General features: G+C 39.7%; 3 protein-coding genes across 3 annotated transcripts; 1 reads left to right on the top strand and 2 right to left on the bottom strand.

The window, feature by feature from the left end:
- Positions 1-15,888: 15,888 nt before the first annotated feature.
- plcd3b (phospholipase C, delta 3b) lies at positions 15,889-45,667 on the bottom strand. Its single transcript, XM_062442549.1, has 16 exons — positions 45,486-45,667; positions 34,110-34,165; positions 33,901-34,012; positions 26,193-26,421; positions 25,824-25,953; positions 25,470-25,695; positions 24,957-25,158; positions 24,508-24,652; positions 23,753-23,905; positions 22,538-22,681; positions 22,181-22,334; positions 21,879-21,995; positions 20,772-20,950; positions 20,318-20,453; positions 20,030-20,179; positions 15,889-19,915 (listed from the first exon to the last, which is right to left on the bottom strand). The coding sequence occupies exons 1-16, from the start codon at positions 45,568-45,570 to the stop codon at positions 19,761-19,763; spliced, it is 2,373 nt and encodes a 790-aa protein (XP_062298533.1). The 5' UTR covers positions 45,571-45,667; the 3' UTR covers positions 15,889-19,760.
- A 3,558-nt stretch (positions 45,668-49,225) lies between these two features.
- Positions 49,226-59,599, top strand: acbd4 (acyl-CoA binding domain containing 4). Its single transcript, XM_062442420.1, has 11 exons — positions 49,226-49,392; positions 50,374-50,507; positions 51,271-51,391; positions 52,900-52,984; positions 53,179-53,299; positions 53,411-53,578; positions 54,855-54,952; positions 55,036-55,240; positions 55,326-55,534; positions 56,622-56,681; positions 58,435-59,599. The coding sequence occupies exons 2-11, from the start codon at positions 50,417-50,419 to the stop codon at positions 58,561-58,563; spliced, it is 1,287 nt and encodes a 428-aa protein (XP_062298404.1). The 5' UTR covers positions 49,226-49,392; positions 50,374-50,416; the 3' UTR covers positions 58,564-59,599.
- Positions 59,600-61,001: 1,402 nt separating this feature from the next.
- Positions 61,002-88,559, bottom strand: LOC134003643 (rho GTPase-activating protein 23-like). Its single transcript, XM_062442899.1, is given in 25 exon segments — positions 61,002-64,216; positions 64,319-64,350; positions 67,209-67,302; positions 67,437-67,481; positions 67,603-67,728; positions 67,816-67,905; positions 68,059-68,132; positions 68,303-68,381; positions 68,475-68,627; positions 69,871-69,983; positions 70,098-70,204; positions 70,522-70,583; positions 70,676-70,984; positions 71,708-71,845; positions 71,925-71,964; positions 72,214-72,322; positions 73,561-73,716; positions 75,275-76,739; positions 77,811-77,871; positions 77,990-78,068; positions 78,501-78,593; positions 78,881-78,911; positions 81,107-81,298; positions 88,298-88,514; positions 88,516-88,559. Coding segments are annotated over 25 exon segments (4,863 nt in total). The 5' UTR covers positions 88,527-88,559; the 3' UTR covers positions 61,002-63,229.
- Positions 88,560-122,809: the final 34,250 nt, after the last annotated feature.

Here is a 122,809-nt window from a genome sequence, read left to right as displayed (position 1 = left end):
ACCTTATATGTCTAAAACCATTCCTTTATTAGGGCCCGAGCACTGACCAGTCAGTGAGGGACCTATTGCTTTTGCCAAGATTCTTATTATTATTATTCAAGTGACGCCAAATGAATCGCATTTTTGGCGGCCTGAACATACATGAAAACTCATGAAATTCTGCACACACGTCACATCTGGTGAAAATTTATATAATTCAATGTGATTGGACGCAAGCGTGGTAAGGGGACTCGCTAGCGCCCCCACACGTCGGTCATGTGACCAAAAATGTTCTCGGATCTGCATGAAATTTTAATATGTCATAGCTCTCATCGGATCATGGGGAAATTAATTTTGTGGAATTTTTTTACCAAACACCTCCCACGCGGTGTGGACCGATTTTCATTTTTCGAACACCACTTTGAGGACTTTATGATGTTCACAGAATCATGAAACCTGCCACGTAGGTTTCAAATCATGAGCTCTTTCATCTGATACCACATTTGCCCAACATTTTGCCCCAACAGCTCAGTAGCGCCCCCTAATGCCCTGTACCAAATTGGACACACTCCTCAAGACTCACGAATATTATTTTATGGTATAACCGCAACCTTTTAAGTGCCAAAATGACTCTACAGCGCCCCCTAGATCATTAAAAGTTGAAGGCCCCGCCTTCTACATACACGTACATGAGTGTATATATATCATATATATCATGACCAGACGCACAAAAAAGCCTCTTGGACCCATACCGTAACTCCAACAGGAAGTCGGCCATGTTGGATCACAGGTGCATTTTTTCCGCCATTATCCCCATTTTCAGGCCTCGTACTTTAAAAAACTCTTCCTACAGTTTTGACTCCAGAGACTTCAGATTCAAACTGTATCATCCTCAGACCTTGATGATGTAAACTTTACGACAGATTTTACCTACGTTATACCAGGTGGGCGTGGCAGTCGTTTTGTTTGTATAAACAAACAACTCCTTATAACTCCTCCATACATTGTCGGATGTTTATACATGCAGCGCGTGAAATGTCACACTAGGTGACGCCGTTTCAATTTCAACATCATTGGGGATGGGTGTGGCAAGGGGTCTCCATAGCGCCCCCTAACAGCAGATCATGTAACCACAAAGTTTGTCTGATTTCCTGCGTCAATTTTCCGTTTTTCCCACATAGTTTGGACGACTTTCCCGTCTTCACAGAATCACCAAATTGCCCACATAGGTTCACACTCAGGAGCACTTTCATTTGAGACCATTATTGCCATGGGTGTGTCACAACAGCTCAATAGCGCCCCCTAATGCCTTTATCCATTTTGTACATTTTACCAAACTCCTACACTCACCAAATTGTACACATACTTCAACAGTCACACAGATTGACTACTGACAAAGTTTGGGATTTTTAAGTGAGAAGATGACTCCACAGCGCCCCCTGGAAGATTTCAAAGTTTAAGCCCCGCCTTCTACATTGACATAGAAAAATGAAATCGACAACGCCTTTGTATTATGTCCAGACGCACAAAAAAGCCTCTTGGACCCATACCATAAGTCCAACAAGAAGTCGGCCATCCAGGCAAAAATGCTCAATCTTGATGATTTTTTGGCCCTTCACCCACATTCCTTTGTGCTGAGAAGTCACCCAGACTCATTTGTGGTCTTAGTTTGCCATCTAGTGGAGACATTAACCGCATCACACAATGTTCAATTAAAGGCACAGGAGCAAAGACATCTACATGCCAGTTTTGACAGCCCTGCCACTGCCGCACGCACCAACGTGCACGTACGGCGCGCATTACAGTTGGGGGGAAAACTGGGGGGTGCGAGGGCCCTTCGACACTGCTTGCAGTTTTAATTATTGTTATTATTTGTGAAAATAGCAGATCTGCAAGCTTACAATGTGTTGAACTTATAGATCTGCTGCTATTTTCACAACTTATGTGTGACACTGCCCAACAGCAATCTCCAATACTTATTGACCTAAATTAATTTGTTAAAAGACTATACTTATTTTCTTTCTTTTTTTGACTAAAACTAGACTAAAACCTTTTTGACTTTCCATCGACTAAATGTAGACTAAAACCCTTTTGACTTTTCGTTGACTAAAACTGGACTAAAACTATCACATATAGAAGTGACTAAAATGTGACTAAAACTAATAAGCATTTTAGTCCAGAAGACTAAGACTAAGACTAAATCTAAGATGGTTGTCAAAAACAACACTGCAATGGCAGCATTTGTTACACAGAGACTTTCAGTGGCACACTACTTAAAAATGCCAAATCTGCAACCTTTAACAAGTTCAAAAATGCAGCTGTCTAAACATTAGGCTATGCATGGTAAATTTGAATGTTCTTTTGTTGTTTGTAATGTTTTGATTTAATCATTAACAAAGAGTGTCTTCAGTTTACTTTTATTTCTGACAAAATTCTCATGTGGAAGGAGTTTCCTTTCAGGTTGGCAGATGTGACACTGCAATAATTTGTATTTCTCTCGTAGTGCGCCCAAGAACTACAAGCTGACCATGCATGTGTTTGGACTGTTGACATCCACTAGTTCCGTTGGTGAGTTAGATTAAATACTCCTCAGCTGCACTGTCATCTTCTCCAGCCCATGCAGCTCTGGAAATGTTGAGAAGCACTTCAACAATATTCAAGCAAAGCTGACAACCATTGGGGACTCAACTGTTGATGACAGCAGCATTGTTGCTGAGGACCTTGAGGTACCAAATACTCTAAGTCAGTGGTTCCCAAAGTGGGAGGTGCAGATCCATTGCAGTGGAGCGTGGTACGGCTGCAGCAGGCCTGGCCAACCCGCGGCTCCCGAGCCGCATGCAGCTCTTTGCCTGGTTTCATGCGGCTCTTATGTTCATATCTAGTTTTCTTAAAAATGCGTGTTCAACGCAAATTTTCGGGAGGGAAAACCTTAATGTTGAGTAAACAATTTGTGTCAAGTCCGCTCTGAAAACGGCAGGGAAAAAATAAACAGCAAAACGAAAATATGAAGATGAACACAGGACGTTTTTAACCGAGTGGGAGAGTTTATATTTTTTGTTGAACGTAATGGCAAGCCATTCTGCCTTATATGCCAGGCGTCATTAGCGCATTTCAAGGCTTCAAATCTTCAGGGTCACTTAAGTTCACTCCATGCTAACATCGACCAGGAATTTCCAAAAGGGACTGAACTTTGCAAGCACAAGTTAATCACTTTAAAAAGTCAGGCAGAAAAGCAAACACAGTTGTTCCAAAAATTTACGAAGCACTCGGGAGAACATAACGCTTGCATCGTATCAACTGGCTTGGAACATTGCACGAGCTAAAAAGCCATACAATGAAGGGGAGTTCGTTAAAAAATGCCTCAGTGACGTTGTTGAAATCTTATCTCCTGAAAACGTCAAACTAAAACGAATAGTATCAGTATCAGACGTCCAACTGTCGCGCCACACTGTTGAACACAGAATATTGGACATTAACACGGCTATTGAAGCGCAGTTGCACTCTGATCTTCAAGCTTGCAAGTATTTTAGTGTTGCATTGGATGAGTCTAAAGCGGCGTTCAGACCAAAAGCGTCTGACGCAAAAAAAAAAATCGCTTGAAACGCTGATATCGCGCCGCTTGATCAAAAATGTCACTTTTTTGGATCATCGCTTCATTCGCGCTTGTCGCTCGGAAAAAAAAAACGGCGCATGGGCAAACGTTTGCCCGCTCATTTCTCAACCCGCTCTCTTTTCACGTCAACCATGGCTGAAATAACCACCATTGCTGCACTGTACCTGCTGTACAAGATCGAGAAGCGCCGGAAAACCAACCGCTGTCGTGTCTGGGTTCACGACATCCTCCGGAGACGCACTGAGCTGGGTGAATTTCACCGTCTCCTCCAGGAGCTCCGCCTGGATGACAACCGTTTCCAGCGGTACCTCAGGCTGACTGGAGCCCAGTTCGATGACCTGTTATCTCGGGTCGGTGCCAGGATCTCCCGCCTGGACACCAACTACAGGCGCTCCATCCCAGCTGCGGAGCGCCTGTCCATCTGTCTGAGGTGAGTTGCGGTTTCATAATTCGTCTACAAATTAACCTACTGCAAAATGAATATGTAAAAAATATATAGCATAGGTAATTTTTAACATAACATACATGGACATATTTTTACCACAAAACTTGCAATTTTCTAATTTAAGTTTAAATGCAGAATAGATAAATGTTTGGGTTTTTTTATTTTATTAAAATGCTATAGGCTGGGTTTTTTTTAAGGTTTTCAAGAAAGCTTAAGCCTGACCCTTCATCTATCCTATGTTGCAGGTTCCTAGCTACAGGAGACTCCTACAGGAGCATCGTGAACAGCTTTCGTGTGGGCATTTCTACGATGTCTGCAATTGTTCCTGATGTGGTCACTGCTATTTGGGACTGCCTGGTCGAGGAGTCTATGGCCGTGCCCACCACAGAGAAGTGGAGGTCCATTGTCGATGCCAATTACTGTTTCAGGGGAGAACCAGCGATGGAGGTATCCTGGCCAACTCTGCCTTTGGACAGGCACTTCAAGCTGGAACCCTCCACTTGCCTGCTGACCAGCCTCTACCAGCAGCTGAGCACCGAGGACCTCAGCCTCACTGTTTTGTTGCTGATGAGGCCTTTCCACTCAGGAGAAACCTCATGAGGCCATTCCCTGGACGCATCCTCCCCAGAGACAAGAGGATTTTCAATTACCGTCTGTCCCGGGCCCGGTTTGTGGTTGAAAATGCCTTTGGCATCCTTGCGTCTCAATGGAGGATGTACCACCGTGTCCTTGAGGTCCACCCGGAAGTCGCAGAGAAGTGTGTGAAGGCGACCTGCCTTCTTCACAACTTCCTGCGGACGACAGCCCAGACACCTGGAGTTGGGGGGAGCATCGCAGGGAGTGAGGTGGAGCCACTGCCAGGTCTGGGAAGAGTTGGTGCAAACAACTCTGCGAGAGAGGCCATCAGGGTTCGGGAGACCTTCACAGCCTTCTTCTCTGCAGAGGGAGTGGTCCTGTGGCAACCGAACATCTAGTGTGCAAGCACCCCAAAAACGGCTCTTTTAAGAGCCACCCAAATAAAACCATTGAGCAATAATCCTGCAATATATCTGATATTATACCATTAAACTTTCTTTTCTTTACTTTAACCTTCATTTAGAAACTGGCCAGTCTACACTTCAATCTCTCATTGCACTTGAAAGAATATATGTGAAAGAATGACATGAGAAATATTAAGTCAATAAAATAAAAAATATAATACAAAAACAAAAGTAAAACAACAACAAAAAATATGATACAAAAAAAAAACAGCCTGGCTCATTCCCTCCATAGGTTGTCACCCCAGCTACTCAAAAGTTTCCAAATGTTCCAAATTTAAATTAAATGGGGTTGCTTCATAAATTAATTTATGAATTTGAAATTTGATATGTTCCCTTTGCTGGGGTGGCAGCCTATGGAGGGAAGGAGCCAGACTGCTTAAGAAACGTTCCTCTTCTCTCCAGACAGGTGGTGGTGATGGTGGTGGTGGTGGTGGCGGCAGGTGCCCTCTGAAGACTCTGTATGAGGAGTCCCTGAATTAAAGTTTCCCTCTCTTTCTCCCCGACATCCATCTCCGTCCCTCTCTTCCTCTTCCTTGTCCGTGCACCTGTATTAAATCAAAATCACAACATTCATTCAGTGATTTAGTTTATATAGGTTAATTTTCTATTTGGATTTCAACTTTTGTACAGTACATACCACTGGCAGGAGCAGCGGCAGCAGGAGAAGCAGCAGCAGGAGCTGTGCCCACGCTCTCACTCAAGGATTGATCTATAAAAGAGAAATGATTATTTTATGATCCAAAATTATTCTACAATAGGGGTATATATAATTTGAAATGTAATGGGAAAAAATGTAACAGAAACAATACATAAAGAAATGTGTCTATTGCCTACTGAAATTGAAACAGTTTTTACATGTACTGTGACATTGATACTGCATATGTGTCTGTCTTCACTTAACCAACCGTCATAAACTCCTTCTCCTGATGGCCCTGCTTCTCCTGACGGCCCTGCTTCTCCTGATGGCCCTGCTTCTCCCTCACCATCTACACTCAGTGGGTTCTCTGCGGCCCCGTCTTCCTCGAACCTCCCACCCATGTTGCCACTGGTTTCTCTTGGCGTGGTGAAGGGTTCGAGGAAGGACAGGACCGCAGAGAAACGCCACTTTTTCAGCTCTCCTCCTGCCGACCCGCTCCTCCTTTCTACTTCCCTCTTTTTGAGGTACGTGTCCCTCAGCCCCTTCCACTTCTTTCTGCACACCTCCACTGCAATCACGCGCACACACGCACACACAGAGACATACACTTTGTATAATTAGCATCTAACCACACATAAACTGAAACTGGTATCCTGCCAAGCGGGACAGTCTGCTGTGCTAGTGCTAACCAATGCTAATGTTTCATTCATTGAGAAACACAGTCAGTAACGTGGTAAAACAAGCCACATATAGTCTCAGAACTTACCAGCAAGTCCCACCTCTGCTCCCACTTTGGCCCATGCCTCCTCCTTCTTGTACCGGTCCCGGTAAAATACCGCTGTCGTGTCATAAAGGACCGGGTGCCCACAAACCGCCACGATCAATTTCTCCTCCATGTTTGTGTGCAATAGATGTGCCCGCCGTCACGAATGTGACGTCGGGAGATACTCGCCGCTGATTGGATGTCGCGGCGCGATGCCGCCTGAAAAGTTCAATTTTTCCAACTTTATTCGCGCCGCTTCAGACGCTCCAGACGCTTCATTCGCTTCGCTCCAGACGCTTCATTTGCGCCGCCTGATATAAAATCGCGTGTAATCGCGCCATATACATTCATTGTCTATGTGGACTTGCTGCTCAATTCGCGTCAGACGCTTTTGGTCTGAACGCACCTTTACAAGACAAGCCTCAGTTGGCAATATTTTCACGGTCTGTGTCAAACGATTGTGTGATCAAAGAAGGACTCCTTGATATTGTGCCAATCAAAGACAGAACCCGTGGCATAGATGTGAAAAAAACAATGATGGCTGCATTTGTGAAAGCAAACCTGCCCATACCGAAACTAACTGCAATAGCCATGGATGGAGCACCTGCCATGATCGGATCTGTGAACGGGCTTGTGGGGCTGTGCAAAGCTGACCAAACATTTCCCGAGTTTTGGAATTTCCACTGCATCATCCACAGGGAGCAACTCATGCGCTTAACCACAGGCAATTCAAGAATCTCATCGCTGAGCCAAGGGCTTCCAGGTGACCTGCCGCTGCACTGCAAGGTGGCTGTCAAAAGGCAAGGTACTTTCCCGCTTCTTTGAGCTTTTGGATGCCGTGAAACTGTTCATGGACGAGAAGGACAAGGACTATCCCGAGCTATCAGACCCCAAGTGGATTATGGATCTGGCCTTTTTGGTCGACATGCTGTGTCACTTGGACAGACTGAACCTGACCCTGCAGGGTAAGTTAAAAATGCTGCCTGACCTGGTACAAAGTGTGTTTCCCTTTGTCAACAAACTGAAGCTGTTCAAGACGCATATTCAAAAGGGAGATTTAGCGCATGTTCCCGCTCTGCTAAAAACCAGCGGCACCAGCGCCGCCCTGAATAAGCAAACAGCCAGATAGGCAACACTCGTTGAAAACCTGCACGAAAGCTTTGTGACCCGGTTTCCGTGATCTGCAACTGAAAAGGCCACAGATTACGTTCCTCGTCGACCCGTTTAATGCCGAGACCATAGACTGTATATAAAATGGACGTAACATCCGTGACGTCACCCATTGGTTTGTGGACTGCTGCTTGGAAGCGAATAGTTTTGGATTCTGGGCAGCGCCATCTTGAAAATGTCCAGTGCATGCCGGGTAAAAAAAAAAACACGGATTCTACTTATATGGGCATCAGGAGGAGCAAGAGGCGCCCTCCTGAACCGTGAACCAATCAACCTGTCAATCACGACCTACGCCCTAATGCATACCCTGCTTTATCGTCAAATATAAAATCAGGGTGGCCAAAATTTCACAAATGAACATCATACTGCATTGAAGAAGGCTTTAAAATAGCGATTGAGACCATAAACACATTTTGAAAACGTTTACTGAGGTTAGAAATCAAGTGAGAAGTTGGTGAATTCTCCATTGACTTGTATAGAGACGGAAGTCCTTTTGACACCAAAGCGGTCGCCCCCTGGTGGCCTCTTGATAGAATGCAGTTTTAAGTTACTTCCGCCTTGGCATCATTTCAGAGGACCGGAACTCCCCGCTTGGTTGTTACCTCAGACAACCAAAAATGTTGTCATTGTTGCTATTTTTGTTCTTTGCAGTTTGCATTACCTCAGAAAACCAGTTTCTTTTTGCACTACCTCAGACAAATGTTGTTTGCATATTTTTGCTATTGTTAATTTTACATTTTTGTTAAGTTAAATGAATAATACCTCAGACAACCTTAAAATATCAGCAGAGAGTTTTTACGCTCCCTGTGTCAGACGCCAGATAGAGAACAAACAGCACAAAAGTTGACAGCATCAGACGGCTTGACCCATATTTCTAACAAGCTAACATGGCGGTTATTCAAGGTATTCAAGTAATGGTGCTGTCTAATGTTACATGCCACTAGCAAACGTTTCATGCAGCAAACTACACCAAGCTTCTGTACTCCGATGAAATGTATATTTTCCCGCCTGCATCGACTGAATTCAGACCTAGCAAATCGATAGCAACATCGCTAACGTTAGCCAACTATACACAACACAGCACTCTTGCTAGCAAAAGTTCTCACATGCAGCAAACAAACATTTAACCGACTTAAGCTGGGGTGAGCCATTAAATATGCCATTTGAGTTGGCTAACTAGGCTAGCAAGCTAGCATAGCACAAGACAGTCACCCTCTTTAGGTTTAGCCAAACATTTGAACACTCATATGTTAAAAATACAATTATGAACTCACCTTCTACACCGTTTCAATTTTCATGAAATAAAATTCCCTGCTTTAGTCTAGCATTAGGGAAGGAAAATTAACAATACTGGATCATGGCAGTGGATGCATGATGCATGGTGTGGATGCACGCACGGGTTGACAAAGGGGACTGTGCAGGGGCAGTGTTCTGAGCATGTGCGAAACCCGTCACCTTATTACAAGTTGGCCAATCCCATATTTCTGAGTTGACTGTACTATTTCACACATTTGACATAAGTTGAATAGATCAAAACCTAACATTTCTAGTTGTCTCAACTTTTTGGCAAAATTTAGTTGACCTGACTCACAAAAATAAGTTGAAGGAACTTTAATATTTTTTTTAGTGTAGAAACCCTCCTCACCTCTCACCACAAAACACCGGAAACGTGCTTGAAAGGAAGAAAGAAAGAAAGGAAGGAAGGAAGAAGGAAAGATAGGAAGAAGGAATTTGATTTTAAAAATCCATTTATTAAACAATCAGCACAAAAACTAGTTAAAATCCAACTATTTCATCAATAGTTACATAGATTAAAACGACAGAGCTAGATCACCAAACAAACCCACTGTACAAAGAACAACAGCCACCCCCCATTTACATTCAAACACTTGTCCGGTCACTTCATAAAAAGTGTGTTCAACTCTAAGACAAGCTGCAACAAATCCTTTACACATCTGCTCTGGATATATTGAACCAGCACCCTTCATCTTATTTTTTCTGCTAATCCATACAGCTAATTTAGCTGCGCCAGACAAAAAGTTCATTAAGGTATGCACCCCTTTTTTCTTTGCTGAGTAGCGTGGACCAAAAATAAATAGCTCAAAAGAAAAAACTTCTCCAAAACCCTGAAACCAAAACCGAACTAACTCAAATAACCCTTTCAACCTTGGACAACTAATAAACAAGTGTGCTACGGTCTCAGTCTGTGAGCAGAAAGGGCAGCTATCATCTTGGCCTGGATCTAGGTGTGCCACGTATCTGTGTGTAGCTACTGCACCATGTACAACCCTCCACTGGAGGTCAGCTGTCCTCTTATCAATGGGCAGCTTGTATAAACTCCAGCAGCCTTTTGGGGATTTGCCGGGGCCAATAAACTCAGCCCACCTCGACACTTTCATTCCTGTAACAGTTGACAGTTTCTCAAACACCCCCAACTGTGGAGATGTAAAAATGATGGAAAAATATATTCTCCGTCATCATTCCACTGGTCAACAACGTTACAGTTTTCTACATAACCTCTCAGAGTCTCTGGTATAGACCTGAAAACCTCTGCCACAATTCTTGACCTCAGTCTGGAAGATCTTATATTGGTCATCTCCCCCAAAGCTTCAGTTTTTGATTGTGTAAATTTCAGCAGATGTCCCAATTTAACACAGCTCGCTTCACGCAATGCAGTTCTTAGACTAGCTGAAGACAGGGTATCTGACTGTATGAAATCACTGACAATGGCTCTTCCGACAACCATAGTCCAGGCCGTGACTTCGGATCTCTTTCCGCCTTCAGCACCTGTCACGCCTGTAGAACTGAAGAGTAGAAAGGAGTGAGCCCATCAAGGTCAATTTCTCCAATTCTCAGAAGAAAAAGTTGTTTTCCATATCCAAGACGACTAACTCTTTTCAAAATTAACTCTGCAGTTTCTTGCCACCTCAGTCCATGATGATATAGTAGCCTCTGTGCCGCTTTCAGCCGAAAAGTAAATAAAAATAATTCTGGAGGACACATCAATTAAGCTTTGTCCTCCCTCCTGTACTGGCAAGTACAAGGCTGCAGCACGAATCCAATGTTTGCCAGACCAGAATAAATCTATTAGAGCCCTCTGGATCTCTTCAACAAGCCCTCTGGGTGGAGATAGAACAGCTAATTTGTACCACAGTGTCGAGGCGACCAGGTTATTGACCACAAGGATTCGTCCCCTATAGGACAGCTGAGGAAGCAGCCATTTCCATTTAGACAACTTAGCACACTCCTTCTCCATAAGACCTTCCCAGTTCTGTTCCTGAAACGCACTTGCCAATGGTTCCCCACTCTAACCCTCCAGGTAGACTTGGTCTTATTTCCCCATCCCACTGTCCTACCTGTAAGGCCTTACACTTGGCCCAGTTAACTTTGGCACTAGAGGCCTTTTCATATAATTCCAATGACTGCACTACAGTCTGGACATCTTTTTGATCTCTAATAAAAATACTGATATCATCAGCATAAGCCGAAACTACCAAAGGAAACAGTGAAGCCTTGTCCAACGAAATACCGGTAAACTGAGCCCTCAATCTGCACATCAGCGGTTCTGTCGCAAGACTGTACAACTGCCCTGAAATTGGACAGCCCTGTCTAATCCCCTTAAAAATGGGAACTCAATCCTCCCCCCACCTTAACCATACATTATGCCTCACTTTACAGTAGCTTTATCCATGTAATAAAACTGTCCCCCAAACCATATGCCTTGAGAGCTGAAAATAAATAACCATGGTCCACCCTATCAATGGCTTTTTCTTGATCAAGTGACAAAATTCCAACATTTAAACCAGTGAAATCACTAAGATCCAAAATATCTCTAATAAGAAAAAGATGATCAAAAATACATCTTTCAGGTACACAATAAGATCCATGTGCGCCAATATTTCAAGATAGTCTTTAAGCCTATTAGAAAGTGCTCTAGAAAGCACCTTATAGTCAGTACATAGAAGTGCCACTGGCCTCCAGTTCTTCAATAAGGCCAGATCACCTTGTTTGGGCAGCAGGGAAAGAACTGCTCTGCGACAGGAAACTGGTAAGTGCCCATCAATATAACATGCTTTTATCACACAAAAAATCCGGTCCAATCCACAGAAACACTTAAAGAAGTCCAGTGTTAATCCATCGATCCCTGGTGCACGTCCTGAATTCAGCTGTCCCATTGCAGCAGTTAGCTCCTCATAGCTTAGCTCTGTATCCAGAGTCTTTTTCAGCCAAACTGAGACATGGAAGCCCCTCCAGGTTCTACAACACAAGCGTCATCACAATGCTCTGCGTTCTCATTAAAACTGGATCTGTAGTCACCCCACCTCCAGGAAGTTTAAGGCTCTAGATTGAAAAAAGAGGTGGGTGCATCCATGTCTTTGATAGAGATGAATCGAGATCTCACCAAGGCCCCCTTTACTCTCTCCTGCAGGAAGGAACTCAATTCTTGTCGTTTGCCTTGCAACAAGTCATTTATTCCAGAATCAGATTGCCCCTGAAAACTGCCTTCAATTTGTTTAATTTCCTCTTCCAAATCTTGGATTATTTTTTTAATTCTAACTGTGGAGTGAGAAGTGTATTGCTGACAAAAAACACGTATGTGTTTTTTCAACTTCCCACCACTGACTAAGAGTCTTCCTGCCCCTCCACTGTGTCTATAAATTCACTAGACTTTGACAAAAAGTTGTAGCCTGAAGAAGCTTGTTATTAAAATGCCAGTGAGATTTAACTCTTTTAGCAGATGAGGTATGAATTTGAATAGTTACAAGATGATGATCAGAAAAGCCTACTGGGCTAATAGCACTATCGTCAGTATCGTATATTGTTGATTGTGGCCTGTTCCTGCCAATATCCAGCAACTTTGCACAGCCATTGAAGAGGAGTGGACCAACATTCCACAGGCCACAATCAACAACCTGATCAACTCTATGCGAAGGAGATGGGTTAAGGTTAGGCAAATGGTGGTCAAACCAGATACTGACTGGTTTTCTGAGCACCCCAGACCCCCTCAATAAAGCAAAACTGCACATTTCAGAGTGGCCTTTTTATTGTGGCCAGCCTAAGGCACACCTGTGCAATATTCATGCTGTCTAATCAGCATCTTGATATGCCACACCTGTGAGGTGGGATGGATTATCTCGGCAAAGGAGAAGTGCTCACTAACACAGATTTAGACAGATTTATGAACAATATTTGAGAGAAATAGATCTTTTGTGTATATAGACAATGTTTTAGATCTTTGAGTTCAGCTCATGAAAAATGTGAGCAAAAACAAAAGTGTTGCGTTTATATTTTTGTTCAGTGTACATGTGAAGCATGTTATGCTTTCCAGTGTTTTTTTAAATTTTTTTTATAACAGGCTGTTTTGAATGGTTAATAAAAGTGCTGTTTTGAGAAAAGTGCATTCAATAAATGATGCATGATTGTAAACTTTTTGTTTTTTTAGTCAACGAAAAGCACAAAAGTTCAACTCCATTCTTTTACATTCTTGTACTTAGGTTTTTTGGTTTGTTCTTTTACATGTTTATATAATGAAGTTCCTTGTACAACTTCTTTATATATATATTTATGTGTCTTGTCTGACTATCGTACTGTAAGTGATTGGTCTTGTGTCCCACTTAAGGCACCTTGACGTATGAGTGGGTCATTAAACCGTAAACACCTCATGCTAACTGTCCTACAATTATAGAATTAAACAATACAGGTTAATATGGTGAGTTTATACAATCACAACATTTTCTCTTCTCTCCCCACCTTGCCTGTCTGGTCTCCTGTTTAAACTGCTGACTCACCACCACTGTCCGTTGTCAGCTGACCTCTCCCACAACAAGTTCTCTATTTCCAGGAATCTTATACTGTCATTAACTGCCAGTCATCAGAGCCTCCTACACAGCCTGACCTCTCTATTAACCTTCCTCAAACCATAATTCTCACATTCCTCGTGCTTTGATGTCGATGACATCTGATATTGAATTCATGAATGGAATCTTTTTTCCAACATTTTTTGTCATTGGCTTTTTTCACCATTGGCTTCTATAGCATGTTAGCCATCAAAGAGATTAATGTCATATCTTTGAACTTTTTACCTAAAATGCTAATGTTTTACTTAATTTTTGCCTGTCATCTTAGAAAGCATTGACTCGTTCAGTTCAATAAGTTGCATTAGTCTTTATAATTATGTTCAGTATTGAACTTTGTATTTTCCCCAGCAGTCTCCTGCTGATTAACAGATGCTAAAGTATGAAAGCATATTGCTGCCACGCCAGAAAAAGAACAGATCAGTATCAGTATTAAAACTGCTGTACAAGGTGAAACAAACTGAAACATCTCATTTAGAGATGGACCACATAAGGCTGTAGCTGCTGAAGAAGACAAAAATAGAAATACAACTGCTGGAACATCTGTAAAAGGGAGGTGAAGTAGCAGAGCAGGTCAACCTAAATGCAGAGACAAACCAAAAGCAGATCTGAAGTAAACTGTCTTTATTCTGAGATTTGCATTCGAAAACCAAAAGCTGGCTGAACCAAAACGAAACACAGATTAAGGAACAGGTGGCACAACACAAGGGCAGGATGGGAGCTGATAGGCTGCAGAACACACCAGGAGCAGAGCAGGGTTAATGAAGAGGATGTAGGACAGGTGTGAGGAGGAGCGCATGAACACAGAAAGGGTGAAGGAACACACTGAAAACACAACACCTCTCGGTAATAACCCAGCATAAATCAAAGTGTCCGAGAATACAAAACTCAAGTACACAACACCACAAGCTAACTAAGAATGCAAGAAAGTGACATCAAAGAAATGCTAACTTGTATGAACAAAAAAAAATCACTAATAAACTGATAAAATTGCCACTGTACATGCACTTAATATAAAAGTAGGTATAATGACATACAGATGGTTTAATATTTTAGTATTTAATGTTTGATATCACACTCGCTGCCGTCTGTCTCATGGGATAACTTAACAGCGCAGTGTTTTTTTGGAACTGTAGTGGGCGTCCTGTTGTAACTGTCTCTTAAAGGCTCTGGTGCAGGTGCGATTGTAGGATAATACCTTTAGGGGGTCACAGCTCCTAATGAGAATTTGACATACATTGCTCTGCAAGTGTTAAAAAAAATACAGTAATAATTTGTTTGTGTTTAGAGGTGCTGAGATCAAATTCAAAATGGTCTAAAATCGCCCCTGTTCTGGTGTGTGGTATTGGAAGGTTAGGAGTGCTCTTTCTTCAATATATAACAACATATGGAGTGTGGATCCCCCTAGTGGTCCTTGTCCCACCCTGCAAGAAATCCTCCAGTGATTAGTGAGACCAGATTTTCCAGTCAGAGGCTGTAGATCAGGATAGAAAACAATATAGATAATGTGCTCGCTCAAAAAAACAGAATATCTCTTAAAAAAGACAGTTTATGAACATCAGTTGCAAGCAAATAGCTGCCAAATCTGGACCTCCAAAAATAATTTTGTGTATTATTTTATGTGACTTTTCATAAATCTACAGCAGATAAAACAGTACAAAAGAAAACTCATGTAAATCCAAATAAATATGGCCCATTAACCTCTTATACACTTATCGGGCTGATCTGAACACTGGATTAATCATTCCTCCTGTTCATACTGACCATCAGAAGATTCCTTCATAATGTTTACAATGGAAGTGATGGAGGACTAACACAGTCCTCCTTCTGTGTAAACATGTATTTAAAAGTTGATCTGAAGCTAATATGAAGCTTCGTCCAAATGAGTCAAATCTTCATCTTCTATGTTTCAATGTTAGTGTTTTTAGTGCCAAAGTCTTTTTGTTACTATTCTTCCACCACAGCTCAACAGGGAAACACTAAGAGGGAATTTGATGCTAAAAAGACTGTAAATGTGTCAGATATCACTTGATATGACTAACTCACACTGATGAAGCTCAATAGAAGCTGATCATCTACTTTTAAATGACTGTGTGGACACACTGTGGATTTTGTCCTCCATCACTTCCGTTGAAAGCACATTAGAAGAAGATCTTTAAATAGTCAGTATGAACAGGAGGAATGATTACAGAGAGGAAAACCTCTTTCACTATTTATATGAGCACCTGACTGCTGATTTAAGACACACTTGAAATATTGTGAACCAGTCCTTTAATTGCTGACCACTGGTTTATATGATGCATAAAACAGTTTTTCTTTTCCTGGTTTTGTGTATAGAGCCATATTATGATAAAAAGACAAAAGAGAATGTAATGCTGAACTTTTATTTATTCATTTTTTCTGTAAAAACATGTCATTTCTGTCAGTTGACAATTTGGTTAAAAGCGACACTTCAGTTACTCAAATACCATCTGACATGATGAGGTTGTTTCAGAATAGAACAGAGTACAGTATAGTATATATTACCTGTTTCAATAAATAACATCAGGTCGGTTTGGTTCAACACAAGCAAACTGTATATTACTTAAGAGACAATAAATAAACAATGATGTCAATGCTTTGAATTGTACAGTATTCAGTTTTTGTTGTCATTGCTACAATTTAAAAAACACAACTTTGGTCTTTTAACAATATATGTAGTTCCCACACCTACAGTAACTGATTCATGAGAGTAAGTGCGATGTTGTTGGGACACAGGGCTGGATTTGATTTCGATTGTTCGGTACTAGCACGAAGCGGACAATGACAGTGTCCTTTCAGAAACTCTTTGATTATTTCATCATTTATAAGATGCTTGAAGATTAACACCGATCTCTCTAAAGCAGCATCTCCCAGCATTCAGCCCTGATTGAAAATCTCCCTCAAGTCATCAAATTCTCTGTGAGATTAATTTAAAATGAAATGTTCATAATACTTCTTGTCACATGTCGTCAACAAAATATCTAAAACCACCTCCTATAAAACACTTACATATAAAATGTCCCTCATCAATAAAATACATATAAAAAATGTTCTTTAACATAACTGACAGTAGATGACTTCAAAATAAAAATCATGGCTAAATGATCTTTTCAAACAATGACCATAATAAAGTTTTCATGTCACAGTGGCCAGGATCAGTCAAGCCGACTCTCCTCTTCACATAACACATTTAAACACTAAGTAAACGATGGCAAAGTTAAATATAACAAAGACATTGCAAATATAAAGTATATGCAAGTATATCTATCCAACAAGCTAACAATAAGGCAGCAGACCTATCTAGTGCATATCATCTAATTATTGAAGAACTAATTCATTTTATAATATAAAAACTTTAGATGATGGTTTAGTTTCAGTCGTTCAAAGATAAAAAGAAAACAGACATAGGATGCTAACAGACAAAACATTTAACATAAAATAATCTCATTTTACTGTCTAACATGAAACACTAAGCTACATTATAAAAGTACTGGGATCGTTTTAACTGCTAATAGAGCATCCATTAGTACAGCACATGTCAGCCAGGCAGAAACGAGAGGTTTTCTTCATTATGGAGATCTACAGTAACATATATAAAAACTCTTTTCCATATGGCTTTTCTTTTACAGTATGAGGGAAGTCATCCCATTTGACCCTGGTGTCAGCTTTACACTGACAGCTACGGTAGGATGTGTGTATTCCTAGTGCAGAGTTAAAGAAGGATTCACTAGTGAGCATACATACCGCATCGTATGTAAAATACACTGTGTCTCAAATCACATACTTATGTTAGTACACTATGTACGTACTGTTAGTGTTGTCTCAAATGAAACATGACCATTGCGCACTTACAGAAAATGACAATTAGCTAGCGTTACCATTCCCGTTATGGTTTGCGGTACCAAATCATTACAGACTGCTAAATGAACCCAATAAACCTACTAATGGCTTATTTCTGACAACAGTATAGTGGTGCCTAGTCTAAAAAAAACACATGTATAATTTACATTTGTATAATGCAGCGATGTTCACCATAGTTACAACAAGATGGCGACTGTTGAGGATGAGAAGTGTCCATAATTCCACACTCAACTTTTTGACTGTTTCGAGTGTACCATCCAGGTACTGGTGCACTGCATTTCCCATGAAGGTGCTTACGTACTCAATATATTAAGTGTAAGTACAGAAGTACGAGATTTGAGACACAGAAATAGTCTACACTCAAGGTTGACTCATTAGCTGTTTCAGTTTTTGACCATATCCCACATCCTTTTTCTGAGAACCCATCATGTGACATTACACATTTGCCCTGGGAAGATTGTAACTACAGTGACAGGGGAATATTATGGAAAGCTCTGGAAAAAGGCAACTAAATGAACTTTGGGTTTATAATATTTTACAACAAATGCCTTAATGCAATACTCACATGCTCATATGAATGTTTCAAAAGTGAATGGTTCCTGTATTTGATCATATGCTCTATGAAGCAACACCTACAAAGCAATCTTTGAGCAAAAGAAGGGAAAATCTTTACAGTCCATAGCCAAATCAAAGAGTTATCTTCTATAGTTAGTCTTTTTAGTATGAGGTTCCTTCTTGGTGCCTCTACGTCAGTGTATCCTTGATAAGATAAAGGCTGGGGATACTTGGCTATGGCTGTGTTCAGGCTAATGCTAGCAACTGAATTGAAAAGCACAGCACCCTCTTTTAATTCGATGTAGCCCCTGTGTTGACCCCCAGTTTGTCAGGCAAAAAAAAAGTCCTATTTGGCCTAACTTTAACCTTAACACAATGCAACATCACGCGTTGGCCAATCTAATAGCCTACATTTAGTACACATTTCTGGTAAATCATTTTGTAATGTGGACTGTTCCATTCGACTGTTTACCTCACAATCTTCAAGACTGGAGGATTGAACTATTGTCAATTGTAGTTTATAATTAACTGCAGCGTCTTGACCTCTGAAGTCCACACACTCAGGGATGAATTACTCAAACCCTCCTAGATAGTGTTTTATCATCTCAATGGTCCCTGAAAGGACACGACCCTAGTTTGTACAACATGTCCTCCGACCACATCTAAAGGCAAAAGTGTTTCGAGCTGTTCCGAAGTTCAAATCTAACCTTCCTTCTCATCGCTGGTAAACCTGGCCAGTTGCTGTGTGAAGTGGGCATGCTTGTTGGATTGTTGGTTTCAGAATCGGGTTTCAATATCAGAAAGCTATAGAGGGGGACGGCAGGTTCAGATGCTGTTCAACATTGCAACAAGCACTTGTAGATTGTGTCCCCAATCACTTGGGTCACTTGGACGGTAGGAATGATGACAGCAACCAATAGTTCTTTCAATGCACTTATTTCATCTGAGAGCTTCTTGTTCTGACCATATCCTTTATATCCTTGAACATGTCATAGCGTCTTCACATACTATTTTAAAAAATCTCCATTTATGATCTAGGCTCTCTACACTATCAGTATAATCAATGAATCACATACACACAGTTTATACATAGATAAAATAGACATTAAAGTAACATGCTTGCAGTTAAAAATACGAGTTCTTCTTGCAGGAGGCAAGTTAGAGGGTCTTGCAAGATGATCAAAATGTAGACTAAAACTAATGTAGAGACTAAATCTAGCACCAAACTTTGGTCATGCTCTTGTAAATCTTGGTCATGCTCTTGTAAATCTTTTTTTAAATAAAATGTAAACTTCTGCAGGCTGGTTCAACTGGTTGTCATTACGTTCTTGAGTCCTGCTCTAAGAATTAAGCCTCCTTTAAATTGAGAATTAAAGGGATAATTCTGGCTTCAGGTATGTACCAGTCACTGTGACTGGTACATTTTCTATTTGTTTTGTTCTGAGGAAATGAAGCTGGGAGTGTAGTTAACAACTCCAGCCACAATGGATACTTGTTTCATTACTGATGGTATTTCCTTCCCTGATTGTATCTCACTTTCCCATGTTTAGACATCCTGAAGATCAGCAGATTAATAAAAGCTCACTGCCATGGTTTGGAGGTTTTTTTTCTTTCTTCACAAATATGAAATACTGGAATACTGGTCAATTTCAATTTTTTGTAAAACCACAGTCCTCTTGTTACACAAAATATAAACAGTTTGAGGATGTAGCTGCATCATTAGCAAATCAAGGTCAGAACCATTGAGGGTTTTTTTTTGCCTTGATAAAGGCAGATATGTCTTATAAGATCTTCCCATGGTGGCTTCTATGCTGGTTAGAGCTATTTAGCTGAGGACTTGGACGGTGACCTGGCCGGTGACTTAGCTGATGATTTGGACGGACTGTTCGTACAGGGAGTGAGCTTGATATGGACGAAGAGTGAGGAGGGAGAAAGGCTGGAGCCATCCAGCTTGAGTAGTCGGACATGACGATAACCTGCGGACGTAAAGTAAATAAAGTTTAGCAGGTTATTCATACTGTGTTGGCAACCTCAAACAAGACTTTGGTACAGTTCCCATGTCAGCCAAACTCTGCTGTCCCCACACACACCTTTGCGGAGACTTGTGAAAGGGATGGTGTGTTGTCCTAGGAAGTCGTTGCTTGAGGTATAGTCATGGTCTTCCACCATGAAACGAACCAAAGCCAGTTCAGGGGCATGGACGGTAAAATTAAAGGTACAGTCCCACCGAGGGTTAAAGCCTGAAACAAAGAAGGACCACTTTGCATGAAGGGTGTTCATGGAGTTTTCTGCAGTAATAACTCAGCTTTGTGGGAATCCTAATTGTTACTACTGAGACCAGTTCATAATTATATTTAGTCATCAGAATAGATATTTACCATTGTTATCAACATGATGGGTTTTCTTCTTGTTGTTGTCAATGGGAGCACCATGTACCTCAACCCACACCTGAGGGTCCACAATGGAGCTAGGCTTGTCCCATTCTGGTTTAGGCAGCTGCTGGGCTGAAATCACCTGGAATAACAATAACAGGGCCTCATTTGTTTAGAGAATCTTTACAGAATGGAGCAAGAAGAGCCTGACACTGATACAATGACACTCCTGTGGTCCAGATTTCTTTCACGAGCCATGTTTGGATTCAAGATGCAGTCAAGTACAACTCCCCAAAAACAATGCAGTGAGAAACATTAAACCACCAACCTTCAAATTATCCTGTAGTTCTACACTGAGGAAAATTATTATCTTTCAAATGAAATAAACCTGCTGGAACCTGAAGTTACACTTATTTTGCTATTTCTGACACATTTTGAGGCAGTTTTAGCTCCATCTTACCCGAACAGTGAGCAGGACGGGGTTGTGGGCAGGACCTCCACCGACATTCTCTGGGTTGAAGGTGGTGTCAGGCTGGCACATGAAGGGAGGCTTCAGGATGTAACCACATCGACCATTCTGCAGGAACTTGCCTTCATTTAAGTCCATCTGCTCACCAGGTGTCTGGAAGTTCAAAGCAACTGGAGAAAACCCAAAATACAGCAGTGTTAATGTTGTCTACCACAATTTTGGCCGTCACCCTTCCTCTCACGCCATGCTGTTTGATGAAGTACTGCACAGAAAATAAACCCGCCATCGGACTCTTCAGCAGAGAAACGTTAACACTATTGAAAAAACTGACAATTTAACATAAAGATGATTAGTGATGGGGCGCTTGTTAACCAATTAATTAAGTTACATTTTTACTGAAATAAGTCAACATTTAACTACAAAATGGGTGGAGACTAACATGACTCTATTTTTAAAATATTATCCATGTTGCTGGTCCAACACCTACAAACAAGGCCTAGTTTAAATTGTGCATTTTCATATGGAAGTTAGGCATTAGCATTAAGTTCAGAGAGTGTTGAGTTTAGAATTGTTTTATGGCGTTCATCGGACACGCCTATAGCATTTCAGAGCATTCCATTGGCTAATCAGGAGGAACCGTCAAATGTGGGAGAAAAGTATTTGTAAGTATAGATTTGATTTGAAGCTGTAAACTTGGGATTCACATAGAGCTGAGTTCTGTGTGAACTTTTTTCTCCCACAAATAGATAGAAGTGCAACTGCAAACCTTTGTGCAAATCTTCTTTATGCACTCATACAGTGGGAATTATTTGTACAAATCGTTTTCATTTGTTCACCAAATGTCATGCAAATCTATAGCTACTACAGATTCAGAAATTACATTTGTTCAAACATTTTACTACACATTCACACATTTGAATATATTCATACAAAATGTTTTCACACATTCAGATATGGTGATACAAAGCTACAGCACACATGACCCTTATTTAAGCCCACAGCTAAGAACCAAGACGGATGTGTGTCTAAGCAACACCTCTCAATTAGTCGGTATGCTTCTTTTGTGAATAACATACAAAACATAAAATAAGCTCTCACCAATCTGACAGCCTCCGTTCCACATCTCCTGAGGGTTGTAGTTGGAGGACTGGAGGCGCTGGCCTGAGGGGTAGATCCTGCTGAGCTGGTGAGTGTTGTGACGCACAAAATACATCCCTGGTGGGGCAGGACAAGGAAAGTCCAATAAGTCAGTCTGAAGAAAGACTTGTGCTGCCTGAACAAGGTAGCATCAATAGGTAACTGTCTGTATCCACCCAAATCTTTATTAGATTTCTATTTAAATAGTGGGCAGCCTTTTACTTTCAGAAGTAAAAAGGTTTAGTCACATACACACGCCATACCTGAGTCCTTAACGTGCCTGAGGGCTTCACTTTCAGCAAAAGAGGACATGTCGGTTGATGGGTTTTTGGCAGCTTGCTCGAAGCTTTTAAAGGGAACACTGCGGGTGTACACCACTAGATCTGACAGCTCTGGACTCAGCTTAGACACACCTGGCTGAGGTCAAACAGACAAAACCATCATATTCCTGACCAGCCCAACTGTTAAACAACTGCTCAGTGTTCATCCTCATTACTATTTCCAACATTTATTGGTTTAACAGGCAGGAATCCAAACTGAGTTCTCCAAAAACCAAAATAGTATATTGGTGAGAGCCACCGCTGCTAGGAGACGTTATGAGATGGTGGTGTTGAACAGACCTTCTTGTCCTCTTTCTTTCCTCTGGCTTTGCCATCAGCCTGGCAGGATTCCTCATCTGAGGAACTGAATTCTGAGGAGCTGGACGAGCACTCCTTCACCACGTGCTCCTTCTTCCCCTTCACCAGGATTTTACCCTTAAGATCCTGCACACACAAACAACACATTACACACACAACACAAGAACAACCTGTTGTTGAAAATTAAACTAATAAGAAAACTATCTTGTCATTCTAACAATACTTCCCTTCTACTTTCACTTACTCTAACACTAGCCTTTCAGTGTTGGAAAGTAAAGACGTTCATTTACTAAAGTAGTTTTAGTTTTTTAGTTAAGTTTAATACAAATTAAATACAGCATTACACTTCAGTAGCAGTAACCCTAACCCTATAAACCTTTATTTTTGCTGGCCCAAAAATACCAACTCAATAGTATATACAGTAAAAAAGTTCAAATTAGCTCCACTAAGAGACCCTGACAATTCACATTGTAATATTGTAACTTTTACTTAAGTGGCATATCTTCTTCCATCCCTACCCTGTATTACTGCAACTACTAAAGCTACTTTTATTAAGGCTGCTAACAACATAATAATGTTGTAAAATCCTCAAAGCGAAAGATGTAAAATCATTTGAGTGTATGCAACAGAGGCTAGAAGGCACAGCTATTGTGAGGGTCCCTCAAGGGAGTGTGATAACTGGGGCAAAGATCATGAGTTTGTGCACCACCCCTCACATTTCTAACTCATTATGTGTATATGTAGGATTAGTGGGACACAGAAGAGCAGACGGCCTCAGATTTCTCATCCAATATAAACAGCGTGCTCTCTGATTTACATGTAATCCTAACAGAGTAACAGTTTCTATCAAGACAGGAAAACTGTTTACGAAGGCCTCACTTACATAATAATTCTGTTCTGCAATGAGGGAGAGTTCGGGTATTAAACAACTGGGCAGAGTGACATCTTTGCTAAGGAATCTGACTGAGTCATTCAGTCATCAGCTATTTTTATCTCACTCAAAAGTAACAAGCACACTACAAATATCTATCTGGACAAATCATTTAATCATGTCAGGTTTATTTTCAGACATTTATAAACTGCCGTAGTGTGAGCAATTAATGTGGTTCCAGTGCAGTTAGGACATAATTAGTCAAATTAGGTGTTATGGGTTTTGAGCCTAGCTTTTTTTTTCATTATGTGACACTGTCTTGATACCTCTGGAGAAGGTAGGTTGCGGGAATCCAGACCATTTAGGGGCTTGGTAAGCAGCTTGTCCTTCAGGATGGATCGCAGATGTTGAGCCATCACTGTCTGCTGCTCCAAGGAACAGTGGTTCTCCAGTGACAGGATCAGGGGGAAGGGAGATGCCTGGGAGAGAGTAATCATGATGATGCAAACTCAGGGAGAAAGTGATTTTGTAGAGTAGAGTAGAGTAGAGTAGAGTAGAGGAAACCATCTTTTGGCCTTAGATATAAAACTATACTATATATTACTGTATAGTAAAGCTGGGCAATAAATTGATATTATATAGATATCGTGATATTTTGTAGATATCGTCTTAGATTTGAATATCGTAATATCGTGATATGGAATAAGTGTTGTCTTTTCCTGCTTTGGGCTTAACAGACTGTTTTATTATCAGCCTTTATCCACTTAGTCATTATATCCACATTACCGATGATTATTTATCAAAAATCTTATTACGTAATCATTTTGTGAAAGCACCGATAATCATCCCTACAATATTGTCAAAATATCATTACCAAGGTATTTGGTCAACTATATTGTGATATTTGATTCTGCCCATATCGCCCAGCCCTACTGTATAGATCATATTCGATCACACCAATCAGATTAATTTGAAAAGTTTTCTCTTAACTTTTGATACCAACCATCAATACTATGTATCTGCACTGTAAGGAAATTACCTTAGAAACCTTAGATACCTTAGAAAGTAGTAGTGTACTCACTTTAAAAGCATACTCATTGATTGTCTCAATGACTTCAACAAAGGGTACTTTGGAGGTGAGTGTGTGTCCATGGTAGATGACTGGCTCTCCTTTATCTCCATCCCAACAGTCCAGCTCCACACAGCGACAGCCATGTTTCAGGGCTCTAAGAGAAACATCATGACTCAGTATCACTAAGACAGAACTTATTTAAATATTAGAGCTTGTCAGCAATCTGTGACCTTTATCTGTCTCTGGTGGCGACCAATGGTAGTTATCAGACACCTGTTACAACTATCCTTATCTACTGCCTAGCGGGTTTACTTTTTTCTCCATGTTTACACGAAATATGCTGGCATGTATATGAACAAAGCCTATGCCTACCTCCTGTTAAAAGCAGAAATATAATGATCCTGGGCTAATGCAGAACGCTAAAAATCATGGTTGTGTGTTGTTCTGTCCATCATTACCTGATGTATGGCTCTGTGCTGCTGTCCCCGGTCAGCTGGTCCTTGGTGAGGTAGGTGTTGTGGGAGGAGGAGATGAAGTAGTGTGCCAGCGGTTGTGTCATGTCTTGATAAACCCTTGCATGATCCGGGTTAAACGCACAGTTCTCCTTAGACAGCATGTAAATGGTGAAACCATTGGGTGTCATGAACTGGTTCTTCTGGGCTGTACTGGACAAAAGGCCGACAAGCACATCAGTAAAGAAGGGGAATTAGTAGAGGTGTAAATCAATCAAGTTTCTTCACGATACAATATTATATTGATTCAGAGGACAACGATTCGTTAGCACACAGTTTACAAATCCAACAAACACGGACTAAACTTAGCACTTATAGGGACAACCTGACAAACACAATCTGATCTACATTTAATTCTATGTTGGTCCAAACCATTTCCTCTAATGTTATCTCCCTGATGTTTGGTGCTGGGCAATCCTTTCCTGGTACTTTTTAATATATTGTTACATAGCACCGTACCCCACGCGTTAAGTTCATAGGTGAGTATAAGGCTTTGGGCATGGGTGAGTGAAGCATCCTCCCCCTGGTCCTGCAGGAAATCCCTCAAGTCCACAGTGGAAAGCACACAGCCATTTGCAGAGTAGCGGATGAACACGGCATCCAGCTCGGGCCTCCGTAACAACTCCCTGCAGAAGATTTCAATCTCTGCGTGGTCCAGACGACCGTCGGCCGAGCGGTCACATTTCTGTAGGGAGAAAGAAAGTGAGAGATAGTTCATATGGGTCAGGTGGTCAAACTTAATTAAGTTTTGACTAAACAATTAACTGAGATTTGTAAAGTCAAATGAATATCTAAATACTGTAGTTCGGCTACCTGGAAGAGGGTTCGGGCATACTGGTCACTCAAGTCAATGTTGATCATCTGCAGCAGTGTCTGCACTTCATCGTAGCTCATCTTATCATCGTGGTTCTGGTCTGCCCGACTCAGGTAAGCATGAATCCAGGTAACACACACATGGTCAAGGAAGCAGAAAGAGCACTTTTGCATATTTAGCATACCCCTAATGCAGAATACAGTGAATAGTATAATGTGGGTTGGGGGGAGTGTTTGAAGCCTTTATACTTTATTTAATGAAAGCTGCTGTTGATTTTCAATACTTTTAAATGATTAACAGTCCAGTACAACCATTTCAAATGAACCGCTATTTATTTTCAGCCAACTCTCTAAGGTGTTGAAGGATATTGGTCAAGTTTCTCCTTCTGGGTCATGTTCTCCACCCTCTCCTGCAGTGTTCGGATGCCGCGGGCCCAGTGCTTAGCCTCGTCCTGGCTCTGGCAGAGGAGATCCAGACTCTTGCGGGGCCCTTTGAAGACGACTGTCAAACACTGGCCTTCAGGTACTGAACCAGCCACCCGCCGCAACATCTCTGACTGGCAACCCTCCCGAACACACTCCACCTCTGTGACGGAGACTGGGGATGGAAAGGATGGAGGTAGAAGAATAAAGAAAGAGTATCTAAAGAACAAGTACTGCTAAATTACTTATTCCTCATATAATTAAGTGATTCAGTCAAGGAGAAGTTTACAGTGATAGTTTTCAGAGGCATTAAGCTGCGTTCAGACCAAAAGCGTCTGACGCGAAAAAATCGCTTGAATCGCTTCTATCGCGCCGCTTGATCTTAAATATACATTTTTGGATCATCGCTTCATTCGCTTCATTGGCGCTTGTGACGTCGGGAGAAACTCGCCGCTGATTGAATGTCGCGGCGCGATGCCGCCTGAAAAGTTCAATTTTTCCAACTTTATTCCCGCCGCTTCAGATGCTTGATTCATTCATTCATTCGCTTCAGACGCTTCATTCGTGTCGCCTGACATAACATCGCGCGTGATCGCGCTATTTACATTCATTTTCTATGTAGACTTGATGCTCAATTCACGTCAGACGCTTTTGGTCTGAACGCAGCTTTAGTCAGTACTGATTCTTAACCTCTGTTACCACAATGGAAATATATGAAAGCTTAGACAGAACATTTTGGGACCAGTCATAAAAAATAAGACAACAACACTAAACATGGTAATTAAATGGGACTTATCATGCTCATTTCCAGCTCTATATTTTTATTCTAGGAGTACATTAGAGTACATTTTTATAATTCACTGTTTAAAAAACCTTATTTATCTCATAGTGGCCCTTTATGCAGCTCTACAGTTTAGCCTCTGTCTGTAACAGGTTGTCTAACACCTCCTGTCTCTTTAAGGCCTCTCTCTTGAGGAGTCCAATACGTTCTGATTGGACAGGAAGGGCATAATAGGTCTCCTTCAAGAAGTCATTTTTCTTGAAAATGACACACTATCAATTAAATGAAGACTTGAAGCAGACATGAAGGGTTAGCGAGTCGTGAGTATGCAGAAATAAGGCATATGATGCTTCCCTGTAAACAGACTAGAGGTTGAAAGTGAGGAATGAAAGGGGAAGAATAGTACCACTGACTACCACAGTTATAGAGAACTACATTTTGAGGTTAGGTGCTGTTTCAGAATTCAGGACAGACGACAGATACATGTATGCTGAGCTGGCAACAGAGTTCCCGAAAATGAAAACCTCAAAGAAGAGCTTTCAGAATAGTTTCAATGCTACTTGTCACAGATTTTCCAAGTATGTGGAGCTCTGCTGGAGGGATGAACTGCATTCTTCTAAAAAAGATATTCCCCCATTTGGTGTTTTGATGATGACGATGGAGAGAGCTGTCTAAATGTATCCCATAGTTTTTCAGTAAGATTGAGATCAGATGACTGTGAAGGTCACAGTCTTACTCATCAAACCATGTGGAATGTGGATATTAGGCGATTCTGTGTTCAATTATTTACATTTTTAATTTTCATTGTTAGTATTTTTAATTTGGATAATAAGGTAATGTTGCTGTTAAGGTAAATAAAATAAGATTAAGGTTATTAAGGTTAGGCAACTAAAACGTCTCTTTAAAGTAAGACAGAGGCCGTTGCACAACAGTGACTTGTTAGCACTGCTTACAAATGGCCGTAGCTACCATTGAGGACACCGAGGTCATGTCCTCTGTATTTTTTTCTCTGAAGTTTCGTTTTGTTGTGAAGTGAAAATAGCCGATGAGACAATTATCCTTGCATCAACGGACCGTCATGTGACACGTACTTGCAGATACCGCTGCCATGTCAAAACGAAAGTAGTCGGCTATAGCCAGCGGTGGAGTGAGGCCTTGAAATCCGGTAATTTTTTCACCGGCCCCGGTGTCCCAACTGGTGTCCAATTTAACTGGTTTCCTTACCGAACAGCCCCAGCTGTGTTGCGCTTCCGTCAGCAGATTCGTCACAAATTCACAAATATACACAACATATTACTGGAGATTTTTAAGTCGACTTGAAAATCGCCAGAAATATGTTGTCTACATTTGTGAATTGGACATGACCCGATTTTGCAAACTGTTCATTCATTGGATGAGCCCTTTTCTCCCTTTCCCAGCAGGCCGTGCTCCATTCCACATTTTAAGAACAAACAAAGAAAATAATATACAATTTTTAAATATACAACCATGGAAGTTGTAGAATACTGAAATAGGAGTTGATTTAATTTGCAAAGTTGGAAATGATAAGAAAGAACTGGACCACAAGAGTGACCATGACTCAGAAATGCACAGCAAAAAAGCGTTTTAAATACATCATGGATTACTTTAACCTTACATATAATTTGTAGTTTTCTTTTTGACCTCGGTATTTGAAAAATCCTGGCTACGGCCTTGTGCTTACATATAGATCCCAAATACTGCCAGTGCCCTGTTTCACAAATCATTTTCACCTGCAAATTACAGATAACTTTTCAAGTCTTACAATCCTCCCACATATTCATACATGAGTTACACTTACAGCATTACAGTGTCAAAATCAACACAAAAGAAAATTGTCATTTTGTGAGTCACGCCTTGCATATGAACATTTGGTGAAATGGGGCAAAGGATTTTAAGAATCTGGAAAGTTTTCATGCCAACAGTGATTTTATCTTTTGTCCTGATGACCTCCAGCTAAACACTAGAAATACAGCGTTCAGGTTACAAAGTAATCTGCCAGGATGCATTAGATTGGTCAATGCAGTGCCTCGCCAGATGACGTTCGACTACATCGCAGCAAAAGTTGAGCCTGGTTCAACTTATATCATTTTACAACCCTATCATTTTTTTTTACCATAGCCTCATTCAAATAAATGAAGGGGCAGCATTTATTCTTGCAGGTCTAATGTCAGTGTAAACACTCTTTAACCTTTACATACTGTTCATATTATTTTCCAGTATTCCTCAACAATTAGTCCCAATACCACATTTTGAAGCACAAATGTATTTTGCATCCATAGATATCAGTCATTAACAAACAGGTGATTGATCTTTTATTATTGTTTAAGAAAGCATATTGTTTTTCTTCAGGTTTGACACTACTCGTTTATAGACATTTGATTGCATGTTCTCTAAAACAAGTTTATGTAAGCCATAATTATTCCTATTCATTTATCAGAAGTCAAAGATACAACAACAATTGAATGGTAGGTTTCATTATAGCCATGAACACTATCAATCAATGCTGACCCTCTATATGCAAAAAATCTATACCAGCTCCACAAAAATATGTAATATTGAAATATCTCCATTTTGGTTTATTCTGGATCACTTTAGGAAAAGTTTTCACTGTTTTTAAAATGTCAAAATGGGTCAAATGTGACTCAAACAGTATGTAAGGCATTATTTATGTTTCTCTACATCCAAAAATGTCCATGAATTTGTCACATATCTGTATATCTATACACAGACTTATGAAAATAAATAATGTAAAGGGTTTTCATGTTTTGTTTTTTTTACAACTAAAATGCTTCTGCTCTGTATAATCAATAAGTAGTTCTAGGGTGGGGGGCGGGGAGGGGTAGGGGGGTAGGACAGTGGAGGAGAACTCACCACTGCGTTCTACTACAGTGCTCAATGTCACTTTTTGAGTACTTGATTACTAGTACTTGTACAGTACTTTGAGTGTTCAGTATAGTATGAGCCTCATAAATCCCTTTTGCTCTAAACATATGTGAGGTTTATCAGCATGTCCCAACAACACCTCTTTCTATCAGGCCTCTGTGCACTGTGTATTTAAGGTGGCGTCGTTTTGATTAACAAAAACACACTCAGGAGCTGTCAAATGAACAGATTTCTACTGTAATGACACACCTACCAACAAAGCACAGTAACACATCATCTCTATTTCTGTTCTGTTTAAATAATCTGGCTTTATTACTAATTCATCTATAATTCAATCCAGAGAACTCTGTGTTTCTTTGGGGTTCTGCTGCTAATATTTGTGATACTAATATTATTTCTGCCACAATATACTATATTTGTTAGGTTCAGTTTGGATTTTGTGCAGAAGTCTCCACACACTTTCACAGCTGTGTGTCAACCGGAAATAATGGTTACAGGGTGAATGACTTAATGAAGGAAGGAGACATGTTTGGTTTCTATGTAATCTGGGTAACGTTGAACTCTGAAATACTAGCTTGTACTGTATTTCTGCAGGATATTGAGTGTGAGTAGAAATAGTAGTACCACTGGCTTGGCAACCAATACAACTGATGACAGTGATGCACTGTTGATTCTACATCCTACTAAATTTAGACAACTCATAGTCTTCTGTGGAGAGGTGAGCTGACACTCTCTAGCAACACACACACACACACACATACACACACACATGCACAAATTAAGCGTTTCCACAAGTGTTTCCCTGTTTGTTATTTTCCACCAGTTTGTGATGCTTATTTTCATATGAGTGTGTCCTAATGTGTACTTTGTCAATCTCATCACACTGACTGGTGGATTTGAATAAACCAGATTACATATTCGAGCAAACACCAGCTGGTGTTTGACTGTGGTTTCACTGGAGACTCTGCAGCTCGTTTCAGAAGTCCTGTGAGGTCACAAACTGACTGTAAAACACTGTGTACTGTTTGTACATGAAAATAGACAGAATGACAAATATGAGAGGGAATTTTGCTTTAGAGCAAATGCTGGTTCTAAAGCAGGTGCTCTGGTGGCTGAGAGAATAAAAGTTCTTTAGCTCCAATAAGCAGTCACAGATCTTCATCAGGCACAAAACATTTCCTCAAGCGTCACGTAATACATACTGAATACCTGGAACTAATGTCCAGAGCAACCATATATTCAATTATATCCATCATTTTGTAATATTTATATAATGGGCTGCTTGTAAAAATGTTACCATGGGAGCAAAAAAATATTAAACAGAACTTAAATGTCCTCCATTTTTATCTCCTGCTTGATTCATCTGCTGAAACGTTTTGTCATTCTTGTTTTTTGGGATGTTTTTCCTTCTATCCTTTAAAAGAAAACTACACAGATTTAGCATTGCACTCCTGTTACAACGTCTGACTCAACAATGGACAGTTTATTAAAGAAAGAATCAAAACTCATGCAGCAGAACAAGAGATATTGTCTTTTTTATTTTGTCATTTTTTTCCCCCTTCTTCTGCCTACATTACCCACAGTGCAACAGATTAGTTGATTTGGGCGTACATGTGAAGAGACACCACTTGAGGCAACTTATCAGATTTCAAAAGCCTTCATACTTTTTTCTGCAGTTCCTTTAATTAATTAGTTCCTTCAGCAACTATGAGTCCAAAAACACAGCAAGGCTTTTGATAAGAATGAAATATGGTCAAGTCACAATTTCTTATGATGGACCTTGCATGCAGTTTTCTATAGAAAGCTGTTAAATTAAGCTGTCAGTGTTTACATATTGACACATTCTACAATTTTCTGATGCTTCTATTCAGAGTGGCCTTCTATAAATGGACATATGTCTGCACTGAGGAGGTCAAATATGTGACCTTTTTAACTACTCTGCACGATCTCGAAGCACAATATAAATCTGTGGTGTTACAAGATAAGTAAGTATTTAAGAAAGAATAAGAATATATCTCTGTTACACAAATGTGTGTTAGTTTATTTTTTTTAGCTTTCTGCAGTTCAGGACATTCATCACCTCTTCAGGTCTCTAACTCATATCAACACTGAAGTCCTGACCATGTCACATGAACACTCCGAACACAACATAGCGATAATAGGTCCAGCAACAGTGCAGTATCCAGGTTAAACAGTTGATTATCTGGAGAGTTGAAGGACTATACAGATACAGTACATCAAGACACAGCTGGTATGTGCCTTTCATGTAGAAAAACAGTGTGTGCGGGTCTTTTTATGCATGTCATATGCTGTCAGCGTGTTTTAAGGCTATAACCTATGATAAAGGGTCACAAGTACATACTGCTTGATTTTAATGGGTCACAAGCCAAAAATGTTGGGAAGTGCTGCAGTAGACCACCCAGTCAACTACTAAAATATACCTTAACTACTGGGAGTGGCTGACTAGTTTCTACTTTCTATCCACATGTCAAGTCTAGTTAAATCTTTAGGAGCTGTCACAAGTAGGTACGATCAGAGAAGAGCGCATACTGTAATACAGATGACTCAGCTAAAAACAAGACTTTATACTCAAGCTTGTGTGTGTGCGCGTGTGTGTTATCTGTTATAGGTGGTGTGCTTATCTGTAATGATTTATTGTGCCATGAAAGCATGTGGTTTGAGGAGATATCCCATAACATACACACAAACACACCCATGCACAAAAAACACACAACTGCGCCACATCACAAGCGAATCTAGTCTTGCGGCAATTAAAGGCCTTGTAGTGCACGTGGGAGGCTACCCTGGTGGTTGAGCTGTATGGTAACTATATAGCATCAAACCACAGGCTCCAGGGCCTACTCCCACCACCATATAATGTTCTATAATCTCACTGTTTGAACTGCAGCAGGATCTGCTGCCATCTTAAGCTCAAAATAGATGAACTCTATAATCAAGGCATCATGTTTGACCCTCAGATAGTGGAGGAGAAGGAGAGTAGCTGAGTTGGTGAGTATATGTCCATACAGAGCGGTAAGTAGCAGTTGTAGTTAACTAAAATAGATACTGTATATCCATGTTTCACCTTACACGCCCAGTCTGAGAACTGGGCTCTCCTGGAAACACTTCTTTGAGAAAGGAAAGACCAGCTTGTTACTAATTATCATATGGAGATGAACATCTGGGTGGGGCCCTTTAAAGGATGATCTTAAAGGGTTCACAGAATGGATTCTATGGTGTTGTAGAAATGTAATGTAAGGTATACGGTAGAAGTATTCATGGGTCCACTCAGTTCCGAAATATCTTCATCTTGAAACAAATTAGTCAGTACAAAGTGTCGTCTGCTATTATAAATGGCCACACTTAAAGCCTTCTATCATAGAGAAGGTCAAGATGGGATAAAGGTTCAAATGGGATAACGTTACATACTTTTGCTCCGTCTTTCTTTGGTGTACTTGCATGCTCACACAAAAAGTGTCAGAAGAATCTGTACTGTATTAGTTTTAAAACAAATAAAAAAAGAAAGAGTGACAAAAATAGTAATTAAAAAAGAATGCTTAACAGAGAAGTTCAAACCCTGCTTACTTTCTCATCTCTGCAACACTGTGTGAAGAGGGCGTGATTGCTGGATTGTCGGTTTCAGAAAATTACAAATATTTTAGATGATGATCCAGCAAGAGTCGCCTTTTAGACTCACTACCAGCTCTGATTACATGGTGATAATGGTTATAATTATTGCAAGAGAAATATTTCTTGTCATCCATAGCTGCAAATTTGATGTTTTCCCTTTCCCTAACCCGTTATTGTGTTGAGTAGAGAACATCTGGACACAATGGGTTGAAACCATCCTCTGTTGCACACCATGCATTTTGTATTGTCAGTTTGTGCTTGTATGTTTCTGCAATGACTGCCATGTCAAATTCCCATGTATCAGTGCGTTGATTCTGATTTAAAGGAAAGATCACTTACAGGATTGTAGCTCCTTGGCCCGGCTGGAGGTTTTGTGGGACTGACACCAGATGGTGACACCGTCATCCAGCAGTTTCAGAGTTCGTCTCTTCTGCCAGCGAGGTGAGCGGACCTTTACACATGATAGATTCATCAGTTCAGTCTCATTTATTGTATTACCAGCGATCACTGATAGCTACTCACTACAAGTAATTTCTAAATAGTAATACCTTCACCATACTGGAACCCTGTAACATCAGCTTCACATCTTCATCCTCCTGCACTCCTAGAAAGAAAAACAGACAAAGAAATGGTTGAAGAAAGATAGGATGAAAGTACACAAAGAATACTGATTTCATCTCAACTCAGTAATACTGAAAGAGGACAGGGGGTGAAAGGAGCAAGGGGAGGATGAAAAGAGAGAAAAAGTAAAGTGCATAGTCAGAATTAGAAGCTGGTGTGTACAGCATACATCTGTTGGACCACAGCAGCTCATATGGTGGCTCTGTAATTCTGATATTTAGGTTCTGGACTGGTGGTTGCATGTGGATAGAAATTACATGGTATGGATGGAGACATAGAGAAAGAAAGGAGGGCTTAATTTTTTGGGAGACGTGAATGTAGAAAAAGATGGGGAGTGAAAGAAAGATAAAAAGTAAGTATGGTCATGAGGTGGGACAGGGACTCCTCTGATTTTTCCAGAAGAGATCCAGAACTGTATTTCAACCAGAAGAGATTTTGTAACACACATATGCATTTATTAGCAAGTATCATACGAAACAGTGTAGACTATACATGTATAGCCTTTTAATGATTGCTGTTCATCTCTCCATACTTTTAGGTAGGATGTCCCTGATGGTGTGACACATGATCATCACTTTTTTAAACAACTTAATTCTTTGTTTCAGTAATTTTTCTTAGTTTCAGCATCAAATTCCACTGCTATGCAGATGACACTCAGCTCTATGTTGCACTTGATAAAACTGATCATTAGTGTCTACAACTTCAGAAACATGTTTCCTAGCTGTTACATAAGGTATGGAAAAAATAAATTATTCAAAATGTAGAATAAACAAAAGTAGTTTACAGTAGCAGTTGCTTGTTTTACTAACACCACGAAGAACTTTTCCAAGGAGCTTTCCTGAGCATACATCTTGCCAAGAACCTTTCAGTTCTTCATGACTTTTACAATTTTTCAGTTTTCTCCCAATTTAATATATCCAATTCCCTGTACACTGCCTGTCCTAGACATAGTTAATTCTACTGAACTGAACTAACCTGTATATCAGGGAAATAATTGTTGCTGTTGGTTTTGGCCAGTTTTTCCCGCTTTTGGCAAAATGGACACAATGAGGAGAACTCTCTTGGCATTGCTTTTCATTCAGCAGAGGAGGTTTATATCATTTGGGATGGTGCCACACAGCCAATATGATAGCTCCCTCCACGCTGAACTCTCAGATTCTTTTCAATTCCCTTTAAGTTTAGCACTGTCAAGACGATTAACAATTAAACAACAATGCCAATTTGCATGTCAGAGTTCACCATGGTTGTACTTGTGTGAAAGAGCTATGTTAATTTTGTACATTTTGGTGAGCAAATTATCATTATTTGTGTTCCAAACATTTGATGTATTGCTGTTGCAGTAACAAATGGGTGGTTTACTCTCAACACACTGTTCCATCCCAACTGTGTGGGCGACAGACCATAACAGGTTAGTGCAACAACCAAGACAAACAAGTTTCCCACCTATTAACATGACAAATTGTTTTTTTTGTCTGGATCTGTAAATCGTCTAGTAGCTGTCATCCACCTCTAATGTGACAGTAATATATGACTACAGATTTAATATAGGATTGATCAATACTGAACTTTATCTCAATGGAGAGTAATGAACTTTGTATTGTGACATTTATTTATCAAAATCCAAACAAATAGTCTAATTTAGAAATGTTTTAGTTCAGCCTCTTCACTCCAAAAACATCAGTGTTGACATCTGCCTTGAAAATCTCCAACTGGTCAAACCCAGCATAGGTTATATTTCCAAATAATGTCTTCCAGTGATAACCAATGAAGAGTAGGAGTCTGCATTCTCATAAATGATAAGGTGATCTGGCTCTGAGTGCTGAAATCACTGACAAATATTTACATAAGCAAATAGTGGAATTGCAAAATGGACAGAGTGAACTGTTTTAAGTTTTGAGTTGACTTCTTGTGAGTCATATAAATATATTTTACTCACAATGAATACAATTTCTTTCTTTTACCAGCATGTACAGAACTTATAACCTCATATGTGCATTACTGTACATTATCTTTAACCCTGACATACTGTTCGGGTCATGTCATTTTGACATTTGACATCTGTAAAAACACCCCAAATGTATTTGATGACTTTTTTCAAAAGCCAGAAATGAAAATATTTTAAAATGTAATACTTTTGTATAGGTGTTACAGATTTTTGTCCATTGAAGCTGTTCCAGGTCAAACCTGTATCTACTGACATGTGTTTTAGTGAAATGAATAGTTAATAGTTTAATAAGATAGTAGTTATGAGGATTTCTTTTTATGATGTAGCAGTGAAGACTGATGGCTCTAATGGTTATACAATAAACCCCACACTTCCATTAAGTTCTTGTTATTTTCACTTTACATAAAATACATTTCCATCATTATTACTATGTTATATTTTCATGTCTTAGGTAAAATAGGACATGATATTGTGTGATAGGAGCCGTTTTTTCTCCAAAAATGAGATAAAAAATACACTCTCTCTGCTCTCTGATACATGAATCAAGGTTTAATCACATTTATTGATCAGTCAGATCAACTATTGATGCTTTCTAAATAGAGCTGTAGTTCAAATTTGGTATAGACACTTTTAACGAGGGGATTCAAAATTGACCCGGAACATACTGTGAGGGTGTAGAATATGAACAGTATGTAAGGGTTAAATGCTTTGCAGCTCAGTCTTTGTAAATGATATTACACTCTGACAGGCTCATGTTTGAAACAATCCAGCTGCTGTTAAAGTATCCTCTACTTCTAGTCAGTCTGATGATGCAACATCTGTTAACCTATGTCCAGATGTGGATCAATCTTTGGGCTTATTTCTTTAATACCAGTGCATGAGTCATGACTAGGATGGTTAGCTTGGATTGATGGAGGAGAGCTCAGGTCTGAATGCATAGTGTATGATGTAAAAGATCTTGTGCCGTTTCGTCATGAATCAGATAAGTGTGTTTCAAGCACATCCAACGCAATGTTGTCATGATGATCAAAATAATACATACTAGTTCAGTATCTGTTCAAAACATGCCTGTTTGGAGGGACTGATGGTTTGGCTTCTGGTATTGCTGTTTCGGCACATAAAAAAATAAATGCAGTCATAAATAGCAGAGCAGGTGGACCCAAGTGCAGAGATGATTGAAAGCAAAAGTACAACTGAAGAAAAATATCTTCATTCTTGGAATCGCAGGCCAAAAACCAAACTAGCTGACAAAAAGAGAATGCAGAACCAGAGACCAGAATCAGGACAAAGGATCCAACAAAGACTGAACTGCAACCCAAGACTTGAATACTAACTAAACTAATGCAGAAATGGGGAACAGGTGACTAGACAGACTCGAAGTGGGAGTAATTGGCTGGGAAAGACACTTGAAACGGTGCGGGCCTAACGAAGAAGATGCAGGGTAAGGTGTGAGGAAGAGCACGCAAACACAGGACGAGTGAAGGAATCACACAATGAAAACACAGAGCAGCCAAAACCCAGAAAACACAACACCTCTCAATAACAACCCAGCATGAATCAAACTGACCTGGAATATGAAACTCAAGTACAAAACACCACGAATTAACTAAGAATGCAAGGAAGTCCTTCAAAGAGCTTTTGAGAAAACATGCATCCTAAAATAAAGCGGCTGGATAATATTGGACTCTTAAATCCTTTATTTTCTGTGGCTTCACTTCAGAACATTTGAATGGGTATGTCTGCTCAAAAGAAATTGTGTTTATATGAGATTTACTGGTTTTGAACTGCCCATCATAAGTAGTCTAAGAGTCTGTCCATTCTTGTGGAAATGTTTCTCTGGCTCACTGTACAGCTCTGATCACCAGCTCTACTGATGTTTATGGATTTATTATAATAGAGTACAAACAATCAGAAACATAAATATTTTTTTGTGAAAAGAACTCTTGCAGGGATTTTCAGCATTGCACACGTCATTTAGAAATGTCCATATAGGCCCTAATGTCATTTATCCTGAGTAAGAATATGCATTCACACTAATCTGAATTCATGTCCAGATTCAGAGAAATGCTCCACTCCAGCAGTGGATGACGGTCACCTCTCAACACCCTCACTCCTTCCTTACTTCTGTTTAGACACAGCTGAGTGGCTTGCTATTCGCTTGTTTATTCAAATTGTATATATATATATAATTGCGTAACTCCACACCCCCACATTTTCTTTTCACTTTCAGACTCTCAGTCTTCAGTTCCAACTGACACTGAGTGATTTCAAACAGCTCTGTGAAATATGGTTTTATAAAACTTCGTACTACCGCTTATGTAAAAATCAGTGGAGCTCCCCTTTAAATGTAATCTTAAAGCTGACTCTAAAAAAGAAAAAAAAAAAGTTTGTAAAACCTCTGTAAAACCACAACTTTGTGTTTTTAGATGTCTGTTCTTGTACAGAATAAACAAAAGACACAACATGTTAATCTGTGAGCTTCACAGGTGATAGCAGGCATACTTTTTTAACTATGGAGTTATTTTCCAGTTTGCTCAATGCACAGACATGATGCATCTTCTCATCTAAATCACAAAAGCAAATAGGCAACTGTTTAAAAAAAAAAAAGTTTAACTAAACCTGCGTTAACTAATGTTTTTGGCTTGAGGACAACGTTAATAAATCATCTTTTCAGCTAATATGTTGCACTTCTTCGCAGCACATTGCTTATTTACACAGCCAGCAGTTACAGAGTCACATTCATTTGGAGTGATGAAAGTGATCTGGCTGCTAAATGCTCCACTATGTTCACCAGCTAACTGTGTCTGTGTCGAGCAGGTAGTATAAAGTAAGTTTTAGAGCGTTTTCCTCTGAACACAGCTGCCTGCTATGAGCGCTGAGAGAGAACCAAAACTGTAAAGTTGCAGTCAGACAGCTAAACAATGAGCTGAACCTCACTATAAAGCCCCAAAAATTCAGCAGAATAAAAATGTTTTTCACTAAACACATTAGCTTTGAGGTATTACCCCTGTTATAAACTTATATGTTCAACATCATATAGTATATAACTAGTACAATGGCAGTATATAGAAGAGTGTACATGTGCTATACTTTAAGTATACTTCAATAAACTAAAATGTGGACTAGAAGTATATACCTAGTACACTAGTAGTATATAGATGAGTATACTTGTTGTATACTTGAAAGTGTACTTTTATAAACTTAAAATGACCTTATAAAGTATACTTAAATTATACTTTTATAAACTTAAAAATGTTCCAATTTAGTCAGAAGAGGTATTAAATTAGTATACTTTATAGTACAGTACAAGTACATGGTCCGTAGTATACTTGCTATACTTATACTTACACTCAAGCATACTTAATAAAATGAACTTCAAGTATACTACTTTTTGCTAAGGGTAATTCACTATAGGTTCATTATTATGAGCAACATCATTGATTATAGCCTCTTTAACAACTTTAACTTCAACTTCTAGTGCTGCCTCACTTAAAGCCAAGCAATCTAATCAATGGCTATCCATTAACTGTAGTGACCAGCATGTGTGGAATGTAACTTATCTCAAGTTTACTATGACAAGAGGCTAAAATTGGCTCTCTGGGGGGCTTGTGCATGTGGGGTAGTAAGTTACAAATTAATGTTCCTATAACAAAGGACTATTTCCATTATGAGAAGACTTTGTTGTGACATTGCCTTGCAGTCCTGCGCTGAGTAAGCAGGAATCAGCGGCTGAAACAGAAGTCCCACTGTAGTTGGGGAAGGGTTGGGTCAGCACACTCACAAAGAAGTCTTGATACAGGAAAAAACACACACAAGCTTGTACACACACCCACACACCCACCCACACACACTCCCCCTGTGTGCAGGAATGAGCTACTGTAAGTGAGACACGCAATGTTGTTACAGTGGGAGATATTAAGTGGGTGTATGTGTGTGTGTGTGTGTGCGTGTGTGTGTGTGTGTGTGTGTGTGTGTGACAGCAGGAAGAGAGCTAAACCGTCTGTGAGCGTGACTTATAAAAACACTGACGTCTTTGAGCGATCAACTTTACACACCCTCACACCACCCGGTCCTCGGCCGGTGTGATGAAAACATGCTGTTTGACTAATGATAGGGGCTGCTTCATGTGACCGAATGAAAAGTGAAAACAATAGCTGATAGGTGATATTTACTCTATGTAGAGAGCTGAGATGAAGATAAAAAAAAGCCATTGTACTGCACTTATATACTCAAAAACAAAGATATTATTGTACAGACTGATTTCTAATATGTCACACTGCCCATTTTGCCAGTGGTGGAAAACTACTGGCACAATAATACAGACGTTGTTTTGGCACTTAATCTTAAAAGCTTCTCCTTCTGGTTTGGACTGTACTATGTTACTTTGGGCAAAAGCATCTGCCAAATGAATAAATGCAAATGTGAATAAAAAATAGAAAAACTATAATAAAAGCATTCCTCCACTGTTTTTTTAAAAGATGTATTTATGTAAAAGTAAACATGTAAAAGGAGTTCAGTGTTGTAGGTTGACACTTGGTCAAAGTTTAACCCTTACATACATACTCCAATTCACCATCATATATCCCCCATCAGTCATTAATTAATGTTTGATTAATCCTTCTGTTTGATTCATATTATGGGGGGACAAGGGCTATTTCATAGTTCCATAGTGGTTTAAAAGTAACAAAAATGTGTATCAGCTGCACAAAATTAAAAAAAAAAAAAAAAAAGATCCATTTCATTTCCATTTTTGGATTATGTGGGACACATTGGAAAAATTCCAGCTAAAATAAAAGTGTACGTGGTTTTTTTCACAGCTCTCGCGCTTGCCTTGCCTTAATTAAGCAACTGACTCTTCAATAACTTCCTCAATGAAGGCCATCAACCAGGGAACATTCAATGTTTTTGCATGTCACTCAAATAAATGAATGAGTCTGCTACAAGATCAGATCTTACAGATATGTTATGGTTGATCTACAAATGTTAAAAAATGATACGGTTCTTTCTTGCTACATCTCCATTTGATATTTTGGGAAATACACTTGTTTGCCTTCTTTCAAAGACTTTGATAAGAAAATTGATACCAAGTTCATGTTTATCCATTAGAGCTGCAGCCAGAAGTCTATTAGCATAGCCTAAAAACTGGAAGCAAAGGGAAACAGCTAGCCTCGCTGTGTCCAACCCTCAAACACAGCTAATTTGTACAGAAAGTGTAATGTAAAATCACTCAGGACCAGCTTTCCTGTTGGTAGGATTGTGTTGTGATGGACTCCTTCAGGTTATTTGATGGCTAAATATCCAGGTCAGTTTAGGCTTAATACCTCTGGAAATGTGGAATCTCTCCAAAGCAATTTCTGTCATAAGTAGTTCAAGAATTCATTTCATGCCCTAAATATATCTAGAGAGGATTACAAGACTTAAAAAAAAGTCCTTTCAGTCACAGACACAACACCCAGAACTAGGCTGGTGCATGAATGAGAGGACTGGTGAGGTGGTCAATGATCGCACCTGTGTTTCCACCAAAGCAGTTCTAGTGCTGGTGCTGGGCTGGTGCTGGTGCTGAGAACCAATTTGCTTTTCCACGGCTCGAGGTGTTTAGGGAGCCACGTCATTACGTCACCATATACGTCAGTTACGCCGCTGCTTTCCCATAAAGACTCGCGCCAACTTCGAAGCAACAATAATACAAAGAAGAAGAAGCAACAACAACGATGGCAGACTACGCGTTTGTACAGCTGTTGCTCCTGGCTGTACGAGGCTTCATTGGCATCCAAACACGGCAGATACAACGTGTTGTGCTGCTCGACAGGATAGAGATGGTTACGTTAGCCTTTGTTGTAAGCTAACATTAGCTGGCAGAGCACAGCTAACTCACAATGCAAAACTGTATGAATTTCACAATCAGTCAAATGTTCAAGGGATAATTTACTCCTTATCTACTCACCACTATGCGGTCTTGTTTGTTGTGGTTGGCCTCAATAACCCTGCCCCCTGCCCCCCGCCCCCTAACGTAAGCAGTTCGTTCTTCTAGTCCAGCAAAGAACTGGTGCCATTCTGGAACCGTTTTTTCTGGCCGGGAGCCGGTTCTTTTTTTGACTTTGTCGAAACAGGAAAACTAGTTCCAAATTAAGCACTGGCCCAGAACCAGCACTGGAACTGCTTTGATGGAAAATGGGTATGTCTGAACAGTACAGTAATGGTGGATAATAGAGACATTCTACGGAATGAAAATAAATTCAGAAACAGCAGGGAGGAGCTGAGCTTCAGTGGTTTGGGCTGTAGCCAGACTAAATCTGTAATAACCAACTTACTGTATGTTACGGACAGACTGGAAGGCAGGTGTGATGCTACTGGTCAAATGATTAGTTGATTAATCTATCAGTGAACAGAGAATTCATTCTGAGTGAACGTTGACTTTAAATAGATAACTGTATATTGTATTATTGGTTAGTTTATTATTGAATTATAATTAGCTTCTTGGCCTAATGGATTTGTTGCATTTTTTTGGTCTTATACCACTGTACATCAAAAACTTTTTGTAGCAATTGGCCATGCTAGCACAATGACTCAAATATATTTACACTCATGGTGTCCAGTGGACGAATCCTACATACTTTTCCTCTTGTAAATGGTAAATGGACTGCACTTATAGCACTTTTCTAGTCTTCAAACCACTCAAAGCACTTTTAAACTACATGTCAACATTCATCCATTCACACTCATCCATTCATCAAATCAAACTGCCGATCTTCTGATTAGTGGACGATCCGCTCTACCTCCTGAGTAGGGCTGAGTACCCCTATACCTTTAAGGTATCAACCAAAATAAATCGATACCATGTAGTTTTGAAACGTCTCCTGTCAAACAATACCTGCAATCAGTCATTTCTGCACCCAGAGCTAGAAAACATGACTATTTGTATGGACTTGCTCACAGCTAATCAACACTATGATTAGCTGATGTGATTGGCCCACTGCCATAGCAGCTACAACCTGTCTGTGGTTTCATTTACAGCTTCTATTCACATGATGGGTATCGAATCAAGTCCTCCATTGGTATCAGTATAACTTGAAAGGAACTTGGATTGGTACTGGCATCGTCATTTTAAAAAAAATGATACCGAGCTCTACTCCTGAGCCACAGCCGCCTCCCACTTATATCATCAGCAGTACATATTTTCACATATCCAATGAAATATCTCAGTGGGTTGATTGGCACATTCATGCTTCTCAGAGGATCATTTCTGTTGACTTTAATGATACCACAACATGACAAGTTAAATGGATTGCCATTAAATTTGGTACACACATTCATCTTCCCTAGAGGAAGAATTCAGGTCATGTTTGTTTGTTCTCTACTTTGGCTTATGACCAAAAAGGCTACCTGAACAATTACGCACAATCATATCCTCTATATATTTGTTCAGATTCAGATTAATTCATGATAACAACATCCGGTTGCAACCCTGTTTATGTACCTACTCTGTAATCACAGTCTATATGTGTAGATGTTGCTGCTCTCAACTCAATGTTAGAAACTGCATCTGGGTATTAAAAGGCTTTTCTGTGACATTTGGACAAGTTCTGAGATGCTGCTTGGTGGGACTGGTGTTGACTCTACAGGATCACCGGCCAACTGCGGAAAGTCCAGGGGCTTAGTGTCATGTTTCATGATGGCTGCATCGAAGGCTCACAGCTGTTCACTGTTACTTGTAACTGTCTATGTTACATATAAAAGTAAAGTAGCAGAACACAGTGATGACAAGGTCCCTGCTGCAGGCTGTGTTAACACCCTGTCTGACCAACCTCATGACTCAAGACAGTTCTGAGAAGGACTGTTTAAATAGTGCATGTCTGTTATTAAAGTGTCCTACTATCTATGTCCTTGTTCTTACTGGTGAACCTGGAAACTTATTGCCTAAATGCCTCCTCTGGATGTGGAGAAAATATGCTTAACCAGCTGGTAAATGTTTGTTTTTCCCCCATGTGGGACACCAGAGTTTATAATCAGTCTGAACAAATACACAGGACGCCCCTGAACAGCAGAAGCTGTAGTGTGCTGCATGCCAGTGATGGTTTCCAAGATACACCATCTACTTTTATTATCCCACTGTACCTGCCAAACATGAGCGCCATAATGGAACAAAGGGCCACATCAGCGATGCTCGACCATGTGCCACAGATTCTCATCAGTCTGTACGTTTTTTCATCTCAGTCAAACTCTTGAGGACGTGCAGACGAACCATAGCGGACACAACACAAACTCTTCAGTCATGATGGCATAACATTGAGAGTGTCGCTTCTTAGATTCTGTGATTTTAAAAGTTTCTATCACAGATCATAACTTCTGAGAGAGTAACACCATACTTTGAAAATGATGAAGTTCCACTCATTTGAAAATTAAATGTAGCCTGTCATAATAATTGATGTCGTAAACAATATGATAGTAATTACATATTAGCTGATGGACAGTCGGCAACAATCAGTCATTCATTCACAAACTCCCTCTCGGTATCAGATCAGCTGAGTCAGCGCCTCATTTTAAAAAGCATTCATTGTTTAATGTTTCATCTATTTATGCCTGATTATTGGGGGGGGGGGGGGGTTGTGTTTTTGTGTATGTTATTCCCTTAGTATTGTATTATGTGAAGCACCTTGTAACTTCCATTTGGAAAGGTGCTATAGAAATATAGGTTATTATTATTATTATTTCGGTCTTAATTATTTAAGTAATTTAAATCAAGGAAAAATATCAAATATTTTCTCTTTCCAACATCACCTGTGTGAGACAGAGAAATCATTTAAATAGCACTTTTCTTTGTGGATGTGGGTCAGAGGTGACATCTAAAGAAGTCACAGGCTCTTTTCATTACTTTCTGACATTATACAGACTAAATAATAATTCAACTTTACATCACTTTGACATTTAATGTATTATGTGAACTACACATTTATACCACATACACTTAACACACCTATCTCTAAAATGTGTAACCTGAGTTTAGCTAGATTTGTTTTTAATGTGTATTAAAGACACATTATATACTCCATTATGATGGCAGATAAATGTGTTTAAATTATTTTACCGACCTGCAGAACCTGCAGAACATAGTATGAGCTATAGAGACACACAGCAAGCTATCCTTTAAAGAAAGTGTAATCCATTTGTGTTTACTGAATCTATCCCCCTCTTTTCTTATTTCTTTAAATTGCCTTTTCATGCGGATTTGAACTATTTCCTCCAATCTCAGAGTCATAACTCATCACGTGTATTCACAGCTGTCTCTCAGCATCATTATGTCAGCCTGAGCAGCTTTTGATCAGTGATTACATTCAAGATCTGTGACACGAAAACTCACCCAGATTCCTCAGAGGATCGATGGCCTTAGATTCGGACGTCCCGGCGCCGTTTACCGGGGCTGCTTTCTTCTTGTTGCCCAGCATGATGTGAGGAAGCTCCGCTGTGTGTGTATGACCGAGCTGTGCCTCTCCTACTCTGGCTTCCCTGCCTCTCCTCTCTGCTCCGTGTCTTCAGACAGCAGCTCAGCGGTCTACTGTCTCTGTCCACACACACAGCACTTCATGTTTTTATTCTAGAGGAGGCCAAACCTTCAGTCTGATGACGTCACAGAGATTGGATTTATAAACACAGAGTTGCACGCAGTCACAAACCACAATAGGAACACATTTCCGGGTGTGACTTTCAAAATAAACTATTGAATGAGAATCGCTTGGATGTTTGATTTAAACCGAAACAAAGCTGAGAACTTAACTCCTGCTGTGTGTTTTTGTTTTTATTTTCCCCCCAGAAAAGACTTAATTTCATATAACAATAATTCATACATTCAAAATGTATTTATTTATTATTTAATGTCCAATACTCTACAATATTAGTATTTCATGTTTACTAGAAATTAAACATTATACTACTAATTTCAATCGTGTACAATATACATATAATATACATTTATTTCACTTTAATTTGTGCAATAAGAATACCATCTCTGGTAGATTACCACTCAATACCAATATTAATAATTATACTAACTATAATGTAAATAATGTCATGATTAGTTGGTTTTTTTTTTTTTCTTATTGTTTTTTGTACTTATTATTTATTGTTCTTGATTCTTTTCTTATTGCTGCTCCTCTATTTTTATATCCACCTGCTGCTGTATTTTCCACCATTGTGGGACTAATAAAGGAATATCTTATTATGGTTATGGTTATCTTATTATGGTTTATTTAATAGGGACAGATACAATATACATAGACAGGCTAAAACAGCTGTCTCATGCAATTATCACAGTGTTTATAGTGAATGCTAATTTGCAACACCTGACCATAGAAGGGCTTTTGTGAAAGTAAAATAAATAAATAAATACATAAGAAGAAAAAAAGGAAGTAATGCAAGTACATCAGCAAAATTAATACAATATAGCACAGAATAAAAATGAAGAATAGCTAGATCAAACATGGTACACGCAGTACCATCAGATACACATTAAACTAGACACGAGTAGATTTTTGTTGATGAATTAACCAGGATTTGGTGACTCTATTGAAAGTAATGAAGTGTGCAGCAAAAAAATATATAGAAGAAGAAGGATAAGAATACTATTAATAATTGATTTAGGGTTATAAATGTCATTATATAATTTACATTTTGTCATTAGGCAGACATTTTTTATTCAGAACAACTTACAAATGAGGTAAGACAATCAAGCATTAAACATATTTTGATGAAAGTTTTTTAACTCCACCACCTTTAACTTTAGCTTTCAAGCACATCTCATGGTCTCAGTGGCCCCACTGAAAGGATAGGAATTAACTTTCACTCTCATTTATAATATCTTATTAATGGCTGAGTGGCTACAGTGCATGCCATGTACCAGCAACGTCCCTGGTTCAAGGCTGGCATGGACCTTTATTACATTATGTCGTACCCGTTTCTCTCTGCATGTTTCCTATCGGCCTCTCTCTTATTGTTTGTGAAAATGAATGGACCCCCATAACCCATATGAAAGACCCCTGTTGTCATGCATGCAGTATTATTTATTTTAATTGATAACTAAGAAAATAATTGTATACATATTCATTTTCACAAAAAAAAGGCCTGCAAATTCTCTGAATGGTTCAATGATATGACAACTTAAATATTTGAGTTTTTTCTTTTTCTTTCTTTCTTTCTTTCTTTCTTTCTTTCTTTCTTTCTTTCTTTCTTTCTTTCTTTCTTTCTTTCTTTCTTTCTTTCTTTCTTTCTTTATTTCTTTCTTTCTTTCTTTCTTTCTTTCTTTGCTCTGTATTATACTGTTAAAACCTAAACGCCAACCCTGTCTTTTATTTTGAAGGCAAAGCCAGTCTATGTCCGGGTGCTGTGACGTAGCTATCTAATCTGCTGCAGTTTGACAGACGAAATTTAAACGGATTATAGCTGGAGGAGACACGCTCATGCGTCTAAAGAGAAATAGCCTTTCTCTTTTTGGTCTGCTGATCTCTAATTTTAACCACACAACAGGTTAAGTGATGAAAGTGAAGAAAAATATCTGAAAATAGTTTATCCTCTAATATTGTCTGCAGTAATTAGGGCAATGGTGCTGCACAATGATCTATGCACAAATCAGCAGTAAAACATTGCTGCAGTGCGTCTTTAATGCAATTATGGCTCTAGCTGATTTTATTCTGTGCTGCCCTCTGAACTGTTTCCTAGATTGTGCTGGCGGGAATAAGAACATCTGAGATTTAGAGTCATTCATTAGAATAGAAGTTAAATATAGTTTGGGTTAAGACCTGATTTACACTGATCACTTAATTGTAAGGAAAGACTGCCTCTGACTGGCAGCTACTGTATATCACACCGCTTTTAATCGAATATGTTCCGTTTTGTTTGTTATTTGTGGGCCATGTTTTATGTGTAACGTGTAGTGTTCATTGTTTGTTGATTTCAACTTGTTTTAAGAGGAGATGGAATCATAATTATACTTATAATAGATGTAGCACCAGTCAAAACTTTCAACACATTCTCTCATTTAAGGGAATTGGAAGGTGTGTCCAAACTTTTGACTTGTACTGTATACAAAATAATAATACGACCATTCGATAAAAATGGCAAGACTGAGTCCAGATGACACATTTAAATAAAGATGTTCGACTTTGATAGAACTTTATTCATCAGGAAGGAAATTTTGGCGCTTAAAATGCTCAATAAACAGAAAAAATGAATACATTGTTTAAATAAATGAATAAATCTAATGTAATGTATAATGTATAAATATACATTAAAAATAGTAAATTAATCAAGTCAAATAAATTGCCTTTGAACTGTTATAGAAATCCTTTTTGTATTTATTAACAAAAAGCAGTTTATATGTATATAAAACGTGTATATAATGTATATGGTTTGGTGTATTGTGTCTATAGACATAATGTACCAAGCCATACAATACTGCACTGTACATTCTTAATATGTGTAACACTTTATATATATATGAATACATATTTATATATGAATCCAATACATTATATCAACACCTAATATACTTATGAAATCACTGAGGTGTTTCCCTGTTAAATCAGAAGACATTTTTTAGATATTGTACTCAAAAAGGGGAAAAGAATGGGTTAGTGTCAAATTATTTCAGAATTTGTAGATTTTGTAATCTGGGACATTTTTAGATTTTTAGGATTTTTTAGGTTTAGAAATACTTTGATTTATAGAAAACAGCCTTATCTGCCAAAACCTTCTTGAATGTGCATACCCATATTTGGTCATTTAATTGTGTCATGTTTTTTGCTTTCTGCATCAGATAGGTTAAAAAACACAAGTAGCGTGTATGTTCACATGCATATATGCATTCAATTATTTTAAATTATGTATACACAACGTACCCAACAGTATACATAATGAGCACATATAACTAATATAAGAAGGGTAAATGTAAATATGTAAATATTACAACTATAAATAGCCCTTATAGAAATATTTACATTATATATATATATATATATTTTTTTTAATGCTGTCGCTTTAAATATCCCAGTGGGCGTGTACGATAAACTTGTCATGTGACCTGACACGGAAATGCTCTCAGGCCACAGATAGGTCAGTCTCATCATCAGTAGGTCCATGAGCAGTTCTCTATCAAAGTTTCCAGTTAAATAAAGCTTTAAATAGCAAAAACTACAACTCCCAGCCTGCTCTGCGACCACTGTCTGCTTGTTGTGGTCAGTTTGACACAGACATGTCCGGCAGCAGCACACACTGAGGTGAGTCAACAAGCTAACCGCTGCTAGCTCCAAGTTAAAACGCTGTTTAACGTTGATTAAAGGCGCAGTGTAGTATCATATCGACTAGTTTACTGCTTTTGTTGGCGCCACTGACGGTGCTTCTATTCAGCATATGTCCAGTGTTTGCATATGAAGGCGGTTGTTACGCCACACAGGCTGCTCTAAGTTACTTACACAAACTAGACTGATACCTCACAGTAGCTGTTAAAGAGCTAGTTTTATTGTGTTTACATTCATTTCATCAGACTTTTGTTATATTAAATAGAAGAAATATCCTTCATTGTTAATGTGAAATGAGTCTCTGTAAAGCTACACATGAAAAAAGCACACATTGTATCACTGTGACACAGCTGATTTATCACCAGTGAATGTTTTTAAGGGAAACACACACACACACACACACACACACACACACACACACAAACACACAAACAAACACATATTCAGTGTATGTGCATATAGTGTATGTATATGGTTTGGTATGTTATGTATACACAACGTACCAAACCATATACATAATGAGCACATAACTAATATAAAGAAGAGTAAATGTACATATTACAACTATAAATAGCCCTTATAGAAATATTAACTTTTTTTTTTTTTTTTTTTAAGTATGTTGTCCCTTTAAATATATACACATACACATATGCCAAGAAACATATAGAAATCCACTCATGGAACCTGGAAAGTGTGTTTGAGAGGAGGAAGATGAGGGCCAGGAAGGAGCCAGGAGACATTACTCAGAGATGTTAATCACCCTCTGTGTGTGTTGGATGGTTAGCCACACCTGTCATCATAGAGCTTGTCAGCTTATTGGTGTGCATGATGTATAATTAAGGGTGTGATTTTAGTCTGACCCAATGAAGATATGAGTAGGATAGAATCATTGCCCATTGCTTTAAATTTGAATACTCCTATAGCCTATGTGTGTGTGTGTGTGTGTGTGTGTGCTCTCAGCTCCACTCATCCTTCCTGCTGCATCGAACAAGTTTGAAGTGTCATGCCAGTCCCAGCGATGGCAGAGCCTGCTGTCGATCACCAGACACGGTTCAGGGCTGCCGTGGATGTCATTCATAATCTCCCCAAAAGTGGTACGTAGGCTTTTTTAACACGCCAACACATTATCTCAGAAAAGTGTTACTGGTCAAGACTGTAGATAAATGTCATGATACAGTGTCTGTTATTCTACAGTTAAACAGTGAGCCTGACTTTATCAAACAGTCTTGTCTCCAGAACAGAAGCCTCAGGGCAGCTGACCTGTTTGTGCAGCTGTGTTTCCTGCTGAGCTGTCTCGAACAGAGAGTTTAACCAAACTTCATGTAAAAAAAACAGTTGATTTCATATTACTAAGTATCAGCCAGAATAATGTAAAGGCTTTTAAAATGTGTAATCTTTTGCATCATACAGCATCCGACTTTGTCACATCTGTCAAAATACGTAGCTGTGACCTGTTGAACATTTTTTCCAATATGTGTTCTCGCTATTAAAAGGTTGCATTAAATTGCTAGTTTTTTAAATGGAGTTTGGTGTATAGTTGCTTTCTTAGTGACGAGTGTGTTTTATTAAGACAGCAACTGTCTGTGAAGTTGAGAATGTGTCTTCAATACATCTTCTCCAAACATAAAACAATTTAATTGATTAATTTGGATTGATTTAATGAATCCTCATTCTTCCACATACCGTTTTAAGTTTCCCCTGAACTAAAACCAACTCTAGACGCTCATATCTGTGTCACCTTAGCAACTGAGATGTGATCCTGTCAGTTTCTTATTTTCTGGCTGTCTTAGTGTCACTCTGTCAGGGTAACTGGAGAAACTTGACAGTGAAACTTGATGAATCTGTTTAATCTTGCAGGCTCCTACCAGCCGTCCTATGAGGTGATGCTGCGTTTCTACAGCTTGTATAAGCAGGCGGAGTGTGGACCCTGCACCGTGCCTCGACCTGGCTTCTGGGACCCAGTGGGCCGCTACAAATGGTCTGTGTGTGTGTGTGTGTGTGTGTGTGTGTCACCACCCATTCAGTTGCTCTGATAACTGATCTTTTTGTTTGAACAGACAGAAGACTGTTCAGTTATTCTGTCCACAAAATTGCTAGATATTTGCAGGGGGTTTGTTGCCATGCTCTCTCTGCACAGGTTAGTTGATTTGTGGACATGGAGCTGATAAGACACCAAATAATTCAGGGAATCTAAACAGTGTGTGAACTTAATCTTGATCTTAATGTTTGGACTCAGAGAACGTTTAGTTCCTGATAAGAAACACTAACAAGAGTTTTATGTGGCAGGCTGGAGCACAGCTACACAGACTCACAGTGAGACAGTGAGTTGCACAGTCAGTGAGTGCAGACAGGATCAGTGTGTTGATTAAGGAAATCTTAACAGGACAGCTGGTGTAACAGTGAGGTTAATATGGCTGTCTGGACAGTTACTAACCTGTCCTGTCACTTCTAACAGATTAAGAGGGATTCACATTTAATGATGTGGATCCTGCGTTTGGCCTCAGGTAGAGAACACATGTTATGACTTCCTCAGTCTTAACTATACTGTACTATACTGAAGTATAGTAGAAGAATACTGAGTTTCTTAATCAGTTTATTGCTTGACAGAGAACATTTTTTTTCTAAATGGAGGAATGCTAAATCTGCTCTGATCCAGTTTATCAAATGTGAAAATTTGTCTGCTTTTCTCTGCATATCTTTGTGTTTTAAGTCCGTTTGCTTGACAAGAACTCTGAATATGCTCCAGCAACACTTGTAGTATAGAACATGTAACTCAAGCATCACCCCTTCAATTACACTTTACTGCTTTATGGACCAACTATAGTATCACCCATGTCATTTATTTGATACTCCCCTTACCTCCCTGCCTGTCTGGGATTGGCCCGAAGTCACATGACTCCAACCCAACTTATATTGGTAGATACCCCATTGGCTGACATGCACATTATTACTTATTTTTTACGTTATTATTATTTTTTAACCTTTTTTTCAAAATGTTCTCTGCTTTTTAATTATCTTTTTTAAATACTATACTATTACTATATTATTATACTATACTATTTAAAAAAAAAAAAAAAAACATTTCATTGACAAATAAACTAAAAAAATAAAATATGTATTTGTCACATCCCATTTGAAAATGTCTTTTTTTAATTTTAATGAAGAAATGATAAATAATATATTTGACAATCAACATATTTCATCACCCTTATTACCATATCATATAGTGTTGTGCTGTTCAAGCTCTCCAGTCACTGTTGAATAATGAATGAACTCATGACATCAGGGCAACATAAATTAAAAAGAGCCAATACATTAAATCCTAAAATACTACATTCTGTATTCATCAAGCTTCTTTCCATCAGTCTAGTGAGTGTTAAATCAAAGCAGCAGCACAGCAGTAGAGCACACAGTTAATGAGATGTGGTGTGGTGATCGATGTTGTGACAGGTTGTAACTCTGTGTGTGTGTGTGTGTGTGTTTTAGGGACGCCTGGAGTCGGCTGGGGGAGATGAGCAGAGAGAGCGCCATGGCAGCATACGTGGACGAGATGAAGAAAGTAGCACAGGAGGTACACGACACATTCTTAAGTTCACGTATTTTAAATCCAGCATCATGTAATATCTCCCCTGCAGACTGATTCTGACAGATTCTTATCATCTCTCAGCTCCCAGCTCAGATCAGTGAACAGAAATAAGAAGCAGCACATAAACATTAATCATGAAGACTTGTGTTATAATCAGCAGTTTTCCACTGACGCTGCAGGTCATCGAGTCCACGCCCATGAATGAGAAGACGGCTTCTATGTTTCACCACTTCGAGCCTCTCTACCTGGTGATTGATGACATGCCGCGGCCTCCAGAGTCTCTGCTCACACTCAAAGAAGGTCAGTGGAGCTCTCTAGGCAAGCACTGTTACAACAATTAATGCAGCTTTAAAAATAGTGGTACATACAAAAAAATACTCTTGTTTATTAATACTTTGTGTGTGACTGTAGTTGTTAAAGGCAATGATGAGCGGGCCGACGGACCAGCAGAGATGAAGGCTGAGGATGAGGAGCAGGAGGAGCCTCCAGAAGAGTCTTCTCCTACAGAAGGTGCAGATCCAGAGGAGGACTATATCCTCACTGAGGTTGTAGACCTCACTGCCAACACCATCACTAATGGTAGGTGATGAATGTGTCTCTGACTACACAGCTGGAGGCATCAGACACAAACAGTCCATATCAGTAACTTTTCCACCGTTTTATTGAGTGTGTTTATCACATACTTCACATGCTAGTGGCTTGTTTCAGATATTCTACAGTACAGAGATCCTGCATTATAGCTGGAAAGAAGATTCAGATTTTTTTTTTTTTTGGTGGAGGAACCCCATGGTGGCAGAGTACGGAATAAACTGTAGAACCTGAACCAGCTTCAAACCTCAGCATCACTCACTCATCCATTACTCCCTGTATAATAAACACTAAATAGTTCAGTCAGTAGTGAGCAGCAAATCAAGGTTTCTGACACCTAACTAATCATCATCATCATTTAGTGTCATCACCATCAGCTGTAGAGTCATGTCACAGCAGTTTCCATGTCTTTAAAATGTGGAGTACTGCATTGTGGGATTGTTAGCAGAAGGTAGTGTATATGTCATGGACTTTTTTCATTCCATGGTGAAATATTTGATGCTTCCATATAGTGGAAGCATTCAGACACTCGAATAAAATGGTGGAGGGGAAATGCAGAGCACTGTATAGTTAATAGAGAGACCCACACTCATATTCATGTCACTTTCTGCCGTTCTCAGACTTGCTACACACACACACACACACACACACACACACACACACACACACACACACTAGCATCTTATATCAGCACCTTTCATGTGGATGTACTTTGAAGATTGAGGAGAGAGAGGATTCTGGCATTTGATGGAGTAGTCAATCACTCAAAATGATTCCATGATAACATACAGTGTTATAATGCTCACACAGTGTACACATTCATTTTAACCCTTACATACTGTTCAGGTCAAATTTGATTATGTGATTACTGTTTCCTAAAGTGGCCCAAAATGCACAAAAATGGAAATATTTTAAAATGTTATACTTTTGTATAGATGCTACTAATGTTTGTCCATTGAAACTGTTCTGAGTCAGATTTGATCCGTATCTATTGACATGTGTCAGTGAAGACTGATGGCTCTGAACGGTATGTAAGGGTTAATGATAGTGTGAAGTTCTGCAGCAGCACATGAATAAAGAGGAAACACTGTTCACCACTGAGTGAAATGTACTCCTGTCAACATGTTGCTGGGGTTGTGTTAACTAAACACACCCAGAACTCATTTCCATGATTAAGTATATAAAAACATTTAAGAGTAACTATCTACATGATGATTTTTTGAATGTAATTTCTCACATGTATAAAATGCTTGCTGTGCTCCTGCAGACTCTGGTGTGTGTGAAGGTTTGGTGTTGACCAGCGACTCAGAGAGTGAGATCTTCTGTGACTCTGTGGATTCAGTGGAAGAGCTGGGCAGCGTCAAGGTACGACGTTAACTCACACACATCCTCTAAACGCAGGAGTGAAATAAATGAGAGCATCTCATTCATCTGATATCCGTTCACAGATTCCACTCGTCAAGTCTAACGGCTTCCAGAACGGCCACGTGTCCCCAGAGTCCTCTCCAGCTCAGAGCCAGCAGCTGGAAGCCCGACTGGAGGTCAGACAGGTAGGAGCGGGTCAGGGCGGAGAAGGGGCGGAGGACGGGAAGGGTCCTAACAGGAGGAGTCGAGACAGCGGGCGGGAAGGTTCCAACCACAACTGGAGAGATCGTAAGCTGTTCTTTTACTCTCTTTTCACACTGCTGTTAGACTGTGTTGATACATCAGGATTATAATACCCTGTGTTGTTTTACAGGTGGCGTTCCTCAGGGCAGCCCGAGGCGGGGGGCTCCTGGCGGCGGTGGGGCCGGACGCGGAGGAGGGGACGGATCAGAGGGAGGGACAGAGAGGCTGCATGACGCTCAGCTCCAGCAGCAGATCATTCTGGCTCTGAGGAGGCTGAGAGAGGACATGAGGAGTGTGATGGACAGACTGGAGGTGGTGGAGAGACTCGCTGCCACACATGTAAGAACTCATATGAACATGATAAAAATATAAGATATTTAATGTCTCCAACCCTGCTCCTGCAGAGCTACTGCCCTGCATGTTTCAGGTATCTCCTCACTGTAACACACCTGATTCTAATTATTAGCTTGATATCAAGCAGCTGATAACTTTATTTATATAGCACTTTTCAAAACAGTGTTACAAAGTGCTTTCCATATGTATAATAATAAAATAAAAGCATTGTAGGCCTATAATTAAGATTTGTTAAATATTTGTTTAAATGTTGCGGACTGCTAGAAAATAGAAACATTTAAAAATTAAAATGAGAATATTTTAGTACTTTTTAATCTATTCATGTCTTGGGTTGCCTGAGACGGTGTGTGAAGTAAGCGCCAGACTTATCTTGCGTCTGATTGGTCAGCAGAACCGCCCACGCCACTCACCACCACTCCTGCTTTAAAGCTTTATATTGAGTCCGCTGACGTTCATGACTGCTCACAGACAAGTGCAGACAAGTTGGAGTTTCTTTTCCTATTAAATGGATTTTGTAACTTTTTATTGTAGCATATAGTAAAATATAATTTTTCTCATATTGCCTTGGATGAAAAAGCTCAATATGCCAGTTTATTTATTGGCAAGGGGGGATTAAACCTGCTGAGTTTCTGAGATCTGATGAACAAAAATAACACTTCAGATTCCTTTGACTTCTCTACAAATATTCCAATATTCTGTTATTGATGGATTTGTGTAACACAGACACATCATGGTCAGTTTTTTGCTTCATAGTCATTTTTAAGACTCAAGATTTTTGGATTTTCAAATAAGAAAACTTAAAAACTCGTCATCCTCCTGCTGGAACATCAAAGGTCATTTAGTGCTCAGTGAAATGATGTTTGACAAAAAATGAAACTTTTTTAACAGTTGTGTAACCTGTGTTTGAATTAAAGTTGTATCAGAGATGGAGAGGGAGACTGGAAATGTCAGAAAAGCAACATGATGAAAAGCAGCTAAGTGTTTTTTTCTTGTTGCTGTAAAGTACGTCGACTCACTGCTGTTCTGTGTGTGTGTGTGTGTGTGTGTGTGTGTGTGTGTGTGTGTGAGACAGGCTCAGGGTTCAGAGTGGAGACCATGTCTGCAGTGTGCAGCCACAGCGTCACAACAGCAGGTAAGACTCAACATCTCAGCTTACATCTAACACATACAAGTAGTGTGAGTCATGCTGTTCCTAAACACACTGAGCTGAGTGTGGAAGTTGTTTTTTTCACTCACTACTTTCAATAGTTTCTAGCTTTTAATAGTTTGCTGATGAAAACTGTCATGTGCAGTCAGTTGAAAGCCTAAAGTTAATATCATATTGTCACATTATGTATAACAATGAAATATGGACTTAATGAGCAGTTTACATTTTGACACTTTTATTTAGTTTTAATTACATCATCTTTTATTATCTTGTAACCATTCTAAGTTACGATCAGTGGTAATCTCACAGAAGGAGACACAGTCCTCTTTCTATGTAAAAACCTCTTTACTGTTCATATGAACACCTGACTGCTGGTTTACGATATAGTCGAAATACTGTGAACTTATCCTTTAAGACAACAAGCGTGTGAAGATTCATCACTGACACAAGCATGAGTGAAGACATGCAGGGGCTCCCATAAATATAATAGAGTGGAGCTCATATGTTTGTTGAACAGATAAGATCAACCACACAGTATTCCAGTGAGGATCAGATGACAGTAAGAAGTCATATTAAGGAGCTGAGATATGATATTTCATATTTATGTGTCAGATATGCAGAAAAGCAGAGATAGAGAAGATCAGAGATATAATATCAAGTGGTGACCATCTGTTTGGACATTACTTATAATATGCAGTTGGAATGGACTGGTGAATTGTGGGAAATATTGACCTACTGAGGGGATGGATGGAAATAAGCTACAATCTAACTAACATTTATGTTTAACACTGTACATGATCCCAATAATCAAATGACTATTACCTGGCTCGGAAGGAGTTAAGATCTGCCACCTCACTACCAACACCTGGACAACACCTGGACTCACTTTAAACCGAGCAGCACAATCACTCTGGTTCTTACTCAGTTGCTCGATCACATCAGCTACCTCTGCTCTCCACCTGTGGAGATTATTGTCTGCCCACATGAATCCTGCACTCATTCCTCATATCACTCCATCTACAGCACTCAATAAAGTGCTGTAATTTCACTTTTTATAAAATGATGGTGCTGCCTGTGTGTTTTAGTGCTTTGTCCCAGCTGTTTGATGCTGATCTAATTCTCAGTGGGACTGTACATACATTTAGATTTAGAATGTTGATCACTGTTTCCCACAGCCCACAAATACATCATTAGATGTAGTTTAGTACTGTGCAGCAGTCCACTACTCAAACCAGGAAATATTCACATTTGAAGAGCTGCAAATTTGCGAATTTGGATTTTTTCTTAAAGAATGACTTCAAACAATTCATTGATTTAAAAAAAAATAGTTGGTTATTAGTTTTATAGGTGGCAACTAATTGATTCAGATGCCTGTGAAGTGATGCTGCTGCAGGTTTCCATAGAGATAGCATGGCAGCCTGCTGTTCAGTGTGTTTTCTGTGTAACTACTCCACGTGTCTATTTGTAATCAGTAGTCATTTAATCATAGTTTGTTTTTAATGGTTACTTTTTATTTAAGTCTGCAACAAATATGTTCCATCGTTCATTGAGGGGGGGAAACAGTGAGCTGCTTTAAATCTCTGTGGAAATAAATGTGTAGTTAAAGTCAGTGTGTGTAGTCATTTAGCAACTTTAACACTAAAAACACTCAAAGACACAACTACACACTACAGCAGTTAGGAGGCAGCTGTCAGCCATGTTTTTTTATGATAAACGATGATGTCATTTGTCCCCTCAGGAGGACAAGTGTTGGCCGTTCGACGTGTCCGGTCAGACGGTGGTCCTCTTCCTGGTGTGGCCGTTTGTCGCTCAGGGTCTGGTCTACCTGCTGAGGAAAGCCCAGAAGAGAAGTCGCATATCTTCATGAAGCAGGAATCCACCAATCTGTACAGGAGTGAAGGATCCACATCCTCCCTCACTGTGTGTGCACTGGACAGAAGGCAGGAGGGACGTTTGTGGACTTGATGTCTGTATGGGACAGAAACGTGTTTCTCAAATCCTCACAAATCACTCACTGCAGCAAACTGTCATTTAAATTATTCAAGTTGATTCATCAGCTGGCATGAAAAACACCTGGATGTGTGCTTGTACTGCTGATGGATTATAATGTACATTCACCTTTTATTCCTTTTCTAGTGGGTTTTGGTACAATAAGCTCCATGTTTTGTAATATACAGAATCAGAAGCATCAGAAGAAGCTTCTGTGTGTGCAGGAGTGAAACTACAGATGGTCCCACTGAAAATGTTGGATGCTTATTTAACGGTAATCATGTCACAGTCCCTCTTTAACGTCCGTTAACTACAAAATGACACTTAACTGTAAATGTCAGCAGATCTGAGGAGCAGCTGTGAATCAGCTGGAGGTGACATCATCTCTGCTTCTGTGTCCACATCATGACATCTGTTCTGATCACAGTTATCTCTCCAGTCATCAGATTGTTGCTGCTGCTGATTGTAATCTGATGGTACTGAACTGATGAGTGTAACTGAAGCCATTGTCACCGAATGATGAAGAACTGTTGTCAAACTGCCCTATAATGATGAGTCATGTGTTCCACTGACACAGCTCTGATTAAAAATGTATATTGCATAGAAGATCGTACTGTGTCGTGTGTGTGTGTGTGTGGAGGTTAAAGAGGAATTTAACAATTGTGTGTGTGTTCTGCTGTTAACACTGTCACACATGTAGGTGTGTGTTATGAATATTCTTCCTGCTGTGTGCTGTGACTGCTGCAGCAACTGTGGTAGACTATAATATACCAACTACTACTGAATATAAACAAAATAAGTTCAAACATATGTTATCATATATAATCAATTTAAATGAATTCAAACTCAATATACACAGATTTTTGAGAAATATGTTTAGTAATATTCTAAAATATATAGATTTTGTTATGATCCATCTTTAATTAGCATCATAAGCCACTGGTCCTTTAACAGAAAGGCTTTTAATAGGACTCAAATGATGCAAGAAGTTAATTGATTTTGACATTTCATTTTAAAATCAAATTTGACACCTGTGTAATCACATGGCCTCAATATTTGAAATGTAATTCTTAAAGTAAATATTCATTTTAATGAATTCATGTTTTTCTAGGGTTACACCATTGGACATGAAAAACGAGCAAACCTGACCAAGTCCAACAAACATCAGTTTATGAGTTATTACGAGCTTGTTAAACTTGTCATCATCAGTGGTCCTTCTCTGTAAAACCACTTCCTGTTATATGGTCTTCTTCACTATTTTAAATGGTGGTTACACTTTGAGACACTTCATGTGGTTCATGTGACTTGACATGATTCCCCAAATTATATTTAATATTTAGAACAACTGTATTCCATTACCTTTATTTAATATAAAAGTTATAATGTAAGATCATGCCAAACTAGTTGTTTTATTGACAATTTGAGGGGTTTTAAGCAAGTGTACGTTTTTTGGTTCAAGTTTTTATGGTTACACCACTGGGACATTTTTGCCATAATCCTTTAATATATTCTCTCAAAATGGATTAAAAGCAGAAATGTTATACTCGGTCCACAAGAAAGGAATGTGTGCAAGTTATTCATGCATTTATTTTCACATTTTAACCCTTTTAAATGTGACTAAACCACATGGACACAAAAAAAGAATCACGTCATTGACCCATATATTATTTTTAATTGAAATAAAATATTACTTTGATCTCTACACTGAATAAAAAATAAGAAGTTCATCTATTATCAAAATCTATTCAGTGTGTATCACATACCTTTTTTTATTTAGTTAGTTAGTTTTTTTTTTCTTTCTTTCGATTGAAATGATTGTAGTTTATTTAAACTTTTTAAAAATCTTTTATTTATGAACTGGAATGTCTGATTGTTTGTATATTCTGTTTAACAAAGAATTGTATATATATATAAAAAAAGACTAATATTTGTTACATTATAAATCTATTTATCTTATTAGGTAACTTTCACATCCACAAATCCAGAACATTAAAGATAACACCATTATTGAAATTATTCTTGATTGATATAAAATATTAATTTGACTATAAAATACTATTTTATTGAAGTGTTATGTTTCCTTTAAATAAATTGTTTTTTTCTTAATGAACTAGAATGACTGGTTGTTTGTGTATTCTGTTCAATAAAGAAAAATAGATGCATCAGGACACATTAGTGTTTCCACTGTTAACCAATCACCATCTCATTATTTCACCTTATTTGGCACAAAAAACAATCAATAAATACACACAGACAAATTTCCAAAACAAATAATTTAATATATTATGTATAATATTTATATACACAGGTTAACTTAACAAGGCTTTGTACAACTGTTACAAAATTGGTCCACACACAGTCACCCACGTACATAAAGTACATGCACAAGGGCACAGATAGAAGAGAAGGACAGACTGAGACTAGATATGATTAAGATAAACATGGAGTCTGCTTGGACGACAGTGGTTGGCAGTACAATTTGGTTCAGCTCCATTTTATATTTTTCATACTCTGCTTTACAAACTAATGTAGAGACATCAGCGAGAGAAAGGAGCGAGAAAAAAAAGTACTGAAAAATGTGAAAAAGGAAGAAATGCAAAAATATCACTCGGGTAAGACTCTGGTTTTGGATTTTAAGGTTATTCGCTCATTTTCAACTGCCGCCATGACAACGCTCTGTGTGTGTGTAACACTGATAATATGTGACCTGGAGCCTGCTGGAGTCCTTTTCCATCTCTTGGCTCACCATGTCTTCACTACTGATATTATACAATGACCTAAATAGAAAAAAAAAGTAAGAATTTTGGCATGACTTCACATAGCTGCCTTTAACACTTTGCTCCTCTGACGTAACAGGTGTCAGTATCCTCAAAACTCTGGCCCTCCTCCCCCAAAGCACACACACATGTGCGCGCACGCACACATACACACTCGCACACACACACTCGCGCACACACACACACACACACACACACACACACACACACACACACACACACACACACACACACACACACACACACACATACAGAGGGAAGTACAATAGGCTTGTGTTGAACACTTAGGGTTTGCATATTTTTATGTCACTGACCGCATGCATGCATTTTTTTGTCCCAGGAAGCTTTGGCATAAAGCCCAAGTCACTCATCATCAATCATCCAGAGAGAGAGAGAGTGAGCTTGATTTGCTCCGACGGATCAGTGAAGTTCCTGTAGATCCACAGGACGCTTTGGAAGCGCTTGTAAAGGGCTGAGAAGTAAACTGAAGTGGGTTTTCTCTGCAGTTGTGTACAGTGCTGTACTCGGGCCACATGGGTATTGTCAAGGACATCATTGGTGAGAAGCAGTGATGAAAGACATCAGTGTGTATACAGCACAGTCCACATTTCTCTGAAGTCTTTGCTGGTGAGGGTTAGCTGGAGCAGCGGCAGCACTGGAGTAGAGTCTCACATGTGTAATATGGCTATTTAACAATTGAAGGGTTTCATTCCAGTATTTTAGAAATATGTGTTAATGACACCATGTTTAGGTTTTGGCACCACTTAGTGGTAGTGTTGGGAATGACACTACAACACAGATGCAACTATTTTTAGTGGGATTGTTTCAATTTTCCTAAAAAAAGTTTATCTGAATAATTTACTGAACTAAGATGCTATAATCACATGGAGGCTTTAACAGATGGTAATTAGGGTTGAAGATTTTCCTGCTATTGTTATGGTTACTTTATGGGAATATATATATATCACCCTTTTCGCAGGATTTCTTGCTGTAAATTACATTTTCCAGCAGCTGCTCTATTAGTTGAGTCATTAAGTCACTTTCCTTTTCATTTGTCTTCTTGTTAAACTCAAATCTAATGTGGTTTGTCCCAGTGGTGTTGCTGTACGTAGCTGTCCCAAGGTGGCGGACGCAGATAGGGCGGTAAAGCAAATGAGGCGGTGACAGAGCTACTGTGACTGACCAGCGCAAGCATGTTCCTGGCATGTTAGTGTGTTAGCAGTTAGCTTGCCAACTAGCTTTTGCTAGTACACACTATGTCACCGAACTTCTACCACCAAGGACCTGCAAACAAGATGCCTGTTTTCTAATGTGGCTGTAGCTGAAATTCAAGGTGGGACTATATCTATGACAGCTGTGTGGAACGGCGTCTTGTTTTAGTTTGGGAATTCAGGAGAAATATGAGCTCAATGCACGTTCAATGCACAATATATAAGACATGTATAATTACATCTACAGTTATCTTGTAAGTAAAAGAGTCTAAGTTGGATAGTTTCAATAGTAGGTGAATAGCGACAGGCAGTGTGTTTCTTTTTGGAGTAAGTTTCAGATTTATCAAACAGTAATCTAATTTGGGAATGAAACTCTACAACCGCACATTCTCCAATTACAGTGCCAATAAAAAGCTAAGATGAAAGAGTCTTGATACAGCTGAGATCCTCAGGTCACGTGACAGACACTTGGCTTTAGAAGCAGTGACACAGGTGGTCCAAGTGTTTATGAGTAAAGGGCAAGAAGTGCTTTGTACTGCATTAGTAGATGAAGCGGTTAGACCACCACTGTGTGACGACGCCAGGCTCTCGTCTTGTCCCGAGGCACCAGGCCAGATCTCCTCAGAACAACAGTGGAAGATCCCACGGAGCTTTGATCTATCCATCCCGAGGAAGACGAGAGTGGGGGAGCCTCCTGGGCGAGACGAGGGAGTGGATCAATTTGTTGAACCGAACTGGGACCTATAACTGATCCCCGAGGAACCCCAACACTTCCATGCTGACCTGGTGCTCCCTCAGTGACTTTGATTACCTCCTCCCTCTCTGATCTCCACACTCTCGCTCTGTCCTCACTCCTGCCCGGCTCAACGTCCAGATTCATGGACATAGCCCTTGTCCTCCCGCCTCTGTTCTTCCTGTAGCGGACCGGTGCTGGTTGGTTCCAATCCGGCTGCTGGGCCCCGTTAAGCCTGGAGGCTTGGTAGTGGTTTGGAAGCTTGGTGGGGGAGATCCAGAAAGGGGCTGTGGGGCGTCCTCTTGACAGATTGTGAGGTTTTGGATGCGGAGGAGGAATGGTCACAGGTGGGGGTCGTGCGTATGTGGCGTGGGTCTGATGGTGTGAGTAGAGGAAGCTGTTTGGACGAGGTTGTGGTGCAGCTCTTGACCTGCTCTCCCTTCCACGATTCTTGGCATCATTGCCTGGTCTGTTACCCATGTCCTTTTCAGCTTCTTCTCTTCCATCTTCCTTTCCCTCCGTCGTCTCTTGAACTTTTATCCCATTTCCCTTTTTATCCTTTTTTTCTTTCTTAGGAATGGTACGTTCCTCCTTGACTGCCTCTTCCTCTCCTCTGTCCTCTTCCTCTCCTCCCCCATCTCCTCCCCCGTAGTTGCTGGCTTTGACTGGCTCATGCTCGGAGTCCTCATCAGCGCTGCTGCCGGGCAGGTGGTTACTAGGGGATTTTTTACGTTTGCGGGTAACAGCAGAGATGATGGACTTGGACAGGAAGTCTCTGGCGTTCAGGTCTTTCTTGGAGCCTGAAGAAAGCTGAAACATTAAGGTTCACATCCCAGTCAAAAAATTGTCACGCAAAAATGGTCTACTTCTGACATTTATGGAGAACAAGTAAGAGATTTCTTTCTTGCTTACCTTTGACTTAAGAGAATCGCTGGTGGTGGAATCTGTTTGAAAGGAACAAGATGTGGGTTAGAATCATGTCATCACTGGACAAGTGGTGGTAGTAGTGTTAGGAGTGGTACATAGGTGTGATATCTGGCTAATCACAGCACACACTACTGGCAATGCAACCTTTCAGGAGAACTCTAGCCATTATCAGAGATTTTGTTTTAAAAGTCAGGCAAACAAATACACTTGATGTAGTACGTCCCTGTTCACTGCCCCGCCACCAAGAGATGTTCCGGGATAAGGGGCGAAACATCTGTGAACAGTGGTCTTCGGCTGATGACCCCGCAGCTAGTCAAATGGGCACCGGTGGAGGTGCGGCAGGTATTACCACCTACCTGTTCAATCTAATAGTTTGACTACGTCAAGTCAAATTGGCTAGAGTTCACCTTTGAGATCAGCAACAAAAAGGGAAAAAGGAAAAATTGGTGGAAAACCAAGACAATGAGAAAATGAGACAAAGTGCAACAGAAACACCAAACACAAACACACAAGGAGAGAGACCTGGTCCTACCGAAGAGGCTGATCCACTGTCTCAGCTAGAGACAAGCAGTGCAGAAAGGTCCAGAAAAGAGAAATTGAGACAAAAGTTGTAAAACATCATGAGTATACAGGGTGAAACATATCAGCTGGAGAAAAAGTACAGACAGAAATCTACAGGAAGGTTCAGAGAAAAGAAAAAAGCATTTTTTTTTTGCATCTTTCAGTTTTTAATTTTTTTTATTTTCATGGCCCTCAATCTCCATTCTCATCAGAATCATTTCAATCAGATGCAGGCAGCTGTTTTTGGCTATAAATCTCTGATAAACCCACTGCAACCTACTTGTCCAGCACCAAACAGACAGTTAGAGACTAGCTGGTGAACAAAGTAGAGCATTTAGCAGCTTAAGAGTCAGATATGTTTCTCAGGAATTGGTGGAGACCAAAACAGAGCTAAACAGTCTGCTGTTCTGCTGCCCCCAAGTGGCAACAATTAATTAGTGCAGCTTTAAAAAGTGTTTTCATACATTTGTGCTTATTTGACTTGTGTATGTTTATTTTTCCACCACCTGTACAAACATGGGCAGTTGCCTGGCTCGCAATGGACTCCCCAACCATGTCTGTGGTAGTGTGTGTGTTTACATTCAGCTCTGCCTGTGTTTATAAAGCATATTCATAAAGCCTGGGATATGTGCACATTTTCCCCCCACATTTTCCCAATGACTTTGCATATCATCACACCACCTCTTAAATGGTCTGAACACACAGTAACAGTTACAAAGCATTAGAATTTCAATTATTTCAAATGATCAGTTGCAGTCATAACTACACTGAATATAAATACTATGACGTAGAAAGGTAACATTCCCAGCCAGGTCTGATACTTCACTACATGACCCACACAAACAGATCACAGTTATTGAAAAGTGATTAGTCATACATAGCTATCCCTGCTTATATGCACTGGGAACCCAGACCCTCAGTGGGGCCCCAATGCTCCAGATTCACTGTGTAGATATTGTTTTGTTGTAACTGAATCACTTACAAAGCACATTATGAACAAACATCGAGGCATCACCTGCATTATTAACAAATTTTAAAGCCCCATATTGTTGATGGGCCCTGAGTAAAAGCCTTGTTGAGTACGTACATGATACATTACTAATTAAAAGGGTGCTTGATCAAATTACTACAAACTAAGTATTAACACATGCACAATGCACAGAAAGTGGGAGAAATGAAGGGGTCAATTAGGTCCCAAAGCTAATTTTTGCCCAGTTGCCTGTTAGTTGGATTATCTGACTCTGCTCCACACATATTTTGTAGATATACATAGGAATGTTAAAACACATAGGGCCTGATTTACTAAGATCCCAAATAGTGGGTATTAAATAGCGTGCACAGTGCAATAGATTGTGAGTTTCATTTTTGTGTGTTTTGCAGCTGATCTACTAAGAATAACTGTGTAAATGAAAACAGGTGCAACAGGTGGAGACAGCAGTATTTAAATGAGGGTTTTGTGTCTTAATGGAGAGTTTGGACGAGCAGAAAGCTGTAAGCACAAAATGAAATGTGATCAGGTTCTAGTGGAAGAGGTTAACTAATATATTGAGTTATAACAACAACTAATATTACCAGAGAAACCCACATATGGAGAGTATTAGTGACGAAGTCAATGCTGTTAGTAAAACCACAAATATTCCACTCCAAAAATATTAACACAGGTGGAAAAACTCTGTCCTCTGTGTATTCTGTCATTGTGTCTCCGTCTCCTCGTCTCCATAGTAACAGCCGGTTAATACCTGTCCTTCAAAGGTATTATTTCTGACGCTAACTGCGTCTATAAATAATACCTTCATGTTTGGTAAATCACAATGTGTGTACTAAATAACATATTTGCATTTTCTCCTCCCTGTATTTTACACACTGGGGTTGAAACGTCTCATATTACATTCATTATGACAAACGTACTAAATGAACAGCACGTACTATCTTGCACAGTTAAAGACACAAACCTCAGTGCTCTGCGTTAGTAGATCAGCTTGCACATTTTGTGCGGGTGATGTCAAGTTTGCACACGTTTCTACACACTCAAACCTTTAGTAAATCAGGCCCATACTGTATTACTTTTAATTGTTTATGGAAGAGCCTTTTTTTCATTAACACTTGCAGCTTCATCATAATTATAAACTACATCTGACTCTACAGTATCTTTAAAAGCACAGCAAATGTTTGGGAAACATTTGAAAAAGTTTTTCTCTGAATTGGCTGTATATTAATTACATTAGTAACTCTTATAGCTGACGTGTATTTCTGTAAGAATGTCACAGATATTAGATAATGACTAAGACCAGTGCTGCTTCAGTTCATTTCTCACCTGATGCCTCTCCTGGCATACCTGGCCTGCCGATGTTGGACAGCAGATGGTCGATGTTGGGCACAGGCTGCATGTCCCGCTTATCATCTGGGGGCTACACACACACACACACACACACAAAACCATACACACAGAAATTACAAATGATGGCATGTGACTACAAATAATTCCTGTATTCACGTTCTCAGCTCTTTGCACTGACAGAGCCGTAGTTGGGGTCCTACATACCTTCTCTTCATCATCCAGCTCTCCTTCACTGAAGAACCAGTCATACTGTTGGAGAAAGCAGACACAGCATCACTGCATGGTGTTTAGACAGAATACAAGACCGACTTGTTATGAATGCTACATTATGTCTTGCATTGGAGGAGAGGAGGCAGCTGTTGGTTCTTACGTGCAGGATTAGTGTCTCCACTATCTTGTAGCGGTCAGGCATATGTGTGACCATGTCGGTCATGTTGTCCTCTGATGTCCTCACCAGAGTGGGACCAAACACCAGAGCCAGGTTTCTTGGTTCCATCTGGAAATAAAATAAAAGTTACATCCATGGTTCAGTTTGTGTGCAAATGTAAAAATCACATTAAAATTCAGTGTAGTGATGAGTTACTTTATTCTTGTCAGCGTTGTCTGCCACCTTCCTCAGGTGGCCTACCAGGTACTTAAGGGTGTGGTGATAGTAGTTTGGGAGGTCATGAATCTGTAAGAAAGCAGCAAGTGTGTAGGAAAGAAGATACGTTGCTGTTAAAATGTGGATTAGATTTTATAAAGAAATGAATCTCTGATAAACACATTTCAATAAACCGTAATCTGTGTTCACAACTCTACATTCTGCCATCTTTCCAACACTTACCAGTTTTTTCATGGTTTTCAGACGGTCCTCTGCGTCTTCTATCCGGTTGGCATCAATGAAATCATTGTATTTATCTGGTAGAGAAAGAGCATGAAAAATGAAAAACATGGAATATTACAACATTTTGAAAATGAAAAAAGTCATATAAACTGTGAAGAGAATTCATTAGCAAATCTAATTGTACATTACACATCATACATGTTCACTATGATTATATAGAATGAATATGATGTCATGGACGCACCATCAGTAAACACTGGTTCAGGAAGTTTCCGGAAGAACGATTTGAGCAGGCTGCTGATTACATTCAGGTCCTGCCATCTCTGGAGAGAAGAGGGGGAAAGATTTAGTGTTTCTGGTTGTGGAATTATATAAAACAACAGCCATGAATACTTGAACAGACGTGTCCTCCACACCTCCTCAGCTGTGTTGATGTCCATGCCCTTGTTGAGATGCTCCTGCAGGTTGGACACCATGGCATTGTTTCCTGGCACTCGGTAGATGCCGGTGTATTCCAGACCCGTCTCCTCCACCACGGCGCAGCACATCTCTACGATCAGAGGGACAAACTGTGGAGAGGAGAAGAGGAGGTGAGAGGTGAGATGGAAAAGAAAGAGGAGTAGATGAAGAGAAACAAAAGCAGGGAACATCCATATTTAACTAAATAATTATAATAATAAAACAATAGTCATATATAATATTATAATAATACAAAAAATCAAGCTCAAGTTACTAACTGACTATTTTGTTACTTTACACCTTACACTTTACACTAGGGCAGGGTGATATGGACAAAATCAAATATCACAATATTTTAGACCAAATAACTCGATATCGATATTACAACAATATTATAGAGATGACTGTCGATGCTTTCACTAAATATTTACACTATGAAATCTATGATAAATAATCATCAGTAATGTGGATATAATGAAAAAGTGGTTAAAAGGTACATAATAGAACAGATGGAACAGTCTGGTAAGTTCAGAAAATTACATATTTTACTGTAATGCATCTTTAAAACCAGGAAAAGAAACTCTGATGACATATCGCGATATCACGATATCCGAAATCTAAGACGATATCTTGTCTCATATCACGATATCGATATAATTTCAATATATTGCCCAGCCCTACTTTACACTCAACCTGACAGTAATAAACAACACTAGCTGGGCTCTACAAGCATGTAACAATGTATAATGTCCTGTCACATGCAGTATATATAGACAGTATCACCACGCAACACTGGCTTTCAGAATTGGTAAGAATTCATAACTAATTCAATGACAGTGTATATAGTAGGGTTAAGGGTCAAAATCACGTCTTTAAAGGAACAATTGAACTTTTTTCTTGCAAAATTCTCTTTATTTTACAGTGTGAGATGATAAGCTCAGTATAAATCTCATGTCTGTGTGCTAAGTAGAGATCTGGAGCCAGGATATGCATTTCTTCACATCTCTCATATCTCTGGTTGGGCTACTCCAGTCTATTCACTGGATTGGCCAAAAACAGAGAAACATATGTTCCTTTCTGCTTCTTAACTGAGTTTGAGTTTCTTTATCAACTGCATAATAATTGCTACAACAAGTCTAGATACTAGATAAAAATGAAAAAGGAAGCAAAGTGCATGATTTCTCTGTACACAACAGAGTGTAAACGGAAAAAGTGCAAATTTTAATCCCTATGACTAAATGTATGAATCACCTTTGTTAATTCATAGTTCTTTTTCTTTTTTTGATGCTATGAATCACGCCGTTGCTGTCGATGTTCATTTTAAATTTCGTTCTAAAACACAGTGTAACTCACTTTACTGTTGACAGCTGGCTGACAGTCCTCCAGTCGCACACCAAAAGCCTTGGGACTGCCTGTCTTCTTGCTCTTCTTCATGATATTGATGCCCCACAGTGCCTTGTTGTCATCTGAGTACACGCACACGCACACACATGAACACACATTTAAATTTGTTATTTATATCCTCGTGGAAATGATAACTTAGTATGGACAAAGCAGAGCAGAACCATGTGTGTACCCACCAGTTCTAGATGATCGGTTCACTGAGGTGTTGTCAGTCTTAGCCAATAGGAAAGGAGGCATCATGCGGTGACCTCTGGGAGAAGCATCTGGTTTATTACCTGTCAGACTGCACAGAGGGAGACAAACAACAGTCAAAAATCACATAAGCTGTGATTAAAGGTTATTTTTTAAAAGATGTCAAACAAGAGGGCTGAGACACAATGCATTCTTCTTCGGGTCTTCATTTTCTTATGGTGACCTCTGTTTTAAGTTGAAAAAAAAGAAGAAGTGAACTCCCTTGTTTTTCTTGCTTTTTTGCAAAGTGCAGTTCAAGTTATTGTTTGTGACAAGTGTTCAGCCCATAGCTACAGTGACTCGTAATTACACAGAGAGTAAAGGACAGTTGTGATCAAGCAAAGACTAAATATAATCCACCAGGCTGACCTGTGTTTTCTGTAGTCATTCAGCTTCTTGTTGATGAGAGCCTGCCTTGAGAAACCAATCTCCTGAAACAAATAGAAAGCAGTAAAATGAGTTTAGTGTGTGTGTGTGTGTGTGTGTGTGTTAACAGTATAAGATGAACTTGATCTGGTCTAACCTCGTTGTCGATCTTGCTGTTCTCCCTGATGACCCTGATCCAGGCCAGCATGTCGTCCCTGTCCTCTGCCTGCAGCAGGTACTCGCAGAAGTCCTGTGTGGTCAGCCTCAGGGTGTTCTTCCGTTTAGTTTCGCTGTAGGCGATGTCTATCAGGCAGCCGCGGATGCTGACCGGGGGATGCTCATCCTGGCTGGTTCCTGCCCCCGCCCCGTGAAGGACGGCCTCCCGCTTGTCTTTGTACAGGAAGAGCGAATGGGAGCGGAGCACGGAGAAGACGCGTTTCCATGGCCGCATGCCGCCACCGACTTTCTACAATGAGCCGAGACAGAAGGAGGAAAACAACCTTTAATGAAAAGTTTCAAAATAACATTAGCTAAATCCCTCCCTCGAACAGCTATTATCCAATCACAGCTTAGCAATTGTAACTAGGCACAGCAGGCCTGTCAATCTTTATATTTCTGCATATGTCGAACTGGTGTACATAGAGCTGTAGTAAGTGAGATAATGTATCCCATGTATGTTGTGATCTCAAAAAAACCAAAACAGCAGAGCACAGCCAAGTATCAAGTATATATAAAGTATATGGTATATCAAGTGTGTTAGATATACTGTGTGTTGCAGCTCAAAGAGTATGCCATATGAGTGCAGGCATGGACTCGGGTTTACTGTTTAGTGTTGGCTCTACACTAAACTCTACACTGCTTTTGTTTACCTCTGTCTGCAATCAAGAAGCCACTGTTTCTTTTGTTTTGGCAGTTTTGCCTTTTTTTAGACAATCACAGTGAAGTTGCACACAGGACACAAGACAAGCAACAAATGTCCCTGGCTTGTATCAAACCGAGAATGTTGCAATTTAGCGGCATGTGCAGGAACCATTTGGCTCCCAAAAACCCCCACTGTTTTATAAAAAGAATAACAGCAATTTCAGGTGGTAAATCAGCAGTTATCACTGTAAACTGTAAATCTGCAGCGTCAGATTAGAAAGCTTTACCTAAATTGGGGAGCAGTATGTATATAAGCAGTGTGTTGTACCTTTCCCTTCTCTGTGAGGATCTGTTTGTAGTGCAGCCAGCCCTCCTTGCGTACATCACTGAAGGTGATGGTTCCCAGTTCAGAGGTGGAGTGACGTTTGGAACGGGCTTCCTCCTGGGTTCGCAAGTTCTCCAGAGACTGAAATGACAATGAAGGGATATTAAAAGATGCACTCTGGATAGTGAAGAAAATAGAGAGGTGCATATAATCTACTCACCCCATCAATGAAAAAGCTCTTGACTCTTTTTGGTAGTTTGCTGTGGAACAAAATGCACACAAGTGTAAAGCAGCATGTGTTGAGAGTTTACACAGTATGTACTTTGCAGGCACCATTAATAAACTACTTAAAATGAGAAGAAAGAAGAAATACAACCAACATGCAAAAAAAATTAGAAAGGAGACTTTACTGTGATAACTTGGTGTTAAATCACCTTAAAGCTACCATACATTTTAAATAACCCATTTTTGTGCAGAATGCAACTTTTAAAGTGTTTCGCCAGACTTACGAGAAGACACGGCCTTCTTCCCTGAAGGTGTTGAGACCCTCGTCACAGGACTTGGATCTCTCGGTGGTGATGGCCAGCAGGTAAGACGAGCGACGACCTTTGATACTGCCTGATGATACAAAAGACGAGTCAAAAAGGAAGACGGAGGCGGAGAAAGACTTACAGTCAAGAGTAAACAAATATGCAATGTATGATGTAACAGTGAAAAATGAACTGACAACAAGGTGAGTGAACATGTGAACAAGTGATCTGTCGTGTCAAACTGAGTTATTAATATGACATTAGGAAGGTGGATGAATTACAGGGTTTAACATACATACGGTACCAGTCAAATGTTTGGACACACTTTCTTATTCAAATGAATGTGAAAGTGTGTCCAAATGTTTGACTGGTACTGTACATTAAAGGAATACTCTGACATTTAGATTTTTAGTTCATGCTGGGCTACTAAAAATATTGACGAATAGGTTCTTTAATGAAAAAAGTGAGAGGTAGGAACGCTTTTATCCCAATGTAGCAAATTGAGACATAATTTGCTAATATAGACGCTACGTTAAAGTCACCATATGTAACATTTTTATGCGATTACAGAACTTTTAAAATTACAATTAGCATAAACTAAATAAGTTTAATTCAACTGTTTAAATCAGTTGTCCTTCAGATTCTGGGTGAATGTTGACTATATTATTCTGTGTTAACAAATGCAAAGACAGAGGGTTCTGAATGTGCTCCTTTCTTTTCAATAGTAATGATGGCTGAGGCTCATGGGTATTGTAGTATTTAGAATCATCTAAACCAAAATAACATTTCTCAGAAGCTAAGAAGTAATTAAAACTGAGGATCATAACAACAACCTATTGTTGGTACTGTTAAACTATACAGGAGTTAGTGTTTGTAGTCTGTAGTTAGTGTCAGTAATTAGAGAGGAGTGTTTCTGTGTGATTAAAACAGAGAGGGTATCATTAAAAGAAACTTGTGGGAGTTTACAGCGTTCTGGTAAAGTTCTGGAACCCTTCTAGAACCCACTTGTCTCACTTCTTAATTGTGCCACAGCATCTTTTTTGATACTATGATGAACTCTCTACAAATATTTGTCTCAGAGAGTGCTGAGAATTCTTCAAATGTAAATGTCACTGTACTCCCTTAAGATTAGTCTGAGTCTAGGGCTAGACAAGTATCTCAGTGTGCCAAAATACTGGTTGATTTATTAAACATTACATCACTACTTGTCAGTTTGACATAAAACACTGGCAATAGCCTCTGGTAACTTTAACCCCAACATACTGGAGAACACACAGTATACTGGTCTGGCCCTGTCAGTAATTAGGACGGGTGAATGAGACTCACTGCAGTCCTGAGAACGAAGTCGGACAAAGGGGGAGATGGAGGACAGGGTGGGGGAGACAGAGGTGGAAGTGAGGGTGGCCATAGTGGAACTGGGCACCACAGAGCAGGCTGGTACATAGCAGGCTTGTAGGTCAGTACTAGGACTGGTGGGTTCATCTGCAAGGTCATCATCAGAGCAACCGGGGGTGAGAGATGAGGGATTAAACACTGACAAGACAAAATAAGCCAGGTGGTGTTTTAGTTGTTAAAACATGTCTCTGAGGTAGAGCTAGTCTGGAGGCAGAAATGGTCTCTTAACGAAAGGAACCACATTGAATTTCACTTCCTTTTCAAAGAATCTCTGGAGGCAGTTAAAATACATCGTTATTAGTGGAGCTGACTGACAGCAAGTGAAATATGGCTACAAGCACAATGACAATAATCATGTGTCAGCTGTGTTAAACATAGTGTACTGCCATGTTCACGTCAAATTGTGTAGATCGCAATTCCAAGTGGCCTTATGGAAAAAACACACAAGTCTCCTGCTTGGAAAAAACTAACAGATACACATAATAAAATCCAATATTAACATAATACTGTCAATTCAGCTCATTAAAAATGAGCTAGCTATAGTGCTACATTGTTTCTATCTGGTTTCACTGGTTAGCAATCTGATATAAATATTTAACACGGTTTTTAAAAACAGCTAGTTTAGGCTAATTTGTTTGGTGTGAATACAAAGCTAGCAGTGAGCGTAACCATCTTTGAAAAATACCCACAAATCTGATTAACAGGTGTTTTTTCCTATTCCTTCTACTTGGTGGGAAGAACAGAATGCTATGTGAATGCTGTGTAACAGTAGCACAAGTAGAGAAGAGTCATAAAGTCAGTTAACCGACAAAGTTAGTCGGTAAGTTACCTAGCAATAGTGTTTAAGAACATTAGCTACATTGGTCATAAGCTGCTAGGCTACTGGTACCAGTTTCACAGTCTTGCCTTAAAATAACAAATGAATTAAGTTTTTTGAGTGTGGCATTCATATTTGCAATTATGGGCTAGTAGTGTTGATAGCAATTTGAGTTAGACTGAATTTTTTTTCTTTTAGCGATAAAGGTAGGCCTCAACCATTCTTCACTTGACTTTAGTCTGCCAGCAAAACCGCCATTATCTGACTCAGTGACTGAACCTATAAGATCATTTCTGCCTCCACAGCAGCTTCAGAGAAATGTTTCAAGAAATAAAACTTCATGTAATGTTGCTTAATTACAGTATACAATTACTGTAAATAGTTCAAGAACATACCAACACATTTAACATTGATAGCACACACATCAACACAATATTAAACATATATTGAACAACTAAATGTATGGACAGTACAGGCATTACGCTGACATGTATATGACATACACAAACAGATAAAGATGCACAAAAACATTGAAAAGGATAAAAAAAAAACATGGAAAGAAGAGGATAGAAACTTTCTTAGTGCACTAAAGGCTCACATTAGTTAAGTGGACTGGAGAGCTCTGTAGCAACTGACACCAAAATACACATGTGTATTTGTCAAAAGACTGACACATACGGTAATCAGTTTTTTCTTTTACAGTAGTTTTACACCACTTGAAAAATGAAAATTTTGCAAAATTTTAATTTTTGTTGGTGTTGACCAAGTGTGACATCTGGAAGCTGTATTAAGTCAGTTGCTACAAGCTATAAAGAGAAGGTCACTAACCTATGAAGGGAATAGAGGACAGGGAGTCGTATGCATGCTGTGCCAGACTACCATTGACCCTGCGGTTGGGGCCTGGTCCTCCAGAGACAGGAGAGGGAGTCCCAGGTGAAGGTGTCAAACCAGGGGTCTCAGGCGAATCCACAGTTGTGTTGTAGTTGTGATGTCGAAGTGCCTGTACAGGGGTCCAGCGTCCGGAAGGCGGTTTCTGCCTTAGGACCACCTCTTGATTGAGGGAGATAGGGGAGATGACCTCCCTGTCCTCCCCGAGCCGGGCTCTCTCCTCCTCTGATGCAGACAGGGCTGGGGTGGACTGGGGCCGGGGGACCATCCCTCCATCGCTGTCGGCAGGGCTGCTTCTGCTGCCGGAGCTCCAGTTGAGGTGAGGGCCGCTGTAGGTGGGCTCTCTGAAGGAGTGCGCCTGCTGGAGGAGGTGACCAGCTTTGTGGGAGAAAGAAGGACTGTAGCTTTTGTAGCCCACCAACTCTTCCTCTTTTACTCGCCTTGTCTGGGGTTCAGCTACCTGCTGACCTGACTGCCTGCCACTTGGAGGCACTGTGGAGGAGGTTGTGATTGGGGGTGCTACTGCGGTTTGCTGCTGATGCCCTCCTGAGGCTTTCTGCTCTTTCTGCTCGCTGAATTTTGTCATCTGGGAGCCTTGTGAAGACTGTTCGTCACGTGGTGTGACCAGTGCAGAGGCTTGTGCCAGTGTTTCCACAGAACGCCCGTAGTTGTGCTCGTACTCTGCATAGGCTGCCAGCAGGCCCTCTGAGCATGACCTGCTTCCTGATCCTGATATACCACCCCAGCCCCCCAGCCAATAGGTATCATGGGAGGCTGCTGCTGCCTGATGGTGGTGGTGCATGAGGGTCTCTCTTCTACGTTGCTCCGCAGAGGTTGTGGAGGCAGGCGTTGGTCCTGGGCCGAGTGCCAACCCCAGCCCCAGCTCCGCTAAACGGTCCTGAGATATGCTCCGGTGGCGGGGGGACATGCGCTCGGCTGCCTCAGCCTGGCTGTAGTACCAGTCCGACAAAGCCTGGTGGCAGAGGGCATCGGTGTGTGCGCGGGCAGAGGCCGGCATGTTGCTCTTCCTTGGTGGAGGCAGAGTTGCAGAGGCGATGGCAGCATTGTGGTTAGCAAAGTGAAAGTCCAGCGCACTGACGGTTGATGAGGAGCGGCCACGATGCCGCCCTGGTGGGGCAAAGTGACTACTGGCCTCCTCAGGACCCCCGGACCAGCCGGAGGTGGGGGTAGAAGCGGCAGGGGGGCGGTTGTCCAGTGGCGAGGTGGTTTGGCCGGGTCGGCACTGCCAGTTGTCCAGGGGACTGTGGAGGTTGTGGCTGGACTGTGTGGCCGAGGAGCTGGGCTTGGTGGGAGGGTAACAGAGAGGAGGCGGCGGCTCAGGGAGGTTCTGGGCTCCACCTGAATATGGCTCATTGCCTTTCAGGTAGGCATCCTGGGAGTACGCCTGAGAACAGGAGGGGTGAAAGTAATGTGAAACTGACGGAGAGAGAGAATGAGCAAAGATGGAAGGAGCAGCAGGAGGGCAGAGTGAGGCAGATGCAGCGTGCACCATGCAGTAATCTTTCTTTCTTCATATGTAAGTAAAATCCTCAATGTACAACCAACACCAGAACTATAGTACCTATATTAAATTTGGAGCAATGAATCACTGCTCTGTAACTGTACTGAGTCTGATTTTTTTGCATGTTCCACTGTAACTTTAATCGACTCTTAAAGGTTAAGGCTGGCATCATTCTGTATTTTTATTACCAATAATGAATTCCATATGAAGACAAACAATGTCTCTCAATACTTTCTGATTTCCTACCCTGTCTGCGACTCTCAGCTCCAAACCCATTGGTTGCTACTAAAAACTGTTCACATAAATATAGTTTCATGTTTAAAAAATACTCAGTCATTTCCTCAAACAGCTGTTCACTGTAGATTTCATCAAACATTACTCAAACAGGAGGAAATAGTATATTTGTTGGGGACTATTTGCAGTGGCGGATGAATCCACATTTAGTGTTCTAGTGAGTATTTCTGGTAGCAGGACAGTGTGTGTTGGACTGAGTAAAAATAAACTACAGCGTGTGTGTTCATGGTAAAAAAGGAACATGTCACCTAGTACAAGTAGTAGATTTTGGTGTTTTCCTGGGATTTGTTGAGAAAAATATATAATATATAAAATATATATATATAACAGACTGAGTTCATTCTGACCATTTAACCTAGACCTAAAAAAAAGTCTATTGACATTTGTATTTATATATTTATTTTCATTAGGATTTTGAGCCCTGTGTTGGTTGTTTCCTCTTCTCAAGCATGTTCTTTTAAACTTCTCTATCTGTACAGACTGTTTGCTCTTTGGTAACAATATAATTCTTTCTGTTCATGCACAATTCTAAGTTTCGTAGTAGCTAGATGAACTATATATATACTATTACTTACATAGCCTAGCTAGCTGCTGCGGCTTCACGCAGTAACAAGGTGAAAATAAGGAAAGAAGAGAAAAAAGAAGAACGATAATACTCACACTTACCAACTGCAACACATCCTCATCTTTTGGCATTATACAGAGCTCCAAAATGTTTTCACTACAAAATAAAGATCAAGATATATGCAATCGATCAATGACGATAAAACGACGACAGCGGCCAATATAAAACGAGAATGACAATATAAAATGAGATTTATTAACACTTAGTCTCCCACCTGTTTTGGATGAGTGTGATCACCTGAGAGTAGGTTTTCCCCAGAATGCTCTCACTGTTTACTTTAACCAGCCTGTCCCCTGCAATAGACACACAGTCAGAAGGGTCAGAACATGGCCCATCTACCATACAAGCAATCTGGGCCTTCAATGATGGGAGAAAAATAAAGTGCACTTTCTTTTTTTCTTGTCGAGATCTACAGTGATTAGACACAAGGCTTGACTCATTCTCTTGATGTTGATAATTATGGTCACTGCCAGAAACCTAGTATGTCTAAAACTACATATGGTAATTCTTCACTTTAAATTGTCTAAATATGAATAAAGCAGAGAGAGCAGAGAGAAAGCTGAAATGCTGATGGTGCTGAATCTGAGGAGTACGTGTGTGCAGGTGACAATATTTGAGAAATAATGCATCAAGAATATTGTTAAGCCTCAATGTTAAATGTCCTGTCCTGCAGTGTGTGTGTGTGTGTGTGTGTGTGTGTGTGTTCATGTGTGTGTGTGTTGTACCTGTGCACAGTCCAGCTTGCTGGGCAGGGCCATCTTCTTTGACACTCTTCACAAAGATGGTGTCCATCGGCTCCAAACGAGAGCGCTGACAACCTGCTTTGACAGACAGACACACATCAACACACACACACACAAACACACACATATACACATATAGAATCATAGTCAGCTAACTTTTGTTGTTCTGAAAATAACGAGTACAACCCACGAAGCTGAATCACCTCCACCTACATATTAAAACAACTAGTGCCCACACACAAACACTGAGCTTTATATAACAGAACACAATAGATACAAAACAGTGATTCCTCATATAAATCAGAGCATAAATACCGCAACATGCCCATTGTGTCTGATAATTCGGCAGAAACATCGCTCACCTTTTCCAGTTGCATTTCCGTTTTCTTCATCCTGTGGGACAAACACAGAGCAGCTGTGAGAGAAAGCGAGGACCACATGGGGGTGCTGCTCAACTCATGTTCACTACAACCCCTCCACTACCCAGACCTGAGTGACTGCAGCTGACTGGGCAGTTTGGGGTGTTGCTCAGCTGCCTGACTGACTGTTAAAGTGAGCATCTGAAGAACTGTCTCACCCCCCCGACTGCCTGTCTCACTGTCTGATTTACTACAGAAATGTCTGACAGGCTTACTGAGCTGACAGTCTGTGTCTGAATGTCTCTTTGACTGTCTGTTAAACTGTCTCACTGACTGATATACTGACTATCCCTGTCAGTTTCACTGCCTGTCTCACTGCCTGCCTTTCTGTCTGTCTCACTGCCTGCCTGTCTCTCTGACAGGCAGTCAAGCCTGCTGGCTGGGCCTGTCTAGAGGCTTTGATGCTTCGCTGACTTAGCTCATTCCTGATCTGGACACACACAAAGGGCTTTCTGCACACACACTGAGGTCTGCTGCTACATCGGCCTCTCTCCAGGCTATACGGATGTTACACACTGTAGAGCATGACAGTACATAAAAGTGTGTGGAGCTGTATCAACTTAGATTAAAACATAACACAGCTGGGGCTGATGGGAATGTCATGAGATTTGCAAGTATTTGATCATAAAATGTATTGGACAAATTCAAATTTTGATCACAATTCAGTCTGAACCACATCTCATGACAATGCATCCAGTTATTGTTGCAACATTTAGTCTAAAACTACAAAAGACGGCCTCATGCTGGAGGTAGAGCATAAAGTCAGGGGATTCATGTAGGCTCCAGCTTCTGGAGACCATGAACTTCTGTACAAAATGTCATCCAATGACTGACCCACACTGCTCGCATGGTTTAATATACCTACAAGATATTACCATTATGGCACAGCATTAAAAATAGCTCAACACTTTCAGGACAAGGGTAGCCTAGTTTCGCATAAAGACTGGAAGCAGAGGGAAACAGCTAGCAGCTACACTTACCAACACCTCGAAAACATTTTTAAACTACTTTGTTTAATTTGTACATGCGGAGTAAAAACGTGGTTTAAGGGAGGAACTATTTTTGCTGGAACTATTTCTTGACAAACAACAGTGTATCCATCCACTCTGTACTTCAATGCAGCTACAATGTTGTTGACAGATATGATCATGAGCGATGACTTTAGTCTGGAACAGAAGTACCAGACCTGGAAATCTTACTGTGACAACAAGACTCCAGGAAACTGTACAGTCACTGTTCCCAGCTGTTGTACCAAGAACACCCAGCCTCCAGCACACCCTGTAACTCCCTCTTATACCACAAATGAACCTTTTCATTTCTGATTGTGGTTGTGAACACATGATATAAATAGATAAGATAAAAAATCTTTTTTAGTGTTGGTAGATGTGCTTTTGAACTCTTGACAGAGCCAGTCTTAAGTAGAAGTCAGAAGAAGTCACCAGTAGTGACAACCATTAAATAATAGCTAATATATAACTAAAGTGACTGCAAACTGACAGTAATTAAAAATGTGTCACAGTCCTTTAAGTTCTCTCATGACCCCATGACCCCGTCATGTGGTGTGGGGTTTAGAAGGGTAGTTTAGCAGATTACCCCTTTAAGGCCCATTAACATGAGATTAGTCCACACTTGAATCCAATACAGCACCATGTGTTGCCTGTACGCTGTCTAAACACAGCTTTACTATCACTATGATGTCATCTACTAAACTACATGTTATTATTACATCATGTCTGTTACTGCCAACAATTATACTGTAAAAATGTACACTTTAAATTATTTCAATTAATTGCTGGTGTAATTGAGAATCTTTTAGTCAGTCCCTGGTAGGTCAGCTTAATGAGAAAAGATGTGTCTACAGGCTTTTACATTTTTCCTTTTACTTATGTCCAATTTGAGGTGCTCTTCCAAGGACATTCATATTTAACCCACAACCATAACTGATACTAAATTAATAACACCATTACTAACTGCTTGAGCCACTGTCCTTTAAGTTCCTGTGGTGAAATATGAAAGCAATCTGTTGGACAGGTAAACCTGACTTTTAATACAACAGTTTAAACTGTGAAGGTGAAGTCTGAAGATTCCATGAGGACATGGGATTCTATTAAAAGACTCAAGCTACTGAAATGTAACTAACACATGAATGGCTCCAGGGCTCAGTCTTACCTTGAGGCTGTGGAGGGAGGACTCTGGCGGGTAGACGATGAAGTGTCGCAGAGTGAAGCCGAATCCCTGCGAGTTCTTCTGGAGGAAAATGGTCCGTGGTCCCTGCCACGACACGCCTTCCACCTCACCCGACGACAGCGGCCGGCGCCTGTTCTCATTGGACGACACCATGCCATCTCTCCGCCCTTTAGCCTATCAATGAGAAAAGATGGAGAAAATGTTTCTATCAATAATGCCAAAGATAGCTTTTCACTTTCCTCTGGGTAGAACATTTTTCAAACTTTACCGAATAAACGGTACATCCTATCATCTTCAGGCAGCTCCACTGAGCCTACAACTGTGAATTCATTTAAGGGAAGTGTGGGTGGATGTTGGTGGATGTGGGTGTGTGTGCTCCATTGGTCCGGGCAGAATTCCATCAATGCCAGGAATTTTTCAGAGACTTCCTGTCTCTATTTCCCCCCCCCCCCAACAAAACTCACCTATAATCACATTTATTAACTCACGCTAACAATGGCAAGGTTAAAAATATATACATTCTATTAATAATATTCGTACAACAACAGGAACTTATTAGTGCTCATAAATGTAGATCTGGAAAATCATATGAACAATAGACAAAGGGAGAACACACCTTCACTAAGAGTAGGACTAAAAAAACATCCACTCATATTTCTGTGGGGCAAATGAGGTGAGAATTTCTTTCAACATCCTCCTCAATGTTAACACGCACAGAAACACAGGACTCACCCTCCAGCTTTATTTAAAGGACACCAGTTTTAGAGAAGAAGCCGGTCAAAGGTATGAATGATGAGTTATACCAACTCCATTCCTGACACTCAGTCCATTTATGAATATTTCAGTCATTGTACGGATTGACATGCATGTGCATCTTTACTATGAACAGGCAGTTTGTTTTATTTTATTATCTATTTTGGTCTCCATGTTGTGAAAAAGCTAAATTCATTAAAATAGAAGTTAAAATCTTTGTCTTTTGCCGTTTGAAGAGCAAAACAATTGCTGAGTTCAGCAGACGTAACAGTATTTGAGGCTCTGTGATTAAATGTTTCGTAGTTGATTTCTCTACAGGTTGACTTTATATGAAAGAACCAAATATCTTCTTACGCAGTTGTTCAATCTATTGAACTGACGATTCAACCAGTTTTCATGTAGTTAAAAGCCACAGACAAGCTCTAAATGTCAGTCACCTAATGTTGATATCAGTTGAGATACAACTAATGTCTATTTTCAATATCCATTCATCTGTCCATTATTGTCTTGATTAATTGAAAATGGTCCAAACAACTAATCGAAAGTGATCAAAAGTTTGAAGCGCCCCGTAGCCAAGTGGTGACATAACCTGCCACATATTCGCAACATCCCTATTTCGAGTCTGGCCAGGGACCTTTGTTGCATTTCATACCCATTTCTGTCTCCCCTCAGGTTTCCTGTTGGCCTCTATGCCAATGTCGGTCTACTAATAAAGGCAAAAAATACCCAAAAACAATGTTAACAAAAATAAAAAGTGATCAAAAGCTCAAGGTGATGCCCTCAAATGTCTTTCTCTGTCCTGACCCTCAGTCCATGACTCAGAGATATTTCATTTACTGCCACAGACTAAAAAACCTGAAAATATTCACACTTGAGAAGCTTGAAACTCCTAAAAAAATGACTTGAACGAGCCATATACCCGCAAAGTCCCTGGTCTGAGTCCTGTAAGTCACCTTTGTTGCATGTCATACCCATTTCTGTCTCTCCCCTTGTTTCCTGTTCATCAATTGTCCAATAAAAGCAAAAAAGCCCAAAAAACACTATTTAAAAAAAAGAAAGTTGCAGATTAATCTAATAGTTGACAACTAATTCTATAAGTTGCAGTGCTGATTGTCAAAAAAAACCCTTAACACTGTTTTTTTAAGGCAAAAAAACTTTGAATAATGGTCAAATGTATCCTCTTCACACATTTCACAAGAATGAAAGGCTATCAGAATAACAACACTGTGTATTTAGCAGCAAACACATTGGCAAACATGACTGTCATCAATATAGATATACCCACTACACATTCAGTACACACAAAAGAACGCTCACACCAATCTGAGCCAGTTATGAAAACAACAGGAAGTCTGTTTCTTGAGACAGGAAGTGGATGGCCGAGCCCTTCGTAGACTTGACTTGGGGAAACCTTCGCCTCTAAGAATAGTTCGAAGTAACACCAGGGAGGAGACACACACTTTCCAGAGAGGGAAGCCAATCAGTTTAGATCTGATGCCCACGGACATTCATTTTTCCATATATGTTCAAACAAGTAACAGTAATATATGTCTTGTTTTGGAACCCCACCTCAACGCAAAATGTGTTTAAGTGCAGAAGTTCATTGAATGTACTTAAAATATTTTGGACTTTTTAAAAAAAACTTCTGTGTGTGTGTGTGTGTGTGTGTGTGCGCGCGTGCGTGTGTGTGTGTTACAGAAGTCATGAAGTCATGATATATCTCTGTTGGTTACACGTTCCTCATCTCCCGACATCTCTGCACGAGTGAATATAAACACAGAGGTGCAATGTTGTACATGCTTACCTCTCTCTCTCACACACACTCCCTGGGCGAATGAGGTGATCATTCGCCCACCCAGAGTGTGAAATGCCAACACCCTAGAGTGTGTTTTATTGAACAAGTGTGATTTTTTTTGCCAGCTCTCTCTGTGTCACGGCTCTGAGCGCAGTGAGAGGACTCAGTACAAGTCTGTGTACATTAACCTATTTCTATAAACTCACGACTAAACACTGACATCATATATAATGAACTAAAAATGGTGGAAATAAATAAATAGTACTGTATACTGGTTAATACTTCTTTGGAAAACTGTGTGCACAAAACTGTGAGAAGTCAGACAGCTTGGGAGTTAGCATTTATTTAGTCTTCCAATTAAAGGATCAGTGTGTGTGATATAGTGGCATCTAGTGGTGAAATTGCAGATTGCAACTAAAAAAAACGCAAAAGGTCTCTCTGTTCAGTCTGAGCTACTGTAGAAATATGGCAGGCTCTGTGGAATATATATATATAGATATCAGCAATTAACTTGGTGAGTTCAATGTTATTATCATTGGTGATGATTAATATAAGATCAAAGCTGTGATCAATTATTTTCATTATTATGTTTTCATTAGAGGTGGATTAAAAAAAACAGATTCACATAAGAATTGCAATACTTCAAAAAATGAATGTAGTGGTTAGCTGAACTGTCAGTGATGTCTCATGGTGCTAAACCCTTCACTTGTGACATTAGTCAGTACATCTGGATTTAAAACCTGTATTAAATCACAACAATTAGACTGAGATTCACAAAGATTTCCACCCCTAGTTATAATAATTAAATCCAAGCAATAGGCCTATTCCAACAATAAAGGCTGTGGTGTGGAGTTCCTGGTTATTATAATAGATTCTAAAAAGGGTTAAGTTATTATTTATATTATCATTTACAGACTTTCACTATGCAATCACCTCCTGTTATCCTTATAAAAAAGTACTGTCCAAATTAATAATTCCAAGCTAAATGTAATTCATATAAAAATGATAATAATGATAATAATAATGATGGTGATAATAATATATATATTTTCTCTTTTGACTGTGGAAAAATCTAATTTTTCTTGTTTATGTGCCCTTTTCTCCAAAATATGACCAAAATATATTAAATATATATACTGCCTCTGTCTCAGCTCTCATTCACCACCTTATCATGTTTGTGAGCAGGTGCAGGCTGGGAAAGAAATAGAGTCCTGCTCAAGGCAAGATGACAGAGGGACCTGCGGGTTTGTGTTGTAGTACTGTTTGTTGAATTTTCGCATTTTATTCATGCTGAGGATGAAGGGAGGTTATGAAAATCCTGTCCAAACCTTCCAATTCTCCCAATCGAGACCTTCCTCTTACCACACACACACACACAAATACACAAGAGCAAGCCATTAAAGGAATGCTGATACATTTCTAAAAAGCTGTATTTCTGAATGAAGACTGGTTTGCTAATTTAAACGTAGGTGAAGTGCACTGAGCAGATGTAGAGCTGCAACAAACAATTAGTTTCATTATCTATTCATTGTTTAGTGGATGAAATGTTAAAAAAAAAAAAAAAAGGTATTCACAACAGAGCTTTTTAACATTCCAAAGCCTTAACATATTACATTTCCTGTCATGTGACAAAGAGAAACAGCACGTTTTTACATTTAAAAAAAAACATTTAAGAAGCTGACAAATGATAGAATGATGATTAATTTCTTCTGACCAACTATTTGATTAATCGTTTCAGCTTGAAGCAAATCAGTGATCAAACTGTTGTTTCACTCATGTCAGGGTCACCATGTGAATGTTGGTCACACTGGTGATGTGGGTGAACTTCATTAAATGTTACAAATCCATTCTTAGTAGGAAATTAAGTGACTGTAATTGATTTAAACTGTGACTAACAGGACACTACAGTCTACCTCAAAAGACTTTTGGTCCTCACCTGATCCTGAACACTCGGTCTGATTGTGCTGCTCTCAGCAAAACTACAGCTTGTTGTGCTCACTTTGATGTACCTCATCACTTACTCTCAATTTACTTGTTTTTCTCCAACGAACTCATCATTTCATTAAGCTTACTTTGATTTAGTGCTGTCGTGGACCGAAATAAGTGACATTCAGACCACAGCAAAAGTGAGCTGAACTGAAAGAGAAAGAGACACAATGTGAAAAGACACACATCCACCCTGCATACACAGATCAGATAATGCAAACTGACAGATTCTCTGTGTAATAACACAAACACACACACACACACACACATCCACACACACTCACACAGTGTACTGTATACTAAAAGCTGAGACGCTCACTCTACCAGCATGCAAACACACCAGCAGTGTGTGTTGGATACCTTGTGATCCCTGATGCATATCTGAACACATGATGTAAAAATTGCAACCATACCCACACCCAAAGATGCACACACAGACACACACACACACACACACACACAGTATGTATATAAAGCCACATGAATCTATGTGCGTAGTGAGGGCATCAGCCTCATCTCCCTTACCCTGTGCTCAACAGGCCCCCACAGTGCTACATTACATAACACCTACAGGACACGCACACACACACACACACACACACATACACACAAACACACACTTGAATGAATCAAACATCACATGCCCCAGCTTCCTCCAAACGGTAGATGATTAAAGGATGGTGAACTCTACTCTACCCTTTCTAGCCTGACATAGGTTAAAGTTGCCCTGAAGTTGACAGCAGTGACCTCAGCTTTGGCTCTCCATATTAAAACCAGGATGGTGGAGAAGGATGGGGACGGTCAATAATAATGATGTCCTCCTCCTGCACTGATCAGAATGGACAGGAAAGGTTAAAGCAAAATGGCGGAGGAAGCTTCCCGGAGGAAGTACACCTGTCCACAGTGATCAGATCACACAGGAGATGAAGACCCCTCAGAATGATGACAGCCACGGCTGTTTTTAGATCTTCGTTGGGTCTGCTATGTGTAAAGACGAAACGCCAACAGTCAGTGCCGGTCAAGAGTATGTGACTGATACCACAGAAACAGAAACACAACAGTAAAAAAACACTAAAAGGACCACTTGCTTCATGCTTTTTGTACACATGGTACTTGCAATTTGACACTTACAGTATAAACACTGGAAGGTTGTCACAGTCACTGTCCACATTTCACGTGTCAGAGATTAAAGCTAAACCTACAGAGACAGATATGTTTCTCAGGAGTTGGTGGAGACCAAAGCAGAGCTAAGAGGAGAGGGATTATTGCACCCACATTTGGGGGCCACCAGAAAACCAAGTACAAATGAATGATAATGTTGCGTGTGTCTGTTGAATGTGTGACTGTTTGCTAACAAATCCGCCGAAACAACTGTATATATTCTGCCCCCTGGTGGCTGAACAAAATAATGAATGCAGCTTTATGAGCTTTAGCAATAAAATGCTTATGTGTCGTAATTACATACAGTACACAGAGTTGGTCATAATTGCAAAATAGTGCTTGAATTATACTCAAGACCCACTTTGCAATAACAAACTGTTAGCAGTAGGCTACTAACCCAGGACATAACTTCCATTAGACAGAAAAAGACCTTCTGTGGAAAAAATAAAAGAACCCTCAGATAGTCTCAGTACTAAATCAGTCAGCAATGATTCTACAAACCTCCTTTTAGCATCACAATTGCTTTGCCACTGGTAGAAAAGGTTCAGTTAACGTAAACTGTCATGACAGCATATATTCTACTGTCTATAAAGTAGCCAGAATAAAGACCATCCTCTGGTAGTGGTAGTGCCTATCCATTAGGTCCAATTATAAACTCTTCTATTATTCCCCATAATGAACAAAAAGGTCTAACCATGGGATCAGGTGACACAATATCTGGCAAGTAATAGCCTTACCCAAAGATATGGGTATCATGAAACACAGCAATTCTTTATGACTCTATCTGATTGGACACAGTGACACCATCAAAAGGCAGAAATATAGTGTAGTGTAATTCCGGCATAGTCTCAAAAATCCATTGAAAGCCTTATTTTGGGAGCATCAAGACCAGTATTCCCCTACCTGACGGTTTGACAATTTAGCACTTCCAACAACTTGACACATTGAAGAAATGAAAATATGTTGTGTGTCATTAGTCAAATGTTTCTTTGAATAAAGTGAGGAGATAGAGTGTACACAGCCATAGCATATCAAACATCAACTCAAATTTGTACCTCACAATGCGGTCACTTCCTGTATTAACAAGAGACCTTAAACTCCCTTACATCTACCTATTTAATAATGTTTTCTTAAGAAATTCCCTTCAGCTAAAAAGGTCTGACGTGCTGATTCTAAAAGGATATAATTAGTCTGGATTCAAACTGAAAGGTTCAGTTTGAAAGGTCCAGTTTGAAATGTCCAGTTTTTCAGACAGAGATTAAGACCAGTCCTAGATTAAAGACAAGATTCTGTGAAAATAACAATAGTCTAGAAACAACTCTAGCCTTGTACTAGACTTGATCCCTGTCCAGGAAATCGGCCCAAAGAGTTTTATAATTTGATCTGACACATGTTTCAGATTTGTTCCATCCCAGTTTCTTTCACAAAATATTGGCAGCGTGGGACCGTTTTCAGTTTTAAAATCGGAGCCCACTTACCCAGCACATGCGATGGCGCTGTATGAGCCTCCGGGAGCCTCGTCTTCTTGGTGATGTGATGGGGGTCGGCCAGGGTGAGGAATGAGGCGAAACACCCCTTAAAACTGCCAGCCAGATACAGCGAGGCTCCGCGTCACTACAGTCCACCCCTACAGAACACTGGAAACGCCACTCGTGGCCCGACGGAGCTGGTGCGACACCCGACACCCTCAGCATAGCACCTCCACATCCGCACGCACTGTACTGTATGTGTAGCGAACACACACTGACACACCTGGGAGGGTCACAAGGCTTCAGACCCCGTGACTAAGATATTCCGTCACCTACGCACAATCTCCGCTTGGTTCATCGTGGCCAGAAGTGATCGAGTAACAATCGCAATTCGGGGTAAATGAACGGAAAACACACCTTCCCCACGGTAAGACAACTACTCAAGTGTCACAATCAACACTAAGGATGCAAAACACCAATCCTCAATGTGTACATTTGTAATCCTTCAGTTGGATTTGTCTTCTGTTCAATCATAATTTCCATCCAGCTCATTGGGTTGTGTTTCGTAGGTCTCAGAGATGAAGGGTCAAGCTTTGACGATCCTGTCCGATGCCAACAAAAGCACAAATTTCTCTCACATTTCATCCACTTTTATATCATGTTGTCTTGAGCTAGTCCTCATTTCATTTACCAATCTGGGTTTGACTAAGTCCTTGTCTATTGAATTCAAGGCAAATTTATGTGATCAAAACAGCCAGTGATAAATCTCAACCTTTTTCTTGTCTTCTCTCATCTTTCATATCGTCCACTTCACAGATGAGGAACTATTTGGCTTTAATAGCATCTTTGCATTGTGGATGTGAAACAGCATCTATCCCAGGGGAACTCTTCTGGCAGCATAGGCTGACAGTTTTTGTCTTCTCAGGTTTAAACTAGTCCTCTTCAAAGCTTTCAGAGTAGAATCGTCAGAAAAAAACATTTCACTCAAGTAGTAGTTTGCTGCTTATGTGTAGATCGGCTCGTTTCTGGACTTAGGAGGGGAATCCATACCGGACCATGTTGACTTCTGCTCCTCGACCAGTTGAGCTGAGAAGGCAGTTTGTTGTCACACCAGATTTTAAAACTGAAAACGGTCCCACGCTGCTGGTAAGAGATCCAGCGTGTCCCCCTCCATGCTGGCACTATAGTGCAGCATTGGCTCCGGCTGCCTATCTTTATTGCTGTCTAAGTATAGTCCTCCCTCCTCTCAACCCTGCCATGCCTCTCTTTCTCTCGCTCTCTCTCTCCCTTAGGTCTATTTGCTGACATCCCAACACTCTCTCTCTCTTTCTCTCTCTCTCTCAGTCACATTCCTCTCATCCTTTAGCTACCCAGTCCAGCCCATTGGTAGAGCAGAGAGCAATGTTTCTCTCTCTCTTTCTCTCTCTCTCTCTCTCTCTCTCTCTCTCTCTCTCTCTCTCTCTCTCTCTCTCTGTGTGTGTGCTGGTACTCCCTGTCTCCTCCTTTTAGACTCACAACCTGGCGACTGCTGCTGCTGTTGGTGTTCAGAGTACACACTGACACTATAAAGTGTGTGAACTGGCGAAACAATCACTCAATTAATAAATATCTTTTATATTTTCGAATGCTGGTGAAACACAAGTCATTTTACACACAATTTTAAGCATCACCTTGGACTTTGGAAACTTGTGATGAGCATCTTGCCCGATTTTTAGAAATGTTATAGACCAAACTAGGAATAGTGCCTCACAGTTGTGTGCAGTTTACATCCATGTCTGTCCAGATTTATATAACATTTGTAGTGAAGACTTTGACAGAATTTAATGAGATCACCACAGTTTCAAGGTGGTGTGCACCCAATTCCCCTATTCAGTATCCGACCAAATGTGAAATATGGACACAATCTCCTCTTCTGACTTATGGTGCTGAATGATGGCCAGAAAAGTGTCATGATGTCATGGTGAAGTTGACCTTTGACCTTTTGGAGTCTTGATTTAGAGCCAAAATGTGTTTTGTGAGGGAACAGCAATCTTTGACCTTTGACCACCACATTCTAATCAGTTCATCCTTAAATCCAAGTTGACATTTGTGCCAAATTTGAAGAGATTCTTTGAAGGTGTTCCTAAGAGACCACGAAAGAATGCGACGGACATACAATTGGACAGACAACTCCAAAACATACTAAATAATAAAAACATAATAATTGAGCCGGTGTCAGGAGATGGTTAGCCTAGCTTAGCATAAAGATTGGAAGCAGGGGAAAACACCTAGCCTGGCAAAAAACAACAATGGTCAAACTACATGATGGAACTATTTCTTGACAGATGACAGTGTATCCATCCACTCAGCACTTCTATCCTGAAGAAGACTTCAGGAATTTCCACACAAGTTACTCTCCACAAAACTAAAAAAAGTTATTTTTTCCACTTCTGCTTGTCTACAGATTCAACTTTGAAACCATTCATTTAATCAACATGGAAAATAATACTTAGTTACAACCCAATGATTATTTTGTCTATGTGTTTGTGTGTAGGTCTGCTTCTCACAAAATCTAAGTGTGTGTGTGTGTGTGTGTGTGTGTGTGTGTGTGTGTGTGTGTGTGTGTGTGTGTGTGTGTAGTGTGAGCAAGTGTAAATGATTACAACCAAACTGTCATAGAGGATATATGTGTGTCCCTGTTGGATAACTCTCCACAGCAACTCTGGCAGTGCTGTCAGCCCCTCAGACCTCTTTAACACTGACACCTGAATGCAGCTAAACTGACAGACAGCGAGAGAAAGAGAGAATGAAGATAAAGAGGGAGAAGTGGGATGCAGAGACGTTAAAAGAGGCTGACGTCCGTACAAACATCATCCAGCAGCCTCCGTGTCTCTCATCTCCCGTCCTCCGCCGGCCTCTACTTTCCTCCACTGTCCTAATCGTGCTCTGCAACACTTTCTCCTTTCGTTCATTCACAAGCCCCGTTTTTCCCCACTGTGAAACTTTAAAAGATTATAATAAACGGCTGTGAACGCTCTGTGGGAGTCTGTGCGTGTTTGGTTTGAGGAGGATCTGTTTTTCCCGACTGCGCCGACTCGTAATCATGGAGGAGTCGAGCCAGAGAGCGAAAAATAAACATTATGTGATGTGTGACTCAGAGAAGAATATGCATCTGTTCTGCCCCCGATTCTTTATGCCTCGCCTCTGTTAGGACTCTGACTCCGCTGCAGCTCAAGGGCCAGCAGCGCCGGTATGCAGGCGAGTGACCACATGATGCCTGAGAGGAGCGCTGCTTCTGACTCTGTTCAGTTCATATACAAACAAAGCAAAAACAACACATTTCATTTAAGTCACTTATCATATCTATCTATTAATCAATTGTTCTATATGCAGAACCTACTGTGTATAATCAGACTTGGTCTTAAAGAGGTGCTAAATGGCATCAGCATCATAAAACATGACAGAGGCTCATAAAGACAGTGTGACATCATCTTTAGGTTCAGTCCTCCCAGATGGCACCAACGCCATTGTTACGAAAAGATGCATGTTGATTTTATGATCAAATTATGAGCTGTGAGAGTGGACAGACTAAGAAACAATCACACACACACACACACACGTGCACACAAGAAAGTAGTAAGGGTTGATGGGTTTTGTTCTTTATTGGCTCATTTTTGAGGAGATGTTTGTTCATCAAGCACTACTATAGAGAGAAAAAGTGAATGCAAACTTTATAAAGACGTTTCTAAATCATAAGACTTATCACTTAAGACTTTAAATTCCTTAAGATGATGCCAATAAACACAATGTTCCAATGAAAATGGAAAACACTGTCCTGGAAATAAATAAATAAATAAACAATGGGTCTATGAATGTATTGTTTGTGATCCCTTCCTAATCTGAAACTCACCCACTATAGTTACATAAATCGCAAACTTATAAAATGCTCTAGCAGCCGGGGTCAAGAGAGCGCTTCGGAGTCGGGAAGAGAACGAGGAACAAGAGGATGAGCGGGGAAGAAGAACGGAGCGGAGAGCAAGGTAAATAAAGAGCTGTCAGCCATAATCTCAGTCTGAACGCGGGAGACGCAGACACACACACACACACAGAGAGAGAGAGAGAGAGAGAGAGAGAGAGAGAGAGAGAGAGAGAGAGAGAGAAAAATTACACAACTAGACAGCGTGTAAGATGAGAGAGAGGAAGATGAAATCATGTCACTGAAGCTACAGTCAAGTATGAAAACTGCTAAATGTGATTTAAAAAGCAATAAGGGGGAAAACATCAACGGAGAGAAAGGGAAGTTAAAATGGAATTTGTGGGCAGAGGTTATAATTTAAACCTACATTTAAATATGAATATTAACATGTAGGATTTACTCAGTGCAGAACTATTATTTGTGGTCTGTTTTGAAATGTGAACCTCTTTAAATGCAGTGTAAGTGAGATTTAGCGAAGTTTATTGATACACTACAGAATGGAGCTTTTTTTTCTATCTGTACTCAAGAGCACAAACTTTCAATTTAAGGGCATGGTTTATTCATTTCACAGTCACGTTTTGTCATTGTTTCCCCTCAAACCCTGTAAGAGCTTAGATTTGCTCTGCTTCATCCCTCCTCCTCCTCCTCCTCCTCCTCCTCCTCCTCCTCACCCTCACGCTGATTCAAAACACTTTAAATTGAGTGGTGTTTTTTGTTTGTTATTTTTAGAGAGCGAGGGAGAGAGAGAGAGAGAGAGAGAGAGAGAGAGAGAGAGAGAGAGAGAGAGAGAGAGAGAGAGAGAGAGAGTGGATGAATAAAGGGATAAAGAGGAGGTTGGAGGTGATGACAGCACTAGAGTCAGTAACACAGCAGCAGCAGGGAACGCTGAATAGAGTCACCGGAGCCCCTCCACAATAAAACGCACGTGGGACAGAACGTGCACACGTAAGAGCTGCCAACACACACACACACACACACACACACACACACACACACACACACACACACACACTATACACATGCACTCTAAGCATCAGTGGCTACTGCTACTATACTATAGTAACAACGGCTGTTATGTGTTGTGTGTTTCACATATCTAAATATAACTTGAGCAATAATGTTATTAAATTGTTGTTTTACTGCTTTAACTTTACTGTATTAGTAAATTTACTGTATTAGTAACTTTACTATATTAGTAACTTTACGGAATTAGAAACTATACGGTATTAGTAATTTTACCTTATTAGTAACTTTACGGTATTAGTAACTTTGCTGTATTAGTAACGTTGCTATATTATTAACTTTATGGTATTAGTAACTTTACGGTATTAGTAACTTTATGGTAGTAGTAACTTTGTTGTATTAGTAACTTTACGGTAGTAGTAACTTTATGATATTAGTAACTTTACAGTAATAGTAACTTTATGGTATTAGTAACTTTGCTGTATTAGTAACTTTATGGTATTAGTAACTTAGTGGTATTAGTAACTTTACGGTAGTAGTTACTTTACAGTATTAGTAACTTTACGGTATTAGTAACTTTACGGTATTAGTAACTTTATGGTAGTAGTAACTTTGTTGTATTAGTAACTTTACGGTAGTAGTAACTTTATGGTATTAGTAACTTTACAGTAATAGTAACTTTATGGTATTAGTAACTTTACGGTAGTAGTAACTTTATGGTATTAGTAACTTTACAGTAATAGTAACTTTATGGTATTAGTAACTTTGCTGTATTAGTAACTTTATGGTATTAGTAACTTAGTGGTATTAGTAACTTTACGGTAGTAGTTACTTTACAGTATTAGTAACTTTACGGTATTAGTAACTTTACGGTAGTCGTAACTTTATGGTATTAGTAACTTTATGGTAGTAGTAACTTTACAGTATTAGTAACTTTACGGTAGTAGTAACTTTACGGTATTAGTAACTTTACAGTATTAGTAACTTTACAGTATTAGTAACTTTATGGTAGTAGTAACTTTATGGTATTAGTAACTTTACGGTAGTAGTAACTTTACGGTATTAGTAACTTTACGGTAGTAGTAACTTTATGGTATTAGTAACTTTATGGTAGTAGTAACTTTACGATATTAGTAACTTTACGGTAGTAGTAACTTTACGGTAGTAGTAACTTTATGGTATTAGTAACTTCATGGTAGTAGTAACTTTACGGTATTAGTAACTTTACGGTAGTAGTAACTTTACGGTAGTAGTAACTTTATGGTATTAGTAACTTTACAGTATTAGTAACAGTTTGCTGTGTTAGTGACTTTGTGAGGACAGTAAGTGGTTAAAGAAACAATGGTGGTGTTACTTCCTCTACACCCTCCCCAGTTTGCGGCTGCGTCCTCTCTTCCTTCCTTCTAAACTCATCAGTTTCCTCTCCAGAGAAAGATCAGGAAACAGTGTTGATGTCCACTGTTCCATTCAGACCAAACACCACGTTTCTACCATCTCTCTACAGGAGGAGTAAGAACATTTACACCTTCCAATACTGTCACACTCTACTCTGGTAATCACATTCCCTGCTTTGAGATATTTATTATATTATATCACATTTCCTCACATTAAAGGGACAGCATGTAGTTTTTCTACAATACAGGTATAAGATTTTTTTTTTCACACAGACACACACAGCAGAACTAGAGAGAAAAGGAGAAACATGAATGAATTTCACTGATTCCCCTTTACAGCCACTAGTGGGCAGCAAAGCTTTACAAAGAGCCAGTTCATGTGCACATATAACATATAACAGTGTGACTGATGGAGCACACTGGGAATCACTACAGCACACGTACAATAATCTAATATACAGTACAATAAATTGTCTTGAGTGATTTCATCCAGATAGATACTTGCAATCATCTTCAATTTATAGATGAAAAAGCAACAATAAATAAAGTGATTAGATTAGCTTATCTTTATGATTGGTAAAATGATCAATAACAGCAGCTGTTCTCATATTTCAGATACAAATATAAAATATAAAAAGGTGAAATGCATTGTGAAGACTGTGTGTGTGTGTGTGTGTGTGTGTGAGAGATTGTCTTGTTCTGAGAGAGTGATGAGTGGAATAAGGCAGCGTGAGGAGAGCAGGGTCAGATTAGAGGCATCAATGAGCATAAAAGGAGGACACACACACACACACACACACATACACACACATACACACATGCTGTCACAATCACTGTGTGAATGCTCACTAAACTGACCTATTTTTAGTCAACTGTGAAAATCATTCTGGGCTAAAAATAACAACTCATTCTTTTTTTTTTTATGTATGTCTTTGAACTTTTTTTTCATTTGAATCACAGCTGTGGTCTGAATAACTGTCATCCACACACACACACATATGTACAGTATAGTATGTGTGTGTGTGTGTGTGTGTGTGTGTGTGTGTGTGTGAGTGAGGGAAAGCAGAGCAGCTGTCAGTTCAGCTCATTAAAAAGGAATTTCATCCTTACATGGTTTTCACACAACAGCAATATTACAGATATTGACCGGCTGATTTAATATACTTAGTTAGCTCTATTCTAAACTGAGCTCAGTTTAACACAGACATGGTTATGGTACAAAAGTGTAACTACAACGAGGCAAATTCAGATCATCAAATACCAGGATTGGATCCTGATGCCCAGATTGATCATTCTGACTCATTTTGCATCATGGAGCAGCTTCTCTTTATTAGCCAGAGCTGACTAAAACTTTAGTCAGTCAATATGACAAAACTCAGAAACAACAGATGACATCAGCTGTAACTAGGTGATGTCACGTAGGAAATAAATACAGTTATAACTCGGTTGTTAAAATAACATCACTAGGGCCCAACTGATACTGGATTATAGGGGGGGGGGGGGTCGATGCCAATAATTCTGATCCCTCAAACATGGTTATCAAAGATATGTAATGGACGTATGATCTTTTAAAGTTTAACTATAAGCTTTATTGTATAAAATGACTGAGAATGTAATCATTATAAATAGCTAGGAATTAAAAAACATGCAGATATTGAAGGGTTAGGGTTGAATTAAGAAAAATGATCAAATATACATAAAATGTTGCTTATATAACTTTAAAAATCTCTATGTATCGGCACATACGGGACAGCATATTTGCCAATACTGATATACATCTGTGATAGGTCAGTATCAGCTGATGATACTGGTTGATCAATATATCGGTCAGGCTCTAAACAACACTATTGACTATTATGATTTTAAGTGGACTGAGTGTATTTGTAGTTCAACAACACTAACAGAGTGAATTCAGCTTTCACTCATATAATGGATAGCAATCATTAAAGCTTATCAACTTATAGTTCTACAGTATTGGGAGTAAGGCTGCAACTAATGATTATTTCCATTATTTATTGTTTAGTGTGTGAATTGTCAGAAAATAGTGAAACATGCTCACTGCCCTCTTCAGACCACAGCTTGAGAAGATGTATTCAAATTCAACTCAGTGACATTCACTTTACTGCCATAAGTGATAAATAAAAGCAGCAAATCTTCACACTGGAAAAGCTGGAATAGTTGAAAACTAATACATAGATTAAATACTAATCAATTTATTGACTAAACTCTAATCTGTAGCAGATAAAAAGTATAAAATATGGTGTAAAATGAATTTCAAAGTGTTAATTATATGTTTAATTATCTCATGTCACTTTTCTTTTTACATGACATGCTTTTGGACTTTGAGGTGAAAGAACAGTCAGTGATGCTGAGAGTGAAACTGTCATCTGTGGACAAAAAAAAAAAAAAAAAAAATCAAAGCTGTTTAGTTCATCACATCATCATCATCATCATCATCATCATCATCATCATCATCATCATCATCATCATCATCATCATCATCACAGTGACACTGGGCCGGTACGTTCTGTGACCAGAGACCTGTGAAGACTCTTCATTGTGTGGAGTCCTGTGAGCAGACTGCTACTCTGGGATCAGCTGGTGTACTGCTCCCTCAGCAGACAGTGTGTGTGTGTGTGTGTGTGTGTGTTTGTGCGTGTGTGCAGTGTGTGCAGTGTGCAGCGGCACAGAGCGCAGAGCGGCGCTGCTCATGTGTACCAGCATTGTTCCACCATGAGACAGAAGCTCAGTGTGACCGAGGAGGAGACGGGACAAAAACTGTTTGGTGTTTTTGTGTTTCAAAGAACGCTTCAGCTATCAGAGAGGAAGGAAACTACGGCAGAGGATACAACACACACACACACACACACACACACACACACACACACACACTGATAACACAACACTGTTCTATACCATAAAAACGGAGATGCTGTAAGGAACTGATAAAAGAAAAATGCAGAGCTCCACCCTGAAAACTGCATCATGATCATGAGACACTAAACACCCAAACACCTAAAACCAAAGAAGTAATACTGATAATAATAATAATAATAATAATATCACAATCAATCCGTTGCTATAGACAACCAGCACTGTATCAACCAATTCTACTAAATTATTCAACTAAATACATAAACCACATTTATACTGATGCTGTCCCACATGGACACATCTCATTATAATAACATGTGAACACTAGTTTTAAATGGATGGTGTAACTCTACTAACCCATACAGTGAGATTATTGCTACATCATCACATTTCTTTCATTTCTGGAACGAGATTAGAAAAAAAAAAATTACTAATCATTATTTTGTTGTTTTAGTTCAATGTCATTTTCATACTAATGATGAGGAAAATATGCCTTTACAGAGCAGCTCTATTTAAACCCTCATACATTATTATTCATTATTTATTGGTTATTATTAACTTTCTTCTTCATATATATTAAAAATTCCGGCATTTTCTGCAGAAAGTCTGTAAAATAAAACGTTACCTACTTTTTTTTATACTGACTTTATTTTATTAGTTATTTATTATATTTTATTCATCTTTTATTACCTCTTATTTTATTTGGGTATTCTTCATTTTTTTTTTACATTTCTCTGCATATCTCTGCTGTTTCCTCACAGTTATGATAGCGTTTCCTCACTTACTGTTTTATTAGGTCTTTTTTTGTCTTTGTGTTCGTTTGCTTTGTTGTTGTTGTTGTTTTTGTGTGTGTTCCATTACTCCTGTTTTGAATCCTGTTAGCTGCAGAACCCAGAAACATGTGGAAATGATGGAATCAGCTGATATCGGGGCGGAGCGCTCGTCTTTAATGTCCCCCGTCCCAGAAGCAAACCGATATCAGCGCTTTAAATATCACTGGCATCATTTCATCGGGGTTTATTCCACACCAGGATTTATTAATGACCTCATACAGAAGCCCATCACAGTAATTGATTAATCCACTAATTGTTTCAGCTGTTCTATTTAAACACATTTGAATCTCAGCATCCGTATGCATCATTATTCACGCATCATTTAAAGTGTGAAATCATTCATAACTTTTAATTGCTCATCGGTCTTTTAATGATATGACAGACGTGTTCAATAATTCACCTCACAGCTCACACTGCTTCCTTTTTTAACAAAGCTGTAGTGAGATATGGTTTGATGTAAGGTTTAGTGAATCAGAGCCAAACAGCAGGCATGAAGCCAGATGGGTTGGTGGTGCCAGCTTGACACCTTTGGCCCCATTCCACCACAATTAAACCCAATGAGAGCAGTAAACAGATGAGCCACTGCAGGTGAACAGTAATCAGTGATTGATTGACAGCTGGAGAATAATGTAAAGCTTTTCTCTTTCTCCTCTTCTCTTCAATCGTTCACAATTAGGAACAAAACATAGGATCTATTCCTAAATGAAGTCAGTGAAAATACCAAAAAAAAAGGAAGAAAGAGATTGAGATCATTTAACATGCTCAATATGTGAACAAAAACAAGCAGTAAATGGTGTGAAGAAGGAGAGATTATGGATTGTAATGTGTTTCAGCAGCTTGACTCACCACAGGCTAATAAAAAGCTAGCAGAGGCAGCTACATCCTGAAAACAATGGATCCTACATTTCCCATAATGCAACCAATAGCAGCTGTTTGTCAGATCCCTCTTGTTTGGTAACTACCCAGAGCTTCATGACTAGAAAATGATATATTTGTTTTATTGTGTTTTGGGACATTTTGAGCTTCTGTACTTCTCTACTAACCAATAATTAGAGACAAAACACAGCCAATCAGAAATGACCTACTGCCAATAATCCAATCAGATTCAATTGTGGTGTATTAATGAGCACTGGATAGATTGTTGTTTGCTGGAATCAGCCCAAAATGTGAACATTTTTAAATCCAGGTTCAAAATTGAGCTCTTTTAAAGCACTTTAAATTCTAATCTTTCATTTACACTGTTTGTTCTTTTAATCATTTTAAAGCAAATCATTATTTTATGCTGCACTCTCATATTTGATGCTCTATTTTAGTCCAGCTTTTTGTCTTCTTTCTTTCTCTCCTTCTATTGTTCTGTACTTTGTTCCCTTTTTTTATTATAATTGTTTTTTCTTGTTCTTAATTGTATGTTTTAATGTTTCCAATAGTTACTGTTTGATAGTCTGTTTTTATGTAAAGCACCTGTGTATGACATGCTCTATATAAATAAATCTGCCTTGCCTTAAATTAAATATTGCGGATAATTTGCAGAATGTATACTTCTGTAATAATTGAACTATGCATGGAAACACAATAAGGAAATGAGCTTATGAACATCCATATGGTGGCTATATGAAAATATTCAATCTGATGTGAGTAGTTAGTGAGGGGTTTGGGATGGAGTGGCAGGGCTGTAACTGTAGTACCTGATCCCAGTAACACAGTGCAGCAGCTGGGTGCCCAGATGGGGGGCATACCCCCCCCCCCCCCCCCAACCCCCCCCCCCCCCCCCCCCCCCAGAGAGATCCAGCTGGAGCTCTCTGGATTGGCAGTAGGGTAAAAAAAAAAGGGGGGCATGTACACACACACACACACACAATTTACAAGCGGGCAGCAGCAGCAATTGATTGCACCTGATCCCTCCTGAGCAGCCGCTGTACTCCTCTTTCACTTTTTCTGCTTTCATCTGCTCGTGTTCCATCGATCTTTCTGTCCAGCTGCAGCTCACTCATCACTATTTACTGTTGCACTTTCCTCCACTACTTTCATCTGAGTTTGTACTCTCTGTCTCTCTCTCTCTCTCTATCTCTGTCTCACACACACACACACACACACACACACACACACACAAACACACACATCATTTCATAGCTGCAGTGTAATCAGCAACACTCTTTCATTGACACATTCCTGAGCAGCCCACCTGTTGGAAGAATGGTCCAGTGTGTGCAGAGTAACCGCTTCTCTCTCTTTCTCTCTTTTTCTCTCTCTCCCCCTCTTTCTCTCTCTCACACACACACACACACCTTTTCCCCATGGTTTTAGGTGGGAACCATCAGCCATCAGTGCAGGACTGCCTCATGTCTAACCTTTCAACCTTGACCCACACAGCATCATCCCACATCATTCTTGTCTTTCTCACACACACACACACACACACACACACACACATGCAGTACACACAGCTTCACAGTGCACCCATTGTCGCAAAATTTCACAGCAAGTCTCAGCCTGTCCACCCCCCCCCCCCCTCACACACTGAACAGTCCCCTGCCTCCTACCCCCCCCCACCCCACCCCCCAGTTTAACCATACAGTACAGAGCCAAGCCTCTCATTCCCAAGTCCGAAAAAACACCACAAACACAACAATGACTGTTCCCCATCTGCAGAGCGCAATTTGCTCCCTGTCAGTCCTAGACCAGCCCTTCCCCCTCACACACACACACACACACGCACAGACACACACAATTCCCATCCAAATGCAAGGAGGTAAGTTCTTCTCAGCAAAAACACTTCATCATTGTAATTAGGAAAGTCACTTAGCGACATTGCTTTTTCAGATAATAAATGTGTTCACCGCTGATAGTTCACTGATAGAACAGTGAAAGCTCTCTATGATGAAGGCCTGCATCACAGTCCTGCATTTCTTAAGTGCTTCGAAGTCTAATGCATTTGACACGAGGCAAGAAAGCTATTTCTTTCTTTCTACTACGGGAAACAACAGAATGATTCCATCTAAATATAGCACACATTTTAACCAAATAATCAGCAAAAGACAATCCAAATTATGACATATTTTTCCTTCCACTGTAACTGCTTTGTGAATTTTGGAGTTGAGCACATTGAGATAAACATTAAATGACGCTAATTCTCTGGTGAGGTGCAGAAGAAAAGGATACAATGAGATGTCGTCATTAAAAGAGCGACAGCGTGGATGTATTATAAGAGTTGATAGGGTGCCGCCACTCAGCCTATTAGCCAATTTTTCCCCAGTGGTCAAACGTGGTATTGCAGCAAAAAAATCCTCCTGTGGCCCAAAGAGCATTTTCCCCATAGACCACCATTGTAATAGTGACTGTAGCATCTGTAGAACTGTTGACAGAACACCTTGTACTGCAGACAAGCTCAATTATGACTCTTTGCATTATTGATTTTTGATCCATGGAGGTTTTATATGTGTAAAACTTTCCTTGAGCCGAGAATAGCGATTATCCAGCTCTTATAATACACCCATGAGTGGCAGTCAAAGCTCAAACGATGAAAAACCATGTTGAAAATATGACATTTCTGTTTGTGTCGTGTATTCATGTGAGGAACGTTACAGTCTCTGATTTTTTTCAGCTCTTCAATTTTAACATCATTCAAGGGTTTTGCATCATTCGTAAATGTAGGGATTCATGAGCCAAATGTTCATGATGTGGACTTCCTAATACTATAAGTATCACTATACGACTGTATGTAGTCAAATATACTGTAGATACTGAGAAGTACCACATTATAAAGATTTAAAAGAGTGGAGCCACAACTTCTTAATTTGCAGTATTTCAAAGTCAAACCACTGTTTGGGTAAAGTTTGCTAAAAACTATAGTGACCATCTGTTTTAGGACATTACGGAGTCTATAAAAGTATATATTTGGGTAATACTTACTAAAAGGAAGTGTAAGGAGGTCAGAAAGTAACAAGAGCAGGACATGACAAATTGTTGGTTTTGGGCTTTTCATTGGATTTTTTGAATATAAGAAAGAAAAATAGGAATGAATAGCTTAAAAAGTTATTCCCTGTGATGCTCTACTCCCACAGACAGCGATGACCTCAATCTGTCGGTATAAAAGTTAAAGTATATAACAGAACACCCATACAAATCACCAAAACTATATTGATCAGACTTGCTACGTTCATTATACTTTTAAATCCCTGAATGTAACCTCACCTAGTCATCAATCAGCTGCAACAGCACTCACAGTTCTAATGTAACTGTTATGGCCAGCACACTAAATCAAGTCCTACTCTCTATTCCATCAGATCTGCTATAAATCATGTGAGAGTTCCAAGTGGAAGAATTTCATGCATTAGTGAAACAAAAAACCAAACAGGCCACCTGCTGTGAAAGAGAAACGCTTCTGTTTTTCTCATGCGGTCACGTGAGGTGAAAGCAAACCCGGCACCAGCTAATTAGCCTTTACTGCCTGAGCTAGGGGCAACATTTGGAGGCCTGATACAGGACATATAAGGCAAGAGGAGCCTGCTCGACTGAACACACAGAATCTGATGGGGGTGGGACGTGTGTGTGTGTGGATGGGGGGGGGCACTTAGATAACCCAGACATTTGGCAAAGTAGGATGACTATGCAAGAGATGTGAATTCATGAACAATGCAGATAATGGTCATGAGGAGTGTGATGAGAGGAGTGTTTGTATTAGCATATGAAGCAGCACTGTGGAACCTGCAAAAAGCTTATCTACCAATGTTAAAACATATTGATATGACCGGTCCTCAACACGGTTGCCCCCCAAGGTTGTGTACTCAGCCCCTCGCTGAACTCCCTGAACACACATCGTGATCAGGCAGATCGCCAATAATGATGAGAAAGGCTATGTCGAAAAAGTGGGGGGACATGCCACTACCAAGAAAAGCCAACGCATTCTTATTGAATGTCAGCAAAACCAAGAGTAGGAATGTAGATTTTGGGAGGAAGCAGTACAGGAACTACACACATCTGAGAATCGTCAGGAATCACCGAAAATCTGACACGGTTGACATACGCATACATCTTGGTGACGAAAAGGCCGAAATACTTCTACCATGGTTTTATGGAAATGATCCTAACAGTGGGCATCACCAACTGATCTAGGAACTGGTCTTCTGAGGACCATAGATCACTACACAGAGCTGTGGAACATCAGACCTTCACTCAAACTATAGGCTTGTGCCGATTGGCGATCTGATCGTATATTGACGATTGACGGGACGATCGGCAACTGGTTTGTCTAACACCATTCAGGCAATTTTAACTAAGTTACTATAGAATGATATAAGTAGAATAGATCAGTGGATTAGTTGTGTGTGTAGGTCCGTCACAATAATTATCGACTTATTGTACAATAAGGTAATTATCGACATCATCGTAGAATGTATGATACGTATGATGAATGGATATGACCGTAATCATTTTTTGACATCGATATTGCCACTCTTCACATTAGCAGCTAAGAGGCTATTCATGTCACATTGACTAAGCAAGTAATGTCCTCCATTCCTCACTGTGTACGTCCTGAGTGGAGACTGTAGAAGAATTAAAGGTAAATAACTCTGTCCCCAACCATAATGACAGTCTGTTTTTACACAAGTGTAGCACCCACTCTCCAATCCCACCCCCCCCACCCCACTTGCACTATTATGCTATTATCATCACATCATTGCTGTCTTGAAGCATGACCCAGGATGTGTTTCAGTATTTAACCAGAACTGTGATCTTCCTTACAACCTAACCAAACCTAGACCTATCTCTAACCTTGACTTCACTTGACTTGTGTTGATTGGCTGTGAGCAAGTCCATACAAATAGTCATGTTTTCTAGCTCTGGGTGCAAAAAGGATCGATTGCAGTTATTGTTTGACAGGAGACGTTTCCATACTACTTGGTATTGATTTATTTCGGTCGATACCTTAAAGATATCGAGTACCAATTCCCAGCCCTACACACCACTGATCTTGACCAGTATGGTACTGGAAAAACATTTTTTCTAAAATAAGATGTTGTGAGCTAATTGCACTCAATTAAACATAAGTAGACAATCAAACTCATTTGATGGTACATTCTACCTGAGACCAGGATATAAAACAGCTCTAAGTATGGCTATGTGAAAACGTCTGCATATTTCAACTTTAGCTTGAACGTTGCACCACTGATGTCAGTTATCTCTGGTGTATGACCCATGACCCTGATGCTAACTGGGCCGTGACACAATTCCACAGTAATAAGCTGTGGATATTGTGAAAATAACTCATACGCTTCCAGGGAAGAACAATGTGTTGTGTGATGAGAGCGATCAAAGAAAAATGTTGTTCACACTCTTCATTAATATTCATTTCTAACTCAGTTGAGTCAGTTTGAAATGTTTTAGATCTTGTGTCACTTTCGAGTGAATTTGTATCTGCTGAGAGAATATTGTAACTGCCACAATGTGCCTTCTGTCATTGACTGTGCATATGTGGGCTGGCATATGGAAATACATGCATTCCAGCCCAATTTCTTATTGTCTCCCTGCCCACCCAGCCGTACCTCATCTCCGCAATGGAGGGGGTGTAAAACTGTCACAGCAAAAATATGTGCTGCATTCCCTGCAATCATGGAGACATTATTCAGTCATTTGCAGAATGCTGCATATGATCAAACGGGTGAGAGAAAAAACCTCCTCATGTGCAGAAAACTGGCCTGTGTTTGGAGATATGCTCAACTCTTAAGGCAGTTATTTGTTTAATTTAGTGCACATTCTTAGATTAGATTGTGTTCTGCAGTTGAATGTAGCATTGGCTCCCTCTGCTTTCAAACAAAGCAAGTCATCACTTATTCATGGATTAACATTATGTGGTTGAACAGCCTGCAGCTTGCACTTTTTTTTTCTTCGGAGCTGGGGAGTTTGACAAGTTGCATAAGACACACGGACAAGTGCAATGAGAACATGTCCAAAAAACACAGTCCCAGTACATGAGGAGTGTGTTTCTGGAGGAGACAGTGCATCACGTAGCTGGGCTCAAACTCAGCTTCTATGAATCCTGATGTGCTGTGAAAACTTCCTCTGGCTGACACTTATTCTCACACTGACTCATTTTGTATTATAAAAACCTTGTGTCTGAATAAGCTGTATTAAACTGATTCAAATATAAGCTATAAAGAGTGTGTAAAGAAACAAAATCATTTAATGTCTTACTAAAATAGAATGTGTAGAAGGCTTTAAGGTTGATTTATATACTGCTGCAACCACTGATTGGAATTTTACAGGCAGAAAAAGAAGATATGAACTAAATTAAAGATTTGGAAGATAAGTTCATGTTTACAGGTTGGCACCAAAGGAAGAAAAAAAGCAATTTACCACAAGAAGAACAGAACTGCAGCACAACAAAACACCATTAAAAAAACGGAACATACTTATATGAAGCCTAATAACCGGGAGATGAGAAACACACTTATTTCTGATAACTGAGTGATGACTTACTTCAGTGTCTGAGTGAGGTGGGATTCCAACAAGGCAAAAAGCAACTCCATTCATCGGGTTCACAGCGTCTGTGAGTGTAAACACACACTAGAAAAATGGCTTAAAACAACTCTGCGGTCAACATAGTGGACAGCTTGTCTCTGAAATCCTGCTTGTGCTCGGTGCAGACTGAGCGTTCCCTTCTCTCTGCTTCCACAACGTAAACAGTCCCGCTACGAGCAGCGTCAAGTGCTCATATTAACACAAGACGTTACCGGAAATAGAGCAATATTGGCTTCAAAATAAAGGCACGAAATACTCCCGAGAGCTACGGCGTATGTATAATAACTCAAATTCTGACTTTAAACTCAGATGAAATTTTCACGCGTGGTTCTAATGCTCTTCCGTATACAAGCCTATAATACCAAAGCATATTTTTAAATGATCAAATAATTGTTTAATCAGCACATTCAATCGCGGAGAGGATATGTGCCCCATATATAGGAAGTTAATGTAAGCCAGTAACATTAACAGCATGTTCATTTAAGGACACATATTTAATGTATTTTTGTAGTTACAGTTGTTCTTTAGCTTCCTTTTCAACTTTTAGTAAATAAGACTTTTATTTCGAAAGTTTTGGACGGCAAGGATATTGTTGGTTCTCGAGCTCTTGACGAAAAAGTCCCGATGGTGTAACATCGCCAGCTGGGCGCGAGCCCGCCTACAAATACAACAAAAAGGTGACGCCAAGTCTTCACGAGGATGGGTGTGGCCACACAGAGACACGAGGAGGGATGAAGATGAACAGCATCAGTGGATCATTTACCACTAATAGACTCTCTGTGCTCATTTACATGATAAAAAACAAGCAGCACACGAGAGAAATGAATCACTTCTGCTACCCATAATGAACTCACTGCTTTATATGTGTGTGTGTTTAGACCAGATGGGGAATCAGATGCTCAAAATGAACACTTAACCTTTACATGGACACTTAGCCTATACTTAACCTATCAGCAGAGGCACAGGGGCATAAATGAGCTGCTGGATCCCTTTTAACCCCTGCATTTCCTCACATTGTTACACTTTCTACAGTTTTTATCAGCTACGAAGCTGCTGGCACCTGGTTTGCTGTGTGTTCATGTCATTTAACACAAACATCTTTAGGAATACAAATCATACATGCACAAAACTTAAAAGTTAATGCCTGGAAACTGGAATTTGATACAGGGAAACTTGTCAAGACAGGGCAAGACCCACCTCATGTCAGTTGATATGAGAAACAAATCTTCTATTATATTAATATATATTAATAAAAGGTTATCCAAGTTTGCCAGTCCATCCTAAAGCCAGTAAATGGTTGTACTATGTATGTTTTGGAGGAAACACAATTGCTGTATGGCTTATACTGGCACTACTACTACTTAAACTGCAGTCTTGCGCAGAGGTAGAGGTTCATGTCCTGGTGTAGTGGCTACAAAACACTTAGAGCTCAGGTTAGAGAAAAGCAGAGGTTTTGGATAAATATAGAAACAGTGAATATATCCCGTTTCATGTCGAAAAATAATACACTATAGTGCTAATATGCCTTTGTGACAATCTCAAGCTTCATGGAGGCAGCATTTTTCTAGCACGACTGCTGGATAGTCTTTCATAGTGAGAACATAGTGAGAGAAGATGGAGATGAGAAGAATAGTTTTACTATTAAAAAGAGTGACATTGCCCTTTACGAGCCAGCGCGGTCCTCTGAGAATTCAGGCAGCCATTAGGATTATGAAACACTTCAAAAGCCATCAGAAAGGAACTTTGGAATTGTAATTGTAATTGTGAATGATCATTCCTTACCTTGGAAGCAATAATTGACAAAACATTTATAACTCATGGCCCACTTATTACATTTCTTCTAGAGCTTTCAGCCATCATGATGTAGAAACATGACAGTGTAACACAGCAGGTTCCCTCTGCAGATATAATTCTGCCACGTCTGTTCCACTAGGTGCAACTACATTCTACACTAAGTAATAAGTAATATTTTGTGCATGTGGTGGTTGGTTTAGATCGCTTGAAGGGACTAAATCTAGACTTTTGACAACATGATCTAAACACACGGTCCATTTACTATCTTTTTTGTGTTTTCAATCATATCTCAGTAGTTGACAGCTCTGATAAAAAGCTAGTAAATGGACCTATAGTTATAAGTTACAGATGAACTTTAACTAAAATATAAAATTGTGCAAATACCAGTTCAATAATGATTACAATGAGTGGTTTTGGTTGAGATAAATATGTTTCTCTCTTCATGATGACACTGATACATTCCTACCTCCACTCCTACAGCTCTGATTAATGCTCTGGAGCAGTCACACTCAGCTTTTTCATATATGTAACATATAAAAACAAGACACATGCTGAAAGGGAACACTGCTCAACAATGCATGCACAGGGATTACAGCTCATGAGATGATTACATGGAAGACAAAGACTGCACACAAGGGCCAATATATTTCATAAGTATAATGCAATACATTATAAACATCTGTCTGATCCTAATGGATCACAACAACATGTTGTTCTGTGCTTGTGGCCTACAAACAGTGTGTTAGACCAGTTCAGATTTATCCAGACTACTCACTTTGGGAGTGACTTGCTCTGCCAGCTTGTCAATAATGTAAATGGGAAGCGTACTGTACATTGACTGGTGGCTTCCTGTTCTGTGGTCTGTATCTATTTCCAGTGTTATGTCATAACAATCTGAGCTGAATTGAATGCTGCTGCAGGCTCATGCTCCACCCACACAGGTGTTTTCACTTATGATGATTACAGTAGATTAGATCTGTCTCAGGACTGTGTGGGTGTGTACAGTGAGTGAGTGAGTGAGTGTGTGATTGTGTGGTTGACGTCTCTGTCACTGTTGCAGCAAATGAAACTCTTCTCCTTCTTATTAGTCCATAGAGTTTGGTGACATCACATTCAGTCATTTTCAAAAGAGCTCCAACTAATTTCAACCTGAGCAGAGTCTAATCAGCCTGGGTGACTGTGTGTACAAATTCATTTTTAAACATATGAAAACACATGAAAAAAGAGACAGATACTTAAATAGTGCTAACAGAACAGCATAATAACCCAGCTTTTTTCTGCAGTCCAAAAAATGAAGGTGTACCCTTTTAACGCATGTAATGTTTGATCTCAAAAGTATTTACTATTTAATATTTTACACATATGTAATGGTTATATTTAATACAAACTGAATCATTTTGGTTTTACAATAGAGTTTTTTTTAACACCACGAGTGTTGTTGGATTGCTGATACCTTAAAGACATAGGTCGACATTTTGGGAAATGCACTAATTTGCTCCCTTGCTGAGAATACAGTGAGAAGATCAGTGGTGTCAATCTTCTCATCTCAGTCTCTGCAAGAAAGCAAAAAGGTGAGTTAATGAGCAGATATGTTTAATATGAACATTTTGCAACTTTGCAGATATATTTATTAAAAATGTCTCTTTGGGCAATGGATTTGGAATTTCAAATGAGTGAAATAAACATCATGCTGGCAAAGGCCTGCGGTTGTGTCCAGTTGTAAGTTATGTATCTGAGAAGGGTCCAAGCAAGAAGTTGAAACCTGCTTTATGTAAGGTTCCATTAGTGTGCTTCTCAGTCAACCTGGTGTGTGACTGTTCTCTGTTGTACATATTACACACACACACACACACTGTTTATCCAATGAGATCCATCTGATCTAAATCAGTTGTTTCAAAAATTCTACATTCTATTATATTTTGTCAGTCAGTCGGTATAACTGTGTGTCCTGTGTTATGGAATTCAGTGGGAGAATTGTCATGCCTGAGGGTGTGTGTGTGTGTGTGTGTGTGTGTGTGTGTGAGAGAGAGAGAGAGAGAGAGTGCACGCTGATTGATGGTCACTGGAGCGAGACACAGTCCCAATGCTGATGTTGGTCGACAGTGCCCTCGGGACAGAGGAGAGAGCGTGTACAAACATGTATGCACACGCACGCACGCACGCACGCACGCACGCACGCACGCACGCACGCACGCACGCACGCACGCACGCACACACACACACACACACATTTACACACACTCAGTCATTATGTAATAGCAGTGCATAGAATCATAGGAGGGAAAAAGAGGAGCAGAGAGATGTAGATACATACTCTTACTACACCCTCTACTGGCCTTGTCCGGCTTTTCACAGGCACACACTGAATGTGAGTTAAGTCATTCCCATGCGCACATACACACATGTGTCACAGCCAACCAAGCTGATCATCCATTTGTTCTCTCTGCTCCTGACAGGCAGGGAACTCCTAATGAAATTGCTTCCTGTTCAGAGAGAGAAAACACACACACACACACACACACACACACACACAGTTGAGTCTTTCAGGGAAATTTGACATGCAGCTATCATCCCATCAAATGATTTTAAGCTTATGTGCACAAACCATCCAGTGTGTCCTGATGATAGGTGATCAATGATAATGTATTGAATTATTAAATGAGAACATTTGTGTCAGTCAAGTCTTTGTGGTCCAAATTAATTTCCTTCCCGGCTCTCTTGCATCACTTCTGACATGTAATCATACGTCATGGACCGCAGCCTTGCAGGAGAGTTATATTCTGTTATGTAAGCGTTGGTCCAATTTCCATCAGCCAACATCATCTCACATCATGACGTCAAGGGTGGGATTTTGGGGCTGTTTCGTGCTTGCTTAGGGATGTCGTTTGGTTGAATTTTTTATCAAGCATTCTCTTTAGAATACAAGTAGAGCCCTGGGTGCGTTGATACAAAGTGAGTTATAAGTCAGGGTGACTGATGTGGGTTTTTTGAAAGGCTTTCAGCTTTCTATAGCCGCATGGGACAAACAGTTCTTTGAGGTTGCCAGTTCTGAAGTGACCTACAGTATGTCGTACCATGGAACCTCCAGACCGGCTAGTCAGATGAGCTGCATTTGTTGCTGGAGAAGATTGTTTATTATGTTCAGTGGATAGCAGCTCTGATTCGATGCTGGAGATCTCAGACAGAGATGCTATGGGCTCAATGATAGGCCTCACCAGCTGTATTCTATTCCAGTGGATTGTGAATGTCTGTGTTGTGTTAGCTGTAGAATTACAGTATCTGATCTTCCATCAGAAGAGATTAGCCGCAGTGGTTGATGCCAAAACATCTTTGAACAAAGGATTTCTCATTTTTTTACACTGCTGTCCAAATAAAAATCAGTGTGCAGGACACAGTGGCCCTCAGATCTTTATCCTAACACCCCTGTGCTCCAATAACAACAAGGCTGCCGAGGATTTAATCTAGACATTGTGTTCGAAAGTGGTGATTGTCAGGATGTAGAAGGAGGAGGGTGACCTGTGTGTGTGTGTATGTGTGTGAGTGTGTGTGTGTGTGTGTGTGTGTGTGTGTGTGTGTGTGTGTGTGTGTGTGTGTGTGTGTGTGTGTGTGTGTGTGTGTGTGTGTGTGTGTGTGTGTGTGTGTATTTTATATGTACATATGGTGGGTGCTTTGGAGGCACTAATCTGTCCTTGTTCTGAAAAGAGTTTCATCCCCACTGCAGGGGGTCTGTGGAGACCCAACATCCCCGTCCCTACCGTCATCCCCCAGTGGCTCTCCTCATGTACCCTGTGACCTACCCAAGCCCCTTCCCCCTCACTTAACCCCCATCTTCACCCCACCTCCTGCTATAGAGGCTTTGCAGTCATAAATCTCTCTGCAACCACGTTTAGTGTCGTCATGGAGTCTTATGGAGAACTGGATGTGTGAAAACAGTCATGTTGATTCATTATTTACAAATAAAATGGAGTCTGATTTGGTTGGTTTCTGTGACATGCATTATTCCAAAATGATTACCCCCATTGCAATGCAGTCACATCAAATAAATGGAAATGTACCCTAAATTTGGTAGTAGAAGTTTAGAAATCTGCAGTGTAGTAAAGTAAAATCAAGAGGTTGTGATACGTAGCACATCAAGCTAGATGGAACCACATTCCCATGCATGCTCACTTAAACACTTCCTCTGCCTTAAACAAAACTACTCTCTGGAGACTGCAAACCTGATCTAAACAAACTACTGTGACCGTAATCATTGTGGTTTGAATAGATTTTGGACAACGGATGTCTACAGCACAGGAGTAAAAATATGTATTTGGATATGCATGCAATACTTTTAAGCAGAACAATTCATTGTTGCTTTGACTTTGTGCATGAGATTTGTTAAATAAGAGAAATATAAAAAATGGCCGCACATATCCTTAGAGATTTTCAGTCCTGTTTGATTAGAGGCACTCGTGATCACAGCAACTTGGTGGTAACAGCAACTATTTGGTCAGAAATATAACAGAAGATCAGCTGGTGTATCTATATGAATCCACAGTGGAAATGACAGGCGCCATCACTAACAATCAAAACTACTATACTGAAAGGTAATTAGAAATACATACAAAAATACAGCAACAACCAACTGGGTTTGATTTAATGGCAATGTTAAAGTTATGTCTGTTATAACCTCCTCTAAACACCAAACTGACATTGGATTATCCCCCAACATTTTCATTGTTCATAGTAATTAAACATTATTATATCACAATTCTATGCCTTGTATGCCACCCTAACTACTTGAATAAAGAGACCGGTGAATGGCAACAGTCCTACTGACCCCAACATGAAGGATCATTATAACTGATTTTTATTTGATAATCAAAAGACACAAATTACCAGAGCAATTACAGATCTATAATAATAATAATAATGTATAGCCAGACAACAGTTTATATGTTGAAATATGTTAACATATATAATTCCTATTGAAATGAGCAATACACTCTTGGTAAAAATGTTTTCATCAGTCATGCTGGGATTGACTGAGGATTCGAAATGTGAAACAGATTCAGAGTTATGCCAAAAAAAACCCACTATTTTCTATGAATAAAATAAAAACAAAATGAGTGATGGGGGAAAAAAAGGATATGATTAATCTCTCAATCTGTCAATATTTCATTTTGGAATTAAAGTCTTCAATAGACAAACATCTGTCTCTATTCTATAATGTTCTGTTATGTTAAAATCTGGCATGGCAACAGTGAGGCTGGTGAGTGTGTGTGTATGTGTGTGTTTGTGTGTGTGTGCGTGTGCATGCGTACACACATATTGGGGGAGGGTGGGGCACACCCATCTGTCTATTTACAGCATGGGGAGATTTCCCTAAATATCTAATCCATGTAATCCTCACCAGAGAAGCTATGGATAGAGCATGCAGTGTCGCAAGCCTGCCACCAGAGGGCAAGCTGACTGTTAGCTTCTGATAAACAGGAGAAACTCCTTCTGAGGGTGGAAATAGGTTTAAACATGCGAGAAAATGTTCATGCAGTAGCTGAAGAGCAACAATAACACAGATTCACATGTGTGCAGACAATCTCTACATGTGAATGTGTGATCATCTCCACCCAGATACTGTGTGACTTCTGCATTTACGGTCCAGTGGTGTCTGAACTTCTCTTCAGGGATGGACTGTCCTGGTCAGATCACATGTAAATTGCTGATTGAATTAGAGCTTTGTGGCTTCAGAGACAGGCTCTACTTTACAGAACAATCACCTCACATCAGTGTCACTCGCCTGCAAAGCACAGCAGGAGCACACCCTTATATCTCTGGACTTCATGTACTCAGTGAGGTTGGAAACCAAATGACACCTTTTACCAAAGTTATACAAAGTTACCCTCTGTGACAGTTTTTTTTGTCAAAATATTATAAATCGCAATTGGGGTGAACCAAATAAGAGTCCCATTCACTACATCAGACACTGCTGGGAAATGACAAACAATATCAGAAGAAAGAAAGAAGAACTGTCTCTAAAACAGCAGTGAGTAAGCATACTGCCCACTGAACAATGGACTCATATTTGGGAAACACTGTCCAAGGAAACACAAAAAGGGAATTTGATGCTAAAAAGACTGTAAATGTGTCAGATATCACTGGATATGACTAACTCACACTGATGAAGCTCAATAGAAGCTGATCATCTACTTTTAAATGACTGTGTGGACACACTGTGGATTTTGTCCTCCATCACTTCCATTGAAAGCACATTTGAAGGAGATCTTTAAATAGTCAGTATGAACAGGAGGAATGATTACAGAGAGGAATACCTCTTTAACTGTTCATGTGGACACCTTTTTTAAATTTAATACAGACTCAAAAAATTCTGATCGTGTTCTTTAAACAATTAATCAAGACAGCACGTTTATTAATGAGCCAGCAGTGATGGCTGGTTTATGTGAGGCACCACCCCTGCTCCAATTATCCATAAAAGAAAGGCATGTTCAACATAAATTAATGATTCATTACAAAGTAATTATGAATTAATTGAACTGAATATGAATCATGAATAAACATATTTATTCTCACTCTGTGGTTCATAGTAATGTGAGCATTTAATAAAAGTTTTATTTGGTTGGTTTTGTGTGAATCATATATTATATATTATATTATAGAAGCTGGATACTGGTATGTTCAGTCCAATACACATGGTATATGTACACATATACTATTAGACTTCCTGCTCAGCCCGCAGACTTTACATTGTGGTGACATCACAGATTTTTAAATCGCTTTGGATCAAAAATAGTATCACCATCAAGTCAAGAAAGAGTCATAATCAACATAGTTTGAGCTTTCCTGGCAACAGTTTACAGAAGTCACTTATATAATGGTGCTCTATGGGGTAAATGGGGCTCCAGACAGGTTTTTTTTTGCTGTAATACCATGAGTGACCACTAGGACAAATTAGCTGCAAGGCTGAGCAGCAGTATAGTACATCAGCTCTTATAATACATCCATGGTGTGAATACATATACTTCCTCTGTGAGGGATGCTGGCCAAATGACTGTGTATGTAGGTCTTATAACTTTCAGCAAGCAGATTACCTGAGGCTGCTCTCTAATTGGTTGATTCAGGGACGCAGACATACTCATTTTTATTAGTAGCCTATAAACAAATGGGTTTCCAAGCAGTGTCATCAGTGAGATGCACAGGCATGTGGATTTTCAATATTTCAGAGCACTAATGTTACAAATGTTACAAACATTTGTCCACTACAGCAGTAATAATATATGCTAACGTTACTTTTTTGTTTTCATGCTACCATTTCTTGCCTGGAGGAAGGTTGGGGTGATGTATTGGGACAAATTCAGCTAATCTTTCACTATCTGTAAAGCTGACTTTGTGTAGCGAGTGTTAGCATAATTGTCCATTTTTGCTGAGCACACCCTACTGGTGATACATGGTTACGGCATACCTTTCAAACGGCATTACCGTACATTCAGTGTTGTGTTCCTGCATTACTGACATTACTTGTATGTTCAGTATGCTGCAAGAAAGTTATATTCCTCAAAAAAAATTCCACAAAATGATTTACCTGAGCAGTAATAAAATGCACTTCAAATATTCTGAAAACAAGCGTGACCTTTGTGAACAGCAATTATGCAAATTCCAGCCATGAAACTTTGCTCTTGAATACATTAAAAGGTAGGGCTCTGGGCAATCTGTCTTTTTTGGTTAATTTCAATGTATTAAATGGATAAAAAAAAAGTGTGTAAGTACTGTAAGGATCAAACCTGATCCTGGGGCACAGACACCTGCCTGTCAGAGGAGCAGTGACGTCCCCTCTGTTCCATTTCATCCATAGAAAGAATATATTTAATCCCCACAGAGAGCACATGTCAATCTCACAAAGCACGGGCCTATACACCATTACACAACAGCCTTAATCTGCCGGATTTAAACCCCACCACCACCACCACCACCACTCGCCACTAACCACTCACCATTCTCAGCTCACACTCACATGGGCACGCCTTCACATCGCATACTCACGCAAGCAAACACACACATACATAAGTCTTATCTCGCCTGCGCTGCATCCTGTCACACATCCAGTCTCTCTCATACACCACTTCAATGTTACGGCGGAGCAAAAACAAAGTGACTGATTGCATCGTTTTAATTCAAAACAGCACGGGAGAGCAATAATCCAGAGTGTTGCATTTACACCTCTGAATGTATCCCCACAGAAATCGGTGCATTGGTACACACGCATCACTTGCACTACCAATTAAACACTTAAGGCTTCTCGGTTGGAGCCAGGATGGTGCACGCTATCAGGATTCATTTACTTTCTCGGCCTCCTGCTTTGAGTGTTGCTGCCAGCTCAGCTTAGTCACCTGAAGTAAACCTGCTGCTAATGTGGAAACACTGCGGGTCTCAGGCTGCTCTGCTTGGTGCCAATATATCTTGTCACAGTTAATTAAACACATGCAGCCTCCACCTTTTAAATGTATTAACAATAGCTATCCAAGATATTTGCTTCCACCCAGATTTTATATTGATATGATTGATGTTTGATTTAATTTGATCTAGCTACTGAAGTTATTTTGCAGATATGCCATTCAATGTATTGGCCATATTTACATCTGATTTTTTCCCTCCATTAGAATCAAGTCACTTTGAATGCACATTAATGGCAGGTGCACCAGAGAGCTACAGTATAATCCAGTCATACAACCCATCATGGTAAGCAATGGTATCAGATCTTAAAAGAATCAACTTTTCTGGCAATAATTTTGAGCCAGGCAACTGAAATAACCTGTTTTCATTGCTGTCATGAGGAAGTTGGCTGCAACAACTATGTTTGGGCAACATTAATAAGAAGCTGTGGATTAAAGGGTATTCAGTGCCATTGACCTCATCACAGATCAGAGTCTTAAAGGAGTACTCGAACAATATTGCACTTCTAAGAAGTTGGGGGATTTGTGAGGAAAAGAAAAAAAGGCAACATCGAAGCAGTAGTGGAAGAGATATCCAAAAGTTTAATTCCTTGTGGCACCTTTTAAACGTCAGACCTCGAGTTTGTAAAAAAGGTCCAAGATGAGATTACTGTGGTCACATCACTATGACATCAGACTTCTTAAGAGACAAATCTCCTCCTGAGCCACAGAATACATTAAACACGTTGTTCTAACCATGACAAGCAAACCAAACTTCATGTGTAAATCAGCAGAGTGGCCCTTTAATGTGCCATCAGATGAACTTTCCTTTAAAATAAATTATCCTGCTCTCAGCCCTAAAAAAGAATGTGATGTCATCGTTCCAATTTGAATAATAATGAAATATTGAGTAGAGCAGTCACAAACTATAAGGAGTCTGTGAGAGATATGCAGCAAGAGTCTGATAGTATCATTAGCAGGCTGATTGTACCATTACATTACAATGGAGACCATTTCCAAACACATCTGAATATTGGCATCCAACCATCTAACCAAAATAGAAGCTGGAAGCTGGAGTAATATTTTCATCCAAGTTTATTCATCAGTCAAGTTCAGACATTTATCAATATGTAGGCTCAAATAGAACTTGACAAATGACTGAATAAAGAGGTTATGTTAGCGGTCTAATTTTGAACTACATAAGCTTGCTTTAATGTAGATGTCAACTGAAACAAATGCAGTGAACATATGCCACAGCACCATCTGCTATGATCAAGAAACCACGCTAATTAAAATGATAATCACAGTGTTTGTATGTAAATGTATGGCCGCTTTGCTACTCTCACTTGATATATTTATTCTAGATACATCTTGTATATACTCAAAACAGGATTTATATTTTCTATCTTTATTCTTACTGTTCTTTCTGTGCAATTGATAGTTATAGTTAATACAATAAAACCAAATCTGTTATAAAACATTTAATGTTGTACTTGATTTTTCAGGTTTCTTAGACTGGCTGTGGGATATGATTAAAAGCTTGAGTTTAATAGAATATTTGATCACAGGTAAATGTAGATTTAGAGATTGAGTTTAAACTTAATCTACACTCCTTAAATCAAATCACCCTTTAGAGGATCAGCATTAGTTCAGCGTTTTGGGGAATACATTTATTCTTTTTCTGGGAGTCAGAATATTGTGGTTTTAAGGGGAATTGTAAATTGAAACTATTTCTTAACAACAGTTTATGTTAACAAATCTGGCAACCTCACTGTGACGCCAAGTACCAGTCCGCTGCCCAGAGTCACTGATGGTCTGTGGTTTATTGAGAAATAGTTCCAGAATGCAACATCTGGGAAATAAATCAGTGTATTTCCCAAAAAAGGGTTGAACTATTCTTTGAAAGTGTCAGAGTTCCTAGTTTGGTATGAATTGTAAAATTCTAGTTTACCACATGATGTCAAATGAGATATGAGGAATTTCAAAATAGATTCATGAACTGAAAAACTGCTGCAGTCAAACGTTAACTCCATTACAGTTCATAACATGAAATCATCTGTGCCAGATTAGTTTTAGTCACATATCAAACTCCAGCCATCCATTTATCACTCTGACAGCTGACTGGCTTAGATGCTAAACATTGTTTGACGCTTACTGTTACTAGTGAGGATGTTTAAACGCCACATTCATATCATATTAGAGTTATCATCAACTTGTAAATAGCATTTTGGAAGCTGAAGTGTTTCCCATGTCCAACTGTAGAAGATCAGTTCAAAGTGCTACAGCGGCGAATGGTTAAAACCCAAGATGAAGATAACATATAACGGGAACTTGAATGATAAAAAATGTCTTAACAATGTTCAGTGCAGTGATGTGTTTTATTGAGGATGGTACACCAAGAGGATACTGGTGAACAAGCTTCATTTATATTTCAGAGAGTAAAACCAAAGAGCACATGAGAGTGATCACACACACACACACACACACACACACACACACACACACACACACACACACAGACACACACACACACACACACGTCATATGTCCTCTTTGGAGGACCCTCAGGGAGATGCACTCTGGAGGAAACCTATTATCAGGTCAGGAGCAAACACACACGTTTGCACAGCTATCCTTGTTAGGACCTTGCATTGACTTCCAGCTACTGACATGGAATCTATTTTTTTTTTAAAGATTGATTTTCCATGGAAATATTCATATAAAAGCATAACATTCAATAAAAAAGGTGTGTATTATTTGTCTAGTGTGGTAATACAATTCAGTAATGATTTTGAGTCACAGCCTAACCAAACATAACCTTGACCTAACCTCAATTCACACCTTACCCCTTACCCTAACCAGGACCTCAGAAATGACATTTTATCTCATTAGGACTGGGCTGTGGTCCCCATGAGTACTACTGCTCCCATTTATAGCGGAATAGGTACCCAAGAGGTAACAAAAACGTGCATGCACACACACACACACACACACACACACACACACACACACACACACACACACACACACACACACACACACACACACACACACACACACACACACACAGAGAGAAATAAGGCTCTCATCGTTCTATTTAAAGCACAGATAAAGCTGAATGAACTAGAGCGGAGCAGAAAACAGGCAAACACACACACACACACACACACATACACACACACACACATACTCTCTCTCTCTCTCTCTCTCTCTCTCTCTCTCTCTCTTTCTCTCTCTCTCTCTCGCTCTCTCTCTCTCTCTCTCTCTCTCTCTCTCTCTCTCTCTCTCTCTCTCTCTCTCTCTCTCTCTCTCTCTCTCTGTCTCTCTGACTTTCTCAAATACACACACACCATGACACAACTTCACACACATCCCATCCCCATGGAGTTGTGCGATTGTGTGTGTGTGTCGCAGCACAGATGGTACCATTGGCCGATGTAGGTGTCAGACGCGTGGGCTGCAACGCGCTGATGATGTCACACATGAGCCGGTGCTACAGTACAAACATGATTCAATGTAAAAGAGAATCAGCAAGGACAGAAATATTTAGCAGAAACATACAGGATAACAAATGATAATGTTCTTGAGTCAGTAGCTTTAAAGCTGCACTAATCAATATGTTTATATTAAAAATGGATCACATGACTACATGTAATGAGAATTATCACTAACTCTGAAGTTCCACTCAAAACTAAGTGTTTTAGCATCTCTCGGCTCTTTCCAGCAGACATTGACACACAACTCTAAATGAGTGCTAATGTGATGTGACTGCTGAATGTGTTGCATGTGTATGTCATATGAACATTATAAGGTGTTAATGTGCCCAAGTTGTGTACAGCAGTGTTTTTGTAGTTTGTGTTTATTCGCCGTTAAAGGGCTAAACAGTCACTACCCAGATGTTAGCTATAGCAAATTAATACCTGTCAACTCCAGAGTTAGCCTACATGGAACTCCATTTCCTTCACTTTTGTCCCTCTAGTCTCACCCCTTATTCCTCTTGTTTCCATCATCATAAACAATCATAGTTGATTTGGTTATATTCCTGCTATCTCACCATTTCCAAAACACAGAAAAAAATCTTTCAACAACCTGACTGAGTTAGCAGAAAGAGGGCTAAAAGCAGGAAACAAAATCATTTCTCTGTTTTACTTATGTGATAAAACCGTTAAAATACTTATCAGTAACAATTTTAATGTAGTGAGTGATACAGTAACACAACAGAAAAGTCATGAAGTCAGCAAAATGACTCAGTAATATTAGTTATACTTATACATCTGTTTAAACTGTGCTACCATTAGCCACCATAAGCTAGCGGTCATAGCATACGGTTTAAGCTAGTGGTAATAGCAGACAGTTTAAGCTAGCAGTCATAGCAGACAGTTTTAACACTTTTTTTTCTCCTATATTTAATATATGACAAGAATTATAATGTTGAAATATGAATCCTCACACCTCTAAATTAATAAATAATTTGTTTATTCCTGTGTGCTTATTTGTACACTTGCATGTGTGTGTGTGTGTGTGTGTGTGTGTGTGTGTGTTTGGCTAAAAATGAAAAAAATTGATGTTTTGGAGGAAATCCAAAGAGCGAGGAGAGGCAGATTAAAATACATGGTGGCTGTATTTGAGACAATAGCAGGCGAGTTTCAGGGATCGTTTTCATTTCATCGCCACATTCCTCGCTCATTAAATCAGCAGCGCAAATTTCACCATATTGTTTGGTTCAGTGTGTCTAAATGCATGAATACAAACAATGAAAAGCAGCTGCTAAAACACGGACTCTCTCAGTGTGTGTGTGTGTGTGTGTGTGTGGCTATTCTGTCTTCGGCTATTAGTGACTCTTGAAGAGGATAGTGCACATAACTGTAGTTACATACATTACATAATTCCCATTTCATTTGTGACAGCAAGTGACACACACACACACACACACACACACACACACACACACACACACACACACACACACACACACACACACACACAAAGGGAGACATATATGTATTGCTGATGCTAATGAGCAGCTAATGAGCTACCAAAGCAGCAGCACCTCTGAAACAGTTTTTTAATGTAATTTTTTAAGCTTAATCCTCAAAGATCTTTTTCTGTTCTCCTTCCTCCAACTTCTAACTTACTGTGAGTGATGTCACTCTTTCTACAGTTCTATTCTCAGGCTTCACTGATGCTGATATTTTTGGATTTAGGCTGTTGATAGCCAAGTTGCACTGAAATGAAATATCTTGAAATTCTATTAGGTGGGTTTTGCAGTTCCTATATATAGATAGGAGCTGCATAGTGTTAAAATAGCGTTAAACTTATACATTTGTTTATCTGCTGCACAATTCAGGAATTTGCCACTCTTTTTGCGCTCTGATGTGAAAGGTCTATTAAAAAACAGTTAAAATGAGTTCCAGCTGAGACTTCTTCCATACTCAAAAAGACAGAGGTCAAAACAGGCACTTGTAATTAGAAAGAAGGAACCGCAATCATGCAGCAATGAAATTCAAAGCAGCCGAGCTTTATACAGCTGAGCCATGTGTGCTATTATTAAAAATGAAAGTGAACAGTAGTTACCGCTGTGACTCTTGTTATGTATGGCATTTCAGCCGCAAATGAATGACTGAGACTGGAGACAGAAACAATCTTACTAGATCTAAGAAACTTCAATGAGGGGATTTCAGGAAGGAAGGACAGGTTTCTGGCTAAAACTGACACGACTGTTGGACAGACTGAAGCCCAGAGAAAAACTACTAAAGGTACGAGATTTACAGTGAAGTGAATATGGTAAATAGCAGAAAGCCCTGTGATTTTATTATTAAATCAATTCAAGTTAGACAAACTGACCCAAGTTCAAAATAACTTGCTGTGAGAAAAATGTGTAGATATACTGGCTACTTTGTGCAGTTTCAAATGTAAACCATGCTTTCACAAACATAAAGATGCCTAAAAAGAACTGAGTGATTTCAAAGAGACACATTTTATGTTCAGTGTGAAATCAGCCCTCCTGAAAAAACATGGCTGTGGAAAAAAATCCAGGATTGTCTGACTATAAAGTTGAACCTGGCTCAACCTTTGCAACAATGAGTACAAGCGCCATCTGCCAAGTGTCTGTGTTGCCAATAAAATACATTATACACAATATATTATTAGCTTGTTATCAAGCAGCTGAAGCTTGTCAAGGACTTCATAACAATATAATACTTAGAATCAGGTGTGTTGGAGCAGGAAGATAAATCAAACATGCAGGGCAGCAGCGCTGCAGGAGCAGAGTTGAAGACCACTCCTTTAAAAAGTAGAGTTGAGGCGTATCGCTCATTTTTTAAGTACTGATCAGGTTAAACATTTGACCTGATGATGGTGCAAAATACAAAGTCACCAAAAATCATTATTCTGATGGAAGGAGGTTATAGGCCTACCGAAAAATGTTAACCTTATGGTGGTGTTAGAGGAAAATTTGGAGGCTCCAACAAAATCATTAGAAAATATGATTGTATCTAAGTTCACATTGATTCATCCAGTATTTGTTGAGATATTTCAGTTTGTGGAATGTTGTGAAATGATGGAATGGTCAATACTGCGGTCCTTCCGTATTGATAAAAATATAAAGTAGACTTCAAGTACATAAAAAGCTGCTCAATAACAGTAATTGAGTGGTTGCAGTATGTGGGTAAAATATGAATCATTTAGTTTCACTACATTTAAATTCAATGGTAGTTATCTGAATAAAATAATGCATGAGAATAACTGGCAATCATACATTTCACTCT

Source organism: Scomber scombrus, chromosome 21, assembly GCF_963691925.1.
Source record: "Scomber scombrus chromosome 21, fScoSco1.1, whole genome shotgun sequence".
NCBI lineage: Eukaryota > Metazoa > Chordata > Actinopteri > Scombriformes > Scombridae > Scomber > Scomber scombrus.
The sequence above is the reverse complement of the archived record's forward strand: the minus strand, read 5'-3'. Positions and strand labels throughout refer to the sequence as shown.

Coding starts and splice junctions, on each gene's coding strand:
- plcd3b (XM_062442549.1), bottom strand. CDS start 45,570: ATGCTGGGCAACAAGAAGAAAGCAGCCCCGGTAAACGGCGCCGGGACG. Junction 34,013..34,109: donor AGGGTTCCAGTATGGTGAAG/GTATTACTATTT, acceptor TCATGTGTAAAG/GTCCGCTCACCTCGCTGGCA. Junction 24,653..24,956: donor AGCACAGAGCCATACATCAG/GTAATGATGGAC, acceptor TGTTTCTCTTAG/AGCCCTGAAACATGGCTGTC.
- acbd4 (XM_062442420.1), top strand. CDS start 50,417: ATGCCAGTCCCAGCGATGGCAGAGCCTGCTGTCGATCACCAGACACGG. Junction 51,392..52,899: donor CCAGTGGGCCGCTACAAATG/GTCTGTGTGTGT, acceptor TGTGTGTTTTAG/GGACGCCTGGAGTCGGCTGG. Junction 55,535..56,621: donor AGAGACTCGCTGCCACACAT/GTAAGAACTCAT, acceptor TGTGTGAGACAG/GCTCAGGGTTCAGAGTGGAG.